The sequence below is a fragment of the Periplaneta americana genome, chromosome 7 (genome assembly GCF_040183065.1).
Source record: "Periplaneta americana isolate PAMFEO1 chromosome 7, P.americana_PAMFEO1_priV1, whole genome shotgun sequence".
Classification (NCBI taxonomy): Eukaryota; Metazoa; Arthropoda; class Insecta; order Blattodea; family Blattidae; genus Periplaneta; species Periplaneta americana.
The window spans coordinates 17,624,774-17,768,952 of NC_091123.1; positions in this window are offsets into that span (position 1 = coordinate 17,624,774).

The following is a 144,179-nucleotide window of genomic DNA, read 5'->3' on the forward strand; positions in this document are numbered from 1 at the left end:
CGTTACTCCACAGCGGAAGACACTTCATACTATGTTGAATGCCCTTAGTTTTATTTAAATAACTAGACGCACCCGTGCGCTCCGCTGCACCCCTTAGAAATGAATATAAAGTAATTACATAATTAAAATAGGACGTTTGATCCAGGGAACATTCGTGTTTGATAGAAGGATAAATCGTTTATTATGTTACTTAATTTAAATTGCATCCAAATCATTAAAATGCGATCATTTTGGTCCAGAGACACTCATTTGGTGCAATGACAATTCCTTTAACATGTTTCTTAATTTTTATTACATGCAACCATAGTTTAATGAAGATTGACATCATTTAGATTTAATGTGTATATTTTATTTTACTTGTTATAGGTTTCCATTGAATTATGGTAATAACTTAATTTTAACCCTTATTTTCTACGTATTCAGTAAATGGCGCTTGGCCCACTATGGTTCTGAACCCTTCAAATAACTTAAATTATATTATATAATATTACATATTATATTATATTATATTATATTATATTATATTATATTATATTATATTATATTATATTATATCAGAAGTTACCGTAATAACATTATAGCATTGTGTCCATCTAGAGAAACTACACTTTCCATTGGTGAAATAATAATTAATTATACAAATCGGTTAATTTAGCTTCCGATATTACTTCATACAAACACAGAAACATTCTCTGTAGGCTATCTTTCATAGCTTTCGATTGTTGCTGTCCAAGGCCCCTTATAGACGAAGTCATTTGTTTTTTAATTCATTACACGGCCTTAGATGGCAGTTATTTTAATTTTAAAACTCATTTATCTCATTAAATATCAGTCCTATGAAAATGTTGCAAGGAATAAAACTTATCGAAAATTATTTTTAAAGAAACTTTTGTTATGTAATATTTTTCATAAAAATCTATAATAAGCGAGATATTTCGATTTATTTAATTCAGGCCCCCTTATAACCCCCCTTTTAAATAACGTATTTTGAATGTCATATAGCCTAAAATCTAAGTTACAACGAACTTAATTTATATTCCAATTTTCATCGAAATCTGTTCAGCCATTATCGCGTGAAAAGGTAACAAACATACAGACAGACAGACAGGCAGACAGACATACAAACAAAAATTTCAAAAAAGCGATTTTCGGTTTCAGGGTGGTTTATTATATATGCTAGGACCAATTATTTTTGGAAAATCGAAAATTACCAGAAAAATTTCGGCTACAGATTTATTATTAGTATAGATATTATGAAGACATTATGCTCAGTTCAGGGTTCAACATTCAAACACCCGGTACCATTTATAACAGAATCGATACCATTCAACAATCAGTCGATAGGTGAAATAATCATGGAAGGAGATTCATATATAGACGCTCATGTACCACAAACTACATTTGAGATAAATTTTAAGAGAAACTGATTTCTATAAAATTAGAATTAAGACATGAAATGGAATTTGAATAATTTTGTTCTCGGAAAACATGAAGAACGTAAAACGATTGAAGTAAGATGTTATGTCTCATTCTTCAATTTTTCCTCTTTCCCTCATCTTTTCTTTTTGCCTCTTTCACTCACAGATTTTTCTTTTCTGTCTTTCTATGATCATTTTCCTTTCCTCTCTTCCTGTGATGCATTTTTCCTCCCTCTCTTTCTATGTAGGATTTGCAAATTATGTATTTGTCTTTAATATTACAGAGTTCTTTGTTTCCATATGTTGCGTATACTTTTTTATGCATAATGTCTATTTTAGATCTATAATAATAAAAGAATTGAAAGGATTTGTTGGAACGATTTCTTGCAGCAACGTCATATTGTTAACAGTTCTAGTACTGTAATCCAGTGACTGACCGCAGGTAAGAGACTGGCGATGACCAGCGTTATCGTTTATAGGCGTATGTGTTCCTTTCCCTCTTAAAGGCCAGTAAAAATCTTGGAAGAGATTCAACTTGTGGACATCTCCATTACTATACAGAGAGGAAAGTCTAAAAACCATACAAGTCCAACGAAAAGGAGGTTCAAAGTAAAGAGTATGACTCGCCAACATGTCTAAGTTAAATCTAAGTTAACATGTCTAACAGCTATTTTCTCATAATGCAAAAATTAAACCAATATGCAACATATTGGAAGGGCAATAGATTCCACAATACGAGAAACTTAGTGGAAGGATGGCACTGTACATTTCGAAGAATGGTAATAACGCATCATGCGTCTAATTGGAAATTGTTGTATAATATAAGAAAAGATAAAAATATATAACGAAATTCGGATACAGCAGTTGCTGGCAGTCCATGTACGAATAAATCATCCTATTAGGTAAGATTAACCGGTTAATCTTATGTCAGGTAAGGAAATGGCAGACACCTACTGTGAAAAAGAAGAATAATAAATAAATAAATAGCTAAGACATATCCTCGTCTATCCCAGGGACTTAAACTGTGGGTTAAAACTCCAAAAAACCGAACTGGATGACGTTGAGGACCAACAGTTTGGAAACCTTCTTCGAAGTGATTCACAATCGAAGAGATGTTATAACTTAGAAGCCAATCTCAATAAAATATAATGCATTCAATGCACAGGATATTTCCGTATCTTTTGTCTTTAGGCATAAATAACAAATTGGACATCATAAAATCGGACGTGGATTTCTATTTGTATTATTGTATCGTATTTGTTGTTTAGTGAACTGTGCTCTTTCCCTGTTCCGTGGATGCTAGAGTGATTTTTATAATATTATGTGAAAATATGTAACTTATCTTTGTTCTAGCAATAAATTATTTCTTTATCCATTTCTTTTTTCATTACTTTACTTCTTTATTTCTTTACTTATTTATTTAGTTCTTTATTTATTTCTTTGTTTATTTAATTATTTATTTATTTATATCTTTATTTATATCTTTACATCTTTCTTTATTTATATCTTTACATCTCTATTTATATCTTTACATCTTTATCTATTTCTTTGCTTCTTTATTTATATCTTTACATCTTTATTTATTTCTTTGTTTATTTATATCCTGATTTCTTTATTTATATCTTTACACCTTTACATCTTTATTTATTTAGTTCTTTATTTATTTATTTATTATATATCTTTATTTATATCTTTACATCTTTCTTGATTTATATCTTTACATCTCTATTTATATCTTTAGATCTTTATCTATTTCTTTGCTTCTTTATTTATATCTTTACATCTTTATTTAGTCTATTTCTTTGTTTCTTTATTTATATCTTTACATCTTTATTTATTTCGTTGTTTATTTATATCTTTACATCTTTATTTATTTCTTTGTTTCTTTATTTATATCTTTACACCTTTACATCTTTATTTATATCTTTGTTTCTTTATTTATATCTTTACATATCTTTATTTATTTATTTCTTTTTTATTTATATCCTGATTTCTTTATTTATATCTTTGTTTCTTTATTTATATCTTTATTTCTTTATTTATATCTTTACATCTTTATTTATTTCGTTGTTTCTTTATTTATATCTTTACATCTTTACTTATTTGTTTGTTTCTTTATTTATATCCTGATTTCTTTATTTATATCTTTACACCTTTACATCTTTATTTATATCTTTGTTTCTTTATTTATATCTTTACATATCTCTATTTATTTATTTCTTTTTTATTTATATCCTGATTTCTTTATTTACATCTTTGTTTCTTTATTTATATCTTTACATCTTCATTTATTTCGTTGTTTCTTTATTTATATCTGTACATCTTTACTTATTTATTTGTTTCTTTATTTATATCTTTATTTCTTTATTTATATCTTTACATCTTTATTTATTTCGTTGTTTCTTTATTTATATCTTTACATCTTTACTTATTTGTTTCTTTATTTCTTTATTTATATCTTTACATCTTTATCTATTTCTTTGTTTATTTATATCCTGATTTCTTTATTTATATCTTTACACCTTTACATCTTTATTTATATATTTGTTTCTTTATTTATATCTTTACATCTTTATTTATTTCGTTGTTTCTTTATTCATATCTTTACATCTTTACTTATTTATTTGTTTCTTTATTTATACCTTTATTTCTTTATTTATGTCTGTACATCTTTATTTATTTCGTTGTTTCTTTATTTATATCTTTACATCTTTACATATTTATTTATTTATTTATTTATTTATTTATTTATTTATTTATTTCAATCATTCATTCATTCATTCATTTGTCACTGATGTTGAAACTACGAATTTCATCTAAGATAACAAAATCACTTTACGTGGCGTAGAAACAAATTATTGCTTTCTTGTACAATACAATACGCACTGCCTACCACACCTTAAAAGCTGCACCGAAACCGATCGTGAAATCGCGTATAATTTTCTGTCATTTAGTGCGCAGTGCTGCAAAGCCTGGTAAGTCGCAGTAATGAGCAAATAATGCGCGCTGATAACTGTGTTTGCGCTCTTATAGCGTCGCGCGAGGATCCAACAAATATCATAGCGATTAATTAGAATCTTCTCACCGATTCTGAACCAGTTGCTTCAAGTAAGATTTGTTTGCTGTCTGGCGCGTGCATTTCTTGCGAGTGTGTGTTTAATTTATGACGCTCCGTACGAGAGACTTTCTTGTCGCACCATACGTAACGAGGCCCGGGACGAGTTCAGTCATTCTGTTGACAGTTTATCAGGAAAGGGATAGGTGGAGGGGAAGGAAGAAAGGACGAAATAAAAGAAATGAAAATATAAATAAGTATTAAGACTGGAAGCATGGGAAAATTCTGCGATCAATTAGGGATACACCGGCAAGTCGAATACTTAAGGCTGGTCCACAAGAAACCGGGAACGGAAACGACAACGAGAACGGAAATATTGTTAAAATAAATGTATTTAAATGTTTACTCATATTTTTTTCATCATTAGTATAAGCAATATTTATTCATATTCCTATTATCATCAGTATAAGGAATATTTACTCATATTTCTTTTAACATTAGTGTAAGGAATATTTACTTACATTTTTTCATCATTAGTATAAGGAATATTTACTCATATTTCTTTTAACATTAGTATAACGAATATTTACTTACATTTTTTCATCATTAGTATAAGGAATATTTACTCATATTTCTTTTAACATTAGTATAACGAATATTTACTTACATTTTTCTCATCATTAGTATAAGGAATATTTACTCACATTTCTTTTGTCATTAGTTTAAGGCATATTTACTCATATTTCTTTTGTCATTAGTTTAAGGCATATTTACTCATATTTCCTTTATCATTACTATAAGGAATATTTATTCATATTTCTATTATTATTAGTATAAGAAATATTTACTCATGTTTCTATTATCATTAGCGTAAGGAATATTTACTCATATTTCTTTTATCATTAGTGTAAGGAATATTTACTCATATTTATTTCATAATAATTAGTGTAAGGAATATTTACTCATATTTCTTTTATCATTAGTGTAAGGAATATTTACTCATATTTATTTCATAATAATCAGTGTAAGGAATATTTACTCATATTTCTTTTAACATTAGTGTAAGGAATATTTACTTACATTTTTTTCATCATTAGTATAAGGAATATTTACTCACATTTCTTTTAACATTAGTGTAAGGAATATTTACTCATATTTCTTGCATCATTAGTATAAGGAATATTTACTCATATTTCTTGCATCATTAGTATAAGGAATATTTACTCATATTTCTTTTATCATTAGTATAAGGAATATTTACTCATATTTCTTGCATCATTAGTATAAGGAATATTTACTCATATTTCTTTTATCATTAGTATAAGGAATATTTACTCATATTTCTTGCATCATTAGTATAAGGAATATTTACTCATATTTCTTGCATCATTAGTATAAGGAATATTTACTCATATTTCTTTTATCATTAGTATAAGGAATATTTACTCATATTTCTTGCATCATTAATATAAGGAATATTTACTCATATTTCTTGCATCATTAGTATAAGGAATATTTACTCATATTTCTTTTATCATTAGTATAAGGAATATTTACTCATATTTCTTGCATCATTAGTATAAGGAATATTTACTCATATTTCTTTTATCATTAGTATAAGGAATATTTACTCATATTTCTTGCATCATTAGTATAAGGAATATTTACTCATATTTCTTGCATCATTAGTATAAGGAATATTTACTCATATTTCTTTTATCATTAGTATAAGGAATATTTACTCATATTTCTTGCATCATTAGTATAAGGAATATTTACTCATATTTCTTGCATCATTAGTATAAGGAATATTTACTCATATTTCTTTTATCATTAGTATAAGGAATATTTACTCATATTTCTTTTATCATTAGTATAAGGAATATTTACTCATATTTCTTTTATCATTAGTATAAGGAATATTTACTCATATTTCTTGCATCATTAGTATAAGGAATATTTACTCATATTTCTTGCATCATTAGTATAAGGAATATTTACTCATATTTCTTGCATCATTAGTATAAGGAATATTTACTAATATTTCTTTTATCATTAGTGTAAGGAATATTTACTCATATTTCTTGCATCATTAGTATAAGGAATATTTACTCATATTTCTTTTATCATTAGTATAAGGAATATTAACTCATATTTCTTGCATCATTAGTATAAGGAATATTTACTCATATTTCTTGCATCATAAGTATAGGGAATATTTACTCATATTTCTTGCATCATTAGTATAAGGAATATTTACTCATATTTCTTGCATCATTAGTATAAGGAATATTTACTCATATTTCTTTCATCATTAGTGTAAGGAATATTTACACATATTTCTTGCATCATAAGTATAGGGAATATTTACTCATATTTCTTGCATCATTAGTATAAGGAATATTTACTCATATTTCTTGCATCATTAGTATAAGGAATATTTACTCATATTTCTTTCATCATTAGTGTAAGGAATATTTATTCATATTTCTTTCACCGTTAGTTCAAAGAATATTTAATCGTAATTCTTTCATTACTACAAGCAATGTTTACTCATATTTCTTTCATCATTAATGTAAGGAATATTTACACATATTTCTTGCATCATAAGTATAGGGAATATTTACTCATATTTCTTTCATCATTAGTGTAAGGAATATTTACTCATATTTCTTTCACCGTTAGTTCAAAGAATATTTAATCGTAATTCTTTCATTACTACAAGCAATGTTTACTCATATTTCTTTCATCATTAGTGTAAGAAGTATTTACTCACATTTCTTTCAACAACGGAATCAGGAATGTTTGCTCATATTAATTTAATTACCTGTACAAGAAATATTTACTTATAATCTCTTCATTAGGAAAAACAACGTTTGCTCATATATCTTCCCGTATTAGCTTTTCTTTCGGTATTCGTCTAGTAAATTGATAAATGCGTAGTCTATAAATACCTCTTTCATCATTAACTTAATGAGTGTTTGCACAAATTTCTTACACGATTAGTGCAGCGGATGTTTACTCATTTTTTCTCACTGTTAATGTTAGCTATAGTTTCTCATATTTCTCTCAAGCTATGAATACTGATCCAGCGGCTGCTGGGCTATGTATTTCCAGCAAGATAAATCGCTCTTCTATCCCCGCCGTTGTGAGATCCGGGTAGGCACGTAGAAGCCATTGTGTTAATTTTATCTGCCGGCAGATTGCGTTACTGTTTGCTATGTCTGCTGTTGTCCACCCCGGCCGGTACTTTACCCGCGAGATTGTGTGTATGTGTGTGTGTGTGTGTGTGTGTGAGCTAGCAACGTCCGTCTGTCTACCCGTCCGTCCTTTCGTGTAACCTGAGGACGTGTCCCGACTTCATGATAACACTTGAGTCAATAGGGTGGCAAAATTGTTTCTTTTTTCATTTCCCCACTCTCTCTCTTATTGCCTCTCCATCTTTCCCTCTTCCACTTGGATCGCATTTCTTTCAAAGTTAGTGTTTCTCGATAATCATTGTACAGACTCGTTGCTTTTCAGCTTATTTAACGACACTGCATCAACTTCAAGAAGCTGTTTAACACTAATCAAACAATATTCTTAACATCCAGGTAGCGTAACTGAAATTGTAGGTTCTCAGTTCGAATACCAATTGGAACTATATCTTTTTAATTTATCATTTAACGATGCTGTATCAACTGGGTGGTTTTCTAGAGATAGTATCCTGAAGATATGGGTTAGATCATACACAACTTTCTCGTCGTGACCGAGAGGTCAGCCTTTCGGATTTCCACCATCGCAAACCGGCTTCGGTCCTCATCTGGATCAGGGGAAATTTGTGACGAACAAAGTGAGTACTAAGGAGTTTCCTCAGGATTTTCCTTTTTCCCCTCACCTTTATCATTATCATTGAACTACCATTTCACATCCACTCCTTGCTGTGCCAGGTACCTAGCCACAAATCCAGAATAAATAAATAAAAAAACGGCTGAAAAGTTGCACACACTTACTCCTATGTTTAATAAAGGTAATCACAAAATCTGGATCTGGAAGAGCAATCTGGATATCGATCAGGACGATCCACAGTCGACAACATATTTTGCCTAACACAACTAATAGAAAAACGAACACAGATATCTCAAGAAACACTTCTGGTATTTGTAGACTTGGCTAAAGCATATGACACTATCCCCTTAATAAAATTATTCCAAGTGTTAGATTAGTCACAGATCAATCCATCAACAATAAGAGTACCGTAATTAAAGAATTATATCATAATGCACAATCCAGGATTAAGCAAGGCTCAGATCTTAGTGAAAAACTTAAAGTTAATAAAGGACTACGAGAAGGGTGTAATATGTCACCATTGTTGTTTAATATATATTTGGATATGCTTTGACAACATGGCGAAGAAAATGCAGAAATATGGGAATACCAGTTGAGGATGGTAAAATGCTGTTTACACTCCTCTATACTGATGGTCAGGTGGTAATTGTCCAAGAGGAGGAAGATATACAGGGACATCATTTTATTTTTACTTCCATTTTTATTGTACCTGCATTTCTCACCCCTTCACTAATGTCCTTGCTCCCGTCAGACACACAAACTTACGGCCGCTGTTACATTCGAAGTCTTCAAGCAGTGAAGTAAACACTGCAGTGTATAGTGTGTTTCATAAATATGATTGCGTTTTCTATAGAAGAAAGAACCTATATTAATAATATCGTACTAAAAAATTATATTCAAGAAACGATAAATTCAATTTCAGAGAATATGCTTCAAAATGTTTTTAATAATATGCGTACTGAATTGAAGCCTGCATTGTAATGAACGGCAAACATTTTCAGCAACTTGTTTAAAAATTCAGGTTAGCTTTTTTTGAATTGAGGTGGCTAGAAGCAAAGGAATGCTAGTGACATTTGTAATAACATGAGTTAAGTGCATCCAGTGTAAGCTAAAGTATTGAAAATTTTTGGGGGCAAAGGGATATTTTAATCGTATCACACATTAAAATTAAAAAAAAAAAATTCACCGATTTTACGAAAGCTTAAATATGTGAACCCCATTTTCTCAAAAGTAACTTAAGTGCACCTACAGCCCTTTACTTATGACCCCCTCAATTTAAATGCACTCTCTATATTGTATGTTAACACCAATAATTAATATGCTAAATAAAGTAGACATTACATAACGAACATAGCGGCCTGAAAAGTTGAGTTTTTGAAAAAAAAAAAAAAAAAATGTTACTACTCTACTGTATTTTGATAAATTCCGTAAAAGTGATGATCAAACTGAAAATCGTAATATCGTATTTCCCTACAACATAAATGGGTACACTACTTTTCTCTCCTCCTATACCTAGTAAAATGATTTATTTACATATTACACTAGTAACATCAAACTCCTGTAATGGAAGGGGGCGACAGTGTTTCCGAGTATAGCCAGGTTAATGTTAAAAATGTTGGTAAAAATAAAGTGATGTCCCTGTAGAATACATGATAAGAAAATTACAAAAGGAATACACAAGATTGGGTTTGACAATAAACTGGGATGAAACTGAATATTTGTGTATAGGGGGTATAAGTAAAAATCTGAATTTGAGTAATAATATAACAATAAAATCATGTAATGAATTCACATATTCAGGAGCAAAATTTGATAATACAGGAAGATATGAAAATATGATAAATTCAAGAATAATTAACACCAGGAAAGTTACAGGAACACTAAATTCTATTCTATGGCAGAAGAACATTAGGACAAAAACAAAAATGATGATATATATGAATCCATAGTTAAAAGCACATTACTCTATGAATGTGAAGTTTGGCAGATACCTGAGCGTATGAAAAATAAGCTTCTATCTACTGAAATGGATTTCCTGAGAAGATCAGCCATGAAGTCAAGACTAGATAGGGTTAAGAACGAGGATATTAGAAGACTTGTGCATAAAGAGAAAACAGTCATCGAAGAAATACAAAGAAGACAGTTAATTTGGTACGGACATGTTCAGCGGATAGAAAACGAAAGACTGCCGAAAACTATCTTGAAATGGGTTCCAAATGGGAGAAGAATAGAGGGCGACCGCGAGATACATGGATTAAAGGAGTTAAAAATGCTATGTCACAGAGAGAGTTACAAGACGGTGATTGGGAGGACAGAAGAAGATGGCAACTAGGATCCGGAAGGCGACCCTTCTCGCTGGGAAGCCGGACATACAGACGTGGACAAATTATTAACAAAATTGACAGATTTTTATGATAATTCTGTTTACAAAATTTGACTTTTCAATTTAGACTACAGTTGACAATTTTGCATATATCTATCATTACAATAGACAGAAATATGTAAAAATGTCAACTGTATTCCAAATTGTAGAATCGAATTTTGTAAAAATATATAATAAAAATCTTCAATTTTGTTAATAATTTGTAAATATCCAAAATGTCAACTGTATTCCAAATTGAATAATCGAATTTTGTAAAAATATATAATACAAATCTTCAATTTTGTTAATAATTTGTAAATATCCAAAATGTCAACTCTATTCCAAATTGAAGAATCGAATTTTGTAAAAATATATAATAAAAATCTTCAATTTTGTTAATAATTTGTAAATTAGCAAAAATGTCAACTACAGTCTAAATTGAAGAGTCAAATTTTGTAAAACTATAAAATAAAAATCTCCAGTTTTGCTAATAATTTGGAAATATCCAAAATATCAACTGTATTACAAATTGAAGAATCGAATTTGTAAAAATATATAATAAAAATCTTCAGTTTTGCTATTAATTTGGACATATCCAAAATGTCAACTCTATTCCAAATTGAAGAATCGAATTTTGTAAAAATATATATAATAAAAATCTTCAATTTTGTTAATAATTTGTAAATATCCAAAATGTCAACTGTATTCCAAATTGAAGAATCGAATTTTGTAAAAATATATAATAAACATCTTCAATTTTGTTAATAATTTGTAAATTAGCAAAAATGTCAACTACAGTCTAAATTGAAGAGTCAAATTTTGTAAAACTATAAAATAAAAATCTCCAGTTTTGCTAATAATTTGGAAATACGCAAAAATGTCAACTGTAGTGTAAATTGAAGAATCACATTTTGTAAAAATATATAATAAAAATCTTCAAATTTGCTAATAATTTGTCCACGTCTGTACATACATACATACATAAAATCTTTCCTTTCTCATTACATCTTTTACTAGTTTCGAATGATAATGCCTTCAATAATAATAATAATAATAATAATAATAATAATAATAATAATAATAATAATAATAATAATAATGCTTTTAAAACATTTTAACAATTTCACAAGAAAAGTTTTGATTTTGTTCCCTTTGTATGAAATAAATGTTTGCAAAAGTGTAATCATTAATTTATTTGTATCCATTTTTCATTCAAAACATCGTAATAAAATAATGACGAAACTATGACGTAGTTCCATAACAGCTATATTGTTATACACGACGTATATAGTGATTATTATTCATGAGTTTACACATTACTCATAAACGAGCTATTCACTGTGTAATTATAAGGCGGTTAAACATTTGCACAAGAAATTTTATTAATAGGTAAGTCTGTTAGTATTTGGGATCCTGTCAGTTTCTGTATTGTAGCCTATTCTAAATAGTATGAGAGCTGGCACTTAAGTAACAATCTTTGTACCATTACCTCAATTCTTTTAAATTGATTTTGAACTGTCGATTCTTCCCTTTGTATCCTATAATTTCTTTTCAAGTTCACAGAATCGTAGTTAAGCTATATGCACAGTAATTCATGGCGTTTTAGGAAAAAGTTCTATAGATCATTTTGAGCAAAAAATGGCATATGAACACAGGTCCAATTATAAACATTAAATTATGGTTTATTTAACGACGTTCGCAACTGCCGAGGTTATATCAGCGTCCCCGGTGTGCCGGAATTTTGTCCCGCAGGAGTTCCTTTACATGCCAGTGAATCTACTGACATGAGCCTGTCTCATGGCGTACACTATTCTATTTAACATGTTTCAAACTGCCCAGGAAGCTGAACAAATCCTTTTCTCTTTTAATGGACTTAAGGAATAGAAGGCTTGAGATTTTGTTCTGAAAATATTCTTGGAAGTTTATAGGACAAAGGGTTTTATAAATTACCATTTTGGCCGTTTTGAAATTACATTTTCTTGGGGAAGTTCTAGTTTTAGGTTCACTATAACCGAAGCTAAGGTTCACTGTAAACGGAAATATTAATGTACTTTTTAATGTATGTGGGTCGGGACCAACGATATAGGTTCACTATAGCCGAATGTTCACTATAACCGAGTTCACTATATCCAGAGTTGACGGTATTTGGTTCTGACTTATCCCGTAACTATAAATTTCGCTTACACGATCAGAAAATTTTAGGTCAGATATTTTTAAACGCCAGTGTACCCTGTTTTGCAGTAATTAATATTTCGCGCAATGGCAAAAATTCAAACGCTAATAGCAATAAAAACCGCAATCCAGCCTATGCATAAAGTTGTAGTATTACCTTTTGATTTTGACTGTAGAAGATACTTGAAGTAGAAGTATATACTTTGTTTTGTATGCATAAACCCGATACTACTACGAAGTATGTACTACGCGGCGGTAGTATAAACTATCAAGACTATTCGATTATATCGATTATCGACAGTACTTCGGGTTTATCCGCTAAGATTCGTTAGTTTTCGCCTCCCATGTATTTATTTTAATTTATTGGAGGGAAAATTGATTGTTGTCATCAAAATTTGGTTAGTTTAACAAGAAAATGGGCAATTATAGCGAAGTGGGAAGTGTGGAAGATAGAATGAGAACAACTGCTGTTTGTTAATCTATTAAAAGAATACTCAGCGTTATTAAACAAGTCGCAAACTCCTGCCGCAAGAAGTGATGAAGAAAAAGCCATCCAGGCTATGAAAGTTCAGTCGGAAGTTGATAGCAAGAAAAATTATGAAGAAAATAAATAACATGAAAAGTAAAGTAAAGTAAAAATCAGACATAAATCAGACAGGTCCAAAAATTAAATTTACACGTAACCTAAAATATTGTACGCACACGGAGTTTTTTCACGTAAATTAAATATATTATAAATACATCATAGAATAATTTTGTTAAAAGTTATTATTTTATGTAATAATAACAAAAATCAACTGACAGAATTCCAGTTATCTTCAAAATCAACATTTCGGTAGTCCATTACAAAAAGTGATCATATAGACCTAATATTTTTTATTTGTAAAACCTATACAATTTTTTATAATCACGTTCTGATTGTTTTCGTTTTTTTTTTGTAGGTTTTTCTAGCGCGAATTTGAATGAATTCTGCCATATTCAACTGTACAAATGCTTGTGCTGGGCTAACAAAGTCTCAAACGGAGCAGCCTACGATTTTTCTTAGTTTACACTTAGAAGTAGAAGTATATACTTCTTGTTATGCATATAAATAGTGGTTTAAACTACAAATTCTAGCATAAGCCTTCCAGATCAACTTTCTGCTATGCAGGAAAGAATTTACTATGGTTTTTATATATAAGGACCGTAGTATATATTACGAAAACCTTAGTAATAGCATTTACTTCAACTTTATGCATACCAGTCCAGATCTGGGCTGTTAGTAGCCATATTCAAAACAAATTTTGAAAAATAATAATGACGAATAGAAAGAATGCAGTGTTAAGCCGTGTGTGAGTTCTGCCCAGAAAGTAAGACAGTCGATAAACCGAGCCGAGGAACAGCGGCTGTTGTGTCCCTGTTTACATTCTAACATTTCTCGTCACGCGATTTGAGCTATGGATTATTACCATTACTTATTCACTCCTTGCTAGCCAATCTCTTTTAACGCTGTTATTATTATTTCGTTTTTCGTGCGAGGTATCGCAGTGGAGGGACCCGACGCGTCATAAAGATCACGATATAGGCGAAATTCATCACCTTTATCTATCTCTTAAAAGGCTAACTTTACATTCATTTGTTTGAGGTATTTCACCTAATCTTTCAACACTGAATTATATGCGCGCAACTACAAGAAGAATGCTAAATAAACAGTGTCATAAAGATGACAATTTTTCATCACTTGTTTTATTACTTTCCTAACGATCCAGTTATCTGTCATATTATTGATTAATCTATACTCGTGTTTGTTTGCTTCAGCTTTCATTCGAAAAATTAATGAACTCATTTACAGTTCATCTAAATAAGCTGAAGTCCCTCTTCTCACATTGTTATTTCTGCTCTGAATGCTTTCCGTATTGTGCTCTAAAACGACACTGAACACTATTAGCAGACTTTTAACTCTGCTAGCCTCAAAAAACATGCAACCTTATCGTGATATACCGGCATTGTTTACTGAACTCTTTCAACGTCACCAGGTGACGTGTACTTTGGAGTGAAATAAGAATAACACTTATTAAGAAGACGAGAAAAAGCGAAGAAAGAAAGGAAAATGGAAAAGGAGAGCAAAAGTGAAAAAGGAGAGCCAAAGTGAAAAAGAAGAGCCAAAGTGAAAAAGAAGAGCCAAAGTGAAAAAGAAGAGCCAAAGTGAAAAAGAAGAGCCAAAGTGAAAAAGAAGAGCCAAAGTGAAAAAGAAGAGACAAAGTGAAAAAGAAGAGCCAGAGTGAAAAAGAAGAGCCAAAGTGAAAAAGAAGAGCCAAAGTGAAAAAGAAGAGCCAAAGTGAAAAAGAAGAGCCAAAGTGAAAAAGAAGAGCCAAAGTGAAAAAGAAGAGCAAAAGTGAAAAAGAAGGGCAAAAGTGAAAAAGAAGAGCAAAAGTGAAAAAGAAAGCAAAAGTGAAAAAGAAGAGCAAAAGTGAAAAAGAAGGGCAAAAGTGAAAAAGAAGAGCAAAAGTGAAAAAGAAGAGCAAAAGTGAAAAAGAAGAGCCAAAGTGAAAAAGGGCAAAAGTGAAAAAGAAGAGCCAAAGTGAAAAAGGGCAAAAGTGAAAAAGGAGAGCAAAAGTGAAAAAGAAGAGCCAAAGTGAAAAAGAAGAGCCAAAGTGAAAAAGAAGAGCCAAAGTGAAAAAGAAGAGCCAAAGTGAAAAAGAAGAGCCAAAGTGAAAAAGAAGAGCCAACGCGAAAAACAAGAGCCAAAGTGAAAAAGAAGAGCCAAAGTGAAAAAGAAGGGCAAAAGTGAAAAAGAAGAGCAAAAGTGAAAAAGAAGAGCAAAAGTGAAAAAGAAGAGCAAAAGTGAAAAAGAAGAGCAAAAGTGAAAAAGAAGAGCAAAAGTGAAAAAGAAGAGTAAAAATGAAAAAGAAGAGCAAAAGTGAAAAATAAGAGCAAAAGAGAAAAAGAGGAGCAAGAGTAAAAAAGGGAAGCAAAAGTAATGAAGGAACGGAAAAGTGAAAAAGGAAAGGAACGGATGAAAGAGAGGAAAAGCAAAGAAGGAAAGGAAAAGTGAAAACGGAAGGATATATGAAGAAGGAAAGAAAAAGTTAATAAGAAAAGAAAAAGTGATAAGGCAAGGAAAACTGAATAAGGAAATAGAATGGAGAGAAAAAATGAAGACGAGAACTGATGAATGAAAGGAAAAGTAAATAAGAAGAAGAAAAGTGAATAAGGGGAGGAAAGTAAATAAGAAGTGGAAAATGGAGGGAGAAAAAAGTGAAAAAGGAGAGAAAAGTGAAAAAGAGAGAAAAATAAAAAAGTGATAAAGAGAAAAAATGAAAAACAAGAGTAACAGTAAAAAGGACAAAAGTGAAAAAGGAAGAAAAACGTAAAAAGGCGAGAAAAATAGAAAAGGGACAAAAGTAGAAAGGAGAAAAAATTGAAAAAGGAGAACAAGAGAGAAAAGAGAAAAGAAAAAAGAAAAAGGAGGGGGGAAAAGTGGTGAATTAAAGTAGGAGTGAAGTAAGAAAGGAAAAGTGAAGAAGGAAAGAAAAGTGAAAGAAACAAAGGGGAAAATCGAAAATGGAGAGCAAAAATAAAGAAGGCGAAGGAAAGTGAAGCAGGAAAGGAAAGGTGAAGAATAAAAATAAAATTGAAGAAGAAGAAGAAAAGGAAAGCGAAGAAGTAAAGGAAATTGAAGAAATAAAGCAAAATTGAATAAAAAAGAAGGAAAGAAAAAGTGAAGAAGGAAAGGAAATTGAAGAAATAAAGCAAAATTGAATAAAAAAGAAGGAAAGAAAAAGTGAAGAAGGAAAGGAAATTGAAGAAATAAAGCAAAATTGAATAAAAAAGAAGGAAAGAAAAAGTGAAGAAGGAAAGAAAAAGTGAAGAAGCAAAGAAAAGTGAAGAAGGAAAGGAAAAGTGAAGAATGAAAAGAAAAGTGAAGAAAGAAAGGGAAAGTGAAGAGAAGGAAAGTGAAGAAGGAAAGGAAAAGTGAAGGAAAGGAAAACTAAAGAAGAGAAATATTAAGAAAGGAAAAATAGAGGAAAGAAAAGTGAAGAAAAAAGAAAAATTGAAGAAAAAAGGAAATTTGAATAAAGAAAAGAAGGAAAGAAAAAGTGAAGAAGGTAAAGAAAAATGAAGAATGAAAAGAAAAATGCAGAAAGAAAGGAAAAGTGAAGAATGAAAAGAAAAGTTAGGAAGGAAAGGAAAAGTGAAGAAGGAAAGAAAAGTGAAGAGGAGGAAAGTGAAGGAAAGGAAAAGTAGAGGAGAGAAATATTGAAAAGGAAAGAAAAATAGAGGAAATAAAAGTGAAGAAAAAAGGAAAATTGAAGAAGGAAAGGAAAATTGAAGAAGGAAAGGAAAATTGAAGAAGGAAAGGAAAATTGAAGAAGGAAAGAAAAATTGAAGAAGGAAAGGAAAATTGAAGAAGGAAAGGAAAATTGAAGAAGGAAAGGAAAATTGAAGAAGGAAAGGAAATTGTAAAAGAAAAGGACAATTGAAAAAGGAAAGAAAAATTGAAGAAGGAAAGAAAAGTGAAGATGAACGGAAAAGTGTACAAGGGAAGGAAAAGTGAACAAGGAAAGGACAGGGGAAAAGAAATGAAGAGAAGCAAAGGGAAAATATAAAAGTAGAGTGTAAGAACGAGAGTTGAAAAAGAAAAAATGAAAGGGAGAAATACAGGACAAAATTAAGTATAATAAGTAGTAAGTGAATGTCATGACTTAAGAAATAACCAAAGAACGGCTATTAAAATGCCCAAACATTTACATAAAATTACCTTAAACGTAATAAATTGAAGGTAGAAAACTGTGTATGGGCAGGTAATAAACAGAAAGAGTGGATAGTTTAAAAAAAATCAAAATTACTCCCTTGTTTCAGTTTTTCTGATATTAAAGACTAATCCTCATTTAATACAAGCAAATCTGTTAGAAGAGATATGATGGGCTATTACACGATGATGGGCATATTAAAAATGACACGCGAAATTTTAAGAAAATTATCAACAGTAATCCCACTAGAGATTTTGATTTATCTAGAGAAAATCAAAACTCGAGTGGGATTAAATTGACTATTACACGATTAAAAGAAAGTATATAAAGTACTCTAATACAATAAAATATTAATTAACTCACTGAAATTCGATTTCACTAATGTTAGCTTCACCAAAACGTTTGAACGGAGCAGCCATTTTCAGTTGACTGTATGTCGTAAAAAAATGACAATCGCAAAGCATGTTTTATAATATCGTAAAGAATTTGCAGTTTGAAATGTTGGCAAACAAAGAAACAAATGCTAGGGTAGTGATAAAAACAAACAAATGCTAGGGAAGCGATAATATTAAACAAATGCTAGAGAAGCGATAAAGTTAAACAAATGCTAGGGAAGCGATAAAATTGTGCGATAAGCAGCCATGATTAGTTGAAAGACGTACTTTCGTACAGTTTTATATGTCAAAAGTAGTATGAAGTAGTAAAATGTAATAGTCACCATAAAAACATGGCTCTGCCTATATGCTACGTCGGCCAGTGGCAAAGAAAGAAGAACAAAGAAGCTCGGATAAAGGTTAGGATAAAATCTAATTAATGTTTGTGAAGCTTATTGAAATATAGCCTGCCGGTAGGTAAATGTATAGACAGAGTCTGAAATTAAATAAGTCTTACGTATTTGGAAACTTGAAAGGTTTTCTAAAACCTAAGAACAAATACAGTAGGCCTACATAAACTCTTCATTAGATTAGAGATAAAAGGATTACTTCTAGCACAAAACTTTTCATTTATACAGCACGGTACACTACTCTATGATATGCTACGTTGAGTAGTGCGCCGATCTGAATCCAGTTCTGCTACCGCTGAAGTTCCAGTGGCTCCCCTGGCACAGGTTTGGGCGTCTGCAAGGCGGCTGGACCAAGTTTAGCTGCTATTATGAACAACTTAGTATTAATTGCATTACCCCTCTGCAAGCTAGTCGATTGTCTTGTCACAGCTGTAATCGTAGGAAGGACAAGCGAACCAGTCAACATATGCAACATCTTATTACAAAAAATTGCTCCCTCGCAAGGTGACACGCTTTACGTATTTCGCAATAATTCAGTACTTCTTACACGTTGGGAATGATAGACTTCGAGACTTCGGACCCAATAGAGCAGTTCAGTGGGAAATCATCATAACGGCGTACTGAGTATAGTGGTAAAGCATACAGTGGGCGGAGGTACTGTAGAAAGAATGCCAACAAATACGCAAAGTAAAACGCTCTGGATTTGAAGGTTCTGACGAATAATTTGGTTTTTATACAAACCCATTTTCAAACTGTGTCTGAAACTAATACAAGGTTAGAAAAGTCAGAGTAAGAGATGCCGGAAGCCCTCAAATTAGTTGAGGAAATGACAGAGAGATTTAATGACACACCTGAACTTGTAAAACTGAACGTGTAAAACAGAAGTGGAAATCAATTTTGTGTAAAAATAACGGATATGGACCATTGTGTAATGTAAACAAGAAATTAGTGGACGTAGAGTCACCTGAGAATAAAGGACTGTCTCTTAGAGACTGCAATGATGTTAGGTTTTTTCGCTTTGCTTCTATCACGTCATGCGACGTAGAGCGCAGCTTTTCACAGTACAAACTTTGGCAGATAACCGAAAAAGATTTATGTTTGAGACACTGAAAATATATCTTGTACAGGGACATCACTTTATTTTTACCAACATTTTTAACATTAACCTGGCTATACTCGGAAACACTATTGCCCCCTTCCATTACAGGAGTTTGATGTTACTAGTGCAATATGTAAACAAATCATTTTACTAGCTATAGGAGGAGAGAAAAGTAGTATATCCATTTATGTTATAGGAAAATACGATATTACGATTTTCAGTTTGATCATCACTTTTACGGAATTTATCAAAATACAGTAGAGTAGTAACATTTTTTTCTCAAAAACTCAACTTTTCAGGCGGCTATGTTCGTTATGTAATGTCTACTTTATTTAGCATATTAATTATTGATGTTAGCATACAATATAGAGAGTGCATTTAAATTGAGGGGGTCGTAAGTAAAGGGCTGTAAGTGCACTTAAATTACTTTTGAGAAAATATGGTTTAAATATTTAAGCTTTCGTAAAATCGGTAAAATTTTTATTTAAATTTTAATGTGTGATGCGATTAAAATATCCCTTTGCCACTAAAATTTTAGATACTTTTGCTTACACTGGATGCACTTAACTCATGTTATTACAAATGTCACTAGCATTCCTTTGCTTCTAGCCACCTCAATTCAAAAAAAGCTAATCTGAATTTTTAAACAAGTTGCTGAAAATTGGATGCCGTTCATTACAATGCAGGCTTCAATTCAGTACGCATATTATTAAAAACATCTTGAAGCATATTCTCTGAAATTGAATTTATCGTTTCTTGAATATAATTTTTTAGTACGATATTATTAATATAGGTTCTTTCTTCTATAGAAAAAGCAATAATATTCATGAAACACACTATACACTGCAGTGTTTACTTCACTGCTTGAAGACTTCGAATGCAACAGCGGCCGTAAGTTTGTGTGTCTGACGGGAGCAAGGACATTAGTGAAGGGGTGAGAGTGAAGTACATTCAGAAATGCAGGTACAATAAAAATTCAAGTAAAAATAAAATGATGTCCCTGTAGTATATTGCAATTCGGTACTGTAACTGCACTTCCTAAAGACGACCAATAGGATAAATGAAGAAATTAAAATTTGCCACATGTTTATTTCCATCATTAACACTAAGTATAATTAAACACAAATGCTTATAAAAGACAGGAGAATAAATGCTTTTCACATTCTTTTGCATTGTCATTGTGTAATGTATATTTACTTTCAGAATGTACATAAGTGTGTGTTCCCCCATACTACCGTACTCTGCTCTAAATAGCAACGTTGTTACCCCAATACATCCATACCTTTCATTACCTGCAGCGAGTCAACAATCTATAATACATGCTCAGTAAACTTATTGTATCGGGTCCCAAGTCTCGAAGCCTCGAATGACATTAATAAATATATTTTCTTGATCCATTATTGAGAATATACAAAGTGGAATTAATAAAACTGTCAGATTTTATTTAAAATTATTTTATTACATTTACACTCTTCCCGGATGTTCATTTTATCATTCATCCCGTTGATCCGGAGCTTAGGTCTCAATACCTACAAGGAATTTAGTTCCACTAATTTGTCGTCAGAGGACAGTGTTAAGCTCATCGCCCCTTGGTATGCAACTAAGATATTAACAAAGTCTAGTATATACAGTCACGAAGCTTAATACTTACTAAATATGCAAAAATAGACAGTTGAAATATGCATCCATAGATAGTTGCTCACCACCAGGATCGCTACTATCGCCTCATCACAGACTCTTTCCCTAGCAGACCATAAAATGTATTGTACTTTCGATATCGTGTTCTTTTGAAAAAATTAACATCTTCCTTCCACTATTGAAATATGAAATACATAAGGTTTATATATTATTTTCATAAAATATATATTATATTCTATAAACTCACCTTCCTGGATCTTTCGGAAGAAGGATAACTTTAACCTATTTTTCTTACAATTTATAGTACTACAAACGTCTCCTTGTCCCATATTATTATTCAAATGATTATATTTTAGCCATTTACAGTTATTACAACCGATAACGAATATTTCACAGTTTACATAGCTTTTCACAAAAATGCGAAATACGGCACAGTCAATGCTTTTTCCATCTAGACCAGGCCATAATGTTTGTTCGGGTTTTCTATTTCAGTGTATGGAGCTCACTGAAATATTATATTATAACTATATTGCTTATCATTGCTAAGCTTTATTTAGTGTAATGTGTCCATAAGTTCCGTTTGCTTCTTGTTGCATAATATGTTGCAGAAATAATTACAAAACTGTGTTATTTTAATGTGAAGAGAATTTTACATGTTAGGATAATCTGTTCGCGTCAATATTTCAAGTTTAGAATGGAAGCTATTTTGAGGTTTAATAAAAAAGAATTTATATTGTGATTTCAATTTAGCACATCTCCCTTCCTTAATTTTAGACAAACATTTACCATAACACTCCATTGAAATTAGTGTACGTCTCTTCGTCTCTTATATAGTAAATAAATACAATAATTCAGTACTTAATTGTGGTATTAAAATACAGACAAATTGAATGTCCGGGGTATCATACATGACGTTATGCTTAATTATAATGTATGATTGCGAATTTAGGAATATAAGTTAAATATAGTAAACATAACCTATAATTTTCATATGAATGACAAGGCATTGAAGATCACTAAATTTAGACAGAAATGGGCAACTGGTACAGTAAACATAACCTATAATTTCAACATATCTAAATATTCGTGAGGTGCAATTGAAAATTATTGAATCGTGCATAAATGAATGTACAAGAATTTCGCAATATTTAATCGAAATAGGCAGGTATTACACATACCAACAACGTAATTTTCACACCATAAATAATATTACATCTTATCTCGCAAGTGAATTATGTCTGAAGTATCTCATAATCATTGTTTTAAATTTTATTAATGGAATTACACTACATTTTAGAGAAACATATGTTACTATTTATGCATTCTAACTAATTTATATGGTTGAAACGCCGCCCTTCGTGATCAGGTTAAGCGAGTTACATGGTCTGCCTTACAGCCTGCATTAGATCACGATGGCTGTGGCACAGTCTATTGTTCCTGGTACCAGTGGCGGTTCCTCGGGGGAGGGAAGGGAGGAACGTCCTCCTCACATTTTCTTCTTTTGAAAGTAAATACCAAATAAAATATGTGCCTTGAAATTCGAGAAAGATTCGATCATTTTTTAAGTTCACAGCTATATGAAAAACTCAGTTGATGGAATTTTAAACGACGCGCGCTCATGTGCTGTAGAAAACTGTGAGAAAGATGCGAGATTGTCTGTGTGGAGGAAAGGCACTCCATTCCTCCTCTACTGCAGTTAACACACATAGATAACAGCGCACTAGCGGCCAGAGAAAGAAGCAGAGTTTTAAAGCAAGTAAATGAACGGAGAGGGAGGACATCCTCCTCTGAATCAGTGCATGGGCGGGAAATAGAAACCGACTGGTCGTGCAGCAAGCTCGCTACCGCTGCCACCTAACGATGTTGCATTCAGCCGGACTATAACACATCTAGGAGGAGACACAATAAAAACAGTTTTAACGCAACGCTATGAAAGACACCATATAAACTTTTCATTGCACTTTATATAGGCTACTATTCATGGTTTGAAACTTCCGTGGATATTTGAAAGTTAAAGTCGGGTTTATGTAAAACAAAGAGGAAGTAGTTTTACGTAGTTGGCCCCTGAAATTCACTTCTATTCATTGTTTACTAGACAGGGCAACAGCCAAGTTGTCAGTTTTGTACAAATATATTTGAAACTGAAAGTAGGTACTCCAAACTACATCATTTTTAACCTAAAAAATTAATCGGCCACCGGCAGCTTTGAACAATAATGATAGTATGACTTTACAAGAACTGACATTCTTCAAAAGCATGTGATACTGAACTTGTAAAATGTACATGTGGCAACACAGATCACGTGGGTGGGTGCAGTGTTCTCGCTTTCCTCAGATTATTTCCCATTCCCATTTCCATTTCCGTAAAACGGTTCCGGTTACGAGTTAGTAGCTAGTCTCTTCCAACACGTGTGATGCTGTAGTATGCTCGAAAAATGCTACGAGGTTGTGAATTTCCTTGTAATTGTTAATTTGCACAATTATTCAACAATGAATGGAAGTGAAAACATAATATATTTTGAACAATTTAGAAAATTCAGTTTACAAGAACAGATTATTGCTATACAGAAGGGAAGGCCAACCCCAACACTACCTGGTCTTACATGTATGAATGTAGGCTAATTTGTAGCATGTTTCATTCAAGAAGGTGTCATTTCGTGCTGTTAACTTCTTTCCTCCTCTTAAGAAATATGCAGGAGCCGCCACTGCCTGGTACTCACAGCGCTTCAAGCGGCTAGCAACTATCGCGAGATTTGCAAAAAATCATCCTAAACTTCGTGACTGTATATAGTGGACTGTGATATTACTAGGATGAGAAATGAGAAATTTAGTCGAGTGGCTCTAATTTAGGCTTGGAGATCTTTAACGTGTCGGAAAACACAGCTTAAAGTCCCTGAGGGGAGCTCGCGCTCTGGATTTTTGCTTCCTGAAAGATCCATTGATCCCAGTCGGATTTGAATCCGCAACCCTTGGGTCTAGAGGAGATATTTCCGGATATACTGATCCAAAAATAATGAGTATACATAAAATCCTATAAACAGTTCAGTAAAAATTGCTACACACAGGCAAACACAGGGTACAAAACCATATTTTTGTTTATAAAAGATAATGGAAACTTACACTGTCGTGAAAATACATACATCGACTTCAAGCAGCATACAATATGTATTATAACGTGAAAGTAAGAAGCAGCAACATAATAGTACATTATGCAACGAGCCTATAATGGTAGTAATTAAGACGCAAGTATGATTGTTTATGAAACGAGCGCAAGCGAGTTTCATAATTTTCATACGAGCGTCTTAATTACCATTATAGGCAAGTCTCATACGACTTTTTATGCTCGACCACATTTCTAACATGAAAGTATTGAAACTTAGGTCTTTTTATGGTTATGTGCGAACTGGCCTGAATTGTGAGATGTGCGCAGACGCGAAAGTATTGATTTTTTCCGAGGCCGAATGTCATTGACCTAGATATAATCTAGAGAATGACATGAAGATTAGTGTTGATATAACCTGGAAATTGATTTAGAATTGAAAAACGAGTTGACAAATTGAATTTATTTCAATATTATTTACAATTAACGATAATTATTATAGTAACAGAACATAACCTTCTGCGACAGTATTGGATTTCCAGCCTCCGTGACTTTTCGCTAATTGTCTTTCGATTGCATATCCGAGTATAATCGATATAACGGTACAAAGCTGACTTGTCATTGGCTGAACACCTGAACTTTAATGAGTAGATGTACTTTAATTACATGCATTAAAGGACTGCTACCAGGTGTATAATTACTACATTTCGGCATGGTCGAGCATAAAATTATTTAAATAATTGATTAAATGGCGATCTTACTCGTGTTAATTATGTAAGCATGTGCGGCTTACAGTTGTTTCGGTGTTACTTGACACCATCCTCAGAGCCTTCTGTGTCTCGGCGCCATCTCAACTTCGCTGCCTGTTGTGTGGGGGTGCGTTCGTGTGATGAAGAGTTGTGTCAAATAATGCATGTGTTCTGAAATTGATCTGTGTGTTGAGAATTTGATCCGGGTGTGTTTTAGTGTGTCAGTATATTTCATATTGTTCTAGTGTATTGAGTTTTTGGGTTGTATGTGTAGGATTTCCATGTCTGTATTTATGTTATTGTATGTGTGGTTAGCATTGGTTTTTGTGTTCGGCATATGTAGATGTATTGTGTCCTCTGATTATTGCTTTAATGTGTTCTTTGTATCGAGTTTGGAATGATCTGCCTGTGTGTCCAATGTAGAAACTGTCGCAACTATTGCATGTGAGTTTGTATATGCCTGTGTGGTTGTATTTATTTGTTTGTGTTTTTTGTGTGTTGAGATGTCTTTGTAGTGTGTTTTCTGTTCTGTATGCTATGTTGTATTTTTGTTTTCTGAATGAGGATGCTCAGGATTGATTCCGCTCAGAAACTACAGCGTGTTCATAACGCGTGCGTCCGCTTCATTTGTAATGTTCGATACTATGATCATATCTCACCTTCTTTCGAGAAGTTATCATGGCTTAGGTTACATGAGAGGAGAAATCTGCACTCACTTTCTCTCCTATATCGAATTATGCACACTTCATCCTCCTATTATTTATTCGCTCGTTTTCATACTCTTTCTCGCTATCATAATATTAATATACTCGATCACAACGCGATAACACGCTAGAAATTCCACTTCACACATCGTCTCTGTATTCCTCATCTTTCACTGTTGCTACCTCTCGTCACTGGAACTCTCTGCCGCCTGAAGTCAAGGGCTGCCAAACATTGAAATCTTTCAAATCCAAGTTAGAAAATTATCTTATGACGAGTTGCCAAACTAACTTACTATTATGACAAGTGTTGTATTGCATGTTTCCACGTATTCACATTTTTTTAACGTTCTAGTGATATTTAACTTATTTTATATTTTTGTTTTCATATTTTCCGATAACGGTATATCTCTAATGTGATAAGTTGAGCTGTATATAATCATAATCTTCCTTACTGTGTGTACTTAAAAATATTGTATTCATTGTATGCTTTGTACTGCACTATTTTATTACTACTATTAGTATTATTATTACTATTAGGCCTGTTATTATTATTGTTGTTATCATTATTATTACTATTCTTATTTATTATTATTACTATTATTATTATTATTATTATTATTATTATTATTATCAATAATTGTCTTATTTTTTTATACTTTGTATGCCTCATGTATTTTTGACCTGCTGTTCACATTTTATTATGCTTTTTTCTTTCTTTCTCTATGTTATATATTATGTCTGATTTCTTCTTACTTGTTTACATTTTATTATTATTATTATTATTATTATTATTATTATTATTATTATCTTATTCAGATTTGTGTGTAAAATTGTAATGTAATTTGTAAATTTGTAGTGTTTTTGTAAAGCAGTTTTTACTCCTGGTTGAGTGTAAGAGAAGGCTGTATGGCCTTAACTCTGCCAGGTTAAATAAATCATTATTATTATTATTATTATTATTATTATTATTATTATTATTATTATTATTATTATCTTGTGTGTGTTTTTGTTTTCGTATATTAGTGTAATGTATTTCTTGTGTTCTTGTGTTTGTGTTGTGTTTTGTGTGTTTTTGTGTTTGTTGAGTTTTTGTTGAGATGGCGCCGAGACACAGAAGGCTCTGAGGATGGTGTCAAGTAACACCGAAACAGCTGTAAGCCGCACATGTTTACACAATTAACACGAGTAAGATCGCCATTTAATTAATTATTTATATTAAAGTGTTAAAAGTAGTGTACGAAAAATTCAACATGGATAAAATTATTGCTTCTTTTCACTTACGCCTATCGCATATGGTAGCAGAAGTTATAATAGGCCTGCTTTGTTCAGCTGTTCTTGCTAGTTGGACATGAATTATGGAAAAGCATCGTGAGTGCGATTCGATTTTTCCATATAGAATGAACGAACTATCATCAAAGCGATATAGTCAAGAGCACGATTGGACTAAGTGATTGCCAAGGTGTGCAATAAACAAGATGGCTTTCTGGGATGGAAAGTTAGCGTGTCCTTGACTGCCCAGATAGACGTGGACAATGGAGCTTTAACGACTCCAGTCTTTGAAGCCGATAAAAAAGGGGGCATCACTCACACAACTCATAACTTTTCCAATTAGAACTGATGATGTGACTTATGTAATAGGATTTCAGAGTTTAATGGCACATGAGAATGCGTTCGCTGCAGGTGTGACATTCTGCCTCTTACGACTTTTTTCCTTCTCCACTATTTCTTAGCTCGCAAATTGTTTCTCAGATTAGACTTAGTAATTGTGTTGTGAAATTTGTCACCTATATGACTTAATACAAAGGATAATTCACGAGGATTTACCGTGACTTACGGAGCTTATTTCCGAAGACATTTTGAGCAAAAAATGTCATATAAACATTTGTCCTAATCTCAATATTTTCAGAGCTACACTAATTTGAAGTTGTTAATAAAATACCTTTCTTCTTTAATCAAATAGTGTAAGTTCTTACAGTCAATTACTTAACAATATTACACACAGTGAACCTTTATACAGGGACATCATTTTATTTTTACTAACATTTTTAATATTAACTTGTCTATACCTTTAGAGAACCGGAAACACCGCTTGCTCCCCCCTCCAAGACTGAAGTTCGATGATACTGGCGTAAAACACAAATCACTCTACTAGGTATAGGAAGGAAGAAAAGTAGTTCATCCATTTACGTAAACTAGGAAATATCGCGATTTTGAGTTTGATAATTTTCATTAGGTTTTTCGTTAATCAAAGTACAGTACTGTATTAAGAATAAGTGTTTTTACTCACGAAGTGAGTTATCCATGCGAACGTATTCATTATGCAGTGTATACTGTCTACAGCACATTAGCGTACAATATAGAGAAAGAAGTTAAATTGAAAAATAATCATAATATGAATATTTAAACACAATTTTGAAAATGGTGGCCGTTCATTTCGATACAGGCTTTAGTTCTTTTGTGCATATTATAGCACTATATACTATTGCATCTAATTCCAATTGCCAGTTTCGTCCTTCGTACTGGTAACTCATGTTGAAATAATTCTGTACCTACTCTACGTACTGTTAATTCAATCTGCACTTCTGCCCAACCCGAAAATATAAAATTACTCAGACATGCTATCTACTGTCCGTCCAAGTGGTTATGCCGCAGGATTGTAGAAAGGGAGGAAATCACGTGACAGTTAATTACTTAACGAGGCCCTTTTATTTAAGTTAAATTAAACAGCTGTATAATATTACGTAAACTTCCAATTCCTAAGAGAAATTAATGTTTTCAGAAAAGAGCTAAGACAGCCCAGCTTTTACAGAGGGGCCAGCAGAAGCAGGTGGGGGAATCGGGATGCGACGTAGGCAAACGGACAGTACTTGTGCGAAAATATGATTCAATATTGAAAGCTCTTTCGTCACTGGAAAACTCGAACATATTTCTGGAACGTACTATACTCAGTAACTCAGTACTGCTTACTATCTGTGGTCTTGGTTCTGTGTGGAGTTGGAACTTCATTAGTAGAAGGGGTGGGAGTGAAGTACATTCAAAAACTCAGGTACAATAAAAATTGAAGTAAAAATAAAATGATATCCCTGTATTATTACATAAAGTAGTATTTAAAAGTTATGACAAAAGTTTTCACCAATAATTTGGCATCTTCAGGTTACATTAAAAAACATAGTAACATAAAATGAACACTTAAGATATTCCAGTTAAACACAATCGTTAAAAATTAAAACTGGTACAATAGGCAATCTGAGCAATACGCCATTAAAATACATGTAGCAGGAAGATGATACCATGAAATCGTGGGATAGGCTGATAACACTGTATTAACTGATAAGTGTACATAACGAAGAAAGAAGACATAACAATCTTCAAGTTTATGCGGGTGCAGTTCCGAAAATGATGAAAATATGCTACAGTATATAGGTCGCTCGTGCAGCTGTTTATGGACGTATGGAATTAAAGCCCTGTAAAGCATAAAGGGGTAATGTGAAAGAATTTATTAAATAGAAAATTAAGAAAGGATATAAATTTTGAAGTCGTGGTTAACGATACTTACAAGACGGTTGAGCAGAAGTTTAATCGAGTCCATTGATGCAGCAACACGACTGAGCTTTACTATTTGATTGATACTGTACTTATCGGACCCAACATGCCTTTAAAAACTTTCTTCTTTAGTTTTAAGGGTAAAAAAGTATTACAAATAGAGAATTAACTATTCAAAAGTATCATTTCTTTAATTTTTAATTGGCTAGTGTTCTGATGCTAAAAATATGTTGTTAATTGCTTTCTACAGATTTTGTTTTTCAATTTTTAACTAAAAATTATATAATTCTTACGCACTTATCACAAAAATTGTTACAAATCATACGACTTTAGGAACTTGATTCTTTACAGTTTGATTATGCATCCTAATGTACAGTCTTGAAGAATTTACAAGAGCGGCGTGATTTGTAACAACTGTTGTGATAAATGCGTAAGAAAATGTAATTTTGTAGTTAAAAATCGGAAACAAAAAATTTGTACGAAGCAACTATGGAATTCACAATACATTTTTAGCTTTAGAATACTAGCTAATTAAAGAAATGACACTCCTGAATAGTTCATTCTTTATCTGTAATATTCTTTTACCCTTAAAGCCTAAGAATAATGGTGTTCTACAAACAATTTCAAATTAGTGTAACTCTGAAAATATTGAGATTAGGACAAATGTTTATATGATATTTTTTGCTCAGAATGTCTTCGGAAATAAGCTCCGTAAGTGGCGGTAAATCCTCGTGAATCACCCTGTATAGCATGAAATGTTTCGTTCTCTCTTTTTCTCTGTTCGTGATATTTTCCTTTACTCTCAATGATATTTTCCTTATTCACATTCTCTTCATCCCGTTCCTTTCTCATTTTCCTACATCCTTCTATAACTGCTTCATTTTTTCATACTCCCCTTCATATACTTTTCCACGTACATCTCTTGTCACTATATTCTCCTTCCTATAGCATTTTTCTCTCATATTCTTCTTCCCAACACAACTATCCACAGTTCCCTTTCCACCCTCATCGTCTCCAACAATTCTGTTCTTACTACCTTTTCCTCTTTTCTCATACCTCTCTTCTCAACTCATTCTTCATCCATTCCTTTTCCTCTCCACACTACCTTCTTGTTAATCTCTACTTTCTTATCCCCTCTACTCTCCAATCTGATCACTCTTACTTTTTCCCATTTCACTCATCCATCTCTCTTCTATTCTCTCCCCTTTCTCTCCATGATACCGCTTTCATCCTTTCATCTCTTCCTCCCACAACCAACCACATTCCCTTTCTCTCAAGTCACACCCTCACATTCTCTACCGCTTCTATTTCCCCCTCCTATCGCCTCTCTCTCTCCACTCTCCCATCCCCACACTTCTATATTATCTTCCCGTCCTACCTCCTAATCACACTCTCTCTTCTTCATTCCTATTCCCTACCATTTCTAATCTATTTCTCCTACCCTCTACCCCTTATTTTTTCTCTTCTCTTGCTATCTTTAACACTCTCTCTCCTCTCCTCCCCTATCCTTTATCTTCTATCCCCTCATTTCGATTTCTTCCCTCCTATCCTCTCTTCTCATCTACCTACATTTTCCCCTCTATCCTCTTTCTTCTTTCCATTCTGTTTTCGTCTCTATCTTCTACTTTCTCTCTATATATATTTTCCCCTCTCCGGTCTCTATCTCCCCCTTCCTCCACTCTACTTTCTCTTTTTTCCCCTCTTCACCCTGCTTTCGTCTCCCTCCTCTCTACCTCTCCTTTTCTTCACTCTTCCCCTCTCTCCTCCCTATTACCCCCTCTCCTCTCTCCACTCTACTCTCCCTTCTCTCAGCTCTCCACCTTACTATCCTGTCTCTCCTCTCTACCTCCTCCTCCCTCCACTCTACTTTCACTCTCTATTTTCCCCTCTCCTCTCTCTACTCTACTTTCCCTTCTCTCCTCTCTTGAACCAGCTTTCGTCTCTCTCCTCTGTACCAATCCCCCGTCCACTCTACTTTCCCCTCTCTCCTCTTTATTTGCTCCTCTCCTCTCTCCATTCTAATTTCCTTTTCCTGACCCCTCCACCCTGATTTTCCCTCCCTCCACTCTATTTTCCCATTTCTTCTCTCTATTTGCCCTTCTCCTCTTTCCGCTCTACTTTTCCTTCTCTCCTCTCTCCATCTTGCTTTCGTCTCTCTCCTATATACTATATTTCCCCTCTCTCCTCTCTATTTTCGCCTTCCTCCTACTTTTCCCTTTCTACTCTCTATTTCTTTTCTCTCCGCCCTACCTTCCCCACAGCCCTCTCCTTAATCGTTTTCTCTCTCCCTCTTCTTCCACTACTGTTTCTATCCTCTTTTCTTTCTCTAATTTTCTTCTCGAAGTTCCTTTGGAAGGAAGATATACGAAGGGTACACGGGAATAACGATCAAGGTCCATTTTAGAAAGTTTCGAGAAAAACAAATTTTATAGTTTAAGCACTTAATACTTAGTTATGTGTGTATTTAATAGAAACTTTCTTATTAGCTAGACTACACGATAGTACTTCCTTTCCACTATAAGATGGCCCCTCTCTCCTCTTTATTTCCTCCTCTCCTCTCTCCACTCTACTTTCCTTTTTCTCACCCCTCCTCCCTGCTTTTCCCTCCCTTCACTCTATTTTCCCATGTATGTTTCGATTGGGTACGTGGTCATGTAGGGAACACAGGAAACGAAAGAGCAGATCATCTAGCCAAGATGGTCGCAATTTCGGAAACAGAACACACATACTCTAAACAACCCCTCTCTTATGTAAAAATGCAAATGAAGGTGGACATCTTAAATGACTGGAATGCAATGTGGTTAAATAGTACAAATGGTCAAATCACAAAATCACTATATTTTCCCACAGTTAAAGATAGACTAACCGTAAAGAATTATGAACCATCTTACATATCCACGCAATTTATGACTGGACACGGAAAATTTAATTCATATTTTGAACGTTTCAAAATTGACAACCCAAATGGCTCTTCATGTCCCTGTGAACAGCCCACACAAACAGTCGACCAGCTGTTATTTCAGTGCCCGCTACAGGAACGCAAGAGATACCGGCTAGAAACCCACCTTAGCATGTGCGATACAACTTTCTCACCACCAATTACAAAAGTTCTTCTGAAGCAATGTTGCATAAAGGAATTTCACATATTTATTACAGGTGTATTTAAGATCTTGTAGAAATAACAGTATTTAGTAACAGTGTCCTATTTATTCTTTTGCAGCCAAATTTGTAACTTTTAAACGTATAGTTATCATGTTGAAGTGTATGTGTTGTAGAGGATGCTTGATTTGTTGTGTATGTGAGTCATAGTTGTGGGATGCTTGATTGTGTTTGTGTGACTATTGTGTATTAATTTATGATGTATGTTAGGGAAAGTTGCTTAATTGTGTTATAGAGTACCACTATAAGAAATGTTTTGTTTATGTGTTGTAACTGTTTTCTGTATGTCTCAATTGATGACTGATGTTTGATTTGCAATCGCAATGTTTAAATTACGGATTGTTTCGGTTTTATTTCCATTGTGTAAGCTAATTTATTTTTCTTTTCAATTTGTTTTATGCGTAGGCCTATTTTTGTGTAAAACTATAGCCCTAGCATACATATGTAAAATAGGGCTACCCCCCATTGGAGATACAATAATAATAATAATAATAATAATAATAATAATAATAATAATAATAATAATAATAATAATAAGATGGCAATATTAACTCAATTTCGATTTTTGATGGACCTTGATCGTTTTTCCCGTGTACCCTTCAATTACCCTTCTCCACTTGCATCCCTTGCACTTATAATATATCTGACATCTCGAGTCCCAAATAAACAATATACAGCAGACTTCGCATTGTCTTCCTATATTTGTCTAAACAAGTAGGAGCAGTATCTGGATGTAGTATGCCCCTGGAAGTGCCGCAGCCACGCAAGACACCGACTCTCCGTGCTAATTATGAAATGGGTCAGGCTCGGGATTGGATTCGCTTATGCCGTGCAGTTTGTCTTGGGCGCGGAATCCAGTGTCTGCTACGTGAGGTCATGCGTATCAGTGCAGCTAACACTTGCAGGCCCGCGGTGCGTGTTTCCTGTCGATTGAAATGCGTGCCTAACCCCCCCCCCACCTCTACTCACTATTTTTACGTTCCATTCTCTTCGACTGAAAGGGGGGAGGGGACAGGAACAATGAGGACGAATCGGTCACACAATGTAATGAAGGCACAAAATGGCTTTAAGTGAAGGCCATTCAACCGGACCGGCGGTCCACGCTGGCGACTCTAATAAATGGCGCAGAATGAACCTTCACTAGTTTTACTTTCCCCGTACTGCTGTGTAGAGAAATATGTAGCATGCAAAAATTCTGGATACGCTGTATCGGAGACAACCGCAAGATTTATGCGTGAATACGTCTCTCGCGATGCGATGTTGAATGTAAGGCATACATACATACATACATACATACATACATACATACATACATACATACATACATACATACATACAGTACATACACATACATACATACATACGTACAGTACATTCATACATACGTACAGTACATACATTACATATATACACACATACAGTACATACATACATATACATACATACATACATACATACATAGGCTACATACACATACATAGGCTACATACACATACATACATACATACATACATACATACAGTACATACATACATAGGCTACATACACATACATAGGCTACATACACATACATACATACATACATACATACATACATACATACATACATACATACATACATACATACATACATACATACATAGCCTACATACATACATACACACATACATACATACATATAAATACATACATACACATACATACATATAAATACATACACACATATACATACGTACAGTACATACGTACATACATACACACATACAGTACATACGTACATACATACACACATACAGTACATACGTACATACATACATACACACATACATACATACAGTACATATATACATACATACAGTACATATATACATACATACATACATACATACATACATACATACATACATACATACATAAGTAATCTGGCCATGGGCAAGTCTTTCACTGAAAACCTAGCATTCTCCAGACTTTCCTATTTTCTGCCTTCCTCTTTGTCTCCTCATATGATCCACATATCCTAATGTCTTCTATCAACTGATATCTTTTTCTGCCACGAAAACTTCTCCCGTTCACCATTCCTTCCAGTGAATCCTTCAGTAGACAGTTTCTTCTCAGCCAGTGACCCAATCAATTTCTTTTTCTCTTCCTGATCAGTTTCAGCATCATTCTTTCTTCACCCACTCTTTCCAACACAGCTTCATTTCTTATTCTGTCTGTCCACTTCACACGCTCCATTCTTCTCCATATCCACATTTCAAATGCTTCTATTCGTTTCTCTTCACTTCGTCGTAATGTCCATGTTTCTGCTCCATACAATGCCACACTCCACACAAAGCACTTCACTAGTCTCTTCCTTAGTTCTTTTTCCACCTTAACGTTGTCTAGCAGCTGATATTTTTTGCCCAGACTCTTCTCCCGTTCACCATTTCTTATATGTAGCCTATGTATATTATATTCCTACTAAATAGCACCGTACAAATATCGCAAATTAACAAATGAGGCCTACTCCGAAATAAAAGGAATCAATCACTGCACTCTCACACCTACTGGTATTTATGCCAGAAATAATCTCATATGTATATATATATATATATATATATATATATATATTGTTATTTATTTACAATGGCTGGAGAGGGCGTCCTGCGCGTATAAGACCCTAAAACGGCCTCTGGCTCAAAGCCAGAAATGTCAATAAAATACTACTACTACTACTACTACTACTACTACTACTACTACTACTACTACTACTACTACTACTACTACTACTGCTATCCTCCTTTTGGTTTCCTGGCTGCAGCTCATGTTACTGCTTATAGTACATCCCAAGTATTTGAAGCTGTCCACTTCCTCTACTGCCTCATTTAGAATTCGCAAGTTTACCTTCTTTATTTTTCTTGCGATAACCATGGTCTTCGTCTTATTTGCACTTGTTTGCTGCAACCAGGAAGTCAAAAGGAGGATAGCAACGGCAAAGGAAGCTTTAAATAGAAAAAGGAGCATCTTCTGTGGACCTTTAGAAAATGAACTAAGAAAGAGACTAGTGAAGTGCTTTGTGTGGAGTGTGGCATTGCATGGAGCAGAAATACAGACATTACGACGTAGCCCTGACGTCACAACCTGTGAAAATGCGCTTTGAGGTCTCATAAAGAGTATTGTTGCACAGGAACGGAATGACACCGATGGAGAATTGAAGGACGCCGTGCGACGCGGTCTCCATCAGATTACACCAGCAATGCTGAGGCGAATGTCACACCGAATCTGGCGAAGCATTATTTTTGTGCGAGAAGAATGATGGGGGACATACCAACACTTAGAATATATATTTAGTGTAAAGTGGGTCTGTACAATGACCGGAATTACATTAAATAGTGTGTACAAGTTATTGCCGTAAATTCTTAAAATATACATGAATTAAAGAGAAAAGATGTATCAAATATGGCAACGTCTGTGGTTCGAGCTCTAGCGCTGGTCTTCCATCAAGGTTACCGTGGTTCGATTCCCTGACAGGCCGTAATGGAATCTGTATTGGGCAAAACAGATATTGCGGAGGTTCTTTCTCGGGTTACTCCAGTGTCCCTCTATTATTCTATCAGCACACTATATCTTCCCTTAATTTCTTCTATCTATCTATCTATCTATCTATCTATCTATCTATCTATCTATCTATCTATCTATCTATCTATCTATCTATCTATCTATCTATCTATCTATCTATCTATCTATCTATCTATCTATCTATCTATCTATCTATCTATCTATCTATCTATCTATCTATCTATCTATCTATCTATCTATCTATCTATCTATCTATCTATCTATCTATCTATCTATCTATCTATCTATCTATCTATCTATCTATCTATCTATCTATCTATCTATCTATCTATCTATCTATCTATCTATCTATCTATCTATCTATCTATCTATCTACCTACCTACCCACCCACCCACCCACCCACCCACCCACCCACCCAGCCATCCATCCATCCATCCATCCATCCATCCATCCATCCATCCATCCATCCATCCATCTATCTATCTATCTATCTATCTATCTATCTATCTATCTATCTATCTATCTATCTATCTATCTATATACGTATCTATCACCTGCAATAGTTAAAAATAGATGAGTTGAAGTCGTATCTTTAAACCACTTTCGTCTATAGCGTTCTGTATTACTGTCTAATTCCAAAACCTTTTCATACTAAAATAATGATGAAATACTTATGGTAATCTGAGGAGCATCGTTTGAAATCATATTATGTCCAAGAAACAATATTTTACAGGAAGAACGAAAAACTAATTAGGCTACTCTTAATCTGGGTATTTTTTCACAAAGTCAAAAATGTGAAGTTATTATGCTTGAGGAGTAATTCAAGGAACTTGAAAAAATGAAATCACTATTCAGTTCTGTTATTCAGGTGGAAGGAAAATGTGTTGAACATAATACGTTTTGATCCAATAATTGTACAGATGTTCTAATTAAAAATTCTTAATGAGGCAAATACATAAAATAACCAATAATTATTGTTGTTATTAAAGAGAAACATTATCTGTTAATATAAAATTACAATTTCCACATTAAGTATTTTGATATACAGAGTGTTCATAAGTCCTTTCTGCTGTCATAATATCTTCAAAGAGATAAATGAATGCATAAAAATCATTATAATTGCTATTATTGAATAAACCATTATTTTGTTAATACAGAAAGATAAGTATACACATTAAACAAATTTTGATGTAGACCTACAGAGTGTTCATAACATGCATCCGGCTGGATTCATGGTGTTTGAATCTTTTTCACAGTTTTTCGAATCATCCTCCTTCTTCTAAGCAGTCACAAATTGCCATACTATTATCATCTTCATTGTCAGTTACCACAGCAACTGCATCGATGACGATAGCATAGAAATATAAAGCTTCTCGCAATTGAAATAAGCAGCTGTTTTTTAACTATTTCTTTCTGCTGTAAGAAACTATAGGTCATACAGTAGAATAAATGAAACAGTAATTTTACATTTTAAAAATTCGAGGGTCTTTTCAGCACACTATATCTTCCCTTAATTTCATCTATCTCTCACCTGCAATAGTTAATAGTAATATACGTTACAAGAGCGGTATGTTGACGTTTTCATGATCGAGGAAAAGATCGAAAAAGCGAAACGTAGTTGAGCTTTTTTAATTTCCGAGAACATGAAAACAAACATACCGCTCGTGTATCGTACATTATTTTGTGCGAACATCGTTTATTACATACCTGAAAGACGAATTTCTAATTAGTTGCAATGAAATCTCCATGTTGGTTTCTGTTTAATGACGGCAACTTAGGAAAACCAAAATATCTTTCTTCAACATTGTTGCTATAAAATGTTTTCAGTGTTTACTATAATAATAATAATAATAATAATAATAATAATAATAATGATTTATTTTAGCTGGCAGAGTTAAGGCCGTAAGGCCTTCTCTTCCACTCAACCAGCAAAAAGTGTATATACATATGCATGAACTTACAAAGAATTCAACAATTTGATTTAGATGAGAGTTACATGTATACAAAAGTTATTTACAAATTAAACAACAAAATACTATGAACTATTAATTAAACACTGAAATAAACTGTGTAGCAGAACTAAACTAAAATACATAGAATGTTAATATATTACAAATAATATTAGATAATAGAAAGATATTATTACGAGACAATTAAAATACAGCACAATCAGGATGATGTCTAAAGAAAAAAGTAACAACGTAGTCAGTGATAGTTTAAATCAGTATGATTGGAGTGAAATGCTAATAAGGTTATCTTTTAAGCTGTTCTTAAAGGTGTTTATTGTCTTGCAGCCCCTAATACTTTGTGACAAGGAATTCCATTGACGCGAGGTGGATATTGTAAAAGATGATGAATAACAAGATGTTCTATGAAGAGGTATACTTAGCGTGCCACAGATAAGTGATCTGGTATTTACGTCGTGGTTAGAGTATAGATAAGAGAAACGAGACGAAAGGTAATTTGGTGTTGAAGTGTGCAGAATTCGAAAGAGTAAAGACAAAGAGTGTAAAGTTCTACGTTCTTTAAGTCGGAGCCACGAGAGACTTGCGAAGGACGGTGATATGTGATCATACCGTCGGATGTTGCACACGTATCTGACGCACATATTCTGAGCTCGCTGTAACTTGACTGACAATTCAGAACTTAGGTCACTTAACAAAACGTCACAATAATCGAAGTGCGGCGTTACTAGGGTTTGCACTAGGGTAAGTTTTAGTTGCTGGGGCCGTGATATACGTCTGTCTTTTTTCCCCCCAGTCTATAAATGCGAACTTAAAACAAACGGTAAGGTTATGTAATGATTTATTTTTCATTTTAATATTTCAACAATATTATTTATATAACATATTGCAGTAATAACATCCGCATCTGGAATCTTGTTGATTTTTTCACGGCTTCCTTAATGTTACTTGTATCAGGAATGCAATAAGTTTCGTGAAGTAGTAGAATTTACTTAATATTTGCAAATATTTAAAAACAATAATTAACATTGCAATTTAGGTGAAATTGCAGTGGTAAGTTTCCAATTTATGATTATTACTATGTTAAACGTCTCTAAAAATAATATGTTAAAAGCCTAAAGCAGTAAAATGAATGTCGCGCTTAAGCGGTAAGAAGAGGAAATTGTTATGTGTGTTAGGTAGGGAATACTGAATGTGGTATTTCACACTTATCGCGTATTGGTTCTGTGCGGAAAACAAGCAAATACGCACGATCTCGCACAAAAATAGATGAGTTGAAGCCATATCTTTAAACCAGCTTCGTCTATAGCGTTCTGTATTACTGTCTAATTCCAAAAGCATTACATGCTAAAACAGTGATGAAATAAGATGGGTGCTCCTGTTATGGCCATGTACCTGATATGGTCACTCATCTATTGTGAGTTAGTTAACCAAAAAAATCCGCTAAATTGCAGCAGCATCCAGAGAAAGGGCATCCTGGTATGTCACTTGATCGTTTTCCATCCATCCAGGTTGAGCAATATGGCGTCAATTGCCTGTTTTGCGGTTTTCATGTGACCTCTTCTTATTTTTCTCTGGTAAGTCTCCTTTGTTTTATGCATGTTTTTCAAAAACTTGTTTCATGAAAACCATCATACTCCATTCAGTTTTTAATGTTCTGTTGATTGGTGTTGTAGTTGATGGCGTATCTTTTACGAGTTGTTCATAATCAAACAATTTTCGTGAAAGCTTACCTGCTCCTGATATGGCCATATCAAATGCACCATGGTCATATCAAGTCCATTTCACTTTTATTTTTTCACCTGACACATATACATGTCTTATATCTGGGATTACGCAAAAACTTTGTATTTTAAGAAAAACAACTTAATTTTTATGGAAAAACCTGTTTTGACTACACTTTTGAATTATAAAAAAAGATTATTAAGTGCCATTTTTATTCATTTTACACCAAAATTATTTAATTTTAGCACAACTGCGCTATCAAACTGAAAACAATCACGATTTGTAGAACATGGAACAAGGGTGGTCATATCATGTGCACATATTCCTGATATGGCCACTAGGTAGACATTTTGGAATTTGGGATTTTTTGGACAATTAAACCTATTTTTATGGGGAAAGGAAATTATTTTAAGAAAGTCCATTAGACTGAGAACGAGTAAGAAAAAAGTGGTTTACATTTTTTTTCAAAATGGCGGCTAGAAAAACTCTCAAACCTTAGCATGGCCATATCAGGGACACCTACCTTACTTATGCCAATCTCTATTCTAGTGCCTCTATTTCCGTGACTGATTACAGTATAAATCCGCGGACTGCACTACGAAATCGCTGCCCCCATCTCCATGTCCACAGTCCATTAGACTCGCTTGTAGTGTACTGTAGGTGTTTGTGTAATAATCTGCTATCGCCGATCTCCAGTCTTAAGTGAGACCCATTTCACAGGTTCACTGTACTGGCGCTCAATTATACGTTACACACAAGCACGGAAATTTTTATTTTTGCATGGAACAAACAGGAAATTTCTGCCACTACACACAACGGAATGGATCTATTTTCTAACTAGCGACTTCCAACTAGTAAATCGTCGCTGTGCCTCCAAAATTCGGTACGTGTTTTTAAAAAGATTTTGCAGGACAAACAAAAAAGCACTGCCGCTTTAAATTTAATTGATTTTCAAAGCTACTTCCGTATAATTTCAATCCCATTACAAGAAAAATGCTGATTGAAATTTCCCGGTTTCTGGAACCAACACATTAATTACCTTTCTAATAAATTACGTAATAGTAACATCCGTTACAAGAGCGGTATGTTGAAGTTTTCATGTTCGAGGAAAAGTTTGAAAAAGCGAAACGTAGTTGAGCTTTTTTAATTTCCGAGATTTCAAACAAAACATACTGCTCGTGTATCGTACATTATTTTGTGCGAACATCGTATATTACATACCTGAAAGAGGAATTTCTAATTAGTTGCAATGAAATCTCTATCTTGGTTTCTGTTCAATTACGGCAAATTTGTAAAACGAAAATATCTCTCTTCGACATTGTTGCTTTAAAATGTTTTCTGTGTTTACTATCCCAGCAAGCCGTGATATACGTCTGTCTTTTTTTTCCCCCAGTCCATAAATGCGAACTTAAAACAAACGGTAAGGTTATGTAATGATTTATTTTTCATTTTAATATTTTAACTATATTATTTATATAACATATTGCAGTAATAACATCGGCATCTGGAATCTTGTTGATTTTTTCACGGCTTCCTTAATGTTACTTGCATCACGAATCCAGTAACTTTATTGGAGTTGTAGAGTTTACTTAATTTTTGCAAATATTTAAAAACAATAATCAACAGTGCAATTTAGGTGAAATAGCAGTGGGAAGTTTCCAATTTATAATTATTACTATATTGAACGTCTCTAAAAATAATATGTTAGAAGCCTAAAGCAGTAAAATCAATATGTCACTTAAGCGATAAGAAGAGGGAAATTGTTATGTTTGTTGGGTTGGGAATACTGAATGTGAAATTTTAGACTTACCGCGGATTGGTTTTGTGCGGAAACCAAGCAAATACGCACGATCTCGCACAAAATAATATATTATTTTGTTTTATTGAGGAATTACTTGTCAATAAGTTTATTACGCACAATAATCTTATACTTAACTTTATTTTATCGGTGTATTATAGGATGCGGTAGCTTATTAAAAACTAATTTTAAAACACTTTATTTATTAGGCCTACAGAAGGAAATCATTAAAATATGTCTTCATGAAGCTACTAATTTTTCCATCTCAAAAATTGTTTTTAAACTTTAATGTTCTTAAAATAAGACATGTATTATATTGTATTAATAAAATTCATAAATAAAAATCGAAATAATTTTGAATTGTATTCTCATAGTTATGAAACAAAATGTATGAATACTTTAACATTGTTTGAACCAAAATGCAACACTGTTATAATATTTAATCATAGTAGTAATTTAGGCCCAAGAATATATAACAAATTTATATTTAAATACCCTAATCTTGTCAGTTGTAATAGTTCTAGTATTAAATTTATAGAGTTATGCATGGATTTTATAAATAATGAAAAGTTGTACATTTAAATTTATATATTCTTATTGCGTAGTAGACATAAGACAAATTGTATTATATACTTCTTAATTTCAATTCAGGAATCCGCCCCTGAGCACGAGTTCTACTCTTTCAGGGGTGAGCTAAAATTTTATCTGTTTATATTAGTGCTGTTGATGGATCAAAATATTTAATAGATTAACTATTTGAATTTAATCGATTAATCCATAGATTAATTGAGTTTTGATCGAGTTGAAAAAATGTTTTAATATAGGCCTACTGTAATACACAACTATTGTTAAATTTAACTTGTGTTCGGTGATAAGCATAAGTATTAAATGTTATATATCTGTATATATTGTATCGTTATATTACAAAATAACTATTTTAATTACTTACTAACATATATATTGAGGCTTATAATTTATTGTGTCAATTTCTCCGGGAATTTTGAGACAAATATAAATAACAAAAAGTATGAAGACTCACCTAGCGAATACTGCTCCATGATTTTAAACATATGAGTGCATTTACATGCTACGAATTAAGTGCCGCTCTACGTTTAGTAACAATGTTTCCTGCATCACTAAATACGAATTTTTTTTTCTGTCAAGCACTTCTCCACGATCGTTCAATTTAAATCCAAACATTTCGCCGAGTTTACCTCTCAAATTCTCATATGACATAATGGATTGTACACTTTTCACAAACCACAGAAAACTGATTTTCTTTTTCTTTATCAAACTAAACACACAACCTTCATATACAAACTCAGTACAGAAACTGGAACTGCAAAACTACAGCGGTCGAAATAGAAGACTGGCCCCTACTGTAATCGAATTACCAGATTTTAGAAAGAAAAGAAGGTAGTTACGCTCTCACTTGCACACAGTGTAGACATGGCTATTTTATAAGGGATGAGGGGGATGAATCCCAAAAAAGTGTGTATTTCATATGCTAGGAAGATGAGTTGACAACAGGGTGGAAGTTTTCTTGGAAAACCATTAAAACTTAATAAGGATTTCGCATTATGTTTCATCTTTTAATAGAGGTAGACTAGATCACTGTCCTTAGATTTCCATCTCTTTCTGAAGTGTTTGTGCAAAGATTTTCGCTACGCTACCTGGTTTATAGTTAGAAAATAACAGTACTATTGTGCTTTTAAGTAAGCAATTTCAGAGAGAGAAATATTGTCGGAATTTTCAGTATGAGTTTGTATTAATAAAATAATAATTAATATCAACTGCAACTGATTTATTTTAATCGACTCGATTATTCGATTAAATATCTTTGATCGATTAATCTTACAACAGAAATTGATCAATTAATCGACTAGATTAATCGATTAAATCCCACAACATTAGTTTATATTATATTTTATGCTCGACCATGCCTAAATGTAGTAATTATACATCTGGTAGCAGCCCTTTAATGGACCTCATTAAAGTACACCTATTCATTAAAGTTCAGGTGTTCCACCAATCAGAAAACATCATTGTAGCAATATGAAAGCGCAAGTATCGATTGTTCTTGGATATGCAATCGAAAGCCAACTAGCGAAACGTCACGGAGGCTGGAAATCCAATACTGTCGCAGAAGGTTATGTTCTGTTACTATAATAATTAGCGTTAATTGTAAATAATATTCAAATAAATTCAATTTGTCATCTCGTTTTTCAATGTCTAAATCAAGTTCAAGGTTATATCAAGATTAATCTTTATTTTACTCTCTAGATCATATCAAGGTCAATGAGATTTGTTTCTCGGAAAAAATCAATAGTTTCGCGTCTGCGCACATCTCACAATTTACGAGATATTGCACAAGGTCAGTTCCGCTCCCCAGTCAGATAAGAATAACATGAATACTTATGAATAATTTCAAGTTAGAAATACGGTCGAGCATAAAAAGTCGTATGAGACTTGCCTATAATGGTAATTAAGACGCTCGTATGAAAATTATGAAACTCGCTTGCGTTCGTTTCATAAACATAATCGCGTCTTAATTACTACCATTATAGGCTCGTTGCATAATGTACTATTATGTTACAATTATTAGCAAAATATATTAGTATTACTTTATTATTATTATTATTATTATTATTATTATTATTATTATTATTATTATTATTATTTCATAACTTGAGAAATGAATTGCAAAATTATGAGAAGTTGCAAGGTTGTTTGATACGAGTTTAAAAGTTCGTATTATATATGACTATTTCAACACATAGGCCTACATGTAGCAACTTGCACGTATAGGAAAAGCAGTGGCTTATAGAGAGTTACAAATGGCTGGTGAAAACACCCAGGCAGTAAATCTGCATTGTTCGACTGCAGAACTTGGCATGTTCTAAGGCAGGCAGTCATTTAAATTAACTCGTGCTCCACACGCTTCTTTTTAAGTGTGTGTGTGTGAGGTGCGGGGGTTCCCCCCCCCCCTGCTTTGCAGCAATATGCACACTTCCGCCCCAACGCATGGTGAGAATGATACTCCCGATAAGGACTCCGTCAAAATCAATATTCATTACAGCCACCACTGCTTTATTCTTCTTGTTCATTAACAAAGGAGCTACACAGTCCCGCATTCAACGGAGTCCTACGGGATTAGATCCCTGAAACTACAGACTATTTCGCCAATTCACCAATGGAATGTAAGAATCCGTTAAATATCAACCAATCTCGACCATCTTTCGCTGCAATATTTAGACCTAATTAATCTAATGACCAATAAACAATGAACGTAGTCATACACTTCCTGATCAGTTTCAGCATCATTCTTTCTTCACCCGCTCAGTCCAACGCAGCTTCGTTCCTTATTCTGTCTGTCCATTTCACACGCTCCTACATCATATATGTAACAGATATGTCGGGCTTATAGGCTTTGAGGTTAACAACTTTTGTCAGGTTTACTACGCTGCCATCTAGTTGTTACATAAGGAGTCACGTCATAATTCCCATTTGAATTGCATTAGCGACTGTGCTGCCATCTCGTGTTCGTTTACGGCGGACGGGTGGCGATCCTGGCGGTTGTTCTCTTCAAAGTGCTGCCGATTTCAACGTAGCGAGGAGTTATCTGTTACATATATGATCTAGGACACGCTTCATTCTTCTCCATATCCACATTTCAAATGCTTCTATTCTATTCTCTTCACTTCGTCGTAATGTCCATGTTTCTGCCCAATACAATGCCACACTCCATACAAAACACTTCAAAGTCTCTTCCTTATAATATTTTGGCTGTAAGAAAAATCCTAATGTAAACAATAGCACGTGACTGAAGCGAGGCTTCATTGGCTGCTGTTTGGCGCCATAGATTCTCAGTACGTGTTCCCGCCTACTGTTGTACATTCTGTTTCATGTTAAACATTTCCCGTTACTCGTCAAGTAGGCCTAACCTCACTACTATGCATTCGTTTGCTTAGGAAACATTTACTTTATAATCACTCTAATTAAAACTCACATAGATTATTATATACATTTAAGACTAATTGTTTCTCTCCACTTTTGAGAGTGTTTCCACTCTTATGTTTAATAACCAAACACACCGAGGATGCAGAAGCCATACTTCAGTACCACGCGCTTACGTGAACAACTACGAGCTCAAGTGACGCCAGCTTGTTACAAGAACAGACTACTGGTATTACTGTTTGTATTCATCCGCGTTCATAGTACATAACAAAATATAAAAGTAGCTTTTCTTTTTCATATCGTTTTACAAATGAGTGAAGTTATATTTTCATCGTATTTAACAACTGGAATTCAATTTCTTATTTTCAAATAATACAAGATAATAGTTTCCAAATACGGACTATATTTTCCTGCTCGTGTGAGTGTTTCGACTGTGAGCAAATCACGGATATGACAGCCATTGCTTGTGTTTATTTATTTTTATTTTTTTGGGGGGTTATTTTACGACGCTGTATCAACATCTAGGTTATTTAGCGTCTGAATGAAATGAAGGTGATAATGCCGGTGAAATGAGTCCGGGGTCCAGCAACGAAAGTTACCCAGCATTTGCTCGTATTGGGTTGAGGGAAAACCCCGGAAAAAACCTCAACCAGGTAACTTGCCCCGACCGGGATTCGAACGCGGGCCACCTGGTTTCGCGGCCAGACGCGCTGACCGTTACTCCACAGTTGTGGACTGCTTGTGTTTACATTAGGATTTTTCTTACACCGAAAACAGTATAGTTCTTTTTTTCAGAGGTCCGCAGAAGATGCTCCTTTTTCTATTAAAAGCTTCCTTGGCTATTGCTATCCTCCTTTTGACTTCCTGGCAGCAGCTCATGTTACTGCTTATAGTACACCCCAAGTATTTGAATCTGTCCACTTACTCCACAGCCTGGTTTAGAATTCGCAAGTTTATCTTCTGTACTTTTCTTCCTATGACCATGGTCTTCGTCTTATTAGCGTTTATCTTCATCCCATACCGCTCACAGCTGTCATTTAGCTCCAGCAGCATATCCTTTACTAACATTTCCTTCTTCTGCTAACAACGCCAAAAATAATTAATATTTACAGTCTTACTAATAAACCGTGTATAGTTTTTATACGAGACTTATGCAGACTTGAGACAGAAAACTTTACTAATAAACCATGCATAAGCGATGGATGTATAAACAGGCTGTAACAATACAATGGGAATTGCTTTGCAGTAGTTATATACACGAAACCCCTTGTTTAAGCGTTGTATATAGAGAAAAAAATGGCCGCCTCTCTAACAGCTGTTCGTATCGACTGTCATTTTATGATGATGGTTGCCTTGTAACCACAGAAGAACAAACCAAAGAGCACAGAATAATTAGAATAATATTGCTGTAGCTTGTACTCTTTGACCAAAATATAGTGTGGTAATCGATTAGAGCCAGTTGTACTATCGATACTTAACACGCCACACTAGAGTGCTCTACCGGATGCAATAGAAAACCTCAGATATTCTATTACCTTTCGTAACGAAGTAATGACGAAACTATGACGTAGCTGTGTAACAGTTATACTGTTATACACGACGTATGTAGTGATTATTAGTAAGGAATTTATACACGACGTATAAACGAGCTACTCATTGTATAAGTATAAGAGAGTTAAACGTCTGTATATAGAGTTTTTATTAGAAAGACCGTTAACATCACATTTAAGAAATCGTCAATTGTTATATTATAAAAAACCAAACACTTCAGCACATAAAAATTCACCAGTGTTAAAAATGTGTTCAAATTTCAATGAAATGTGTAAAATATGGGATCTAGATCTCTGCATTTCTTACATGGAATACAAACATTTTCTTATTAACATACTGAAGGTAATTGATTTTATATAATATTGCTATTTGTTACTCTGTAATTTGCCAATTATAGCTACATTTTACATTTTTGACTATGATATCTATATTTAACTATTTTTCATTTATTTTATTTTCTATTTTTCATTTATATCTATATCTGTGTCTCTTATTTAGATAGTATCTATTTGTCTGTTCTCTTTTTTTTTCTTTCCTTTTCTCATTTTCCATTTTAATTTGTATTTACACTTGTATCTGTTTCATCTCTGTTTTATGTTATCTTTGGTGTTTTTTTTTTTGTAAACGAATATCTGTACTGTCTATTGTAATTGGGGCTTTGCCCTGTTATAGGCATAAATAAATAAATTAGTTAATTAATTAATTAATTAATAAGTAAATAAATAAAATAAAATAAATAAATATATTAACAAGACTTATTTTAAAATGATATTGAGCTTTCGGAGTTTCTACAGATTATTTCATGTGGTCAAACGAAATAAAATTTTAGGTTAGGTCTCATGAGTTGTATGAATAGCATCAATGCTAAATTGCTTCCCACTCTTATCCGCTGAGTTAGCAGTTGTAAATCAAAGAATCCCTTCCCTTCCAGGAGCTCATGGTTCGCATCCTTGCTGCAGACTGTACTCTGCGTCTCCGTGGCGTGGTGCACATGTCCTGGACGGTGCTGTACATGCATACTGTTGTTGAGTAGTGTGGTGTGTGACTGGATTCCAACGAACAAACAAAAGAAGGAATCGAATAAACTTGGCAATGCCGGAAGAACGCTTAAATGCAGGAAACGCCCGGGAGTAGATAACAAGCGTTTTAAATTCGTAGAAAACACGGCCACCACCGCGTAATGAGAAACTCGCATTCCTGCAGGGTGTGCAGAAATTCTCACGTTTTGCAACTTATTTTGTGAAATAGATGCTCTATTCACAAGGCAGGAATTTATTTATACAGGCGTAAATGCAGGTTTCCCCGTTATAGGTCAAAAAGTAGCCTTTCCGACTATAAATTGCGTCGAATTGGATTCGATTCGCGGCGGAGAAATGAAAATTTATCTCTCTTATCGCTAAGAAATGTTTATGTATCACTTTGCCTTCTTTTTAAGTCACGGTTTTACGTAATGCTGACCATATGATTACAGCGCCTCGCTGCATGTGAATGTTCAATTGTAAGAACTCGATAACTGTCTAGACTGTAGATGGTCGACCTGTCCAACAGCACGGAAATAATCTGATTGCAGGTATCATACAGGGTGATCCAGGACGAATAGTTTATATTTTAGGAGTTTGCAGTATGTACTATCCTGAGTAAAAAAGTCCATGTAAACATATTGTTCAATTTTCAATGAGAGTGGAGATACATCTGTTCGAATGTAATGCGTAACAAGTCTTTACTATTGGCAAGAAGGAAAGACAAATTGTATTTAATGTATTTAATACCATGAGAATCGAGAGTGTTACTGTAGTAAGTTATGAACTATAACAAATATAAGTACAAGGAAAGATGAAACAAATGCATTTAAAATAAGATGTAAATAAAAGTAACATTATCAATATAGGCCTACACTACTGAAAAATATTAAGACCTAGGTCTACAGAATAATCTAAAAATTCCGGAGCCGGATACCAATCCCGGGACCTTTGGCTTAGCGCACCAACGCTCTACCGACTGAGCTACCCAGAAACTACACCCGACACCGTCTCAATTAGATTCTTCTGTAGACCTAGGCCTTAATATTTTTCAGTAGTGTAGGCCTATATTGATAATGCTACTTTGATTTACATCTTATTTTAAATGCATTTGTTTCATCTTTCCTTGTACTTATATTTGTTATAGTTCATAACTTACTACAGTAACACTCTCGATTTTCCCCTTTATATCCACACACCTCAAGTGGGCTGACAAGACGCCAGAAACCCAACTTTGAATGCACACGAACTCTGTGTGACTTCATTTGTGGTTTTCTGTTAACGTAGCTACAGCGACGTATATATTATTGAAATCTGACTTTAATGTATAGCTCCCTGTGAAGCAGCCTTGAATAATTTCAAGGGTAAAAATGGTTCCGCGGCCGGGTATCGATCCCGGAACCTTTGGTTTAGTGCCCCAACGCTCTACCGACTGAGCTACCTAGGAAATTTGAAATTATTCGTGTTGTTCTTTTATGAGGACAGCACTATTTATAAAGCGAGAGACCACTTCGTTCCTTGTGCTTACTTCGTTTCTTTTTTGTACACTTCGCTTTTTCAACCCCACAGATAAAAATCGATGAGTAAAGTCTGGGGACCTTGGTGGCCAATGCTCGTGACCACCACGGCCGATCCATCGTATAAACACAACTGCAGTCACATATTATTCAGAGTTTTGAGTGCTTGTCATCTGTTTCAGATTTTCGCGGGCGTAGGATCTGTTCAGCCTAACTACAAACAGCTATTTCTCTACAGCTATTACGAACACTGCAGCCTGAGACGATCTCAAAAGATAATAAATACACATTTCACTGCAGTAATTCAGTGCTGATGTGATGTGGAATCTTAATATCGTATCGACGGTCATTTAATTGTGAAATTATTCTGTTAATTCCATTAATAGAAATATATCTCTGTAATCTGTGATCTCTGTCGTTTCGAAGTAGAGATTTTCATATCCTACATAATTATTTTCTATTTTCTGTAGACTCGTATGATACCCTGCAATTTGTAGATCATCTTCAGATTTTATTGCGTGGAAAAACTGTCCCTTAACTGTTATGTATGCCAGAGTAGATAACTTATTTTCTCTGTAAGGTGGCCTGTATCTTTAATCTCTGTTACTTTGTGTTGGTATTTTAACGTCATACGGTTGTATCATCGCATTTAATGGTAAAACCGCTTGTAATTTATCTTCATAACAGTTCAGTAATTGCGTAGAATGCATAATGAGAAAGTATGTTCAATTTATATTCCACTGAAGCACGCTAATAAACTGGTAGTGTTTCCGATGTGTGTTGGAAAAGTTCGCTCATAAAATGAGATATAAAAGAGGTATAAACTGTATTTCCTGGCAATTAAAAATTCGTCTGCTAAAAATCTCTGCAATATGATAGTTTGCTTGCCAACGCATCATGAGCAAACGTCTATGTCGTCGGATTTTCACCCCAGAGAGTAAGGTTTAAATTTCGAAAGGTCTGTGTGGAATTTGTGAACGAGAAGAGATATGGAGGAGTCTAATCCTAGTACTTCCCTTTACTCCTATTAACATTTCACTAAGAGGCAACTTGAATGAATTTTAGTTCCCGCAGACTGTAAGTTATCTGAGGTGGATAAATGAAATATATAAGCTGGAAAACTGGATGAACTTACGCATTTTCTAATAAAATATAAATTAATTAATATAATACTAAGTGAATAAACAGATAAATGAACATGTAAACGAGTGAATATCAGAGTAGGTGAGTAGATTCGTGAACGTGAACATGTAAGTTGATTCGTAAATACCAAATATGTATGTTGATTCGTAAATACCAGAACACGTCAGTGAATTCGTAAATATCAGAATATGCAAGATGATCCGTAAATATCAGAATATGTACAGTTTCCCTGAAAAATAATGAGACGATTGAATATTCCTAAGTCTCAGATGTAAAACACTGCGCATGATCAGAGACCAGAGCACTGATACACAAGATAACGAATATTGAGTTACTTAGATTCAGGCTATTTGGTTTGTTACTAGCATCGTTCCGAAATTCACTTCAAAAACTGCAAAAAATATGATAATATTACGTAAATAAAAGATAAATATATACATAAATCGTGTAGTTAAATCGACAATGGACCTTCATGACTAGATCGATACTCCGCACAGAAAGAAAAGCTTTCGTGCCGTTTCAATAGCTCAGACGCTAAGACTTCTGCGTCTCGTGTAGAAAAGTGCGAGTTCGATTCTTAGTCTACATCAACGATTTTTTTTGTCTAAATAACGTTGAAATAGCTAAGTAACGTTGAAATAGAGTTTTACAAAGTCCTGTGATTAAGTGTTAATGATCACAGACAATACATAATTACAAGTTATAATATTATAAACGTTAATCTAATGAATGCATTTATATACACACATATACAATGTAAATGCACATATATTAAAAACTAACAATTAAAATGAAACTAAAAAATATTCCTAAGCCACACAGACAAACTTTTACAAAGGTTTAGAGTCCTTAGGCTATGTCATTTGTTGAGTAATTATTACAATATTTTATTAGTAGCTTTCCCAAATGTGTAATAAATGCACTCGCACGAAACAATTTTTGTTAAAAGTGTGGCTTTGGATTATTTTATTCTCACCCCTTCAGTTGATTTTAACTATTTTATCTACGTGTTTGCAATAGTGTTTAATTTAATGTGCTTTCAACTTTATTCATATTATGATTGAATGAAAAAGGACTGTCGCAGTTATTGACTGATTACATATATTAATACTAATTATTAAATGCATCTGTTAAGTAACTAATTGCAGTATTTTTTGCAAAATCTTGAATGTTTAAGTAGTCAATAATATACTTACTTACTTACAAATGGCTTTTAAGGAACCCGAAGGTTCATTGCCGCCCTCACATAAGCCCGCCATCGGTTCCTATCAATAATATTTCTGTACTATATACTATTAGACGATAAAAAAATTTTCAATAGATCTGGGATCCTCTACTTTATAATCACTGGTTTTAATGAAAAAATATTTTCTTTCTTAGGATATCTACAAGTTCAACTTTAATAATATTCCGAATAGCTTTAATTGCATTATCTGAATTTTATAATTTTCTATTCAAATGTATTCTATTTCCCTCTTTCATAATTGAAAAACAGAAGGATAGCCACCTATGCCCACAGACGCCATCGAAATTCGAGACGAATTGTGGGATCAAGTTGTTGACACCTGGGAAGATCTCGCCGGGGATTAGAACTTATTCCACAATCTCGTGACATCCATGCCGGACTGACTTAGAGCTGTAATAGAAGCTGATGGCATGTGGACAAGATTTTAAGTTAACAGGTCTCTTTTTGTTTCGTATGATTTTTGTTTGAGGAAGAATACTTTTAACTTCCAAGTAAGATTTTTTTTTTTGACGAGGTTCAGCCCACTTGTAAGACCCAGAAATTGGGCATAAATTATTCATATTTTTCGACAAATTAGATAGTCGAGGAACTGTGAAGGAATTAATTACACCTCAATAAAAAAAAAGTTTTACCTGGGATCGAACACGAGACATTTCGCTTAAGCAGTGGAACCGACAGGCTACTATATGAGCTACCGAGAAAAGACAGTGACAGCAGCAGTCTAGAATGTAGATCCCATAGCAGGCATTTGCCATTCGGTACAGAGAAGCAATGATATTTTGTGACCCGAGCTATGTTGTGAAATCCTGGCCTTAAATGGCTGTCTTCTTCGTGATCCTTATTCTGGTCCTTGTCCTTGTTGTGGTCCTTGTAACAATTCTTGTTGTATTGTCATGAAACGTATCGTTACGTCGATATCGAGTGAACCGCGCATTAGAACTTTAACTTCCGACGACCAAGAGTCGTCTCATTCCTTTTAAGGGTAACTGTACGTGGATTCGTAAATATCAGAATATGCAAGTGGATCTGTAAATACCAATACATGTAAGTTGATTCGTAAATACCAAATATTATGTATGTTGATTCGTAAATAACAGAACATATAAGTGGATCCGTAAATACCAGAACACGTCAGTGAATTCGTAAATATCAGAATGTGCAAGATGATCCGTAAATATCAGAACATGTACGTGGATTCGTAAATACCAGAACATGTCCGTGGATTCGTGAATACCAAATATGTATGTTGATTCGTAAATAACAGAATATGCAAGTGGATCCGTAAATACCAGAACATGTACGTGGATTCGTAAATACCAGAACATGTAAGTGCATTCGTAAATACCAGAACCTGCAAGTGGATCCGTAAATAAATAATAAAACCATTATGAATTATTATTATTATTATTATTATTATTATTATTATTATTATTATTATTATTATTATTATTATTATTAAATACCAAACACATAAGTGCATTCGTAAATATCAGAAGATGCAAGTGGATCCATAAATATCACAACATGTAGCTAAGTTGAAACGTAAATACCAGTACCTACATCTAAGTACTAGATTCGTAAATACGAGAACATGCAAGTGGTTCCGTTAGTACCAAAACCTGCAAGTGGATCCGTAAATACCAGAACGTGCAAGTAGTTCCGTAAATACCAGAACGTGCAAGTTGTTCCGTTAATACTAGAACCTGCAAGTGGATCAGTAAATACCAGAACATGTAAGTACTAGATTCGTGAATAGGAGAACATGTAGGAGTAATTGTAAATACAAGGGCATATAAGTGGAATCATATAGGCCTATACAAGGACATGTAATTCGTGAACACGTAAGTGCATTCGTAAATATGGGTTCGTGAACAAGTAGGTGGGTCCATTAACACGTAGGTTGACTTATGAAAACGTAGATGGGCTCGTGAACACATAGATGGGCTCGTAAACACGTAGATGGGCTCGTGAACACGTAGATGGGCTCGTGAACACGTAGATGGGCTCGTGAACACGTAGATGGGCTCGTGAACACGTAGATGGGCTCGTGAATACGTAGATGGGCTCGTGAACACGTAGATGGGCTCGTGAACACGTAGATGGGCTCGTGAACACGTAGATGGGCTCGTAAACACGTAGATGGGCTCGTGAACACGTAGATGGGGTCGTGAACATGTGAACAAGCAAGTGGATTCATAAATATGTTAAAATATGGAGAAAACAGATAAAAACGCGCTAAATTTCTTTAAAATGTCACGTGACCTGAAAATGTAATTTCCCTGGCTGAACGTTATAGTATTATGTTAATCAAGGAACATTAGTTCAATTCACAGGACGTAAACTTCTTGCCTATCATCATCGTCTTTTACGGTGTCATCATTAGCGTAATACAAGGAAAAGAAACTAATGTATGACGCAGTACCTGTTGTTCGAAAGTCCTTTGTGTGTCATTAAATAAGCTCCTAAACGAAACAAACACTAATGTATTTCAATTCTGTTGCTGTGTTGCCAAGAGACAGGAAATGTGCTCAACAGCATGACAACTGAGTGCCGTTTCCATCCTATAGTTACAATTAATCGACACGAAACGGTTAAATCGCACCTATTTGAATATTATGCTTTTCTCCCATTGTTCCGATGTCCTCGCGTAAAAACCGCTACTCATGCTTTCTCAAATACCTGACACAGCTTCCTGTAATTCATATTGCGCGTAGTAACATTCTCTTCACATATTATCTATACACTGATTTTACTGGTATTCTTCAGTGTTTCAAATCTTGGACGCCCTTTCCTTATGCTTAAATGTAATTTATTTTTCTCGATCTAACGGTAGAAGGATATGTGATAGAAAAGTGATTAGGGAATCTTGGTTCCAGAATTAATGTAGAATAACTTAAGTACTAGGTCATCGTCATCATTATCATCATCCATGTGCAAGTATTGTGCCTCACTGGTCCGTTACGATCTCTAACCATCTCCTTTTAGGGCTTCCAGGACGACCTCAATTCAATTCAATTTATTAAGTCATTAAACATACAGTAATAGGCTTCGTCACGATACAGAAGGGGGGAAAACATACATTTGAAAATACACATATAATTGAAAACAGTAAAGTTTAATTAGAATGAAAACACAAAACATTTTAAAGCTCTAAGAATTGATGAAAACACTTCACTCTTAATGTAATATTTGTAACTAAATGTAAATAACTTTATTTATTAAAAACAATTTCGTATGATTTTACGTCAAGAAACTCATCTACAGAGTAGAAAAGATTAATTAAAAGCAATTATAAAATCTAGCTTTGAAACTATTGGTTGGTAACTTATAATATTGACTTGAAAGCTTATTATACAAATTTCATCCCCATGACAGAAAAATTTGTACTAGTTTTATGTAATATACAATATGGAATATTAATTTGTTCACTATTTCTAATTTCATGATCATGTATATTAGCTATTAATGGAGTAACTGTCTATATTTTGTCGTGTGTAAAGGACTAGGTGGTGTATATATATTTATGATTGTTAATATCTGTAATTGTTTGAAAAGTGGTCGACAATGTTCAAGATAGTTTGATTGACATAGAATTCTAATAGCTTTCTTTTGCAAAATCAAGACACTCCCAATTTTGCTACCATTTCCCCAGAAAATTAAAGCATACCGAATTATCGACTGAAAGAACGAAAAGTAGGCAATCTTAAATAATTTTGAGAAACGCAAGTCACTAATTTCTTTAATAGATATACAACTCTTGGTAACTTTGTGCATATACCCTATATTCGATATGTTTTTTGTGTGTTTGATGGGATCAATTTTGGAGACCTAAGGTTGTCCATTCTATCGACATGATACATATTTCCATTGAGTTCTATAACCATGGATGTATTTCAAAACTGATTCAACTTTCAGCTCCTGGAGGACGTCTTCATTTCTTCGATGGTCTGAAAGAGCAGCTATATCCTGCTGTCCGCCTCATAAAACGCATTTCAGCACATGTTAAGGGGAATTGAACGTTATCTCATGCAAAATAATGGTAAAAATAGCCTATCTTCAAGCAGTCATAAATGTAATACTATTTATCACAGCTATTTCATTTATTAGTGATATATGTATACACATTAAACTTTAAAATGAAAAAAGAATGGTTAATCTGATGTAAATCTTACCCTTAAATTAATTTTTGAATTTAAACGTATGTTTTATATAAATTCAATACATACCTGTGATTAGATACACTCTATTCACTTATCATAGCACACATTGAATTAAAATCTTGGCCACTTACTGCTAACAGATACTAAAACATACCCTACTAAAATTATTAAAATATCTGTAATATTATGGGCATAGGGCTTATACTAATCTTCAATTTTTTTAATTTATTGACGGTGATGATTACAATAAGCCCTATGCCCATAATATTACAGATATATGAATAATTTTAGTAGGGTATGTTTTAGTATCTATTAGCAGTAAGTGGTCAAATTTTCAATTCAACATGTGTTATAATAAGTGAATAGAGTGTACCTAATCACAGACATGTAGTGAATTTATAAAAAAAATTGTGCTTAATTAAAAAAATTAATTTAAGAATACAGATTTACTCTAGAGTCACCATTCTTTTTTCATTTTAAAGCTTAATATGTATACACACATAGCTAACAAAAATGAAAGACCACTGATAAATAGTAGACTATTATATTTATGACTGCTAGAAGATAGGCTATTTTTACCATTATTTTGCATGCGATAATGACCAACTCCCCTTAAACGTCCTTCATCTATTTTTTTAAGTATCCAATGTCCATGATTCACTACCGTAAACTATGACTGGACAAGCTAAAGTGTTTTAGATAATAATGGTTTGAATGCTTGATTTATCACACCAGTCATTTTAATAAATTTTTAAATCTCTAGTAACATATCTTCAACTTCTACATATAATATTTCAATAATTACTAACTTTTGTTTTAAAATGGGATTTACTATACAAAGTAACATGAGCTGCAGCCAGAAAGTCAAAAGGAGAATAGTAATGGAAAAGGTAGCTTTTAATAGAAAAAGGAGCCATCATCTGTAAAAAGAACTAAGGAAGAGGCTTGTGAAGTGCTTAGTGTGGAGTATGACATTGTATGGGGCAGAAACATGGAAATGAAGAGAAAAGGCTATAAGCATTTTAAATGTGGATATGGAGGAGAATGGAGCGTGTGAAGTGGACAGACAAAAAGAAACGAAGCTATGTTGGAAAGAGTGGGTGAAGAAAGAATGATGCTGAAACTGCTCAGAAAGAGAAAAAGGAATCGGTTGGGTCACTGGCTGAGAAGAAACTGCCTACTGAAGGATGCACTGGAAGGAATGGTGAACGGGAGAAGAGTTCTTGGCAGAAGAAGATATCAGATGATAGACGACATTAAGATACTGTATGTGGATCATATGAGGAAGTCAGAATATAGGAAAGATTGGAGAATGCTGCGTTTGCAGTGAAAGACCTGTCCATGGGCAGAACACTTAACTATGCATTTATTTATTTATTAAAACAATTTTACCTTGAAATTAAAGTTGAATTCTTATTGAAACATTGCTATATTAGCGCCTCATTTAGAATTCGCAAGTTTACCTTCTTTACTTGTCTTCCTATGACCATGGTCTTCGTCTTGTTTGCATTTATTTTCATCCCATACTGCTCACAGCTGTCATTTGGATCCAGTAACATAGGCCTATCCCTTACTATCATCTCCTATTCTCCTAACGTCATATCAGCAGCAAATGTTATGCATTTTTATTTTTCTTCCTCCTACTATCACTCCTTCCATTTTTAACATACCTAATTACTTCTATATGAAAGGGTCACTATGACTAAATTTTCATTTTATTTTAGTAGGTTATTTTACGACGCTTTATCAACATCTTAGGTTATTTAGCGTCTGAATGAAATGAAGGTGATAATGCCGGTGAAATGAGCCCGGGGTCCAGCACCGAAAGTTACCCAGCATTTGCTCATATTGGGTTGAGGGAAAGCCTCGGAAAAAACCTCAACCAGATAACTTGTCCTGACGGGAAATCGAACCCGGGCTATCTGGTTTCGCGGCCAGACGCGCTAACCGTTACTCCACAGGTGTGGACATTGAATAAAAAAAATAAATTTTAATAGAAGACAGCCACCGGCGTGGCTCAGTCGGTTAAGGCGCTTGCCTACCGGTCTCAAGTTGCGCTCGGGCGCGGGTTCGATTCCCGCTTGGACTGATTACCTGGTTGGGTTTTTTCCGAGGTTTTCGCCAACCGTAAGGTGAGTGCCAGGTAATCTATGGCGAATCCTCAGCCTCATCTCGCCAAATGCTATCACCAAGCTCATTGACGCTAAATAACCTAGTAGTTGATACAGCGTTGTTAAATAATCAACCAAAAAAAAATAATAGAAGACGTGGGTACGTCATATTCTTTGGAATGGAGTGTCTGCAGTTTGTTTATATGCAAGAAATGTATATTTTTATATAATGACTAGCCGTACCCGTGCGCTGCGCTGCACCCGTTAGAAATAAATATAAAGTAATTACATAATTAAAATAGGACATTTGATCCAGGGAACATTCCTGTTTCATAGAAGAATAAATCGTTTATTATGTTACTTAATTTAAATTGTATTAAAAAAAACTAAAATGCGATCATTTTGATACAGAGACCATTCATTTGGTCATAAAAATTATTTTAGGAAATACAGGAAACGAATGTACAGAATAGCCTATCAAGTTTTCTGTGCATAGGAAGCTATTTTAATCTTACCTGTCCGCGATTCACTCAGAAGTTACTGTAATAACATTATAGCATTATGTCCATCTAGAGAAACTACACTTTCCAATGGTGAATTAATAATTAATTATACAAATCGGTTAATTTAGCTTCCGATATTACTTCATACAAACACAGAAACATTCTCTGTAGGCTATGTTTCATAGCTTTCGATTGTTGTTGTCCATGGCCCCTCATAGACGAAGTCATTTGTTTTTTATTTCATTACACCGCCTTAGATGACGTTATTGTAATTTTGAAACTCATTTATCTCATTAAATATCAGTCCTATCAAACTTTTGCATAGGATAAAACTTATCGGAAATTATTTTTAAAGAAACTTTTGTTATGTAATATTTTTCATGAAAATTAATAATAAGGGAGATATTTCGATTTATTTAACTCAAGCCCCCTTATAACCCCCCTTTTAAATGAAATATTTTGAATGTCGTACAGCCTAAATTCTAAGTTACAACGAACTTAATTTATATTCCAATTTTCATGTAAATCGGTTCAGCCATTATCGCGTGAAAAGGTAACAAACATCCAGACAGATAAACAGACAGACAGACAGACATACAAACAAAAATTTCAAAAAAGCGATTTTCAGTTTCAGAGCGGTTAATTATATATGTTAGGACCAATTATGTTTGGAAAATCGAAAATTACCAGAAAAATTTCGGCTACAGATTTATTATTAGTATAGATAGAGTTGGTTGGTAACCAAGGAAATTAAATTGATTTATATCGACATAGCTTTAAATAGTTATTCAATGCAGAAAACTGATACAAGGAGATCATTTATTTACATTAGAGAAAATAAACCCGCATACTAGACAAGGACGGCAAAGAAACTTAGTATTTAACGATCTTCACAATTAAGAAGGCACTGGAAGAAGTTCAATGTAATAGTCGAATAATTATGTCAGAGATACTATGGACATGCATCGCGAATCTAGAGCACTAAGAGGAGCTTTAGAAACATTAAGATTCTCTGAGAAAGAGTGAAATAAACCAAAAAGAGCAACAACCTATAAAAATTCTTCAGTTTCTTTACTCAAGAAACGTAATAATAGATCTAACGTTTTCAGTCACGGCTATAAAAAAAGTAGTTTAAAGACAGACCTTGACATTTAAAACAGCTTATAACCTTAAATTAATTCAAAATGGCTACCTATGCACTTGACTGTCGCATATCATTAAGGATTACGGCTGATGATGTATCAAAAGAGGAAAGTCTTTAATAATGCAAGTAAAAAAACACAAAACGATTAAAACTTGTATGACGAATGTTAACAGGCCATGAATCATCTTGAAAACACGATTACCGGGGCTACGACCATCAAACAAGTTCTGATTCTGGAGTAATATTTTTACTCTTGCATGTAATGCGACTATATTCAGCTTCTTAAAATTGCGAGATAAAATAGCGTGTTTCATCTTTAAGTTACTTACTATAGCCTACACGTTTTTGTTTTCTTTTAATTTCGGCGTATTAATTAATTAATTAATTGATCTATCTATCTATCTATCTCATCTCATCTCATCTCATCTCATCTCATCTCATCTCATCTCATCTCATCTCATCTATCTATCTATCTATCTATCTATCTATCTATCTATCTATCTATCTATCTATCTATCTATCTATCTATCTATCTATCTATCTATCTATCTATCTATCTATCTATCTATCTATCTATCTATCTATGTAATCTATCTATCTATGTAATCTATCTATCTATGTAATCTATCTATCTATCTATCTATCTATCTATCTATCTATCTATCTATCTATCTATCTATCTATCTATCTATCTATCTATCTATCTATCTATCTATCTATCTATCTATCTATCTATCTATCTATCTATCTATCTATCTATCTATCTATCTATCTATCTATCTATCTATCTATCTATCTATCTATCTATCTATCTATCTATCTATCTATCTATCTATCTATCTATGTCCGGTGACAGAATGAAGCAGCTTTCGCGAGCCATCCCATGTGCATACCCAGTGTCCTATGGTAGATACACTCGCCTAAGCAGGAATACTATTTTTGAAATGGAATTAATGTGCCGAAGAGCGTCTAGTGCATCACGACAACACGTGATGTTGCCTTATAACCAGGATGCGAGTAATGGAGGCCTTTCTTCAAATTCCAACACGGAATTTTACATTGATTACGTGTCTCGTGCCTTGAAATCCACCTCTTCGCTAATGAATGCCCATTTTTCCTCTTTTCTTAGCTCCTACCTCTTTATCTCGTTTAGCAGTATTCTTTCCTTACCCGGAGGTTCATTGTCGTCCTCACATAAGCCCGCCATCGGTCCATATCCTGAGCAATATTAATCCAGTCTCTATCATCATATCCCACCTCCCTCAAATTCATTTTAATATTATCCTCCCAAATACGTCTCGGCCTTTCCAAAGGTCTTATTCCCTCTGGCCTCCCAACTAATACTCTATATGCATTTCTGGATTCGCCCATAGGTGCTACATGCCCTGCCCATTTCTAAATGTCTGGATTCAATGTTCCTAATTATGTCAGACGAAGAATAAAATGCTTGCAGATCTACGTTATGTAACTTTCTCCATTCTCCTGTAATTTCAGCCTCTTAGCCCCAGATATTTACCCAAGAACCTTATTCTAAACACCTTTGACCTCTGTTCCTCTTTCAAAGTAAGAAGGTCAAACAACCGGTAATATAATTGTTTTATAAATTGTAACTTCCAGATTTTTTGAGAGCAGACTGGATGATAAGAGCTTCTCAACCGAATAATAACAGGCATTTCCCATATTTATCCTGCATTTAATTTTCTCCCGAGTACCGTTTATATTTGAGAAGTTCAGAGCAAAAGTGGTGTAAGTCAAAATTGGGTAATGAGGTTTAGCCTAAAGTAAAAATTCTGTAATTGCTACTTTGCGCTGTATTTTACAGAATGTTTACTTTAACCCTCATTACCCATTCTTGACTTACACCACTTCTGCTCTAAACAGCTCATTTGTTACTGTTGCTCCCAGGTATTTGAGTTTTTCCACCTCTTCAAAGGATAAATTTGCAATTAGTATATTTCCATTTCGTACAATATTCTGGTCACGAGACATAATCATATACTTTGTCTTTTCGGGATTTACTTCCAAACGTATCTCTTTACTTGCTTCAAGTAAAATTCCCGTGTTTCTCCTAACAGTTTCTGGCTTTTCTCCTAACATAGAACATAAACAAGGAGCTGATGTAACTCGTTCAATTCCAAACCTTCTAAGTTATCCTAAACTTTCCTAATGGCATATTCTAAAGTGAAGTTAAAAAGTGAAGGTGATAGTGCATCTCCATGCTTTAGCCCGCAGTGAATTGGAAAAGCATCAGACAGAAACTGAGCAACACGATCTAACGTTGACTACGAGGTGACATGGTTTTTAACACTAAATCAGATATGGTAAATTTCGTTCACTTCCACATTATCCACCTAGAGATACTGGATCCATTATTCAAATAACGTGAGGTGAATTGATCTGATTGGCTCTTGCATCAATGACGTCAACATAGCGTTAAGCGTCTAAACGTACCAGGGGTGTGCGAAAACTTTATATTACTTTTGAAAATAAAAAATTAAGTAAAACATTTATAAGTTACTGACCTTGTACACTAAAAAAGAACGATAACAATGTGAAAGTTTATGATTGTGTAAATTAAAAATAAGCAGGTTTAATATTTTAAAAGTTATTAGTTTTTTAACCAAAAATTAGGCATTCGTACAACATTTAAATGTTATTGATTTTGTGAACAAAATATAACACGAAACACCTTAAAAGTTGTTGCTTTTGTAAAGTAAGAATTGAATGAAACATTTTAAAATTACAGTAGGAAGGTATAACTATGTCTTCAACCATACTCCAAAATTAAATTCAGCTTAACTATTTCTTTCTTTAACATTCAGAACTCTGCACAATGCATCATTAAAGGTACTGTAATCTAAGTTATAACAATAATAAATCTGTAGCCGAAATTTTTCTGGTAATTTTCGATTTTCCAGAAATAATTGGTGTTAACATGTATAATTAACCATCCTGAAACCGAAAATCGCTTTTTTGAAATTTTTGTTTGTATGTCTGTCTGGATGTTTGTTACGTTTTCACGCGATAATGGCTGAACCGATTTGTATGAAAATTGGAATATAAATTAAGTTAGTTGTAACTTAGATTTTAGGCTATATGGCATTCAAAATACGTTATTTAAAAGGGGGTTATAAGGGAGCTTGAATTAAATAAATCGAAATCTCCCTTATTATTAATTTTCATGAAAAATGTTACATACCAACGTTTCTTTAAAAATAATTTCCGATAAGTTTTATTCTACACAAAATTTTGATAGGACTGATATTTAATGAAATAAATGAGTCTTAAAATTACAATAACAACGCCATCTAGGGCGCTATACTGAAATAAAAACAAATGACTTCGTCTATAAGGGGCCTTGGACAACAACAATCGAAAGCTATTAAACATAGCCTACAGAGAATGTTTCTGTGTTTGTATGAACTAATATCGGAAGCTAAATTAACCGATTTGTATAATTAATTATTATTTCACAATTGGAAAGTGTAGTTTCTCTAGATGGACATAATTCTGCAATGTTATTACAGTAACTTCTGAAACATATACCAAGTAATATAAAGTATACACATTAAAACTAAATGATGTCAATCTTCATTAAACTATGGTTGCATCTAATAACAAATAAGAAACAGGTTAAAGAAATTGTCATTGCACCAAATGATTGCTCTCTGGATCAAAATGACCGCATTTTAATTATTTAAATACAATTTAAATTAAGTAACATATTAAACGATTCAAATACGAATGTTCCCTGGATCAAACGTCCTATTTTAATTATGTAATTACTTTATATTTATTTCTAACAGGTGCAGCGGAGCGCACGGGCACGGCTAGATAAAAAAATAAATAATCGTATCTTACTTTCCTAGAAAAGTATATTTTTATCTTTTCTATTCAAACATGCGCTAGATATTTGCTAGTTCGTTTTCGTACGAGTAAAATAAGTGTATGAAATGTTGCAACTTAAGTAGCAAGCCTTATTTACCAGTTTCGTTTATCATTATATTTATTTTTATGCGCAATGGCTAATCACTCTTAGATCTATTCAATTTTCTTCACAGAAACCAAATTACACTTCCTGAAGTCTTTTCAAGTGGTAGACAGCTTTCTAAGTTATTTTCTGTATCAGCATGTCATCAGCTAATAACATATGATTTCTTGATACTTGTCTGATATGTGGTCGCTATTCCTGCATACCAATCTCTAATTACTTGGCCAATAAAGAAGGTTAAAAGAGTTGATGAAAGAAGACGCCCTTGAACGCTCACAGTTTGGCGAGCCCAAACAGCAGACTGCGCAAAAATTTCAGAACTTATTCGTAACGCCAGAGAAACCGACACTTAAAATACAGATTAAAATTAGTACATTATGCAACGAACCTATAATGGTAGTAATTAAGACGTGAGTATGTTTATGAAACTCGCTTGCGCTCGTTTCATAATTTTCATACGAAAGTCTTAATTACCGTTATAGGCAAGTTTCATACGACTTTTTATGCTCGACCATATTTCTAACTTGAAATTATTCATAAGTATTCATGTTATTCTTATCTGACTGGGGAGCGGAACTGACCTTGTGCAATATCTCGTAAATTGTGAGATGTGCGCAGACGCGAAAGTATTGATTTTTTCCGAGAAACAAATGTCATTGACCTTGATATAATCTAGAGAGTAAAATAAAGATTAATCTTGATATAAAGTTGAAATTGATTTAGACATTGAAAAACGAGATGACAAATTGAATTTATTTGAATATTATTTACAATTAACGCTGTTTATTTTAGTAACAGAACATAACCTTCTGCGACAGTATTGGATTTCCAGCCTCCGTGACTTTTCGCTAGTTGTCTTTCGATTGCATATCCGAGAATAATTGATGTTTGCGCTTTCATATTGCTACAATGGTGTTTTCTGATTGGTGGAACACCTGAACTTTATTGAATAGGTGTACTTTAATGAGGTCCATTAAAGGGCTGCTACCAGGTGTATAATTACTACATTTCGGCATGGTCGAGCATAAAAAATTCTTCTTAACAGTTTTAAGGAGAGACTCCACAATTTCACTTCTTTAGAATGTATATTTTCATACCTCAAATGGATTTAGTTCAATTCTGATTATAAATATTTTTTTTTAATTAAGGCTGTAAGAAAGCGTGGTATTTAAAGAGCTGCCAAAATTGTTCTTTCATCAAAGAACTCTTTTTATACAAATTTCTGATTATAAATCTATTACTTTTTTGTTCTAAAATTTGTTTCCTGAAGTTACTAGATAAGTGTAGCGGAGGAGAATTTTAATAGGTATGTGTTACATAAATATTCATTTTACTTTCAAATCCATTTTTCCCTAAGTTTATTTTTCTTCATTCAACAGCAACTTTTTTATGTCAGATATTAATCAATATGGCTGAAATTTTTACTGCAAGTATTTACGAAATAGCTGCATGTTTCTATGCATTTAATTTGCAAGAAATGCTGCTAGTTTATTTTATTGATATTTTAAAAAATAAATTATATGAAAAACAATATTTTCAACTTTTCAAGAAAATTTCTGGAAGTGAATAAATGAGATATTTCATAAAATGAATGCATAGAAATTATTCTGTATATCTTGTGAATGTAATAAAAAAAAGATAGGTGGAAATTTGAGATCGTCTACTAAAAACTTGGGTTTAAAATATTACTAAAACGAATAGAAAAAAGTAAATAAATTGAAATCCAAAAACATTTGAAAGTGCAAAATTTGGATTTTTTTAGTTCTTTACATAGTAAACAAGACCTCAGAATTTGGTTGAAAAATATTCTGTGGCCGGGAGGATAAAGGTCTTAAGTAAAAATGTTATACTTTTCAAGAGAGCAGTAGAAAGATTGACATTGGTATCAATTATAAGTTCTTTTAATTAAGAGGTTTTTCCTAGGTATTATGTGTTTACATTTCTTCTAAAATAGGTAATGTTGCACATTTGACAATTTTCTTAATTATTTCCAAAAATTGCCGCACTTAACGCCTTTTAAGACGACAACCAAACTGAGAAGAAGGGCCTATTTAAATACAAAAGCTTTTTCATGTCAAAATAAGTGGGGAATGTAAATTATTAGGAATTCAAAATAGGTCTTAAGCAATATAGGAATGTTTACCTAGTGCTTAAAGTTTTAAAAGGAAAGGGCATCAGTATGACGTGATAAAATAACTAAAATACAAGTTAGACATTTTTGATAGGGAAGCATGGAAAGTAAACATGTGATGTGTGTAAGGAATAAGTATTAAATATCCTTAAGTCCCTTATCCTGTGTGTGCTCGATTCAAAAAAGTACTTAGGACATTTGGTAACGCTCTATAAATCCAGTCAGGAGTCTTATTTGACTTTAACCGTTTTACCAGATTGTAGAGAATTGTTTCCGCTTTCAGAATACACAGGGTAAGTTAAAAGTCCCGCATTACCTAAATAACTTTTGAAGCATACGGTTCAGTGACATGAAACTTGGTGTGTGAGGGTAACCATATACCAAAAACTCAGTAATGGTATTACCGATTTTTTTCTACTTCCGGTTTAACCGGAAGTAACTCCAACTCTCTTATGTTAAATGGAACACCCAATATATTTTTTTTATTTTTGAATAGTGCTCATTAAGAGCTTTTCAAAAAGTACCCACACTTGATACTTCTGTACAAATGCAGTGTTGCTAAATCAAAATGGAAGTGGTGCAAGATATTCCTAAAGCCTAGTTAAATCATTCCTTATTTGGTTTCTATGATCGAGTGACACATTGTAAAGTAGCTGAGGGCTACCAATTTGAACACACAATTTAGAAGGTGAGCTAGCTTTGTTTTGTTTTTGTTAAGGAAGGAGTATTTTATTATTTTAATATCCGATATACTTTTCTATTTTCTTGACTTAGCAACACTGAATTTGTACAGATGTATCGAGTGTGGGTACTTTTTGAAAAGCTCTTAATAAGCACTATTCAAAAATAAAAAATATATATTGGTTGTTTCATTTAAAATAATAGAGGTGGAGTTACTTCCGGTTAAACCGGAAGTAGAAAAAACTCGGTAATACCATTATTGAGTTCTTAGTATATAGTTATCCTCACATACCAAGTTTCATGTCACTGAACAGTATGCTTCAAAAGGTATTTAGGAGGTGCGGGACTTTTAACTAAAGCTGTATAAAAATCTCATTTTCACAAAAAATGGACTTAAGATCTTTTTCCTCCCGGCCAGAGAATTATTACGAAAGAAGTCATTTTTAGTGGAGTCCCCTCTTAAGAAAATATCACCGACAATTTTTTGGGAAAAAATCTGAGAGCTGTTGAGGTACAAAAATATTTGATGGCTTTCACATTCAAGGGATTGCCAATTCATCGCCCTCTGGCCTGAAACGCTCTTGGCGTCACCTACTTTTGAACTACTTTTTATCCTTCATTTTAATAATAATTTTCTTCAATTACAGCTCAGTGTGTACACATTTCCTGGAACGAAGATGCACTTAAAACTTCTGTAATAACTGAATGCGCAAGCTGCAACAATCAATTCGACGCGCACAGTAGAGTCCGTATCAATTGTTAATTACGTCTAGCGTCTTACGTACAGAAGAAATAATTGAAAGCAATGCAGAGAGTCACGACTCGCTTAAGACGAGCAAGACGAGCGAGATCACGAATCCTGAACAACACTTTCGATCATTCTGGTCAGTTTCAAGGTGATTTGAGTAACAGTCCAGTACGGAGTGTTCCACTCTGAAGTCCAGTAGCTCACATGACTGAATTTCGCTTCTTGAAATAATTAAAGCGGTTATTTCAAGAAGAGCCTAACTTAAAATTTACAGGAGGAACAAAACCGATTATCTCAGTATCTAATACCGACATAAAATAGCCTATAGTCTTTGTCTTTACTCTTTCGAATTCTGCACACTTCAACACCAAATTACCTTTCGTCTCGTTTCTCTTATCTATACTCTAACCATGACGTAAATACCAGATCACTTTTCTGTGGCACGCTAAGTATACCTCTTCATAGAACATCTTGTTATTCATCATCTTTTACAATATCCACCTCGCGTCAATGGAATTCCTTGTCACAAAGTATTAAGGGCTGCAAGACAACAAACACCTTTAAGAACAGCTTAAAAGATAACCTTATTAGCATTTCACTCCAATCATACTGATTTAAACTATCACTGACTACACTGTTACTTTTTTCTTTAGACATCATCCTGATTGTGCTGTATTTTCAAAATTGTCTCATAATAATCTCTTTCTATTATCTAATATCATTTGAAATATATTAACATTCTATGTATTTTAGTTTAATTCTGCTACACAGTTTATTTCAGTGTTTAATTAATAGTTCATAGTATTTTGTTGTTTAATTCGTAAATAACTCTTGTATACATGTAACTCTCATCTAAATCAAATTGTTGAATTCTTTGTAAGTTCATGCATATGTATATACACTTTTTGCTGGTTGAGTGGAAGAGAAGGCCTTACGGCCTTAACTCTGCCAGCTAAAATAAATCATTATTATTATTATTATTATTATTATTATTATTATTATTATTATTATTATATACAGGGTGATTCACGAGGATTTACCATCCCTTACGGAGCTTAGTTCCGAAGACATTCTGAGCAAAAAATGTCATATGAACATTTGTCCTAATCTCAATATTTTCAGAATTACACTAATTTGAAGTTGTTAGTAAAACACATTTTTTCTTCAGTTTTAAGGGTAAAAGAATATTACAAATAGAGAATGAACTATTCAGAAGTACCATTTCTTTAATTGGCTAGTGTTCTGAAGCAAAAAACATGATGTTAATTGCTTTGTACAGATTATGTTTTTCAATTTTTAACTAAAAATAACACTATTCTTACGCACGTATCACGAAAATTGTCACAAATCATATGACTTTAGGAATATGATTCTTTACAGCTAAATTATGCATCCCAATGTACAGTCCTCACTATAAATAGCTAGTTTATGTGTTTCTGCCATAGTCAGAGAAGTTGTAGTTAATGCAATTAGAAAGGGTATATGAATGTGTTAATTTTGTTTGTATATATTTTCAGGTTATATTTTTTTTATCATTAATCTAACATGCAACAGAGCAAAATAGGCTGCAATAAAAGGAAATACTACTACTATTGATATTAATAGTAATAATCACAACAATAATAGCTACAATATCACTTTTTCATATCATATATGTCTTTATGTAATTTTCCTTTTTATTTGTCTTTTCTGTGTATTGTATATAATAATATGTCTATGTCTTGTGTGTTGAACATGCACTTACATGTCATGTATATTTCATGTCATTTTATGTCATGTACGTCCTTAAAAGTAATATGTATATTTCTACGAAATGCTTACTTATTATTATTATTATTATTATTATTATTATTACTATTATTATTATTTTAAGTAACAAGTCTGTGTGTGATATGTCCTGGAAAACTACTGTATGTAATATGTCTGCATTTCATATATTGTGTATTTATTTCTATATATTAAGCTTATATCTATTTTATCTTATATCTTTGTATTTGTATAATATAAATATGATTTTCATTGCCATACACATTTAGTGTAATATGTGTATTTTATGTCATAATTATGTATATAATTTATGTAACTATTTGTACAGGGCTATAATATGTATGATTCAATTACAGCGCTAATATACCTTCGGGTAAACTAGGGTTCTATAAACTTGGAAATTCAATAATAATAATAATAATAATAATAATAATAATAATAATAATAATAATAATGTACAGTCCTAAAGAATTTACAAGAACGACATGATTTGTAACAATTGTTTCATAAATACGTAAGAAAACGTAATTTTGCAGTTAAAAATCGGAAAAGAGAAAATCTATACGAAGCAACTATAAAATTCACAACACATTTTTAGCTTCAGAATTCTAGCTAATTAAAGAAATGATACTCCTGAATAGTTCATTCTTTATCTGTAATATTCTTTTACCCTTAAAACTCAAGAATAATGGTATTTTACGAATCATTTCAAATTCGTATAGCTCTGAAAATATTGAGATTAGGACAAATGTTTATACGGCATTTTTTGCTCAGAATCTCTTCGGAAATAAACTCCGTAAATGACGGTAACTCCTCGTGAATCAGCCTTTATATATCTGTATCATACAACATTATACAGGAACATCATTTTATTTTTACTAACATATTTAATATTAACCTGGCTATACCTTTGGATTAACGGTTGAGAACCGGAAACACCGTTTGCTACCCCCTTCCAGGACTGGAGTTCGATGATACTGGCGTAAAATGGAAACAAATAACTTTACTAGATATAGGAGGGAAGAAAAGTAGTTCATCCATTTACGTAAACTAGGAAACATCGCAATTTTGAGTTGGATAATTTTCATTAGGTTATTCTTTAATCAAAATACAGTACAATATTAACAATGAGTGTTTTTACTTACGAACTGAGCTATTCATTCGAACGTATTCATTATGCAGTGTATATTACACTGTCAACAGCACATTAGCGTACACTATAAAGAATGAAGTTAAACTGAAAAATAATCATAATATGGATATTTAAACACGTTTGTGAAAATGGTGGCCGTTCATTTCGATACAGGCTTCAGTTCTTTTGTGCATATTATCGCACTATAGACTATTGCATCTAATTCTAATTACCAGTTTCGTCCTTCGTACTAGTAACTCATGTTAAAATAATTCTGTATCTACTCTATAAAAGAGTACGTACCTTACGTACTGTAAATTCAATCTTCACTTCTGCCCGACCCGCACAGATAAAATTACTCAGACATGCTATCTGCTGTCCGTCCAAGTGGTTATGTCGCAGGATCGTACAAAGGGGGGAAATCAAGTGACAGTTAACTACTTAACGAGGCCCTTTTATTTAAGTTATTTTAAACAGTTGTATAATATAACGTAGACGTCCAATTCCTAACAGAAATGAATGTTTTCAGAAAAGAGCTAAGACAGCCCAGCCACTAGCCTTTACAGAGGGGTGAGCAGAAGCAGGTGGGGGAAACCGGGATGCGACGTAGGCAAACGGTCGACAGTACGTGTGGGAAAATATGATTCAATATTGAAAGCTCTTTCGTCACTGGAAAACGCGAACATATTTCTGGAACGTGCTATACTCACTAACTCTGTACTGTTTAGTATATGTGGCCTTGGTTCTGTGTGGAGGACAGTTGGAACTTCATTAGTAGAAGGGGTGGGAGTGAAGTACATTCAAAAACTCAGATACAATAAAAATTGAAGTAAAATTAAAATGATGTCCCTGTATATATAATATATATACTGTATATATAAAGTTATAATACGGCATTAAAAGATGTTGAGAACTGTAGTTTCATATTAATATACATACTTATTACGAATCTGAGGAACGGAATTTCGAGTATCTCAATTTTTCCGTTCTCTTTTTTTATTTTCCTCTTTTTTTTTCTAATTGTGTTCATAATTCTATCAAACTTGTAGCTTGCTCAGCATCCTTTGATGAAGCAAATTAAAGCCGAAATTGCTTTCGTGCGGGACTCGCAAATTCTCCACCACAAGCGGCCAGACAGAGTCCGTGCAACTTCTAGAGTTAAGATCTCCTCTCATTTACGAACTGCGTACGAATCAAGGGTGTCTTTAAATTATTCCTTCGTTATCACCAATTTTAATGTTGCATGTATCCACGCAATTTTTCAGCATCACAGAGATTCGTAATTTAACTCTCAACCCACTGACAAGCTCACAAAATAAAATTATTTATATCGAGCCTAAAAGTGACATTATCTGCATGGTTAGTCAAAAACTACAGTAATAAAAGTAGAAAATAAAATGGCAGAGCAATGTTCATTTTTTATATATTATATAAATGTATGTATGTATTTATTTACACTGCAAGTGGGCAAGCACCCGGTGGCAGTGGTATATACAATATTAACAATACACAATAAAATTTACAATACACAATATAATTTTACAACACATATACAATTTTATACACAATACAATAAGAATACACAATACAATTTAACACAATAATAATAAAACAGAAAATAAAATACCTAATTTTACAATACAACCTACATAATTATGTATAGATCCTACATAAGTTTCAATAGTCTTTCACTTTACTCTCATCTCATTCCCTGTAGTGGCACTATGACGCATTTCACTGACACTTTAGCACACATTTCACTGACACTCTGTAACACATTTCACTGACACTATAGAACACATTTCATTGACGCTATAAATTATCACTGATCGGAACTGTTTACTTCACTGTAAAACCATAACTTCACTGACTCACCTCGCTTCACTGATACAACAGTTCAAATAAGTCAAATAATTACACCCTTATGCATACTTATAAACAGAACTACATTTAAACTAAACATTTCTAGTCTAAGGCCCTCTTACACGCTATTTTTAAATAATTTACAATTCAAACCAAGGAAGTAAACTCGTCAGGCTAGATAAATACATGTCACCTTAAAAAATTAAATGTTGAAAAAAAATTAAATGTTGAAAAAATTAAATGTAGATTAGTTTTAAAAAATGGAGCCCAAACTTTGAAAACTACGTCATACTACTTTTGACCAATAAAACGATACGGAACGACGTGTTTCAACCATCATGGCTGTTTATCCTACAATTTTTATCACCTCTCTAGCATTTGTTTTTATCACCTCCCTAGCATTTGTTTGGTTTTATCACCTCCCCAGCATTTTTTCTAATAATTATACCTTTTAAAATGATTCACGTTTATTTCGTCATCCTTAATTAAAACTTCTCTCTCATTTATCTTGTTTCTATTATTTAGACCTAGGTTATGTTACAGTTTCCGCTGTACGAGATTATGGAATTTCACGTATCAGAGATTGTTTAAGATATATTGATAATTGAAGTGGATTGCAACTGTTTTAATAAAAATGGGACAATCAGTAAAACCTTCTTGACTAGTAATCATCTATAGAGTTCAATGAAGAATGTAGAGTTGGTACAACTGGTAATAAGAGAACAGTTCATCATAATAAACTACAGCCATCTAGCGGATATTTGTAATGATGAGATGAGATGACAGTTTAGTATTTAGTAATTCAATTAATATTTTATTGTATTAGAGTACTTCATTTCTTCTAATCTTTATATACTTTCTTCTAATCGTGAAACAGTCAAGTAAATCCCACCCGAGTTTTGATTTTCTCTAGTGAGATTACTTTTGATAAATACAAATTTCTACGACACTCTACTCCTAAAATCACGTCCTTTAAAATGTCTGGAGAACAATGGGCCGGTTATTAGCAATAATGATCGAAGTGCCAAAAACCTGTTTCGAGATATTGGCCATTGAAATAAATATGCTCTTTTATAAAAACATTTTATGCAAGAAGTATTATAACATTCGTACTATTACAAAAAATAGCACAAATAATACCAAGAAAGGCTAACCGATTTTTAATAAGGGACCAGCAGTTGAATTAATATTTCAAAGCAAAATAAATTAATTAATTTTATGCAATCAAAGAAGTTTTGCTTATAAATAGCAGCAACATTCAGATACCGCATTCTTGATTTTTTCCTAGTTAAATTAGCCTGCCATCAACAGATTTGCGGAAGTATCTAATTTTTTTTTTCAAATTGTCGGTTGGTCAATTGTTGCGTAACTCCGTCCAATTATGGGTTTAATATTATGTGACACATACAAGATACACTATTAGATTCACAAAGTAGTTGTTCACCTAATTATAGTAAGAAATATTATCACATTTTAGGTTTACTTCAATAACGTCTTGTAACAGAGAACGAATATTTTCAGAGTAGAAATACTGTTTTTTCCTGAATATAAAAGAAGTATTTCTTTTGATAAAATGAAAATGTTCATTGTTATTTGTTATATGAAGCTAGAATCATAGTTGTATGCTTTATATAAATACTTTACATTGGGAATTACGAAGTTTTTAATTACAAATTATATTATTATTATTATTATTATTATTATTATTATTATTATTATTATTATTGTGAATATGTTAGGAGATAATCCACAAACGATTAGGGAAAATACGGGAATTTTACTGGAAGCAAGTAAAGAGATAGGTTTGGAAGTAAATCCCGAAAAGACTAAGTATATGATTATGTCTCGTGACCAGAATATTGTACGAAACGGAAATATAAGAATTGGAAATTTATCTTTTGAAGAGGTGGAGAAGTTCAAATATCTTGGAGCAACAGTAACAAATATAAATGATACTCGGGAGGAAATTAAACACAGAATAAATATGGGAAATGCCTGTTATTATTCGGTTGAAAAGCTTTTATCATCCAGTCTGTTGTCAAAAAATCTGAAAGTTAAAATTTATAAAACAGTTATATTACCGGTTGTTCTTTATGGTTGTGAAACTTGGACACTCACTTTGAGAGAGGAACAGAGATTAAGAGTGTTTGAGAATAAGGTGCTTAGGAAAATATTTGGGGCTAAGAGGGATGAAGTTACAGGAGAATGGAGGAAGTTACACAACACAGAACTGCACGCATTGTATTCTTCACCTGACATAATTAGGAACATTAAATCCAGACGTTTGAGATGGGCAGGGCATGTAGCACGTATGGGCGAATCCAGAAATGCATATAGAGTGTTAGTTGGGAGCCCGGAGGGAAGAAGACCTTTAGGGAGTCCGAGACGTAGATGGGAAGATAATATTAAAATGGATTTGAGGAAGGTGGGATATGATGATAGAGAGTGGATTAATCTTGCTCAGGATAGGGACCGATGGCGGGCTTATGTGAGGGCGGCAATGAACATCCAGGTTCCTTAAAAGCCAGTAAGTAAGTAAGTATTATTATTATTATTATTATTATTATTATTATTATTATTATTATTATTGTGAATATGTTAGGAGAAAATCCACAAAACGATTAGGGAAAACACGGAAATTTTACTTGAAGCAAGTAAAGCGATCGGTTTGGAAGTAAATCCCGAAAAGACTAAGTATATGATTATGTCTCGTGACCAGAATATTGTACGAAATGGAAATATAAGAACTGGAAATTTATCTTTTGAAGAGGTGGAGAAGTTCAAATATCTTGGAGCAACAGTAACAAATATAAATGATACTCGGGAGGAAATTAAACACAGAATAAATAGGGGAAATGCCTGTTATTATTTGGTTGAAAAGCTTTTATCATCCAGTCTGTTGTCAAAAAATCTGAAAGTTAGAATTTATAAAACAGTTATATTACCGGTTGTTCTTTATGGTTGTGAAACTTGGACCCTCACTTTGAGAGAGGAACACAGGTTAAGGGTGTTTGAGAATAAGGTGCTTAGGAAAATATTTGGGGCTAAGAGGGATGAAGTTACAGGAGAATGGAGAAAGTTACACAATACAGAACTGCACGCATTGTATTCTTCACGTGACATAATTAGGAACATTAAATCCAGACGTTTGAGATGGGCAGGGCATGTAGCACGTATGGGCGAATCCAGAAATGCATATAGAGTGTTAGTTGGGACGCCGGAGGGAAAAATACCTTTAGGGAGTCCGAGACGTAGATGGGAAGATAATATTAAAATGGATTTGAGGAAGGTGGGATATGATGATAGGGAGTGGATTAATCTTGCTCAGGATAGGAATCAATGGCGGGCTTATGTGAGGGCAGCAATGAACCTCCGGGTTCCTTAAAAGCCAGTAAGTATTATTATTATTATTATTATTATTATTATTATTATTATTATTATTATTATACGTTTATTATTTTCTTGTCATCTAAGACCGTGGAAGATTGGAGTACAAGTTTGGTTACCACCCGGCTGTACATGTTTATCGTTCTGGTTCATTGACATTGAGAGCTGCGCTACTACTTTTCGTTCGGTAGAGGTATAGTCTAAAGCTCTCACAACTTAAAAGTTTCGGTGCCAACTTTCTAGCTCTCGTTATCACCATAGTAACGTATATGACATTCTCTGCACAAGCCTGCATATGCATCTGATGCAGGTATTGGAGTTATGTGCCACACTATACCTGCAGCTCTCATTAGAACGGATGGGCGCATCGCTTCATTGTGTAGTTTTATGATCTTTATTTCTGCATAAAAATAAATACGGGAACGCCGTTTAAGCAGTATATACGACCCCTCTCTCATTATTGGAGTAACATGTGGGAGCCGAACCGGAGAATATTGGGTTATTTATCTAGGTTCGCCTGAATTAGTAAAGGGGCTCATGATTTGAGTCGTGCCACGGGGCTTAATAAAATATCTTGCCGGAGGCCCGCCCCGGTCTCCCCAGTTCATGTTTAATCTATTAGGAAGTCCGGGGCCACGACGTTCATTTCCTTCTACGAGAAATTTACGGTACATAATTAAGCAATGATGAGAATTTCCACCTCATAACCACACAAGAACCACCTTCGAGCCCCGAGCGTGCAGAAATGGAAGGGTTAGTGAGAGAGTGGACTATGCCGTAGCTCAACTGGCAAGCAGAGGCTTTGACGGCAGGACAAGGTTGTCATGTTCAACCCCAAGGGCGAAGAAAGCTCTACCGAGAACAGACAAGGACTAGAGTCTTCCTTGTACAGTCCTGTCTAAGTTGCTAAGCCATAGGGCTAGAAGAAGGCAGTAGCGGCTGGTGGTCAAAATAATGAGTGTGCTACAATCTCTATATTGGCCTACTATATACACTTGTATGTATTTATCTTAATTTGAGACTCGCCTAGTGACGAAATATGAAGTCCATACGACGTTCTTTCGTACTGCAGAACTTGTCAAATTACCACAGTCTAGTATATACAGTCGCGAAGCTCAATACGTAGTAAATATGCAAACAGATAGTTGCTCACCACTAGAATCGCTAATATCGCCTCATTACAGGCAATGCAAAATAGTACCGTCACAGTCTATTGTTTCTAACACCCTCAAAACTCAAGCTTCGTGACTGTATATAGTAGACTGTGATAATCGTTGCTTAGGAGATTATACAAGCTGGCGCATAGCGCTTGAAATACGGGTCTGAAGTGGTTCCCTCGTAATGCCAATTCCGCCGCTCGGAGCGCTGTTCTATACTAAATATTCATAGCAGAACATTTAAATGACATTGACAGAAAAGTTATCATACCACTCTTATGAAATTAGTATACGTACGATTGTTACTTCATCTCTTAGGTAGTATATAAATACAATAATTCAATACTCAATTGTAGTATTAAAATACAGACAAATTGAATGTGCGGAGTATCATTCCAGACATTATGCTTAATTATAATGTACAGGGGAGAGTCGGGTAGTATCGGACATCGGGTAATATCGGACAGTGCGTTTCTTTCATCTACCACCATATGGTAGTACCTGAATGACATGGTTACGTTTCTCTATGCGACATCACAGAAATGTAACCATGTCAATCAGGTACTATTATCGTGTGGTAGATGAAAAAAACTCACTGTCCGATATTACCCGATGCCCGATACTACCCGACTCTCCACTAATTGCGAATTTAGGAATATAAGATATAGTTAACATAACCTATAATATTTCCATATGAATGGCAGGGCATTGGAGACCACTAAGATTAGACAGAAAGGGGCAACTGGGACAGTAAACATAACCTATAATTTCAACATATCTAAATATTCGTGCGGTGCAACTGAAAATTATTGAATCGTGCATAAATGAATGTACAATAATTCCGCAATATTTAATCGAAATAAAGGCAAGTAGGTGTATTACACATACGAACAACGTAATTTTCACACCAAAAATAATATTACACCTTAACTCGCAAGGAATTATGTCTGAAGTGTCTCCTAATCATTGTTTTACATTCTATTAATGCAATTACGCTACATTTTAGAGAAATATATGTTACTCTTTATGCATTCCAATTAATTTATATGGTTGAAACGCCGCCCTTCGTGATCGGGTTAAGCGAGTCACATGGTCTGCCTTACGGCCTGTATTAGATCACGATGCCAGTGACACAGTCTATTGTTCCTAGTACACACAGCGCTCCAAGCGGCTAGCAACTATCGCGAGAAATGCAAAAAATCACCCCAAGCTTCGCCACTGTATATACTAGACTGTGGTACAGCTGTTGACAGCAACTTCAACAGGTAGATGGCAGCGGCAGTCAGACATTTGAATTACCAAATACATTGTAAGTAGGTCCGAGTTCCTTTACAAACAAGCATTCTTTCGTTACGCTTTACTTTTGCAATCTCCAAGCTGTGTCGTGCTGAAGCTGACTACAGCACTTCCCCGCGTAAAAATAGCCAATCAGAGCAGTGATTCCAGCTTCGCACATGCGCATAACTGACTAACCCAAGTAAGACTCAAGCCATAATTATTGGACATAAGCGTGTAGTTAACTCCCTTAATAACAGTAATCTTTCAGTTGTTACCCTTAACAACACGCTAATCCCTTATTCATCTGTCGTAAAAAATCTTGGCTTCTTTTTTGATAATAATCTAAGTTGGAATTTTCAAGTTAAAGAAACGATAAAGAAAATCTGTTCCTCCTTTCACTCTTTGAGTCGCTTGAGAAACTTCTTGCCCCAGCAACTAAAACTTACCCTAGTACAAACCCTAGTAATGCCGCACTTCGATTATTGTGACGTTTTGTTAAGTGATCTAAGTTCTGAACTGTCAGTCAAGTTACAGCGAGCTCAGAATATGTGCATCAGATACGTGTGCAACATCCGACGATATGATCACATATCACCGTCCTTCGCAAGTCTCTCGTGGCTCCGACTTAAAGAACGCAGAACTTTACACTCTTTGTCTTTACTCTTTCGAATTCTGCACACCTCAACACCAAATTACCTTTCGTCTCGTTTCTCTTATCTATACTCTAACCACGACGTAAATACCAGATCACTTATCTGTGGCACGCTAAATATACCTCTTCATAGAACATCTTGTTATTCCTCATCTTTTACAATATCCACCTCGCGTCAATGGAATTCCTTGTCACAAAGTATTAGGGGCTGCAAGACAACAAACACCTTTAAGAACAGCTTAAAAGATAACCTTATTAGCATTTCACTCCAATCATACTGATTTAAAATATTACTGACTACACTGTTGCTTTTTTTCTTTAGACATCATCCTGATTGTGCTGCATTTTCAAAATTGTCTCATAATAATCTCTTTCTATTATCTAATATAATTTGAAATATATTAACATTCTATGTATTTTAGTTTAATTCTGCTACCCAGTTTATTTCAGTGTTTAATTAATAGTTCATAGTATTTTGTTGTTTAATTCGTAAATAACTCTTGTATACATGTAACTCTCATCTAAATCAAATTGTTGAATTCTTTGTAAGTTCATGCATATGTATATACACTTTTTGCTGGTTGTGTGGAAGAGAAGGCCTTACGGCCTTAACTCTGCCAGCTAAAATAAATCATTATTATTATTATTATTATTATTATTATTATTATTATTATTATTACATTCTCATGTGGAGTTTTGAGTAGCACAACGAACCCCTTGAGGCACCAAAGACTGAAGAGCGAAGACTAAACACTCTATAACGCGTATGAACATAACCACGGAAATTGTCAAATGACAGATCAAATACTATGCTATTGCAATTAATACATTATTTGACCAAAATTATCATTGTGTTGTAGCAGTGTAGCACATAAGGACGGGCCGCCCCTGGTAGAAGGTATGTCGTACACTGCTGTGGGGGGAAAGAGGAACGGCTATTGTTTCCGGAGGGAGATTAAGAGCAATAACGAACTATATGGAACTGATGAAGATGTATATCGTCGTTGTTCCTGCAATAACTCCTATGTGCAAAATATAAAAGTTTTCAGTAGGAAAAAAAAAACACATTTATTCATCCTATGGCAGCCGTACATAGGACACTGTGAATTCTTACATTTTCGAAACATGGAAATATAATTACTTAGGCCTATGGGAGGTTTTATTATTTGCTGTATCACTATTTAAGTTATTTATTAGAGCAAAAATATGAAAATCGATCAATATGTCACATAGGAGTTTCTGTAGGAACGACGACGATATTATAATTTATTATAGTACTATTCTGTAGTGTATATGTACATCTAATATCAGGTAGTACATCTCACTTGACGGTATGTGTCAGAGGAGAACAATAAATTGTTTGTATACATCTGAAGTCTGATTAGTATAATATGTTAGTAGTCTGCGATATATGCAATGGAGGGGGGAAAGGAACTGGCGAAATTACTCCATTATCTCCCGGCTTAGTTGCCTCATAAGTTGTGCCTTTTTGGTATCATTTGTGAGGTTCAGACTGTCTTGGAACAGTTGACTAAACAATGTGTTAACACTGGAATAATAATAAATTTATAAAATTTTTACATTTCTTCAGATCATACTTTCTTTTTAAGTACGTTTAATATTGTCTACTAATTACCTAAGTGTTCAGTATTTCTGCATCATTTTTGAAGATGTTGCATTTATTAACGTATTTCACTTAAATCTGTGTGTGTGTTCTTTACATTACTTCTTTATTGTTAATTTTCTTGTGAATTTATTTTTTTTAATACCGTTCATTTCTTCAGTTCTTTAATAAAATATTTTTATATTTCCTTATTTACTGTACTCATTTTTTTATCTTGATTATTTATTTATTTACTTGCTTATATATGTATGTATTTATTTATGTACTTGCAAATTTATTTATTTACTTTTTTATTCATTTATTTTCTTTCTTGCTTATTTATTTGCTTATTTATTTATTTATTTATCTACTTGCTTATTTATTTACTTGCTTATTTATTTATTTCTTTATTTATTTGTATATATAAATTTTTTAATTTATTTAGTCATTTATTTATTTGAATGCTTTTTATTTATTAACTTGCTTATTTATTTATTTATTTATTTATTTATTTATTTATTTATTTATTTATTTATTTACTTTTTTGTTTATTTATTTTCTTTCTTGCTTATTTATTTATTTATATATATATATTTATTTATTTATTCATCTACTTGCTTATTTATTTATTTACTTGCTTATTAATTTACTTTTTTATTTATTTACTTGCTTATTTATGTATTTATTTATTTATTTATTTGTATATATAAATTTTTAATTTATTTACTTATTTATTTATTTGAATGCTTTTTATTTATTTACTTGCTTATTTATTTATTTATTTACTTATTTATTTTATTTATTTATTTATTTGTACATATATTTTTATTTATTTATTTATTTATTTATTTACTTGCTTATTTATTCCTTGTTTCGTTTATTTATTTATTCATTCATTTATTTATTCATTTACTTATTTATTCATTTACTTATTCATTTATTCATTCATTCATTCGTTTATTTATTTACTTATTTACTTATTTGCTTATTTATTTATTTATTTATTCATTTATTTATTTATTTATTTATTTCCGTACTTACGCATTTACGTATTCTCTTATTTATTTAATTATTTATATGTACATATTTATTTGCGAGGCTTAATAGCAAGGTTCTTCATTTATCGCTATAGATTGAAGTCCATCGGAGTTAAATCTGGTGATCGTGAAGACTATACCACTAGAACATTTCGGCCAATCAATCTTCCAGGCAATTTTGGCTTCAGTTTAGTGATAAACGTAAGAGAGCTCCGTTCTGAGGAATTCACATCCATTCTACTTCAAAAGAGACAGCTTTCAACCACGTTAGTAGTATTCCTTGCAGAGAGACGGATGAAAGAAAATACGATACAATCACAACGTCGTCACTTGTAGCTGCCCACATCCACAGGAAACATTTTTCCTGATACCATGAACATTTTCTGTCCGCAGCACAAAAATTAACAGGTCTTTGCACAGGAATTTCTAATCAAACAACAAAGTCTAGGAATTTGTAAATGGTATTTAGTTACACCCTGTGTAGTTTAGCAGCAGTCGTCAGGTTTTCGCGGGTGCGGATGGGTATCTGAAACCATGACCTTAAAAATGCAAATAATTCCAGGAATCACAATACTAGTTACGCAATTTACCTATCGGGCGAAACATCAGTGAGTCACACAAAGATTAAAACAACAATTCCTGTTAGTGCTACCACGAATTGAGGTAGAGGGGGTGACAGGGTGTCCCTCCCTCTTAATTAATCATCCCTTAGCTTAACGACTGTTAATAAAAGTCATCACTCCGGTCGTAAGGCTCTGATTTACTTCGTTTCTTAGAAAGCGCGCTTTTTAAAATACCGGCTCATAATTCGTAAGGTCTCTCGGCGTGTACACGCAAAATAAAATACAAGTAATTAGGACCTAAATAAAATTTAGAGGTTATGGGAGGGAAAGAGAGGGAAGAGGGGGTCATGTCGACTTTGTTTTCGTATTTGCGTGTGCCAGTGTCGTTTTGGTGGTAATTTGTACCCCCAAGGGACTTTAATTTCGTTTATACAAGTCGGGTAGGCCATTACGAAAAGTGTGCAATGAGAACTGAGTTACATTAGCAGTAAAAGCCCTAGTGTTGCACATAAAAATGAATTATTTCGGGTATAGCCGTTACCAAGGGAAAGACAACAATAACAACCTGTTTATGTATTCCGTCGGAGTACAGGAAGTTATCAACATCAATAGACCTGGGTTCGGATCTTTTACGTGTTGTAGTTGATGTAAGCTTGCGTGTTCTAGATGTGTAAAAGACACAGGGATGTGCAAACTGTAGTCCACGTGCATGAGCGGCTGATGTAAAGTAGTAAAAAATGTAAATGTATCCCCTTTAACCCTAGAATGCATACCGCCACCCCCCAAAAAAACTTTTTTTTCGGGTGACTTTCAAAAGCTCTCAAATCACTGGTATTCATTCACTATTTAAAGTACGAGTAGTTTCCACTCCTCAGTAGACTGGTAGTTTCAATGTACAGGGACATCATTTTATTTTTACTTCAATTTTTATTGTACCTGAGTTTTTGAATGTACTTCACTCCCACCCCTTCTACTAACGAAGGTCCAGCTCTTCTCCACACAGAACCAAGGCCGAATATAGTAAGCAGTACTAAGTTAGTGAGTATAATACGTTCCAGAAATATGTTCGCGTTTTCCAATGACGAAAACTTCCAATATTGAATCATATTTTCGCACAAGTACTGTCATCCGTTTGCCTACGTCGCATCCCGATTTCCCCCACCTGCTTCTGCTCGCTCCACTGTAAAGGCTAGTGGTTGGGCTTTCTTAGATTTTTTTGAAAACATTAATTTCTGTTACGAATTAACTGGACGTCTACGTAATATTATACGACTGTTTAAAATAACTTAAATAAAAGGGCCTCATTAAGTAATTAACTATCACATGATCCCTCCCTTTCTACGATCCTGCGACAAAACCACTTGGACGGACAGTAGATAGCATGTCTGAGTAATTTTATATTTTCGGGTCGGGCAGAAGTGAAGATTGAATTTACAGTAAGTAAGGTGCACCTTTATAGAGTAGGTACAGAATTATTTCAACATGAGTTACTAGTACGAAGGACAAAACTGGTAATTGGGATTAAGTACAATAGTCTATAGTGCGATAATATGCACATTAGAACTGAAGCCTGTATCGAAATGAACGGCCACCATTTTAAAAAATGTGTTTAAATATCCATATTATGATTATTTTACAATTGAGTAGCCAATTTGCAAAACCAGCTATTTGCAAGTTAGACGAATTTTGGCAAATGAGGAAAATTGTGTGAAAACTTATCCATAGATGCTAGAGGCATGATTTCTAGTTTAAATAATGGGGAAAAAATATTTAGTCTGTCTTCCTACAGCTCAGTAATATATGATTAATGGGTAATTAGTTATATTGTATATTAATTTGCAAATAGCAGGTTTTGCAGCCGAACAGAGCAGTTAGCAGGATTTGCAACTCTATAGGTAGCCATATTAACGATTCATTATCTTACAAAACCTGGTATTTGATCAATGTTAACAGTTTATCCGACAAGACTAACTTGGAAACAAACTGACGGTAGAAGAGAACATTCTTATTTTCGTTACATACCTAGATATGATTAAACACACAAATATTGTACTATAAAAAAGTAAAAAAGGAGAATAGAATACTAATGTTATAGTTTGAAGGTTTACTTATGTACTACTGTTTGTGAAAAGTGCAACACCCAGAAAGAATGGCCCGAACGACCCCAAACTCGGGAGATGTGTAAAACAGAGTACCAAATGTAGTGTGTTCATACGAGTCTCGCTTCAACTTGTCCTACAGTGATGGTCACATACGTGTTAAGCGCTACCATGGTGAAAGCAGTCTGAGAGACTGTATTGTTGAGCGGCATTGCGGACAAATTCCTAGTGTGATACAATATGCGATCTCGCTTCCTACATATTCAGGACAATCTGAACTTCAACCGATACATTAGAGAGGTCTTAGAGTCCGAGGTACTACCCCTCCCTCAGGCAACTCCACATGCCATATTTCAGCAGGACAATGTCCGATCACATGTGACGAGGATTGTGCAAGTCTTCTTCGAAGAACGACGGGTATCACTGCTTTTCTAGCCTGCACGTTCACCAGACATTTCGCCCATCGAACATGTCTGGGATATGGTTGGTCGGCAACTTGTTCGTCATGTTCCTCCAGCACCCACTCTTGATGCTTTGTGGACTCGCAAACAAACTGCGTGGAGGGAGATTCCCCAGGAACATATCCAAGACGCTTAGAAGCTCTGATTGCAGCGCATGGAGGCTTCACTCCATACTGAAATCTCACGGTCACAGATCAGGTACAGATCTGTAATTCTAATCCTTTATGTATTGTCATGTACCTAAACTGTAATATCAATTTCATTTCAGTCACATGTACCCTTCTTGGTGTTGCAATTTCTACAAATATCAATATAATATAACACTTTACAAAATGTTCGGTTCTTCCTCATCCATGAGTTCGAAGTCCACTACATCCGTATGATCGTCCTCATCTTCACTCAGGTCTGCAACAGCAAGGTCTTGCTGCTGGTTGAACATTTCGGTATAGAAGGTCAGGTTTGCATTCCGAAGCCAGTCCTACCCGAAGTGCAATTCCAGAAGTCTTTCAATGTCCCTGATGTTTGCTTCTTTAAGGATGACACCCATTGAAATGTAGTCCTTTTGGAAATGTTTACCTTTTTTGTTTAAACTTTTGGATTCGCCTTTTCACTGGTACCATTCTCTTCATCATCTGTATCATCTCCCTCAACACTAACAGAGTTATTGAAACAGAATACACCATATCCATCCACACTCATTTCGGCAAAAGTAGAAAAAACTGCAAGATAATCACAGTAACCACTTCAAGACTTCAACACACTTAACATAAAAGGTTAGAAGTCCCCGATAGAGTGTGGGCAGAAAGTCTCAGCTGATGTCTTAAATGCAGCAGTATAGTCAATTTAACTATAGGAGCAAAAGTAGCTTTATTATCAGCGTCTAATAATATCTTATTCGTTATTTTAGTATGCTCAATGTAATCCTTATGGAGATCGAAATAGCAGCTTTTGCATCCGTAACTCTCAATATGGCCATGTTGTCTCAGTGACATTTAGCAGGTTTTGAAAAAGTAAACATGGCATTGTGCAGTTAGCAGGTATTGCATCCTTACACTCTCCACACTTAGCAGGTTTTGCAACCGTATGCAATTTTATTTACTAGATTTAAAGGGTTTAGAGTTGGATTTGTAACCGAATGTATGGCTTTTTACGTAGCTAATGACGAACTGAAACCATGGTTACCATTATCTCATTTTTCATATTTATTTTTTACAGTTAGCAGGTTTTGCATCTGGGCTACTCAATTTAACTTCATTCTTTATAGTGTACGCTAATGTTCTGTAGACAGTATAATATACACTGCATAATGAATACGTTCGCATGGATAACTCAGTTCGTGAGTAAAAACACTTATTGTTAATACTGTACTGTATTTTGATTAAACAAAAACCTAATGAAAATTATCAAACTCAAAAGCGCGATATTTCTTAGTTTACGTAAATGGATGAACTACTTTTCTTCCCTCCTGTACCTAGTAAAGTGATTTGTTTGTATGTTACGCCAGTATCATCGAACTGCAGTCGTGGAAGGGATAGCAAATGGCGTTGATCCAGAGGTATAGCCAGTTTAATATGAAAAATGTTAGTAAAAATAAAATGATGTCCCTGTAGTACACACGTTTCACGACGTCGTTTTTTAGTAGGTTATTTTACGACGCTTTATCAACATCTTAGGTTATTTAGCGTCTGAATAAGATGAAGGTGATAATGCCGGTGAAATAAGTCACGGTCCAACACCGAAAGTTACCCAGCATTTGTTGATATTGGGTTGAGGGAAAACCCCGGGGAACAACCTCAAGCAGGTAACTTGCCCCGATCGGGAATCGAACCCGGGCCACCTAGTTTCGCGGCTAGACGCGCTAACCGTTACTTCAAAGGTGTGAACACGACGTCGTGGGGTGGTTAGTAACCCCAGGTATACAGGCACATTTGTAAATTTTTATAGCAGTTTCTTGTCATTGTGTTAGTGATAGCTGTAAGTGTAAGAGGCGACAATATAAACTTTGGTATAGGCCAGTGACGTCATACCACTGAGCCGCCACGCTCTTTGCTCGGCAAACTCTGCATACTGAGCACAGCGTGGAGAGAAGGTTCAACTGAACAGTGGCGGTATTTCTCCTATGCACTGAAAGAACGCGATCCATTCTTCTGAGTTAGTACGGGAACAGCACAATTACAATACATTTGTATGAAAACAAAACTGTAGACTATAACCGTGATAAATCAATGTAACAAAATATTTTGGTTTGTAATCAATTTAATGTACAGCAGTGGCAAAAAAAAAACGGACCGACGGAATAAACAAAGTCCTTGAAATGAGCCACTGCGCATGCCACGCCCGCATTCACAAGATAGCGAGTAATCTATTGAAGTTGTTGTAGTTTCGACTGCTGACGTAGCCCATTTCGAAAGTCATTAGAAAGTAAGCTGGTAAAATTCATGTTCTGGGAATAATATGTTAATTAAATAGTAAAATATCGCTGCAATCGAAAAGTATTGGGAATAAATTTGAATAAGGAACAAAAAAAGTTTCCTTCCCAAGCAGGATTCGAACCACGAAAGTTTTAGTTACCAGTCTATCGTGCTCTGGAACGAACAAGGCTCTGAAATCAGGTACAAGGGTCGGTCCTGGTAAAGGTCGGTCCTGTTTCAAGCAGCTACCGGCGTAATTCACGCGATAGCGTATTCGCCTAATAATCTGGAACTGTGCTAGGCCTGAGGTTCGAATCTCAGTATATTGTCAACGTTATTGGATCTGAATGTTTGTTTGTTCATTCAACTATCCGAAGACAATTTTGAATGTCATAAGGAACATCAGTAAGGCAGCACTCGAGGCAACTAAGCCAGAAGATAATGGAGATATGACGACTAGTTCCTTTATTCCCTAGATTTGCATATGTGCCTAAATTTCAAGCTGAAACAGAAAAAAAATGTCTCCAAAGCAGTGTTGAATTTCCGGAGAGAGAAAAGAAATAATACACTTTGTGTTTATTCTATATTACCTGACGTCTCCGTATTGCGACACACTAAGGAAACTCTAAATAACACTAGAATGGCATAGAATCTTTTTCACCTTGCAGAAGATGTGAGCTTGCGTGTTTTGGAAGTGTAAAAACACAGGGATGTATAAAATGTGATCCATATACACGTAAATTAAAGGAGTGTTGTAGATGATGTAAAATTGCGTGTTATAGACTTGTAAAAAGGCTCGGGTACGGAAAATGTGGTCCGCGTACACGTGTAACAGAGGCAATGATGTAGTTGATGAGAAATTGAACGTCCTGGACGTACAAAAGAAAACACAGGGATATATAAACTGTGGTACATGAACGTGCGCAAACCAAGCGGTGTTGTAGTTGCCGAGAATGGTATCGTATGGACGTATTAAAAGACACAGGAGGTTCAAACTACGGACTATAATGCAAGATTTAATAATTAACTCTCCCATATTTCCCGGGATCTCCCGTATTTAGCCCTAATTTTTAACTCCCGTATTTTCCTTCTCTTCGAGCCTTTTTCTCCCTTATTTTCACATATGTTAAAATTTATTTTAAACATTTAACTTTTAATTTCTTTTACAGCTAAGAGGGATGAAGTTACAGGAGAATAGAGAAAGTTACACAACGCGGAACTGCACGCATTGTATTCTTCACCGGACATAATTAGGAACATTAAATCCAGACGTTTGAGATGGGCAGGGCATGTAGCACGTATGGGCGAATCCAGAAATGCATATAGAGAGTTAGTTGGGAGGGCAGAGGGAAAAAGACCTTTGGGGAGGCCGAGACGTAGATGGAAAGATAACATTAAAATGGATTTGAGGGAGGTGGTATATGATGGTAGAGACTGGATTGATCTTGCACACTATAGGGACCAATGGCGCGCTTATGTGAGGGCGGCAATCAACCTCCGGGTTCCTTAAAAGCCATAAGTACTTAATTTTTACGTGGTTGAAGATTATTTATGATTCAGTTGTTCCAGAGTCTCTGTAGAAGGTAATTCTTGCCAGAAATGGTTTCAGGGCTCACTAGATTAAAATCAAACAATGTTAGAGTTACAAAAAAAATGGTGAGATATGTTGCAATCATACCAAGCAGCAAAGCTTAAAGTAAAGTTTAACAAAGTTTACAAAATCAGCTAAAGAAATTTACACGCATTATTGGTTAAGCAATATCGCCAACGACAGTTCACAAAAATCGTTATAAAGCAGAGCTAAAGTCGCTGTATTTTTACCACTATCGATAGACATGTTTATATTTTATCCTAAAATTTACTACGTTTTCATGAAGTATTGAAATCGATCTGAATACATTTTCCGTACTGAATAGGATCCTGTTTTCATGCAAGTTTTGATACGTATTGAAAACGATATGAGTACGGAAGCTGAAGTTTCGAAAGTAGTTATGTTGGTTAACATGTCATCGAAACACACCCCAACGAAATTCTCAACACACAACTCAATTTCAGAACACACACACTCTTTGACTCTACATTATACCACACGAACACACCCTCACAGGAAGCAATACAAGAAAGGCCAAGACCAACAACGACCAGTTCTGAGGATGACCCATAAAAGGTCGAAACATGTAAACAAGGTACATTAGAATTTAACACAAGAAAGTCTTATCATACATATTCCGAAGTGATACAGTGTTAAAAGTTGTGTAATCAAGATGTATGAAAGTTTGTTTTTACTTGTAACAAAGCTTTAACAGTTTTAACTTTCGTTCTTGAATTTTCGTCAGTCCAGATTGAGTTCATTGTGGAGAAAAGTCTTTCAACTGAAGAATTACTGCCTGGAAGAAACATTATTTATTAATGACACTATTTTGAGAAGATTTTCAAGTGGAATAGAATTTTTTTTTCATTGTTGAAAAACGTCATACCACTTTTCACCTGTTGGTTTGTCACAAAATTCCTCATATTTGAACTAATTAAAAAAGGACGCTTCAACAGTTCTAACGCTTCTGCACAACGTGAATGCTACGATGACCAAATATGCTATGTTCTTCTCAAAGAGTGCAGAATATCAGTCTCATACTGTGCTCCCTGGTTCTTCTGTCTGATTCTGAGAACCTTTCAGAAATGTGCATGAATCACAGTTGTTACAGTAAAATGTTTCTTTTTTATTTATTTATTTATTTATTTATTTATTTATTTATTTATTTATTTATTTATTTATTTATTTATTTATTTATTTATTTGACAATTTTTGTACATTAGTACTATCAATTGTGCTTAAATAATTAACGTTACAATAATATGAGACTTGTGGAGATGGTGACGTCCATTAACGTTCCTCAAAGCATTAACAAATCTGTGTGCCAGTTCCGAGGAATCTGGTTGATTAAGCTGTTAAATGTGTTGGCAATATTGCATATCACCGTGTATAGGAAGAATGAAGTACAGTCTCTATTTTGGCTAGATCTAGATCTGAATGAAGTGTTTCATTTCTGATGTACCATGGTGCTCCAGTGATTATCCCTAGTGCCCGATTTTGGAATGTTTGAATACGCTTGATTTGGCTTATAGAAGCCGATCCCCATAATGAACATCCATAGAGCCAAATAGGTTTGAGAAGCATTACATATATTAATCTTTTGTTGGAAAGGGAAAGACAAGAGCTGGAAAGTATTGCTTTCAATCGACGAAGTCTGTATCTTAATCTCTGGAGGGTGTAAGTGAGATGTTTCTTCCAGGCCAAGCGACTGTCTAGGATGAGTCCAAGATATCGTACTTCTTCATGCTGTGGTACTGGTGAATGAGTTGAGGTATAATGGAAGTGCTTTTTCTTTTTTGAGGTATGTGAATGTTACTGTTGATGACTTATTTGTGTTCATGACTGTTCTCCATTTTTTGTTCCATATTTCAATTTCTTGAAGAAAGTTTTGTAGAATGGTTGTCACTTGTTCACCAGTATCTCTTTTGCTAAGGACAGCAATGTCATCAGCGAACTGAGCTACAGTTAGAGAATCTGATTTAGGTGTTGGTATATCATGAGTGTAAATTAAATAGAGAAAAGGGGCTAGAATGCTCCCTTGAGGTACACCTGCAGAAATATATCTAATCTGAGACTGTACACCTTCGTATATTACTGAATAAGTTCGTCTTCTAAGAAATGATTGAATTAAACGGTAGTATGTGTCAGGAAGATGGTTTTTTAGTTTGAATAAGAGGCCATTATGCCACACTTTATCGAACGCCTTTTCTGTCAGTAAAATGTTACTGAAACAAAATTAAAGCTTCTGGGGACAAAAACGGGGACATTTGCTTCCCGGGAACAGCAACTCAAAACCGGAGACTGTCCCTGGAAATCGGGTACGTCTGGTCAGCCTACGCCCGACTGTCTGCCGAAGCTAACGGATTTTGGAAAATGTTGATACTTGTATAACTAAAGAAGATGGCAGAGATTAAATGTATTCTCATTAATAAGAAATGTCTGGATAGTCGTGGTGGTCAAGATAGCAACTGGGGCAGCTATAAACAATTAATGTGACATTGAATTGGTAAGTGGCTTCCAAATTTCAGCCCGAGCTAGAAAGACAGCAATGTTTCATGGAGTACGGCCAAGATCAAGACCCTCGTAAAATCATTGCCTCATAGTTTCAGATCTGATGAATGGTTCCCTTCCAAGTGGGACAGGAACTCGTGCCCCGGCGCATGCAGACAGACTTTGCAGACGTGTCAAATCTAGGTTGCACTCTAAACTTTTTTTTGTTATGGATGCGGCATTTCTGTAGTCTCTGCCCCAATTATTATTATTAATTGTTTTACAACTCCTTCCTGGCCGCATTTATTAGAAGGAGAAACTTGTGGACTTCTGAATCCATTGAGCATCCCATCAATTCACCTGCCATAAAAGCGAGTGGAATTGAAAATCATCTGAGTGTTACAAAGAAACGATTACAATTTAGACGGAGCTCTAATATAAAAGAGAATTCATAGTTAACTAAGTTGTAAGTTTACTCCGTAACTTTTGTTAGTATTCTCAAGGGGTAAAATTGCACGTAGTTATGTAGGTTTACGAGAAGTATTCCTTTTATTGTCAAGTTACATTTTAGGAGTAATAGCAGTCGTAATAATACTAGCAACAGTAATATAGTGCGTTCAATTTAACAAAAAGACGACACCTAGAAGAGTACGGAACATAACATGTACGTGTATACTCTGATTGTAGTAGTAATATATTATTCCTACGTCATATTTATACGTCATAATTAGTAAGCAAGCAACAGTCAATTGTTTTGTTTTGTAACTATAGCGAGGAGCTTGCTGCTGAACAAGATCGTAATGTTCGTCTCCGACTATTTAACCACGCGGTAGGCAGTGATATTCAATCATTTTTGCTTCCGTACCCCCAAACTGCGTTCCAATTACACATATAAGAAACTAGTGGCTTGTGCAGCAAATGCTGCAAACTAAGTTCATTAGACGTTCTAATAAACATTTTTCAGATTTATTTTCAATGAAAATACTAGACATTTTGCTTCCATAATAATTAAACATACTCCCTCTGAATGGTTCTTTTATGCAAAGTACTTTTTCTTCAATCTATCCACCTTCAGTTTTTGAGTTTCAACACGAAAACGCAAGTAACAATGTCAGGATGATCAGTGATTTTTCATGTGGGAGTAGAGCAATAGCTATTTCAGGTAATTGTGGATTGTAGGTGAAAGTTAAAAAAAATCAGGTTTGCTATGCTTTCGACCAATAGACATAGCATCTTGGTATAGCTGCTGCTTGAAATGTATAGGATAAAATCATTTTATCCTGCTAAGAGATCTTGCTGAAATGATCGGGAGACTACAAAATTTTGTAGCTCTCTTATTTTATCAGTAAGTAATACCTTTTGGTCTTTCCTTGGGAACTGTAATTTTTGCGCTCTCTCGAACTAATACTGAAGAGAATGACGCATATAAATATCTACACCACACCGCCATTAAGTATATGAAAAAACTCCGATCCGACTTGATTAATAACTATAAAAATATTTGATTTTTAATAACAATATTATTAGCTTACGCAAATTTTGTGGTTTATATATGTACGGCATTAGCTATAATAACATCTCATTTCTAACGGTAATAATGTCATCAAACCACCTCAACTTTTGTAGATTTTAATATCCAATACACAGCTGTACTCAGAAAATTACACACCGCAGAATCAGACCTGTAAATTATTTTTAATAAGTCTTGAAGTTTTAATAACCAATTGAATTTGAATTCTAAATATGTCAGCAATCCTGAGGTCATGGACTTCGTGTAATAACCTATTGTTTATTGTAGCGTGTGTTTTGTTTTATTCTGAAATGCAATTAGTTCTCGGAAGTGACGAAAGATGGATTTTGGAAAATAGGAAAATTATGTAGGAAAACTAACGCCTCACTGAAAGTTACTATTTTTCTGAAAATCCTTGGATGCCAACCTTCAAAATGACGGGTGATTCATTAAAATCCGCTCAGCCGTTTTCTCGTAATTTTCATTACCAGTTCAAATTATATTATATATAGATAACAAATGAGTAAGATTGATGGTACGCAAATTTTTATTATTATTATTATTATTATTATTATTATTATTATTATTATTATTATTATTATTATTATTATTAATATATACTGTATAGTATAGTTATTGATGCACAAATATTAATATCAATGAATTATGTAAAATGTTATTTAAGCAAGAAAGAACGAGAGTTGATATTGTAGAGAAAATATGTAAACTGCACTAATTAAGAAAAGAATTAAATAAATGTCAGCATTTTACAAATTTAGTAAGTGGGTTCCGTACCCCTTAAGACAACCCCGCGTACCCTGTGGGACAGGATGATGCCGGAAATGGATCTGCTAGACGTAAGATCCACCCATTCTAGGGTTATCTTAAGGAAAAGGTATAGGAAGTAAAGATCTGCAACATCTACGAATGTGGATGTGAAATCACAGCCGATATGCTACACAGCGTTGTAAATAATAATATGAAGTTCCACTTCCAGACACGTTTTGAAATCTATGTTGCGGCACTTATCGGACACCCTGTAGTAACGGTTTAACTACTTCTAAACTACGACTACTATTAAAAGCTGGTGATAAGTAGTAAGAATGGAATAGTAGTGTAACCAGCTTAGTATTAAAATAGACATACAGTGAAAATTGTTTCACATCCATTTTGTCGTCATATATCTCATAGCTTCCATCCCGAAACGCAACCTTTTACTTAAGAACCTTTTAGTAGTTATGCAACTGCAGTTCATAGTTTTTCATTTATCTTTTTAGTATGGAATGCAGATATATATTTTGTGACACAACTCAAGTACGTCTGCCAGTATACAAACTTAAGATAATCTCTGTTAGACAAATAATTATGACACATTGGGGCGAGTTCGTTGCATAGAACCGAATACCGCAGTGAGCTGTAAGAACAAGAGAAAATAAAGTACCAAGCATATTGGATAAATCAAGACGAGACATACGTTGTATGTGGTTTATCTGTTTCAGTTTTCTATACCCTACAAATAGAAATATCAGAAATTTCGGAGTTTACGTATCAGTTCTAGAAACGCAGTTGACAGAGACCTGCTCTGAGCAAGTCTATTTTTCATTCGCCTAAATAAATGGCCACCACATTTCAATTAAAAACGTTTTCATTCTCCTTTTATTGCGTATGCATTCTCCTACTTCATTTTAAGATGTTGTAATTTAATTATTCATCCATTTATCTCTTCACCTACCTACCCATTTTCATCTCCCTGTCTCCCGCTCTTTTTCTTACCGAATTACCTTCCTCCCTATATCCGTTTCCCAACAGCCTTTCTACCAGTCTTGTCTCTCAACCTATCTGCTTCTGTCACTCTCCCCACCTTCTACTTTCCTACTTATCTACCTACCAATCTACCTGTATCTTCTCCCTACCCGTCCCGGTATCACTATCTATTCGCCTCTGTCTTCCCCGCCTACCTGTCTCTTTGTCTATATCCCTACCTACCTGTCAGTCTCCTCACCTATCTGCAACTTGTCTTTCCGTATCTCCCTGTCCCTCTCTTCTCTCTGTCTACCTATCACTGTCTTCCTACTTACATGTGTACCTGTCTCTCTTCCCCACTATATCTGTCCTTCTACATTCATTTTTATTTTGTCTCCCTTAATTGTTTACGTTCCTTTACCTACCTGCCTCTTTACTTCTCTACTCACCTGCGTCTTTGTCCCTTCTGTCTCTGTACCTACTTGTCTGTTTCTTTGCCTCTGTAATTACTGTAGTTCTCTGTTTCTCTGCTTTTGTACAGACATACTTGTCTATCTCTCTACTTCTCTACCTTCCTATTTTCCGTAGCTCTGCTTCTCTACCTGCCTATTTCCCTGTAGCTCTGCTTCTCTACCTACCTACTTGTCTATCTCTTTGCTTCTCTGTCTACCTACTTTCCTGTCCCTTTGCTTCTCTGTAGCTCTGCTTCCCTACCTATCTAATTGTCTGTCTCTTTGCTTCTCTACCTGCCTATTTCCCTGTAGCTCTGCTTCTCTACCTACCTACTTGTCTATCTCTTTGCTTCTCTATCTACCTACTTTCCTGTCCCTTTGCTTCTCTGTAGCTCTGCTTCCCTACCTATCTAATTGTCTGTCTCTTTGCTTCTCTACCTTCCTATTTTCCGTAGCTCTGCTTCTATACCTACCTACTTGTCTATCGCTTTGCTTCTCTACCTACCTACTTGTCTATCTCTTTGCTTCTCTATCTACCTACTTTCCTGTTCCTTTGCTTCTCTGTAGCTTTGCTTCCCTACCTATCTAATTGTCTGTCTCTTTGCTTCTCTACCTTCCTATTTTCCGTAGCTCTGCTTCTATACCTACCTACTTGTCTATCGCTTTGCTTCTCTACCTACCTACTTGTCTATCTCTTTGCTTCTCTATCTACCTACTTTCCTGTTCCTTTGCTTCTCTGTAGCTTTGCTTCCCTACCTATCTAATTGTCTGTCTCTTTGCTTCTCTAACTTCCTATTTTCCGTAGCTCTGCTTCTATACCTACCTACTTGTCTATCGCTTTGCTTCTCTACCTACCTACTTGTCTGTCCCTTTGCTTCTCTACCTACTTGTCTATCTCTTTTCTTCTCTATCTACCTACTTGTCTGTCCCCTTGATTCTCTGCAGCTCTGCTTTCCTACCTATCTACTTGTCTATCTCTTTGCTTCTCTATCTACCTACTTGGCTATCTCTTTGCTTCTCTATTTACCTACTTTCCTGTCCCTTTGCTTCTCTTTAGTTCTGCTTCCCTACATATTTACTTATCTATCTCTTTGCTTCTCTATTTTCCTATTCTCAATAGCTCTGCTTCTCTGCCTATCTACTGTATTTGTCTATCGCTTTGCTTCTTTATCTATCTGTCTGCCCTTTTGCTTCTCTGTAGCTCTGCTTCCCTACCCAACTACTTGTCTATCTATTTGCTTCTCTATCTACCTACTTGTCTGTCTGTCCGTTTGTTTTTCTACTTAGTCTACCTAATTATCTGTCTCTTTGCTTCTCTACTTACATACTTGTTTGTGTCTTTGCTTTTCTACCTACCTATTTGTCTATCTCTTTTGCCTCTCCATCTAGTTCTCTGTTTCCTTGCCTATCTATCTACTTGTCTGTCTCTTGACTCTCTACTTACTTGTCCGCCTCTTCGAATCTCTAACATTTTTGTATACTTCTGTACCTATCTCTTTACCTAACTTCTCATTCTCTCTTTAACTAACCTCGGTAATTACCTAACTGTTGTTACATATCTACTTATTACTTTTTTATTTGTGTGTATATGTCTCTTTTCTCTCTAAAAGGTTTCACTCCTCTTCTTATTGTTTATATTTCTCTATTTATTCATTGTATTTCCGATGTTTTTTTCATAATAGGTCTATCAATTATCATTCTCATTCATATTATTTCGACTTCTTAAGCTACTCCTTTATTTTCCCTCTTTCGTTATTTCATCCCCTCATTCCTACCATCATTTATTATAGTCATATTAGTTTACAGTATGCAAATACACACAGTAATGAACTATATGAGTAATTTTTTCCCTATATCCAAACAATGCAAATGGCGACTGAAATGAAATCTCCCCCATTCACATTCCGAATGACGATTGCCGCCTGAAGGGACGGGATTGACGAGAGGGCTGTCTCTCAAATCCCCAAACCAATGAATGCCATGTGCATCGTAAAGTACGCCGAAGCGAGTGAGTGGGAATAATGTTCACTTGATACTGAGCGCTGATGGAGGAAACATAACTCCATCTGTTACAGCTCAAGTGGCGAATGTAAAGAGGCGTCGGTTCGATGGCGTGCTACAGCAGACAATGGAAGTGTAGCTTTCGAGAGCTGCAGAGGCTGCGAGCCTAAGAGGCGCAGTGGAAGTTTAGGGTGGGGAAACGTGGCCACGAACTGCGTTATCCTGGAAGCCGAGAACTATCTAATCTCTTGGGTGCTAGCGCAGCCCAATTTCTACAGTTTACGTGTGGTTAGAGTACGGATCATTTCGTTATTTTTTTCGCTCATTGTTTTTCTTCTTCCTTGTTTATTTACAAAATCTATATTTACTCGCTTATAAGACTCCCGAGTATATAAGACCTTCACTACTTTAAGCGTAAAATATACAAAAAAAAAAAAAGTAAAGTGTTACAAATATAAAATGGTTACAAACATGAAATGGTGTGATATACGACGTGAGACGTGTTGTATTCTAGCGTAAGCCTTCCAAATTACTACGCACTGACACGCTCTTTCTCGGGAATGCGTTAATTTGGAGTTACAAACAACTGTTAAAACGTTTCTCATTATTGCGTTTTCGAGTAAAGTGATAATCTTGGCGGTAATTTTTTTATATACATTGTTAATTCTCAATGTTAGAAATATTAATTATATGTGTATATTCTTAAAGGGAAATAATATTTACCTACCTACTTGTCTGTCTCCTTATACAGTAGCGTGCAAATTAATCCGAACACGACAAATTTTTACATTTTCTGTCATTGTTGGCCTCACAGCTGCTCATACCGCTTTAATTGACATCTATAGTACGTGTAATTCCATTGTTGAAGATCTGTCATTATTTTTTATAACATGTGACATTTTGCCTGTCGTTTTGTACTTATAAGCATTTCAGTTGTGTTGAAGACTTAATACTGCAATCCTGTGTACATTCTGTCGTCTTCACAAATGGATACAACTCCACGAAAACGGTCTAAAATTATAACATTAGCAGAGTATTCTTCTATGATACAGAGGCAAATTGCTGCAGAATGTCACATCGGTTTGGCTACTGTTAATTCGATCATAAAACGATACAGGGAGACTGGATCCATCACAACCCAGAAAAAAGGAAACTGTGGCCGGAAAAGGAAGACTTCACCTGCAGATGACTGTTTAATTGTCAGGAAAAGTAAATTAAATCCTAGACTAACTGCTGTCGACTTAACCCGCGAGTTAATGGCTACCACTGGGGCGAATATTCACGTCACAACAGTGCGGCGTAGGCTTTTGGAATCTGGACGAAGGGCTCTTAAGCCTATTAAGAAGCAACTGCTAACCCCTGTTATCAGCAAAAAACGCTTAATGTGGGCAAAATTACATCAACACTGGACAGAGAATGACTGGAAGAATGTACTTTTTTCCGATGAGTCTCATATCGAGGTCCACGGCCACCGTGTTTCTTACGTACGGAAAGGATCCGAAAAAGTAACAGCAGCTCATCTCCATCAAGCAGCCAAATACCCCCCTAAAGTAATGTTTTGGGGTTGTTTTACACATGATGGGCCTGGATCGTTAATACCTATCAAGGGAATGATGAATTCTGACAAATATATTCACTTATTGGAAACCAGAATCGTACCCCAGCTGCAAAAATCATTTCCGGATGGCAGAGGTGTGTTCCAACAAGACCTGGCACCATGCCATACATCTCGAAAAACTACAGAATTCTTCAACAAGAAGAATATTCAGGTACTCCCCTGGCCAGGCAACTCACCCGACATCAACCCCATTGAGAACTTGTGGTCAATTCGCAAAAGAAGAATGCAAAAAATGGATTGTTCTACAAAGGAGAAGATGATTTCTGCCCTCATTGGTGTCTGGTTTCGAGATGAAGAAATGAAGAATATTTGTGGTAAATTAGTGGAATCCATGCCAAATCGTCTCAGAGCTGTTATTAGGAACAAGGGAGGCCACATAGATTACTGAGGTATGTCTTAGATCCTTTTTTATCCCGTTTGAGTGTTTTTACATAAGTAATTACGTTGTTCGGATTAATTTGCACGCTACTGTATGTTTGTTTAATTGATTTCGTTTTCAAATTATGATATATTTTGAGGTTATGGCTTACAATATTAGTGTATCCCAAATATGAAATACTAGTATTATGAGACAGGGAATCGTCCAGATAAGTTAGCCCTAGAAGACGCTTGCGCTCGTTTCATAATTTTCATACGAGCTTCTTAATTACCATTATAGGTAAGTTTCATACGACTTTTTATGCTCGACCATATTTCTAACTTAAAATTATTCATAAGTATTCAGGTTATAGTTATCTAAGTGAAGAGCGGAACTGACCTTCTAAATTGTGAGATATGCCCAGACGCGAAAGTATTGATTTTTTCCGAGGGACGAATGTCATTGACCTTGATATAATCTAGAGAATAACATGAACATTAACATTGATATAACCTGGAAATTGATTTAGAATTGAAAAACGAGATGACAAATTGAATTTATTTGAATGTTATTTACAACCTTCTGCGACAGTATTGAATTTCCATCCTCCGTGACGTTTCGCTAATTGTCTTTCGATTGCATATCCGAGAATAATCGATACCTGCGGCTTCATAATGGTACAATGGTGATTTCTCATTGGCTGAACAACTGAACTATAATGAATAGGTGTACTTTAATGAGGTGCATTAAAGGGCTACTACCAGGTGTATAATTACTACATTTCGGCATGGTCGAGCATAAAGAATTTTCTGTTTTAAGAGAAGAAGTTGAACTAGCGCTTAGGGAAATGAAGAATGGGAAAGCAATTCCCATTGAATTAGTGAAATGCTTGGGTGAAGATCAGAAGGAAATATATGAGAAAGACGAATGACCCGAAGATTTCACGGAGACTGTGTTACTGCACAGTTAGCAGATTGTAACATATACAGTCATTCGATCCAACGCTTCAATTGTACTTTTTAAAAATAATTCCGCTCCGCTGCACCCGTTAGAAATAAATATAAAGTAATTACATAATTAAAATAGGACATTTGATCCAGGGAACATTCGTGTTTGATAGAAGGATAAATCGTTTAATATGTTACTTAATTTAAATTGTATTTAAAATATTAAAATGCGATCATTTTGATCCAGAGACCACTCATTTGGTGCAATGACAATTCCTTTAACATGTTTCTTAATTGTTATTACCAATTATTTTTGGAAAAGCGAAAATTAACAGAAAAATTTTGGCTACAGATTTATTATTATGTTTAAACTATATTATATTATATTATGAAAAAGTGTGTTGATAACGGATGTACTCGAATTAGAAAGTTTTTAATTTGTTGTGGGAGCTCTTGAATCTCAGGAGGAACAACATTTACAACAGCGCAACATAATATGCTTGGCTCATTATCCAATTTTTTTGCATTGCATTTATTGCATATGTATTTTATGTATTTTAACACGATTCAATTGAGCATAGTTAAAATTTGAATTATAAAATAATGGATTGCTAAGCTAACGTACTATTACTGCATACTAAATCAATACACTCTCGTTGTTCGTTAATTCTCTGAGATAAAAATGAATATGTTCATAAACATTATTATAAGAAATACAGGAAATAAATATACAGAATAACCTATCAAGTTTTCTGTGCATAAGAAGCTATTTTAATCTTACCTGTCCTCAATTCACTCACAAGTTACTGTAATAACATTATAGCATTATGTCCATCCAGAGAAACTACACTTTCCAATGATAAAATAATAATTAATTATACAAATCGGTTAATTTAGCTTCTGATATTACTTCATACAAACACAGAAACATTGTCTGTAGGCTATGTTTCATAGCTTTCAATTGTTGTGTCCAAGGCCCCTTATAGACGAAGTCATTTGTTTTTTATTTCAATACACCGCCTTAGATGGTAGTTATCTTAATTTTAAAACTCCTTTATATCATTAAATATCAGTCCTATCAAAATTTTTTAAGGAATAAAACTTATCGAAAATTATTTTTAAAGAAACTTTTGTTATGTAACATTTTTCACAAAAATCAATAATAAGCGAGATATTTCGATTTATTTAACTCACGCCCCCTTATAACCCCCCTTTTAAATAACGTATTTTGAATGCCAAATAGCCTATAATCTAAGGTACAACGAACGTAATTTATATTCCAATTTTCATCGAAATCGGTTCAGCCATTATCGCGTGAAAAGGTAACAAACATACATACATACATACATACAGACAGACAGACAGACAGACATACAAACAAAAATTTCAAAAAAGCGATTTTCGGTTTCAGGGTAGTTAATTATATATGTTAGGATCAATTATTTTTGGAAAATCGAAAATTACGAGAAAAATTTCGGCTACAGATTTATTATTAGCATAGATTCTTAATTAAAACTTTTCTATCATTTGTCTTGTTTATATTATTTAGATTATATTATAGCTGCTGCTATATAAGATTATGGATAAGCACATATCAGAGATTGTTTAATATATTTTGATAATAATGAAGTGGAATGCAACTGTTTTAATAAAAATGAAACTGCACAGTCTTCTTGATCTTGACCGTTCATTGAGTTCAATGAAGATTGTATAGTTGGCACAACTGATAACAAAAGAATAGCCGATCATAACACACTGCTGCCATCTAGCGGAATATTTGTAATGATGAGATAGTACAATGTTACATTTTCAAGACAGTTTGGTATTTTCGTAAGTCAATATTTTATTGTATTGGAGTACTTTATTTTTTCTAATCTTTAGGGGAGAGGATGGTGGTTTTTTTTAACTTTTTTCCTATTTGGTGTAAAATATTAATTTTTTGTATTCAGAGAGCTCATACCTGTAGGAACTCAACCAAATATAAATATTTTGAAAAAAAAAATTATTTGGGGGCCCAAATTTGAAAAAATATATACCAAATGCAGGATTGTACTAAAAACCGATATATCTAAACCGTTTTTAAAGATAGATTCAAACTTTTTTTGCAATGTATTTACAAAAGTATGCTCTACAAACTGTCTGTAACAGAATTTTGATATTAGTCCCTACGTTTGTAAAATAAACAATTAAAATTTAATAACAATTTTATGATTTCCTTTCTTGCAAACAAAGGGACGTATTTTTTAAATTAAATCAATTAACAAAATTCTGTTACGTTTCCTAATAGTCTAAAGAAGTGTGTGTGTTAAATTTCATGCATGTATATTTAATAGTTCAGAAATTATATCCATTTTTGTCTGGCAATGTAGCAAAAAAAATGAAGTTAATGGAAACCGATAAAAGTGGGCTTGTGATTTAAAAATCCATAGCGGAGGAAGTTTAAAAATGACGTCTCAACATCCGATAAGGGCACAAATACCCATAAAATGTTATGCAATGCATTCCACACATATCAAAGAGTATTTTACAGAATTTTTTTTTTTTGAAAATTTAATTTACCGGAAACAACAATAAAAGTGGGAGAGTGACTTAAAAATCCATAACGCAGGAAATTTAAAAATGGCGACTCAATATCTTATAAGGGTGCAAATACCGACAAATGTTATGCTATGTATTCCACACATATCACAGAGTATTTTAAAGATTTTTTTTTTAATTTACTCATTTTTCACCAAAAAATACCATCCTCTCCCCTTTATATACTTTCTTCTAATCGTGTAACAGTCAATTAAATCCCATTCGAGTTTTGATTTTCTCTAGATAAATCTGCGACTTAATTTTGAATATGAATCCTGAATCGAGTCCGGAATGATACCACCTCGAACACCTGGCTCGCTTCACGGATTATTTCGAGTGAACTATTTTGTGGCTCCACTAGGATGTTGAAGATGAAATCAGCCTGTAACAGAAATGAGTACAGCGGGGTTTTGTTAAGGGATAAATGCGGCAAGCACGTACCACTAGTATTCTTATGGCTCCTAACGCCAGTTAAGGGATTTTAACTTCCCGCTACCTCATGAGTCTCCCTGAACTAGAATAGGAATTACTTTACCTTTACTCACTGAGAAACACTTAGGCCCAATTGTATAAAACTCCCTGACTAAAGATCAACTTTGATCGAAGATCGAAAAGTGAACCGAGTTCAGACACTTCTTCTATTGTACAAAACTTTTCTGCGATCAAATTACCTTGGTTCAAATGCAATCTAAGTTCACGTGAAAAGGATTTGGCAACATCGCATAAACAGGTGAAATACGTGATGCGCGGACCATGTTATACAGGTTTGTTCAGTGTTGCCAATCTAGCGACTTTAACTCTTTTTCAACAACAATTTCTTTTAACTTTTATATTGCTTAAATAGGGATTTAGTGACCTTTTTAGCACCACATAGTGACAAAATTTAATCTTTCTTTGTTGATAATGAGAAATCTAGCGACTTTACAACTACTTTTTGGCGACTTTCCGTACACTCTGTTGGAGACACTAGTTTTTTGTGCAATGTAAATAATGGCGGACAATAAGAAGAAGGTTGACTGTTCTCCGAGTTGTTATCATGTTATGATGTTTGATACTGCTAAATATAATAAAGCTTTATAAAACGACAATTTTCGTTTAGTAATACAGTTAATTGAAAATTTGTGAATGTACCTATCATATCCATTAATAATTAATTGTTGTTATAAGCATAATATAATTATAGGCTATATGTTATTTGATATTGCTGAATACGATAGAGCCTTATAAAATATAAGATTGTGTATTAAGGCAAGAAATTGAAAGAAATATATATAAATGTACCTATCATATATATTAATATTAATAATAATGGATATTTTATTTGCACAACCTGTCACTCGTATATTTCAAACAGAAAAGAAATAACTGAACTTGATCATATAACTTAATCGGAGAAATTTCTTCAGTCAAAGTTGACTTTACTTTGAGACAAATTAATCTCAGATTAGACTTTATACAACACAAAATTCCAAGTTCAGCTGAAACAAGGATCAATTTAACCTCTGATCTAAGATTAAATGGTTTATACAATTGGGCCTTACAAATTAACTGAAACTTCATGACAGAAATTCCTTTTGATGTGAATGACAAAGCAACTGATCATATTTCTGGTATTGAATCTTGTGTTCTGAAATGTATTAATTGTTTCATATAGGCTCAAAAATTCGTTCTAGAGTGACCAGGGAAACAATGTTTGAGTCGTTGACTGTAATGTATTGGGGCGAATTGAATTTCAGTTAAAATTGGCGTCAGGGGACGCTACTCGTACCGAATATTGGATATACATTGTCAATTTTAATTCTATCGATGTCGACCTTTAATGAACTTCCGGTACGAAACTATTGAATTCCCTCTGTTTTAATCTCAATTCAAATTTTTTGTTCCATATCAGCTCTGATGAAAAGTGGAGTTGCCTTCCACAGTCTTTTCTATTACTGTCTTTGATTTTTAAGGCAGATTTATTACGAATGATGGCCTCTTGGATTGTAGCAATTTTTATACCATAGTTATCTTGATATCTCTTTCTAAGACTAAGTTGTTATTTATTCTTAGTGGAGTTAATGATCCTGACTCTGAAATATGTAGATATGTTTTCTGTCTTGAGCTTTGATGAAGGTTAAAGCTACAAATATTCTCAATTATGAACCAGCGTATAGGTAATTAAGTATGGACACTTCGCGTCGGTACCTTTGATGTAGCCAGACTGATTTCAATGATCTTCAAGCCAGCTAGAGCGTGAGATTCTTCTTTCTCTCTAGAGTTGGCGCTGATATCACACCAGCTAGGAGTCGACACAGCGGAAATATAACACATATAATTAATACATCTAGGTACATTATGTAATCAAATAAAATAAATTGGATCCATAATAGTACATTATGCAACGAGCCTATAATGGTAGTAATTAAGACGCGAGTATGTTTGTTTATGAAACGAGCGCAAGCGAGTTTCATAATTTTCATACGAGCGTCTTAATTACCATTATAGGCAAGTTTCATACGACTTTTTATGCTCGACCATATTTCTAACTTGAAATTATTCATTAGTATTCATGTTATGGTTATGTAAGTGAGGAGCGGAACTGACTGAATTGTGAGATGTGCAGACGCGAAAGTATTGATTTTTTCCGAGGCACTAATGTGATTGACCTTGATATAATCTAGAGAATAACATGAAGATTAGTCTCGATATAACCTGGAAATTGATTTATAATTGAAAAACGAGATGACAAATTGAATTTATTTCAATATTATTTACAATTAACGCTAATTATTATAGTAACAGAACATAACCTTCTGCGACAGTATTGGATTTCCAGCCTCCGTGACTTTTCGCTAATTGTCTTTCGATTGCATATCCGAGAATAATCGATACTTGCGGTTTTATAATGGTACAATGGTGATTTGTCATTGGATGAACAACTGAATTATAATGAATAGGTGTACTTTAATGAGGTGCATTAAAGGGCTACTACCAGGTGTATAATTACTACATTTCGGCATAGTCGAGCATAAAATAATTAATCAGTCATTAACTGTAATGTCTAGACTCTAGAGTTCCTTTATAATGACAGTTGAGACGTTGACCCCAACAACAATTAAAATATGTAATGATTTGATACGAGTGAAAATGGAAAAACAAAACTCTTATGAGAAGTAAAACCATATACCTATATTATATTATATACAAATATTAAACGAATTCGATACTTAATTTTATAATGTATTATATTATTTTATAATATAATTTATTATATCTGAAATACAAAAAAAAAATATTATTACAACTAGTTTGCCACTGAGAAATAAGAAAAAGCTGTTAACTTGAATTTATTTTAAGCAAAGCGTTACTGGATTATGCAATAAGATAGGCGATGTTTGGATCCTGTGTCTCAACTCTATACTCAATTACAATCGATTACACTAACCTCTAGCGCTTGAAAGTGTTACTAAACGCCGGTGCAGGGAGAAACAAAACACAGGAAAATTCGCTCAGTGTCCAATCTTTATAATCCCTATTCGCTGTGTGAACCTCGTAATATCTTAGGATGCCGTACTCGAAATTATTAATTGATTTTGATATGAACTTCATTACTGTATAAAATATGATTTTTATATGCTGTGAATGTTATTTATCAGGTACCATCGATATTAAAGGAATCCTACATCTATACTAATAATAAATCTGTAGCCGAAATTTTTCTCGTAATTTTCGATTTTCCAAAAATAATTGGTCCTAACATATATAATTAACCACCCTGAAACCGAAAATCACATTTTTGAAATTTTTGTTTGTATGTCTGTCTGTATGTTTGTTACCTTTTCACGCGATAATGGCTGAACCGATTTATATGAAAATTGGAATATAAATTAAGTTCGTTGTAACTTAGATTTTAGGCTATATGGCATTCAAAATACTTTATTTAAAAGGGGGTTATAAGGAGGCCTGAATTAAATAAATCGAAATATCTCGCTTATTATTGATTTTTATGAAAAATGTTACATAACAAAAGTTTCTTTAAAAATGATTTCCGATAAGGTTTATTCTTTACAAAATTTTGATAGAACTGATATTTAATGAGATATATGAGTTTTAAAATTAAAATAACGCCATCTAAGACAGAGCAATGAATTAAGAACAAATGACTTCGTCTATAAGGGGCCTTGGACAATAACAATCGAAACAGGGGCCTTGGACATCAACAATCGAAAGCTATTAAACATAGCCTACAGAGAATGTTTCTGTGTTTGTATGAAGTAATATCAGAAGCTAAATTAACCGATTTGTATAATTAATTATTATTTCACCATTGGAAAGTGTAGTTTCTCTAGATGGACATAATGCTATAATGCTATTACAGTAACGTCTGAGTAAATCGAGGACAGGTAAGATTAAAATAGCTTCTTATGCACAGAAAATTCGATAGGCTATTTTGTACATTCGTTTTCTGTATTTCTTAAAATAATATTTATGTACACTCATTTTAATCTCAGAGAATGAACGAACAACGAGAGTGTATTGATTTAGTATGCAGTAATAGTACGTTAGCTTAGCAATCCATTATTTTATAATTCAAATTTTAACTATGCTCAATTGAATCGTGTTAAAATACATAAAATATATATGCAATAAATGCAATGCAAAAAAAAATTGGGTAATGAGCGAAGCAGATTATCTTGCGCTGTTGTAAAAGTTGTTCCTTGGATCAAACGTCCTATTTTAATTATGTAATTACTTTATATTTATTTCTAACAGGTGCAGCGGAGCGCACGGGTACGGCTAGTAAATAATAAATACTCTTTTTCTCATGCGTTAAACACGCCCCTATATCGCAGCTGTCTGAATGATCAACTTCTTTACAGCATTGATGGCATCAGCATTGAAGAAATTTGCCTTCAAGATTCTTCTTTCATTGGATTATGCCGCTGGAAGTGAGATGAGCGAGATTAAAATATTTTTTCCTTCCTGTCATCGAATTGGCGAAGTCTGGAGCTTCTTCTTACGCAAAAATTCAGCAATATAGCTAAATTTTTCAGTACATCAAACCAGATTACTAATACCTTTCCATCATCGCAGTGCAAGAGTGACCCGAACTTGACACTTATATGAAACCACTTTCTGTATCATTCACATATATACAGTCCACTGCCTCATTGTGCTGATATGGACTGTCTGTCGCACATAAAACTTCTTAAAACGGCGATGAAATTCAATGGTAGCAATGTGTCTTCAATTCAGAAACTATCACTCAACACCGCTTCAGAAAGACACAGATACCAAATATCATGTTTAAACCTGGTATGATGCATATAACAACTCAAATAAAATTATCTTTCTATCAACGAAAATAAAACCATAATTATTCCATTCTCATTATCTGAAGAATGTAACAAACCTCCTACATCTATATTAAGTATTAAATTACATAATTCTGATTGTTGTCTTATACAGTGTAAATGTCCGATTATTAAAGAGTCCTCTGAAGTTAAGTATTTAGGCATAATTTTCGATAATCACTTAAAATGGAACCAACACATTAATTACCTTTGTAATAAATTACGTAAAATAGTATATTATTTTGTTTTATTGAGGAATTACTTGTCAATAAGTTTATTATGCACAATATATTTAACTTTATTTCAATCGGTAATTATGTATGGAATTATAGGATGGGGTAGATCATTTAAATCCAATTTTAATCCACTTTATTTATTACAGAAAAAAATAATTAAAATATGTCTTCATAAACCTACTGATTTTCTATCTCAAAATTTGTTTTTAGACATTAATGTACTTAACGTAAGACAAATTTATTATACTGTATTAATAAAATTCATATTACATAAAAATCGAAATAATATTGAATTGTATTCTCATAGTTATGAAACAAAAGATATGAATTCTTTAAGATTGTTTGAACCAAAATGCAACACTATTACAATATTTAATCATAGTAGTAATTTAGCCCCAAGAACACTGTATATAACAAATTTATATTTAAATACCCTAATCTTGTCAATTCTAATAGTTCTAGTATTAAATTTAAAAAGTATGTATGGATTTTATAAAAATTGAAAAATTGTAAATTTAAATTTATATACTATAATTGCATAGTAGACATAAGACAAATTGTATTGTATAATTATTAATTTCAATTCAGAAATCCGCCCCTGAGCACGAGTTCTACTCTTTCAGGGGCGAGCTAAAGTTTTTCTGTATATATTATATTTTATGTTACAATTATTAGCAAAATAATAATAAATAAATAAATAAATAAATAAATAAATAAATAAATAAATAAATAAATAAATAAATAAATAAATTCACTGCTACAGATGTGCCATCTGGTAAAGAGAGAACGAAAATTTCAGTATAAGAGAAGAATGGTTCAAATATTGACAGAGTACAGCCAAAATTCCTTTTTAATATTCATATTCACAAGATAAAAATAGAAACAAAGGCTCTCATTTGCAGATATTGATAACATCCCTGATATTCAAATAATGCAAATAATAAAATCCTTTTTGTAGAGGGCTTGCCGGCGGTAATGCCAGCTCTCACTGTGATGTTCTGTATTGTTCCAAAGTGATGACTCGGCGTCGTGTTAATTCTGGAATGTCTATTATGTAATGTTAAAGTTGTTTGAAGGGGTAAAGTAAACATGCCTTGAACGTGTGAGATGGAAGAAAGGTAGAAAATTTGTAAAAATATATTTTGTTGTTCATTCCATCATCACAATGACTTTCACAACGGAGGATGAATTTTTCATTCGAAGTACGTAAGCTTTGAATATATAAGCATATCACATTAATGCAGCTGGTAGATAATTGTTACTAGCTCCATTTCCTTTATATAAAACATAAAACTGTGATAGTCAGAGGAAACGGGAATAAACCAATTAAACACTTATGGTATAGCATATCTTCTACTTACCACAAATTTCAGTGTGGATTCATGAGGATTAGGTCTTGGATGCGAGGTTTTCAAAGCGAAAGCATTTACCATTTCAATACTTCAAATTATATATGTGAAACTATATGCATATATTGTATACATATACATATATAATTTGTAGTTTCATTTTATTGACAAAATTTTCGTTTAACACATTATTTTTTGTAAATGAATTTAAAAACAGATAAATATTTTCCAAGTAGGAACAGTGAAATTTTTCTTTCCCTTTTTAATATGAATTGAAAATCTTCAGACACCTCTTCCTTGTAAATAATTAATCGTGCTACATTGAAGGTAAGTACACGTAATTCTGCATCCACACCTCCAAGAGTATCTACATCTTGAAGTTTTTCAAAGAGGTTCTGAAGCAAGACTATAGATGGCGCTAGTAACAATTACCTACCAGCTCCATCTATTGTCTCACTACTGTAATATTTTCGCCAAACAGAAAGCACTACATCACCTCCAGTATACGTGAATAATAAGTTATATTTGACCTATGCGAGAATTTTCCAGTAGGCCTAGAATTAGAAGTCTCTTTTTTTTCAAGTTCAGTAGTGACTACTTCAATTCACTTTATACAGAGTGTAAGAGAATGAAATTTTCAAACTTCGTAAGGTTGTAGGAGGTTACAGGACAAGGGACCCATGATCAGTAGTGTTGAACATGTACTGTCTGGACCAGATAACTAGCGAACTAAGGCCCATAGTTGGTTTTCAAGACCACGTCGACACTTTACAACCTGATGCATGGGTGCCCCTTACTTCTACACTCGTGCTGATAGCTAGCTGGTTAATTGGCCAGGACGCATGGCGAGCTGGCATGTGACAGTAAGGTTTTCGTACCTGAATTTGGATTACTTTACGTGGGGGGACGTGGCCAATCTTTTCTAAGAAACTCCGGTCAAAACAAAAGAGAATCTGATCTTCAGGATTGTAGTCACATCGTCTAGGATTAACCGGGGATGTTTTAGAGAGAGCAGTGCAATATCTTTGGTCACTGCTACAGTAGAGGAGACAAAACTTGTCCTATGACCTTATCATGTGCCGAGGTTACATCACCATTGGAAATGGCGGGGGAAGATAGGATTTAAGTCTGAGATGAACTTCCGTGTCGGTAGATTCGTATAATACTGTATTAACCATCTTTCTGATAGCTCATTCTTTCCCTTCTCGCACAGCTCACATGCCAGGTCTTGCTTCCCCATCCGTCTGTATGGACTATGGTGGCCGACTCTCAAGGTAGCTGATTTGATATAACACCCTTGTACAGGGACATCATTTTATTTTTACTTCAATTTTTATTGTACCTGAGTTTTTGAATGTACTTCTACTAAGGAAGTTCCAACTCCACACAGAGCCAAGACAGCAGATAGTAAGCAGTACTGAGTTATTGAGTATAGTACGTTCCAGAAATATGTTCGCGTTTTCCAGTGACGAAAGAGCTTTCAATATTGAATCATATTTTCGCACAGGTACTGTCCGTTTGCCTACGTCGCATCCCGATTTCCCCCACCTGCTTCTGCTCGCCCCTCTGTAAAAGCTGGGCTGTTTTAGCTCTTTTCTGAAAACATTAATTTCTCTTAGGAATTGGGCGTTTACGTAATATTATACAGCTGTTTAATTTAACTTAAATAAAAGGGCATCGTTAAGTAATTAACTGTCACGTGATTTCCTCCCTTTCTACAATCCTGCGGCATAACCACTTGGACGGACAGTAGATAGCATGTCTGAGTAATTTTATATTTTCGGGTCGGGCAGAAGTGAAGATTGAATTAACAGTACGTAGAGCAGGTACAGAATTATTTCAACATGAGTTACTAGTACGAAGGACGATACTGGCAATTGGAATTAGATGCAATAGTCTATAGTGCGATAATATGCACAAAAGAACTGAAGCCTGTATCGAAATGAACGGCCACCATTTTCAAAATTGTGTTTAAATATTCATATTATGATTATTTTTCAATTTAACTTATTTCTCTATATTGTACGCTAATGTGCTGTGGACAGTATAATATACACCGCATAATGAATACGTTCGCATGGATAACTCACTTCGTGAGTAAAAACACTTATTCTTAATACACTACTGTACTTTCATTAAAGAAAAACCTAATGAAAATTATCAAACTCAAAATCGCGATATTTCCTATAGTTTACGTAAATGGATGAACTACTTTTCTTCCTTCCTATACCTAGTAGAGTGATTTGTGTTTTACGCCAGTATCATCGAACTCCAGTCTTGAAGGGGGGAGCAAGCGGTGTTTCCGGTTCTCTAAAGGTATAGACAGGTTAATATTAAAAATGTTAGTAAAAATAAAATGATGTCCCTGTATAATAAAACTGAGTATTGCAGACCATAGGACATAATTTTTGTATAATCGCATGTGATACACCATTTTAAAGAGGAAAATTGTCCGCTTTTCTGACGACAGGGCGCAGCATATGTAAACAAGTTTTATTGTAATCCTTATTTTCTGAAAGTATAGGTTTTCCATACAACAGAAATCTTTTCTCAGCTTATATTTAATCTAGGAAGCTTAAATTCTAGGGAATTGTTTGTTTTTATGATTTTTTGCATGTAGTGAAACTTAAATTTTGGAGATATTATACAGGGGTTAATGTACTGAAAATCGTTAAAAAAATATACGAATGAGGAAAAGATATTTTAATAAGGAAATAAATTAAAGAAAAACGATTTCTTTCATTATAAAGTAAAGTTATGTGTTCATAATCTGTGAAAGAATCAGTTATTTAGCCTTAAAAGATTTTTAGAAAAAGTTCCTTTTGTAAGATATAAATCAATATTTTCAAGATAAGCGATTCCATGTCTCTTTAAGGTCTGGTATCAGTCAAAAAGGAGGGCACGAAGCAGGCCTAAATTTACTTGGAAACGAGAGATTGACGAAATTATGAGAGGGAAAAAGTATTCGCAGATTGAAACTAGAAGAACAGAAACAATTTCAGAATGAACAAAAATTGACAGCGAAAATGTGAATAATTTCACAGTCTTATAAATAAATAAATCTGATTATACCGTATTTACAATTAAATTATCAACTAACGACGTAAAATAAAATGCATGTAAGTTCCCCAGTTTATGAAGCTTGAAACATTTATTCTCTTACATCCTGTATGTTAAGATACACAGACATGCCTTTTATTCTTTTAGCCAGTAAAAAAGTGAATGTGTCAATTGTTACACCTCAACTCAAAATGGTCGGTATTGAATATAATTCCACTGAATATTTAGCACGGACGACAAACAATTACAATTCGTTAAGTCAACAAAATGTTTACCGTTGCTCCCATACTCAATTTAAATTTTTATCAACCATCGGCTCATATTCAATAAATAACATTATTGTGTTCATGTCTTCCTAGAATGATGACTATAATGGTAAAACCTACTCACTAACAGCTAATAAAACAATGATTTTTTATTCAGCCAGCGAATTTACGCATCGACCACGCGTTTCAGTTTTGCAACGAAGTCTATCTTCCAATATTCATCTTCATTTGTTTATTTTAGTGTTACATATCACTATGACATTAAAAACAAAAGAACTGATATAGGTGAAACATTTCCATAACATCTCTGAAAGCAGCTTATTTTGTTGTTTCTATTCCAGTACGCAAACTCATTCACGATTGCACATGAAATCCTCTGGATTCTTGTAGATTCACCAATCCATTCTACTGTATTGAGAGTCCGATGAATTTGCTGTGCAAGTCAAGGTTGTTGTAGAAACAGTCCACCTCTGGATAGACTTCACCACCAAAACAGAACCAAAATTTACAGAACCGTTTTGTACTATTCATTCTAACCGGTAAATCAGTCAAAAGCAGAATTTCTTTCTTTGTACAGTCAGGTGCCCCCATGAGACAGCATTTTTCCGTCACTCTGGGTTTCCTACACAAAATATCAGTCAGTCTCTTTCACTCTTGGCCACTGTGGACGTTTCGAACACTCGCATGCAAAAATCAAGTAAGAAAGAAACTTAACCAGAAGTTCCAAGTATAATAAATTAGTCTTATATTTAATTGAAAACTCACTCCTTAGAAAGTAATCATCAAATACAATGCTTGCACACAAGATCAAAAACATTAAACTATCGGGTGTCCACCGGTTAGGTTGATCGAAAACAGAAACTGATCGAACTGTGTTCAAGGTCGCTGTTGCTAGTCATGCAAAAGTTATAAATAGGGCAAGGATTTTCATGAAACTGCATCTTTTTTCTAGTAAGCCAGAAACATAACTGCTTTAGTATTTATATGTTATGTGATGAACTGAGTGTTTTAAGACACATTTGTTAAGGCATTTTTTTTTTTGCATTTTTTGACTGTTTCAACTCATAAGAGCATCTTTTGTTTTGTTCGGTAATTTTTTAGGCATCTTCATTTAATTTTGGCCATAAATCCCCGTTACTTCTTTCTTTAGACATCATCCTGATAGTGCTGTATTTTCAAAATTGTCTCATAATAATCTCTTTCTATTATCTAATATTATTTGAAATATATTATCATTCTATGTATTTTAGCTTAATTCTGTTACACAGTTTATTTCAGTGTTTAAATAATAGTTCATAGTATTTTGTTGTTTAATTCGTAAATAACTCTTGTATACATGTAACTCTCATCTAAATCAAATTGTTGAATTCTTTGTAAGTTCATGCATATGTATATATACTTTCTTCTGGTTGAGTGGAAGAGAAGGCCTTACGACCTTAACTCTGCCAGCTAAAATAAATCATTATTATTATTATTATTATTATTATTATTATTATTAATGTAAATTAATGTTTATTTCCTTTGATATTTTCTTTACATATTTTGTCCATTAATACTCATTATTTTGTATAATATTTTAATCGTTTTTCTACACAAATATTGCCATTTTAACGTAGTACACCCCATGTAATGTATCAGTCCAACCACCCCTTCAATATAGACTCCTCTACACCTGCTAATTCCGGATAAGAGTGGTCTTGTGGTAGACTATATGGAAACTAAAAGTAAAGTAAATCCATGGTGCTACAACCCATGAAGGGCCAAGACCGACCAACCGACTGCTGACCTCACGTCCACATGCCGACGCAGAGGTGAACGATCATACATGGAAACTACATCAGGTAAAATAATTAATTAAAGTGTACTACTTAGAAAAAATTATGTAAAATTTAATTTAATTACTAGTCTAAATATTAAGTAGTACAAAACCTCTTTTCTTACTAAGCCAATTATGTAAGATAAATTTTTAGAGCATTTTAAGGGCATTTTTTTAAGATTTTTAGGTCATAAAACATTGTATTAGGACATTTTTTCATTATTTATAGGTCATCAAAATCCTAGCCCTAGTTATAATTATACAGGTATATACAGCATATTCAACATGGGACAAGTCCACCGCTGTGGAGTAACGGTTAGCATGCCTGACTGTGAAACAAGCAGGCCTGGGTTCAAATCCTGGTTGGGACAAGTTACCTAATCGAGATTTTATCCGGACTTTTCCTTCAATCCATTGAGAGCAAATTCGGGTAACTTTCGGCGTTGAACCCTAGACGCATTTCACTGACATTATCAACTTCACCTCACAAGGAAACATTCTGATAAGGGCAGAAAAATAAGTTAAATGTTTTTCTTTCACCATGTTAATAATGTCAAAAGAAGCGCTTATACAAATTTTGGCCACTCGACTCGACCGCAATTACGAGGGCCGTAAAAAAATAAGTTCGCCAGGGGCCGTTAATAGAAAGAAAACACAATTTCATTGGAAAAATTTATTGGAACAGACACAGCAATTGTTGAGCTATTTTTAAACATATTTCCCGCCGGAATTGAGGTACGTCATATCATGGGATTGCTAGAGAGGTGCAGACGGCTGTCAAACGCTGGTTCCGATCCCAGCGGCTGACTTCTACGACACAATGATACAAAAATCAAGTCAAATATTTACGAACTATTATAGATCAGAATTTACGATGGGATAAACAAATTGATTTTATGTTTACAAGTATAAGAAAGACAATTTATAATACTTCGAAATTTTATCACTAAGGCTTTAGTAAAATCATTAATACAATATGGTATAATAAATTGGGGTAGAGTAGCATCATCTGTACGTAATCCATTAATTTTATTACACAGAAGATTAATAAAAATTTGTCTAACCAAAAATGTGGATTACCCAACAAATTTAATTTAAACAGATTTTAAAGTATTATCTATTGAAGAAATTTATAAATATAGTTTACTAACTTACTACTACAGAAATCAAATAAAACATAAATCTAATCGACATGGATATCGTACTCGAAGACAAAAGTCTACTTTCCCATGAATTGAGCCTAAATGTCATACAAGTGCAGCTCTTAAACGTGGTGCTAGTTTCGGCCCAAGACTTTATAATAAAATTACAAACCATTTTCCAAATTTGAAATATTTAAGAAATTGAACCTTTTAAAAAATAAATTTATAAAATTATTCACGATATACGAGGCGCATCCAGAAAGTAAGTTTCCCTATTTAAAAAAAAAAAAGAACACACACTTTCAGGAAAACATTTATTGGCAACAGGTACAGCAAAGTTTCAGCTATTTTTCAACATAGCCACCATCAGAATTGAGACACTTGTCGTATCGTGGGATCAACTTTTGTATCCCTCTGTCGTAGAACTGTGCCGCCTGTGAATGGAACCAGCGTGTGACAGACGTCTTCAGCTCTTCGTCGTTGCCAAAACGCTCACCAGAGGACAGGAATTTCTTGAGAGAGAGAGAGAGAGAGATAGGGAGGGAGGGAGGGAGAGAGAGAGATGTTCGGCCCATAGACCTGACAGAGCTGCCGATGAATTTCAATTTGCGCAATGGTTTGTGCATTATAGAACTTTATCACCGACCGAACCTCGCAGGCGGCGGGAGAAGGAATAAGAGCTTCCATTTCGGACCACTGCTGCCACGCTACTGGCACCAGGATGGACCTGTCCGGCTGGCATATGATTGATACGTCATAGATCTGTTACGCATGCGCAATTGACACGGCTAATTACGTTTACTTTCAAGGGGAAAAAATCGGGAAACTTACTTTCTGGATGCGCCTCGTATAATATTAACAAATGTGTGTATTTTTTACCTTTTTATTTCTGTCGACTATATTCCATTTTGTTATATTCTACCTTACGTTTTCCATATTAACCATTTGTACTAAATGAGTTGCTTTTACTATATTCCAATGTATCTTACTTTCTTTTTTCTATTATTGTATTATTTTCATGTTGTTTAGTGTCGATTTTATTATGCTATTATTATTATTATTATTATTATTATTATTATTATTGTAATATGTTAATATTCTCTTCTTTAACTTTTGTTAAATTTTAACTGCCTGTATACTTTGTGACCTGGTAGAATGTAAGAGAAGGCCCTATGGCCTTAACTCTGCCAGTATAACTAAAGAATTATTATTATTATTATTATTATTATTATTCATGTTTTTATTTAACATCACTGGCATCTGTCTGTCAATTTATATTAAACTAGTGGCTTGTGCAGCAAATGCTGCTGCAAACTAAGTTCGTTAGACGTTCAAATAAAATTTTTTCAGATTTATTTTCAATGAAGAATATACTTGACATTTTGATAGTTATTTGCTTCCATAATAATGAAACATACTCCATCTGAATGGATTTTTTTTAGGCCAAATACTTTTTCTTGAACCTATCCAACTTCAGTTTTTGAGTTTCAACGCGAAAACGCAAGTATCAATGTCAGGACGAAAGCAGTAGCTATTTCAGGTCATTGTGGATTGTAGGCAAAAGTTAAAAAAATGTCAGGTTTGCTAAGCTTTCGAACAATAGCATTTTCGTATAACTGCTGCATGTAGAACTTGAAATGTAGAGCGTAAAATCATTTTATCCTACTAAGAGATCCTCCTGAAATTATCTGGAGACTACAAAATTTTCTAGGCCTCTTATTTTATCAGTAAGTAATATCATTTGATCTTTCCTTAGGAACTGCAATTTTTGCGCTCTCTCGAGCCAATACTTAAGACAATGACACATATCAATATCTACACTACACCGCCATTAAGTAGGGGTCTATATGAAAAAGACCCAACCCCACTGGGTTAATAAGTATAAACATATTTGATTTTTAATAACAATATTATTATCTTACTTAAGTTTTGTAGTTATATATAGCAACCACTCAGTAATAGAAATGAAGATCTAAATTAAGATATTCTCTACATTTACTTACACAACCACAAAACGTTTCACTTTCATGTCATCAATATAGCATCAATGTTATGTACAATTAATGAAAAAATAGATGCACCATAATATTAACTATAATAATATTTAATTTCTAATGGTAATAATGTCATCAAACCACCTCAAGTTTCGTAGATTTGAATATCCAATACACAGCTGTATTCAGAAAATTATACACTGCAGAATCAGTTTTTAATAACAAATTGAATTGAGCTCTAAATATGTCGGCAATCCTGCAGGTCATGGCCTTCGTGTAATAGCCTATTGTTTATTGTAGTGTGTGTTTTGTTCTGAAATTTAATCAAGTCGGCCGTGATTGAATAAAATAATTCTCAAAACTGACAACAGATGGATTTTGGAAAATAGGAAAATTATGTAGGAAAATTGACATTTCACTGAAAACTACTACTTTTCCGAAAAACTTTGGATGCCAGGCATGAAAATGAGGGGTCACTCATTAAAATCCGTTGGGCCGATTTGCAGTAAATTTCCATTACCAGTTCAAATTATATATATAGATATGCTTTCTCTCTCTCTCTCTCTCTCTCTCTCTTGCTCTTGTGTGTTATTTATTGGTTTAAATTAAGTTACTTACTGTATTTAGTAAACTGTCCTTGTAAATTTTATGTTATATTATTAGCTAAGACCACACCGTACGCCAGCCTGGCTCTTGCGGTATTGGCTAGAAACATTTTTGTTTTATAATTTTAATTTGTATTCACTTTTTCTCTAGCTAAAATAAAATAAAAAATAAAATAAAAATTTGATTTTTCGCCATTCATGTTTCGAGTACACAATACGAAGGATTGACTACAATAAAATGGATATCATAATGCTACTAATCGGTATAATTTCAGGCTTATGTATCTCTTTTCTTCTTAATTTAAGAGCTACTTATTATACATCTTAATTACACAACTTTTAACACTGTATCACTTCTGAATATGTATGATAAGTCTTTTTGTGTTAATTTTTAACGTACCTTGTTAACATGTTTCGAACTGAGTTCTGAAGATGACCAAAAATAGGTCGAAACACAAGAAAGACTTATCATACATATTCCGAAGCTACTTATTGTTAGAAACTGAATCTACTAAAGGTACCCTCATTTTATATAGGCCTATAAAATGTAACTATAGCAAATTTAGAACATTTACTATATTTTTTTATTGGGAAAAGTTTTGGTTTAAGAGTTTTAAAGAAATTATTCAAATAACCGCCATTTTACGAACAAGACATCTCTGAAACAGCAATCTTCTCTAGATATTGTATATAGGTCTATAACGCTTTTAACGCCATCTTTGAGGTCGTTAACGCACTCAGCGCCAACTTCAAGAACCAGTGAGTCATGACCGTGGTTGACAAACATGGCTACATTGTAGTAACAACATGGCTGTTAATGCTGTGCTAGAGGGGGGCTTATAATCGTCATTTTTACAAACGAGTTCTGTGATTGGATCCTTTCCGAGGCTGACACAGCATGCGACTACTCTGCCCAATGTCCTGTAGCAAAACTGTGCTGCGATCTAGCTTTATGTGGGTCGTCATTGCAAATAGCGCTTTCGTAATATCTCGGAGTCGGAGGGTGGCATGTCCATGGACCTTGAGCCCAATTCTGTTGCCCAAACAATCCCTTCTCAGCCATCTCTATAAAATCTAACGAGGAATTCAGAGCTACTTCTCTCTTAGTTTCATCGCTACTTCTTATGAAGTTTAAGATTCGTTCACAGCTCAGAGCATAACCTATCAAAATGTTCTCTGTCCATCCGTATGAAGACATTCTCAAAACATTCACATTGTGTAACAAAATCGTTCCACATTTATTTTCTGGTGTTTTGTTGCTCTAAAAGAATGCCATACATTAAACCGTGGAGCGAGATATCGTAAAGGTTATGAAAGGGGGTCATCAAGTGGAAAAAATGAACTTCATTTATTTATCTAATAGAACCTAAAGCCTTAATTATACGAAGGGTTCAGAATCATAGTGAATCAAGCGCCATGTACTAAAACCGTATAAAACAAGGGTTAAAATGAAGTTATCACCATAATTCAATTGAAACATACAGTAAGTAAAACAAAGTATATACACATTCAAACTAAATTATATGTCAATCTTCGTTAAGGGGAGAGGATGGTATTTTTTGGTGAAAAATGAGTAAATTTTCAAAAAAAAAAAAACTCTGTGATAACTTATGTGTGGAATGCATAGCATAACATTTTGTGGGTATTTGTGCCCTTATCGGATGATGAGTTGCCATTTTTAAACTTCCTGTGTTATGGATTTTTAAACCACTCGCCCACTTTTAAATTAAATTTTCAATTTTTTTTTTCTTTAAAATAGTCTTTGATATGTGTGAAATGCATTGCATAACATTTGGTGGGTATTTGTGTCCTTATCGGATGTTGAGACGTCATTTTTAAACTTCCTGCGCTATGGATTTTTAAATCACACGTCCCCTTTTATCGGTTTCCAGTAACTTCACTTTCTTTGCTACATTGCCAGACAAAAATGAATATAATTTCTGAACTATTAAAGATACATGCGTGAAATTTAGAACACACATTCTTAAGACTATTAGGGAACTTTTCTCTGTAACAGAATTTTGTTAATTGATTTCATTTTAAGAATATGTCCTTTGGTTTGCAAGAAAGGAAATCAGAAAATTGTTATTAAATTTTAATTGTTTATTTTACAAACGTAGGGACTAATATCAAAATTCTGTTACAGACAGTTTGTACAACATGCTTTTGCAATACATTGCAAAAAAACTGTTTGAATCTATCTTTAAAAACGGTTTAGATATATCGGTTTTAGTACAATCCTGCATTGGGTACACTTTTTTTTTTCAAATTTAGGCCCCCAAATAATTTTTTTTTTTCAAAATATTTATATTTGGTTGAGTTGCTACAGGTATGAGCTCTCTACATACAAAATATTAATATTTTACACCAAATAGGAAAAAAGTTAAAAAAAATACCATCCTCTCCCCTTAAACTATGGTATTTACTTAACTTTAACCCTTGCTTTCTCCGTTGTTAATAAATGGCGCTTGGCCCACTATTGCTCTGAACCCTTCATATACGAATGAAAAGATACACTTTATTTAAAAACCTTATTTCAAATACTACTGCTTATTGGGAAGAGACTAGTGAAGTGCTTTGTGTGGAGTGTAGTAGTTTATGGGTTAGAAACATAGACATTACGACGAAGGGAAGAGAAGCGAATGAAAGCATTTTAAATGTGGATATAGAGAAGAAAAGAACATGTGAAGTGGACAGACAGAATAAGAAATGAAGCTATGTTGGAAAGAGTGGGTGAAGAAAGAATGATGCTGAAACTGATCAGAAAGAGGAAAAGAAATTGGTTGTGTCATTGGTTAAGAAGAAACTGCCAACTGAAGTATGCACTGGAAGAAATGGTGAACGGGAGAAGAGTTCGGGATAGAAGAAGATAATATCAGCTTTGAGAGCTTCTTAAACAAATAAAACTATATAAGCCAAGTTATTGTGTCATTAACACTTAATATTCATCATATGAATGTGTTGCCATAATTTTGAAATACTGTAGATCAAGGGTCTATGCATCATTACAACATTAAATATCTTCATTTTTGCATCATAAATAATATCTTTCATAGGTAACATAGAAAATGAAAGTTGATCATTTTTGGATGCATATTAAGTAATTAATTCATTCATTCATAGTGTACTGCCCACGGGCAGGTCTTTAATGCAAACCCGTATTCGCCTGTCTTTCCTATTTTGTGCCTTACTCCTAGTTTCCGCATTTGATCCATATATCTTAATGTCATCTATTATTTGATATCTTCTTCAGCACCGAACTCTTCTCCCGTTCACCATTCCTTCCAGTACATTCTTCAGTAAACACTTTCTTCTCTGCCAGTGACCCAGCCAATTCCTTTTTCTCTTTCTGCTCAGTTTCAGCATCATTCTTTCTTCATCCACTCTTTCCAACACAACTTCATTTCTTATTCTGTCTGTCCACTTCACACGCTCCATTCTTCTCCACATCCACATTTCAAATGCTTCTGTTCACTTCGTCGTAATGTTCATGTTTCTGGTTCAGTCAGTTCCACACTCCACATAAAGCACTTCACTAGTCTCTTCCTTTGTTCTTTTTCCATAGGTTCGCAGAAGATACTCCTTTCTCTATTAAAGCTTCCTTTGTCATTGCTATCCTCCTTTTTACTTCCTGGCAGCAGCTCATGTTACTGTTTATAGTACATCCCAAGTTGTTCACTTGTTCCATTGCATCATTTCGAATTCGCACGTTTACCTTCTTTACTTTTCTTCCGATAACCATAGTCTTCGTCTTTTTTTATTTATCTTCATCCCACACTGCTCACAGCTGTCATCTCCTCTTCTGCTTATAACGCCATATCAGCAAGTCTCACATGCATATTGTTGTTGTTGTTGTTGTTTAGTCAACATATATTTTAAATTGATGTTCAACTACAAACTTTAGGCCTAACATCATTCACCTCATGGTCCGGGAACTGAACTGTCGCGAAAAGTGTAAAGCCAGTAGCGAGAAAGAATGTGTCAGTTCCGTGACATTTTTATGAGATGAAAATATATTTAGACCTACAGGGTAAGTCAATGATTATGTTACAAAATTTTAGGGATGGTAGAGGTCATCAATATGAACAACTTTCATATAGGAAACGTAGTTACCCGTTCCTGCAAACGTTTGTGATTTCTCATAAACATGATATAAGTTAGTCGGCATAGTAAATGCTATTTTGACTGATTAAACCTTGCAAATTTCCTTCCATTTCCTTTTGCTCCTCCATAAATGAAATGTAGATCAGCAAGTTTCAAGGTTTAATCAATCAAAATATAATTTACGATGCCATATAGCTGATGCCATGTTTATGAGAAATCACCAAAGTTCACAGGAACAACTCGTCTCCAACCAAACTTCAAATGGATGGCCTTCAGTTCGAATCTAGCTGGTTACACTGACTACTACATCTTGGCTTTTTACTATCAAACGAAACGTTTCAGGACATAGGTTCCTTTATGAAAGTAGTTCATAATTGTCTCTTCTATCATCCCTAAAAGTTTGTAACAGTCACTGAATCACCCTGTATATGTAGAATTGTTATCCATGCTATTACATTTTAAATGTCGATACATTTAAACAAAATCCGTTAGTATTTTTATCTATAACTTATAGATGTACGTTTTACTTGTATTAGGGTAAACATTGGTAATTTCGTGATAATTTCATGAAAACTAATTTAAAATGCAAATGTGTAAATAAATCCTTATTCCGATTTCTTCATCTAAAAGACGATAACTTGCTGTACAAATCTGGAGACATAAAAGATTGAATACGTTCTTGAATATGTGCCAAAAACCACTTTTACAACTTAAGCTGAAAGGTTGGTTATTTCGTGATAACCTTGGTAATTTCGTGATATTGCATTGATAATTTCGTGAGAGGTAGAAGAAATGTGTAAAAATTCATTAGAGCCAAATGAAATTCTCATTTATTGTTACAAGACTTTAATCATAGTAATTCCGTCTAATATTCATAGCAAGAAAACATAGAAATACATATCAACACATAATAAGAATGAAATCAAAGTAAAAATTGAAATTGAAAAGGGATCTTCTTTGCCCTGAAAGGGTGAACACTTTTATTACGGACTTTACTATAGCCTATATTACTAGGGTAACTCCAAAAGTAATGCATAACGTTTGTTTAAAAATTATATTTTTATCCTACAGCTTTGCTATTTTCACAGAACGTAGATGCATCCTTAAGGAACAAAATGTCACTTTTCCACATGATCCCCGTCCCTTTCAACTGCCTTACGTAACCTAGGAACGAGGGCCTGTAGACCAGCAAGGTAAAAGTCTGGACCAACACGTCTGAGCCACTCTTTAGCAGCGTGCACAAGGGAGTCATCTTCTAACCTCGTTCCGCGAAGGGATCCTTCACTTTACCAAAGAGATGGTAATCGCACGGTGCCAGTTCAGGACTGTAAGGCGGGTGTTTCAGTGTTGTCTATCCGAATTTTCTGATCTGGTCTGTGGTCTTGTGACTGACATATGGCTGTGCGTTGTCGTGCAATAGCAGAACATCCTGCTTCTCCCGATGTCGCCGAACACGACTCAGTCGAGCTTGAAGTTTCTTGAGATTTGCCACATACCCGTCAGAATTAATGGTGGTTCCGTGTGGCATGATGTCCACAAGCAAGAGTCCTTCTGAATCGAAAAACACAGTAGAAATAACGTTTCCTGCGGAAGGTGTACTTTTGAATTTGTATTTCTTTGGTGAATTTGCATGTTGCCACCCCATTGTCTGCCTCTGTCTCCGGTCCAAAATGGTGGAGCCATGTTCCATCTTCTGTCACAATCCTTGCAAGTAAGTCATCTAGCACTTATCATTGACACTTAGCATGATAACAATTCAAACAGAAGCTACACTGAACCCATTGCGTCTCCGTTTTCTTTTTTGTTATCACGTCTTGTCTTCAGATTTCTAAAATTCCTATTGTAATACAATTTTTAAAATAGTATAAAATGTAACACTTAATGCTCAACAAAATTTCGCCTCAAACAGCTAAGATTTCTATCAGTAAAGCTAAGCCTATATGGCGACTACAGCTGTATCTAAAATTCCAAAAACATTCCTGAAATTTCATGAAGATACAATAAATCTTTGTACCAAATATCATATGCTTACCTTTACTAATAAGCCTGTAATGTAATTACAAACATCCACAAAATTTGTACGCCTGAGAAGTCGACGCAAACTTGCTCTCTCCAAACATAAAAGCTCACTGAAGCAACTACAATAGTCACACAAAGCTTAGCTGTATGTTTCTGGAAACTGGACAACATATGCAATCCCTTGGCGGAAATTTGGATCTCGTAACACCATTGGTTAGTTCACGAAAGAGCAAAGAAAAAGTATCACGAAATAACCACTGCCACGAAATTACCAATGTTTACCCTATACCTGGAAGATTGTCTTGTTTACTCCATTTTACAATTCTGTAGCTCTTCGTCTATATAAAAGAACCATTGGTTAGACAAATTCATTACTTTATCTCATGTTTAAGTAAAGAACTTCAAATGAGAGTGGATTTCTAAATGGATTATAGCTTCGGAAGAAGATTAGCAGACTGAATCAAACTGCATAAAAGGCGGCTTTGTTACATTTCGCTCACTTGCCATATCTATGAGTAAAATTTGCTAACTCGTCAGAAGGCTTCGGTGCGAACTGACTCTGGCGTATTATAAAGATTGATGGACCAATGCGGGGGCTCCACTTTACATATGAACAGCAAACAAGTCGGTAGCGTTGCCATGTTGACGTGATGGAGTTGTGATGAATTAGAATAGCAAACGAAACCTTTACATCGTGTCGACGTGGCATTATCGCAGAAATTTTTATTAACACTTGGCAAAAGCACAGCTTCAGTTCTTCATTCTGACAGAAAATATTATCTTTCAGCAACTATCGCATTCTACATTCTTCTGTTTTGTCAAATACGAAACACTGTAATTCATTACAAACTTGTCACTATGCCCCGTATTCTATTCATAACATCTATATATATAATTTGAACTGGTAATGGAAATTACGGGAAAACGGCTGGACGGATTTTAATAAATGACCCCTCATTTTGAAGCTTGGAACTCAGTAAAATGTCAATTTTTAAACATAATTTTCCTATTTTCCTATATCCATCTGTCGTCAGTTTTGAGAACTAGCTAATAGCATTCACGGCCGACTTGATATACCCTCGCTTTTTTGTAAAGGAGAAGCGAAGCGAGCATCAAGTCGGCCGTGTTGCATTACAGAATAAAACAAAACACATACTACAGTAAACAATATTACACGAAGGCCATGATCTGCAAGAATGTTGACATACTTAGAGCTCAAATTAAATTGGTTATTAAAAATTTAACTTACTAAAAATAATTTACAGGTTCGATCGTGTGGTGTGTATTTTCTAGGTACAGCTGTGTATTGGATATTAAAATCTACAAACCTTGAGGTGGTTTCATGACATTATTACCATTAGAAATGAAATATTATTGTAATTAATGCCATGATATGACTATTTTTCATTATAAATAAATTAATTAATTAATTAATTAATTAGCTTCCCTTATGAAAAGATTGCCAGATTTGACAAAGCGTATTACATATAATTTGGAAACACACCTAAAATGTAAAATGATACACATTAGAAACGGTTAGGGAATCAGATATGCAAAATGTCAGAAAAATTTATACCTAAGTAACGTTTGTGCTCATTTGCAGTTAAGAAAGGGGGGGGGATATCATCAGATAGGGTAGAATGATTTGAATGTCGCGAGAAAAATAATAATACGGATTGATTGGCATTGATATCTATATACCACAACCACCATCGGTTAAGATAACTATAACATATTAATGCTATATTGATGATATGAAAGTGAAACGTTTTGGGGTTAGCTATATAAGTAGATGTGGAGAACAATTTAAATTAGATTTTGATTTCTATATTTTACTGAGTGGCGGCTATATAGTATATGTTACTGAAAGCTATAAAAATTACGTAAGGTAATAATATTATTAAAAATCAAATATTTTTATAAGTATTAATCAAGCGGGGTTGGGTCTTTTTCATATATTTAATGGCGGTGTGGTGTAGATATTTATATGCGTGGTTCTCTTCAGTATTGGCTCGAGAGAGAGTATCTTTCATTGTTATGGAAGCAAATAACTTTCCGAATGTCTGGTATTCTTCATTGAAAATAAATATGAAAAATGTTTATTTGAACGTCTAATTAACTTAGTTTGCAGCATTTGTTGCACAAGCCACTAGTATTGGTGTATAAATTCGTAGCACTTTTGTTTTCCATTGCAACAGAGTCTTTGTAACAAATTTGTTCACGATTTGTCATTTGTCATTTTAATGTCATGGTATTGTTTTATTAAATACGTCTTCAATTTTTATTTTTTTTAAGTTTCTATTTATTTTCTTTGAATCTAATCGAGGAGTCAAATTATCGGAGACCATTACATCTTGGATGACCGAAATTAGACGTTTAAAACAAAATAATTTCGAATCCTGACAGCAGTGACAAAACATAAAGAGAAAACAAATTAATTTTACGTCATAATGAATATTATTCATCGTTATTCGTACACAAAGGGATTTGATTAATAAATACGGAGAAATATAGAAATAGAAATGGTTAATTTAACGTAATCTAATTTTAAAATACTTTTAATTGTGCTATTAATTTTCTAATGAATTACATTCTTGTAATTACATATTATTATTATTATTATTATTATTATTATTATTATTATTATTATTATTATTATTCATTGCAATTTCAAACAATTCAGAGAGGCCATATTGACGTGTGAATCGTTTCTACTATCAGTTGCATTGTTATCTCGAGACTAGACCTCATAGACTGAGGAGACAATTATGCAGTAATTAACGAGAAGGCTCCGTCTTGTTAAATTTAAATATGGTGAGTATAAAGACAGAAACTTAAAACATAAAATATTTTATTTCAAATCCCAAACATCCTTACAATCCAACCCATGCTCACTATAAAAATCACGAACAGCATAAACATTTCACTCCATTTTAACCATCACTCACATAAATTGAGGGAAAGAAGACAGAGGACGGACACTGGAAAGTTTTCTTTTCTCAATCGTACTATCAGGGACTGGAATGCTTTACCTGCAGACTTACTAAAGGCTTTACCAATAACCAAAAATGTATTTAAAAATAGGCTTAAGGACATTACTAATAGACGGTAGAATATCATGCACACTATTTAAAGGGTGCAATTGATGTTTTGTTATTTGAAGTGTGTTGTATCAGTGAAGAAGTGTGTTGTGTCAGTGAAGTGTGTTGTATCAGTGAATTGTGTTTGTGTCAGTGAAGTTTTATAGTTTCTAGTGGTAGAGCAAAGTATTTTGAACAGTGAAATGTTTTTGAAGTGTTAGTGAAATGAGGATAATATCAATGAAATGTGTCGTAGTACCAGAGCAGTGAGTGAATTATCATTGAAATGAGTGTGGTGCTGAAAGGTACTTGTGCATGTATGAACATATCATACTCGTGGGTTTTAGTTCGAACTTAAGGTTAAGATATAAAATATATTTACTCTAAATGTTATTTTAAGTGATCGTGCTTCATTTAATTTAGGATGCTCCTTGATAATTTTATTATATTATTGGTATTTATTATTATTATTATTGTTAATTTATTATTAATTGTCATTATTGAGTGTAATTAGTTACCACTGCCACCGGGTATTTACCCATTTGCAGTGTGATTAAATACATACATACGTTATTATTATTATTATTATTATTATTATTATTATTGTTATTGTTATTATAGTGATTAAACGAGTAACCTGTCACTCTTTTCTTGAACGACAGTCTTTCGCTCTGTTGACCATATGATCAGGAAGTCCTACTTGTGACGTCTAATTTTGATTTTTGAAACTTTCATTCCATCATAATGAATGAAGAAGAAAAAATATAAGTAATTATATTTCTCTGATCTTATGTTTATCTTATAGGCCTACTTGTCTTGAACAGTGACTTTAGATAATGTTGACCACGTGATCAACAGAATTCATCATCTTGGGATAGTCTTTATGATCTGATTCCTCCATTAAAAATAAGATAAAAATTTAAAAATTGTTTTCACGTCATTTCACTTTTATTTATTTCTTATTGTTTAAAGAGAAAAGCTTATACACCATGTCGACCACGTGACAAGAAATTTCTTGTACTCGTGAATTTATAGTTCTGATTAAATAAACGCTCTAAATAACAATCCTTATCCTCTCTAAAGATGAAGGGAAAATAAGAAGAGGTGATACACAGTACGTATATTTTTGTGCAATGGAATAGTCCTTAACTAGCCTTTAATCGGCCCGACTCAACGAATTTGGCTCATAGATGTCGCTAGTGCCTTGAAGCGTAGACCACGTAGTCCGTCAGAGACTACTCAGAGGGCACCACTGGCGCATGGAGCTACATTAAACTTGTAATTGCTGGGATATTACAGTATAAGGAAATCGGAGTACCCACAGAAAACTTCTCTGTTGCTTCGACCACGGGCTAGCCCAACACAAGTTCAGTTTGGATTGATCAAGATTTGAACCCGGACCCCATGACTTATAAGCCCAGGGCTCTAGCATTGAAGCATCATGGCGGTTAGAGGTGATTTATACTTACGCTAATTTCTCTTAAAATTAATTGCACTGAAATTGATGATTACTTTACGTAGAAATTGCTTTTCTCACTTGTTAATAATATCTATACCTCGTTTCATAATATCTGAGAGGAGAAGTAAACATTGCCGTCAGAGGAGGAGAGAAGTATAATCGCTATTCAACCAATGACAGAAGTCTCATTCCATGCTTGTCAAACGTGGAATGAGGCCTCTGCCATTGGTTGAATAGCGATTATACTTCTCTCCTCCTTTACCGGTAATGTTTACATCTCTTGTCAGATATTATGAAACGAAGTATAGTTTACTTCCTTACAACCAAAATTTCTAAGTAGAATAAAATAATACATTCGTTGTACGAGAAACAAATACAGAAAATCTTAATTACAAATTACTAAAAGTACACACATATCTATGACATTTTGATAGTTTTAAAAGAGAAAATACTTTCATGAGGTAGATTCCTCGTAGCTTTGTACTCCCTTAATCGTAACGATATAATTAAGTAGCACACACGTATTCATTTGTATTCAGTTATGTTCAAGGCATGATTCAAAGGCCAACGTATTTTCTTTATTATTCCTGTCTCTAGACGGGGAGGAAAAAAAAAGACAGATAGGCCTAGTAGTTGAATACGGGAGGGTTGCCCGAAATGGTTCCCAACCACATTCGTTAAGAATCCAAAGTGGCTCCCGAACAGCACATGCTAACAAGTTTGTAATATTCCAAATTGTTCCCGACTTCAATAAATGACATGTCACAAGTAAAAGCCTGCCTTAACTAATCTGTTGCGTATTTCCTCTTTCGATATATTATATTTTACCTTCGTACTAAATTTCTTACTTGAACATCTTAGTTTGGTAATACATTTGAAACTTGAACATTTTATGTTAGTACTACATTTTTATAGGACTCAGTTGTTAGTCTTGGACAGACATGGCGGAGGAAGATTCACGGATTATTCTGCGATCCACAATGACAGGCGACGTAAACATTGTCGACAGAGGAAGGAAGAAATGATAGTAATCAACCAATCGCAGATATCACATTACAGACTTATCTTGAAATTCAGCGGTTTGAAGCGTTCTACCTCCCACTCAACTTGAAGATAAGTCTGGAACGTGACCTCTTCCATTGGTTGATTAGCAAGTATCTTTCTCACTTCCTCTACCAACAATGTTTATGTCACCTTTCAGACTTTCGGACAAATCTTGGTTTATTTCTCGATAATAATCTAAATTGGAATTTTCAAGTTAAAGAAATAATAAAAAAAATCTATTCCTCCATTCATTGTTTGAATCGCTTAAGAACTTCTTGCCCCAGCAACTAAAACTTACCCTAGTACAAACCCTAGTAATGCCGCACTTCGATTATTGTGACGTTTTGTTAAGTGACCTAAGTTCTGAACTGTCAGTCAAGTTACAGCGAGCTCAGAATATGTGCGTCAGATACGTGTGCAACATCCGGCGATATGATCACATATCACCGTCCTTCGCAAGTCTTTCGTGGCTCCGACTCAAAGAACGTAGAACCTTACACTCTTTGTCTTTACTCTTTCGAATTCTGCACACCTCAACACCAAATTACCTTTCGTCTGGTTTCTCTTATCTATACTCTAGCCACGACGTAAATGCCAATCACTCATCTGTGCATGCTATACGCTATACCTCTTCATACATCATCTTGTTACTCCTCATCTTTTACAGTCTACATCTCGCGACAATGAAATTCCTTGTTACAAAGTATTAGGAGCTGCAAGACAAAAATTAAAAAAAATAGCTTAAAGGTAACCTTCTTAGCAATTCACTCCATTTATACTAACTTAATCATCACTGACTATATGGTAACTTCTTTCTTTAGACATGCATCCTGATAGTGCTGTATTTTCACAATTGTCTCTCAATAATCTCTTCCTATTATCTAACATTATTTGAAATATATTACCATTATATATAATTAGTTTAAGTCTGCTATACAGTTTGTATTTCACTGTTTAATTAATAGTTCATAGAATTTTACTGTTTAGTTAATAAGTAAGTCTTGTATACACGTAACTTTTACCCAAATCAAATTGTTGTATTCTTTGTAGCTTGTAAGTTTATTCATATGTATGTCTACTTTTTGTTGGTTGAATTGAAGAGAAGACCTTACGGCCTTACTCTACCAGCTAAAATAAATTATTATTATTATTATTATTATTATTATTACTGTTATGGAACGCAGTATAAGTTTGTTGCAAGAATATAAAAATAATGATTCGGAGATCGGACAGCTACTAAAGTTTTTTTTTTTTTTTCGGACTACCTTTTCTGTCGTCAGACGAAATTCAGGACTGCTTCATTGAAAATCTGTTGTCAATCAACTATATTGCTTTCCATAATGTATGACAATAATCTAAATTGGAATTTTCAAGTTAAAGAAATAATAAAAAAAATCTATTCCTCCATTCATTGTTTGAATCGCTTAAGAACTTCTTGCCCCAGCAACTAAAACTTACCCTAGTACAAACCCTAGTAATGCCGCACTTCGATTATTGTGACGTTTTGTTAAGTGACCTAAGTTCTGAACTGTCAGTCAAGTTACAGCGAGCTCAGAATATGTGCGTCAGATACGTGTGCAACATCCGGCGATATGATCACATATCACCGTCCTTCGCAAGTCTTTCGTGGCTCCGACTCAAAGAACGTAGAACCTTACACTCTTTGTCTTTACTCTTTCGAATTCTGCACACCTCAACACCAAATTACCTTTCGTCTGGTTTCTCTTATCTATACTCTAGCCACGACGTAAATGCCAGATCACTCATCTGTGCATGCTATACGCTATACCTCTTCATACATCATCTTGTTACTCCTCATCTTTTACAGTCTACATCTCGCGACAATGAAATTCCTTGTTACAAAGTATTAGGAGCTGCAAGACAAAAATTAAAAAAAATAGCTTAAAGGTAACCTTCTTAGCAATTCACTCCATTTATACTAACTTAATCATCACTGACTATATGGTAACTTCTTTCTTTAGACATGCATCCTGATAGTGCTGTATTTTCACAATTGTCTCTCAATAATCTCTTCCTATTATCTAACATTATTTGAAATATATTACCATTATATATATATATATATATATATATATTAGTTTAAGTCTGCTATACAGTTTGTATTTCACTGTTTAATTAATAGTTCATAGAATTTTACTGTTTAGTTAATAAGTAAGTCTTGTATACACGTAACTTTTACCCAAATCAAATTGTTGTATTCTTTGTAGCTTGTAAGTTTATTCATATGTATGTCTACTTTTTGTTGGTTGAATTGAAGAGAAGACCTTACGGCCTTACTCTACCAGCTAAAATAAATTATTATTATTATTATTATTATTATTATTACTATTATGGAACGCAGTATAAGTTTGTTGCAAGAATATAAAAATAATGATTCGGAGATCGGACAGCTACTAAAGTTTTTTTTTTTTTTTCGGACTACCTTTTCTGTCGTCAGACGAAATTCAGGACTGCTTCATTGAAAATCTGTTGTCAATCAACTATATTGCTTTCCATAATGTATGACAGGCGACGTAAACATTATCGGTAGAGGAAGGTAGGAAGATACTTGCTAATCAACCAATGGAAGAGGACACATTCCAAACTTATCTTGAAATTGGGTGGAGATAGAACGCTTCAGATCGCTCCAACTTCAACATAAGTCTGGATTGTGACCTCTGCCATTGGTTGATTAGTAAATAGGCCTATCTTTCTCCCTTCCTCTGGCGTCAATGTGTAAGTCGTCTTTCAGGCAATATTGGTTTGTTGCAAGAATATAAAAATAATGATTCGGAGATCGGACAGCTCATATAGTTTTTTTTAATATCTTCTCTGTCGTCAGGAAATTCAGGACTGCTTCACTGAAGATCTGTTGTCAAAAAAGCCTCTAAAAAATCAACTATACTGCGTAGGCTACCATAATGTTTGATAGGCGACGAAAACATTACCAATTTGCTTCATCATATCTACAGGGACATCATTTTATTTTTACTTCAATTTTTATTGTACCTGAGTTTTTGTATGTACTTCACTCCCACCCCTTCTACTAATGAAGTTCAACCTTCCTGCACACAGATTTAAGACCGCTTATACACTCATAGTAGCCTTACGGTCATAGTAAACAGTACGTTCCAAAAATATGTTCGCGTTTTCCAGTGACGAAAAAGCTTTCAATATTGAATCATTTTCGCACAGGTACTGTCGTCCATTTGCCTACGTCGTATCCCGGTTTCCCCCACCTGCTTTTATTCGCCAGCTGGTGGCTGGGCTATCTTAGCTCTTTTCTCAGAACATTAATTTCTGTTAGGAATTGGACATCTACGTAATATTATACAATTGTTTGAAACAACTTAAATAAAAGGGCCTCGTTAAGTAATTAACTGTCACGTGATTTCCTCCCTTTCTACGACGCTGCGACGTAGCCACTTGGAAGGATAGTAGATAGCATATCTGAGTAATTTTATCTTTTCGGATCGGGCAGAAGTGAAGATTGAATTTACAGTACGTAAGGTACTCTTTTATAGAGTAGGTACAGAATTATTTCAACATGAGTTACTAGTTACGAAGGACGAAACTGGTAATTGGGATTAGGTACAATAGTCTATAGTGCGATAATATGCACAAAAGAACTGAAGCTTGTATCGAAATGAATGGTCACCATTTTCAAAAATGTGTTTAAATAACCATATTATGATTATTTTTCAATTTAACTTCATTCTCTATATTGTACGCTAATGTGCTGTAGACAGTATAATATACACTGCATAATGAATACATCCACATGGACAGCTCAGTTCGTGAGTAAAAACACTCATTGTTAATACTGTACTGTATTTTGATTAAACAAAAACCTAATGAAAATTATCAAATTCAAAAGCGCGATATTTCCTAGTTTACGTAAATGGATGAACTACTTTTCTTCCCTCCTATACCTAGCAAAGTGATTTATTTGTATATTACGCCAGTATCATCGAACTCCAGTTGTGGAAAGAGGTAGCAAACGGTGTTGATCCAAAGGTATAGCCAGGTTAATACAAAAAATTTTAGTAAAAATAAAATGATGTCCCTGTACAAGTTCAACACAAAGAGGAGACACACATACCTGCACTCTGTTACCTCCATTGTTATAGCATATACGCTACATAAATCCAAGCAAAGTATGTTTTTTTTTTATCGAGAAGAGATATTTTATTATCGGTTATTCAATGACGCCATATCAGCTACGAGTTTCGCCGGTGAAACTGGCGTAGCGGGATGGTATTTCGGGGATGAAGGAGAGGTTTCGTCTGTTATCGGGAATGCATATTCAATACGAACATGAGTTGAAAGTTCCGATAACAATGACATCCGGTGTCGATTTTCCGAATTAATTTTACACCAATGGCACGTGTTATTCTGCGATTGTGTAAGTATGGAGAAACAAGTATATCTGCAGTTTTCTCTGAGCGTTGGACTGTTGTTTAACATCTGCGCAACGTGTTGTATTAGTACTGTCAGAATTTGTAGTTGTATTTCTAAACAGAATTGATCAAAATAATTTTGGGCTATTATTTCACTTCACACTATGGAATATCGTCTGAAATGTGCAAACTTTTACATGTAAGGACCGAAATTCCGTTCAGTGAATCAGTAAAGAATCTAGGTATTTATATGGATAAAAGTTTAAATTGGAACATTCAAGTTGCAGAAACCTGCAAAAAGATATTCTCATTAATCCACTCGTTTAGACGATTGAAGAATTTTCTACCCTTTTCCATGAAAAAAAATGCTAGTGCAAACACTCGTGATGCCCCACTTCGATTACTGTGATATTCTGTTTACTGACCTAAGCGTTACTTCGGCTCAGAGACTACAATGTGTTCATAATATGTGCGTCCGTTTCGTCTGCAATATTCGCCGGGCTGATCACGTAACACCATCCCTCGAAATGTTGTCCTGGCTCCGTCTAGAAGATCGTAGGAAAATCCACTGTCTTTCCCTTCTCTTTCACATATTGCATTTCTCCACTCCTGTCTATCTTGCGTCTCGTTTTCAAAATTTATCCACCCATCATAACCTAGACACACGATCACAACACTCCTCAATATTATCCATTCCCTCCCACCGAACATCCTCATATTCATCTTCTTTCACTGTGGCTGTTCCTCGGCTTTGGAATTCCCTACCGAGTAATGTCAGGGACTGTCAGACATCAAATCAATTTAAGAATAGGCTAACGCGATATTTTTCTAACAATTATTGTCAACAATAATAGCTGTTTCAGGTTTCTCAATGTTTAATGGTTACATATATCACAGATAAATATCTAAATTATCTCATTATTATTATTATTATTATTACTATTATTATTATTACCCTACTAATATTATTATTATTATTATCATTATTATTATAACTATTTCTTACCAGTGTTTATTATTGTCACACTAACATTAGTTATCCAATTTTCATTATTTACTTTCATGTTGTTTTATGGTCTAGATATTAATGTAATAACTATGTAAGCAAATGTATTTAATTAGAATTAGAGTCTGGCTGGGCGGAAGAGAAGGCCTACTGGCCTTAGCTCTGCCAGATTAAATAAATAAATTATTATTATAAATAAATTATTATTATAAATAAATTATTATTATTTTTTTTTTTGGTAATATCGATACGCGCTACAATTGCATCTTTGTTACATTTCTCCAATTGGTGGTCTGTATACCTGCAGACTTCTAACACACGAGTACAGGCTGTTACAAAAGAAACATTACAATGTTTCCATTCCTCAAAAATGTTATAGAAATTCTTATGTATTCAGAAATTTAAAATGAATATTATAGTCCAGACACATGATCTGAAGACATTAATTCGTCAACTTAAACACAAAAACTTGATCATAAACAAAAGCAAAAAATATATTTTGAATTCAATATTTTCTAATGTTAATAAATGAAAAAAAGATTTCAGACAAGTTTGGGGGCAGTACTCATCATACCCCCCCCCCATAACTCCGTCTATGTGTGCATCCTTTTGTTTTTCTTAAAAGCAATTTCAGCACATTGTACTTTATTAAGAATATTCTTCAAACGAACCCGTGTTTCCGAACCATATAAGAGGAAAAGTGTAGAAATCGGTTTCTAGAACTTCACCCCTTGTTTTCTCAGTTCCTCTGTATGTGGTGCCGCACATAAATTATTAAAATGTTGATACTTTTTTATCAACGTCATCTTTAGTTTAATTTTTTATATTTGTTTCTCAACATAGGTAGTTAAAACTTTTCACTTGTTCGAAATTACGAACCTCCAGTAAAATTTTTCAGCGCATTAATGATTTTCTCCAAAATGTCATTATTTTAGTTTTTTTTTTTTTTTTTTTTTTTGCAGTGGAATTTTAATATTATATAATGCGCTATATTGTCAAGGATAAATAAAGTTCTCTATAGATTAACTTCATTAATTTGAATGATCACCACATCCCCAGTATATTATAATAAAACATTTAGGCCCGATTGTATAAACCATTTAACCTTAGATCAGAGGTTAAATTGATCCTTGTTTCAGCTGAACTTGGAATTTTGTGTTGTATAAAGTCTAATCTGAGATTAATTTGTCTCAAACTAAAGTCAACTTTGACTGAAGAAATTTCTCCGATTAAGTTACATGATCCAAGTTCAGTTATTTCTTTTCTGTTTGAAATATACGAGTGACAGATTGTGCAAATAAAATATCCATTATTATTAATTTTAATAGATATGTTAGGTACATTTATATATATTTCTTTCAATTTCTTGCCTTAATACACAAACATTCTTACATTTTATAAGGCTCTATCGTGTTCAGCAGCATCAAATAACATAACCTATAATTACAGGCCTATTATGTTTATAAGAACCATTAATTATTAATGGATATGACAGGTACATTCATAAATGTTCAATTAACTGTATTACTAAAGGAAAATTGTCGTTTTATAAAGCTTTATTATGTTTAGCAGTATCAAACACCATAACATGATAACAACTTGGAGAACAGTCAACCTTTTTCTTATTGTCCGCCATTATTTACATTGCACAAAAAACCAGTGTATCCAACAGAATGTAATACGGAAAGTCGCCAAAAAGTAGTTGTAAAGTCGCTAGATTTCTCATTATCAACAAAGAAAGATTAAATTTTGTCACTATGGGGTGCTAAAAAGATCCCTAAATCCCTCTTTAAGCAATATAAAAGAAATTGTTGTTGAGAAAGAGTTAAAGTCACTAGATTGGCAACACTGAACAAACCTGTGTAACATGGTCCGCACATCACGTATTTCACCTGTTTATGCGATGTTGCCAAATCCTTTTCAAGTGAACTTAGATTGCATTTGAACCAAGGTAATTTGATCGCAGAAAAGTTTTATACAATAGAAGAAGTGTCTGAACTCGGTTCACTTTTCGATCTTCGATCAAAGTTGATCTTTAGTCAGGGAGTTTTATACAATTGGGCCTTAAACTCATATTCTGCTTTAATTTTATCCCTGGATGTACCAATTTTTACCATTTCCTGGTAATCTCTTCGATGTAGATTTGAAAACTGTAGGCGACACCGTACAGCCTTGTTATTACTATGATGATGATATGACGATTATTATTATTATTATTATTATTATTATTATTATTATTATTATTATTTTATTATATTATTATTATTGTTATGCTATTCCCTACAAGGATTGCGCTGAAGTCTAGTTCCGGGGCTAAACATTATATTGGTTTCTTCATGTTATTTGAGGTCTTCCCAGGTTAAGTTGTCTAGATGGTTTGTAGAGGAGAGCACTGGCTGGGTATCTACTGATGGGCTTTGTATGTCCATTTTTATACATCTTAATCTCGTCCACAATGTTTTCCTCTAAAAAAAATCTCCTAATTTCTTCACTTCTTATTATATCTCTTAGGACATCAAAAACTGATCCTAGGAAAAGCATGTTCTGACTAAATCTTGCGTTCAGACCTTAAAACCCAAGTTTTTAATTTGTCATATTTTTTTATGTTTTCCTCTAAGACTTGGTTAACATATTTCGATCTGAATCATTCTAAATATCTGAATGTGGTAACTTTTATTGTTTTATTATCAATTACAATTTTTATTCTAACTGTATCTCTTCTCAGATGGGATGCGATCTTAGACCAGCACTAAACTAAGTTAAATAATTTAAGATCTATAATACTGTAGCTATAGCCTACAACATAAATATAAACAAAACTCAGTTCATTTCCTGATCTTAGACTAAATGTGAACTCCAGTTGGCGATGTTTATTCAACCGCGCCTAAATTAATCACCAAACATTTCCCTACGGAATAGATTGAAAAAGTCTATCATTTTGTGCACAGCTTTTATCATACAGGGCTTTCATTTCAAAACTTCCCAGTCTAAATAACTAATTATTTAAATCGAATTCAATTTAAACAAAAAACACGTCAATTTAGATATTGAGGGAGAAATCTGAAACCAGGCTTAATTGTATTTTAGATTTCACCCCCACCTCCCAGTCAACCCCACTTTGAAATTTCAAATGACACCCCTATATTTTTATACTTTAATATGAATAACCATTCAATTGTTTATAGTACACCTCATTCATTTGTTTTCGCATCTTTTGTTTTCTATCGTCGCCTGGCAACCTGTATTTTTGTTATCAGTTGATTGTAGGATGAAAACACAGCTTATTTTGTGTACGTTCCTAAATTTAATCAATAAGGATGATTTATGTTCTCTCTTGAAGGGTATACACCATTTTTAAATAATTTAATACACAAACACAACTATTACATGAAATGCTCAATAAGTTTTTGTAGCTTTATTCTCTTCAGCTCTAATAAAAAATAACAACAATCCAGGTTGCCAGGCAACTATAAAAAAAACAAATGCGAAAACAAATGAATGAGATGTATAAACAGTGGAATAATCTTTTATATTTAAGTATAAAAATATAGGGGTGCCATTTGAAATTTCAAAGTGGGAGTGGCTGGGGGGTGGGGGATGAAATTTAAAATGCAATTAAGCCTGGTTTAAGACTTCCCCTCAATATCTAAATTGACATGTTTAAATTCAATTCAATTTAAATAATTAGTTATTTAGACTGGGACGTTTTGAAATGAAAGCCTTGTTCAATAAATAAAATACGTGCTAAAGGAACTTCAGATTGAACCAGTATTAGAATAAACAGAAACACAGGAGAAAAATGGATAAATCATGTGAATAACAGCAAATTACCAAAAATTATCCTGTGTTACCCCAGAGAAAATATCAATAAGATGTCCTGCATAAAGATTAATCGAGTCCGTAACAGGTCACGTGGCCTAACACACGTTTTGAAGATGATAATGTTGATAAATAAAGTAATGTTTCCCTTAAATATATCTATTGTTAAGCTTTGAAATTGAATACACTTTCACGCTGTTTAACAAACTTGCTCAAAATCGGTTTTTAACTACAATCTCTGGTCACGACGAAAATATACATTATTGTGATTATTGGCCTTAGAACATAACCTTGGACATCCCTGCTCTCACAAACAATGAACCAAGCTGACGGGCAGAAACCAATGCATCCTTTCTATAATGGCTAGGATTTCATACATAATTTTTATGACGTCTGTCAAACCACTACTACAGCATGGCAGCTGTAAACATTAGAGACAATAAAACCTCGTTCATTGTTGCGCTTCTTGTATTGTACAGAGGAACTTGGGTATGGATACAGACCTAACAGGACACATCACTTCACTCGTATAATTATGTGATTTTATAGCGTATACAGATTTGGAGATACCAGAATTTTTCGATACTTACTTACAAATGGCTTTTAGAGAACTCGAGGTTCATTACCGCCCTCATATAAGCCCGCCATCAGTCCCTATCCTGTACAAGATTAATTATTAATTATTAATTAAGGGAAGGAGATACTTGCTAATCAACGAATGGAAGAGGTCACATTCCAAACTTATGTTGAAATTGGGTGGAGACAGAACACTTCAGACAGCCCCAACTTCAATATAAGTCTGGATTGTGACCTCTGCCATTGGTCCATTAATAAATAGGCCTATCTTTCTCCCTTCCTCTGCCGGAAATGTGTAAGTCGTCTTTCAGGCAATATTGGTTTGTTGCAAGAATATAAAAATGATTCGAAGTTCGGCCAGCTAATAAAGTTTTTTTTTTTAATATCTTCTCTGTCTTCAGGAAATTCAGGACTGCTTCACTGAAGATCTGTTATCAAAAAAGCCTCTCAAAAATCAACTATACTGCGTAGGCTACCATAATGTTTGATAGGCGACGAAAACATTACCAATCTGTTTCATCATATCTACAAGTTCAACACAAAGACGAGACACACATACCTGTTCTCTGTTGCCTCCATTGTTATAGCATATAGCCTACGCTACATAAATTCAAGCAAAGTATGTTTTTTTTTTTATCGAGAAGAGGTATTTTATAATCGGTTATTCAATGACGCCATATCAGCTACGTGGTTCGCCGGTGAAACTGGGGTTTCATACTATATCCGTCCATCTACGTCTCGGCCTCCCCAAAGGTCTTTTTTTCCTCCGGTCTCCCAAATAACACTCTATATGCATTCCTGGATTCGTCCATAAGTGCTAAATGCCCTGATCATCTCAAATGTCTGGATTTAAAGTTCATAATTACTGTATGTCAGGTGAAGAATACAATGCTTGCAGTTCTGCTTTATGTAACTTTCTCCAGTTTCCTGTAACCATTATTGATATAAAGTGAACCGTAAGTAATGTCATTAATTTCAGGGAGTTATTCTTTGAGATATTTCAAATAAAAAAGTTACATACAATTTCGCTCGTTCCTTCTCAAGATATTTTTTTTTTATATTGAACATTTAATAGCGTGTTTTGGAAAAGGCATTCATTGAATTTCCAGAAAGAATTTTAGTTTTGTCCTTTAAATATGCAGAAATTTGATCCGTATATATGTAACATTGAAAAATTCATTTTCGGAAGGAAAAGTTACATTTGTTCGCAACAAATTTTCAAATTAAAGGACAAAACTAAAATTATTTCGTTTAATCATTATTAAAGATGAGGGATTTGTGCAGTTTGTCGTCAGGTTGCGTGTGTACAGACGTTATACAGCTGTACGCCCAGTGCCTGTGTTGACTTCCGACGTAAACAAACCACGCGAAGAGTACAGCCTAAAAATTACAAATGCAAAACTTCGTTAAGGTCTAGCAGATGACAGTATACAAATATGAGGAATATGTTGAAACATTAGTATAGTTAGAAGAAGAAACTTGCCTTTATGATTCATCCATAGCTTCAGAGCCATCACAAGCCGAATTGCACTGCACTACTAACATTCTTAAATTATCGAATGTCAAACGTCGTCATCGATCACTCACACAGTTTTTTAACTGCGAAAAGCTTCTTTCAACGTCACAGGACGTTAACGGTGCTTATATCAAGTATACTATCCTATCGTCTGATGATTTTGCATTATTCAGCATGTTACAAATTGTTAAATAGCTCTTATTTTTCTGTTATTTATTCTTCATTCTCTGTGTGCAAGGTTCTGGAGATCCTTTCTTGAGTTTTTTCTTACACCTCTTTTATTATTGCTATGCCCTTGGATATTTCCAAACCAGATGTTTCTAACTGTGTTATGCTTTCCGGTATCGTTTTGTGATTTTGGTGTATGAACTTTATATCTTCAAACAGTTTACAGGAAATAAGGGATTTGGCAGTATTAATGGGAGATGCATTTTGAGTACTTAAAGCATCATTTACTTTATAACTGAAGTGTAATTTACTGCATAATAAGAGACAGCCTCTACCCAGGTACCCCATCTTGTAATTACTGCTTTTGGTGGTGCAATGTCTCGAAATTGTTGTATCCTTGCAGCGCCTTAAGAAATATTTTCTTCATTGCAGATATGAAGGTGTCAACATCACTAAACATAGCACGGATCTCCTCAGTCAATCTATGGAGACCATGAGCAAGGCACGTTATGTGAATAATGTTCTTATACCGTTCTTTTATTCCATTCGCTGCAGTCAATACGTCCGTTCACCATTGCAGTGCACTGGACTATGAAGGCCTCTGTTCGTTCTGTGTTGTTATGATAAGACGGCAAGTAGGCAAATGGATAGCGTGTAGTTGCATTTCTTTTGGTTGCACTGGTCGTAGTTGTTCACCTGTCTATCCACCTATGTCGAGTCAACCTGTTTTTCGTGCCGCGCACAAACCCCTCATCTTTAATCATTATCATAATACACTGCTCTCTTAAATTGACTGAGCATTTTGGGAATTCAATCAATGACTTTCTAAAAACACGCAATGAAATGTTTAATATGAAACAATTTTTATCTCGAAAAGGAAGCAAAATCGAGCAAAATTGTATTAAGTTAAACCTTTTGGTTTTAAATGTCTCAAAGAATAACGCCCTGAAATTATTGACATTACTAACGCTGCCCTCTGTATAGTAGCTATTAATACATTTACAAACCAACACAGACGACCAGGCTTTTCTAATGACGTCAGTATTCCAAGCCACTATTACCACAGTCTATGCTGTTTTCGCCGTAAGAAAAATCCTAATGTAAACATAAGCACGTTGCTGTCATACTCGTGATTGGCTCCCAGTCGAAACACTCACATGACGCAGGAAAATATAGTTCTTATTTGGAAACCGCATTATTGTATTATTTGAAAATAAAACATTGAATTCTAGTTTGTTAAATACGATGAAACATTTAACTTTACTCATATGTAAAACGATATGTAAAAGAAAAGCTACTTTTATATTTTGTTATGTACTATGAACGCGGATGAATACCAACAGTAATACCGAGATAGTCTGTTCTTGTAACAAGCTGGCGTCACTTGAGCTCGTAGTTGTTCACATAAGCACATGGTACTGTAATGTGGCTTTTGCATCCTCAACTGTTCATTGTGAAGACATAAGACTTAAAAATAATTTAATTACAGTAATTATAAAATATATGTTTCCTAAGCAAACGAATGCATAGTAGTGAGGTTAGGTCTACTTGACGAGTAACGGGAAATGTTTAACATGAAACAGAATGTACAACAGTAGGCGGGAACACGTACTGAGAATCTATGGCGCCAAACATTGACCAATGAAGCCTCACTTCAGTCACGTGCTATTGTTTACATTAGGATTTTTCTTATAGCGAAAAGATTATAGTATACAGTTACAAAGCTCAATACATAGGGAATATGCATCCATAGATAAGTTGCTAACCACTAGGATCGCTACTATCGCCTCGTCACATACAATGTGAAACAGTACCGACACAGTCTATTCTTCCTAGTACCCTCATGAACTCAAGCTTCGTGACTGTATATACTGGACTATGCTAAAGAGTCAAAAAGAAACATTGTGCACCAGTTTCTAAATACAATAAATGGTAGCAGTGTATTCTTTAGAACTTTCAACTGCAGATGTTATTCAGGGTCAGAATTTAACGTGGCCGATAAATGACAAACGAATTTTCCCGAAACCCTATCACGGGACGAACCCACTCCTTTACTTATCTCCTCAAGAAGGCAAGCTGAGAGTTTCATCTGCCTTTAAAATCCATGTCCTCAGTCGGGTTTGAAGCCGTAAGCTTTGAATTCAACGGCGATATAAAAACAAAATTTGCCTAAAAGTATGTGTCCCTAATGAGATGTGTCCATATTGTTTAAAGCAATAGGTTAGGACTTATTGCGTACAATTTAGTTTATATAGAAAGTGTATTATTTGCATGGCAGCTCATTAAATTGCGTGAAACTACATTCCAACGGTAATGACTACCATTTATAAAAGAAAGGCCTTGGAGATTAAAATTTTCGTGTTGCATACAATTATGTTGCCTGTTAAGTCTGTATCCAAATTCCGTATAAACCTATAATTTCCCCGTTCTATTAATATAAAACATTTTGTATGATTAAATAATAAATATCAGTCTGTTCTCTTCAAAACAATTTTTTCAGTCGCATTTGTAACAAACCTTAACACAACGTTACACTAACAAACGTCACAAATAAATGAGAAACACACTGCAAAGAGAGCTTGATTGTGATGTCATTAATATTGACGCACTTCGCTTTTTCTCTTTTAACAGCTGTCAACCTCAGTGTTGCCAGATAAAGGAAATTTCCCTCCGAGGATAGAAATTTTGGGGTAGGGAGAGAAAAAATTAATATTTTGCAGGAAATTGAAAAAAAAAAACAGAAGCAAGAACATTATTACGTAATCAAACAAATCAATCTTAACTTCTTGCATCGGTTACTTTGTTGTTCAAAATTATCGATAAGGCAGATGCTTTTATTGACTATTTCGATTATGTATCAGTTCACCAATGGAGTATAGGAATCCGTTTAATTTCAACCAATCAGAGCCACCTATCACTATAATATTGTCGAAGTTATGTTGTATTTTTTGTTTTGTCACTGATGATTCGCAATTGTTGCCACAAATCAGGAACGAACGAACACCATAACTTAATTTATCAATAAACTCAGAAATAATTAATCCATATTACTTTCCTCAGCATTAAGTTCATGTAACAAATTTACGTTTACGAAATGTTCGTTTCATAGCCATACATTCAATACAATTGAATTAATGTATTTTAAGTTTCATTATGTTTATAATAAAAAGAAAGGTGCTTTTATTGCCTATTCCGA